Source organism: Solanum verrucosum, unplaced genomic scaffold, assembly GCF_900185275.1.
Source record: "Solanum verrucosum unplaced genomic scaffold, falcon-dt-bn FXZP01000060.1, whole genome shotgun sequence".
In the NCBI taxonomy this organism is placed as follows: domain Eukaryota; kingdom Viridiplantae; phylum Streptophyta; class Magnoliopsida; order Solanales; family Solanaceae; genus Solanum; species Solanum verrucosum.
The window spans coordinates 9,618,937-9,746,441 of NW_026020129.1; the positions used below are offsets into that span (position 1 = coordinate 9,618,937).

The 127,505-nt window shown below is 33.3% G+C and overlaps 16 protein-coding genes, 1 long non-coding RNA gene, 4 other non-coding genes and 2 pseudogenes across 25 annotated transcripts; 10 read left to right on the forward strand and 13 right to left on the reverse strand.

Moving 5' to 3' along the window:
- Positions 1-1,647: 1,647 nt before the first annotated feature.
- On the forward strand, positions 1,648-4,250 carry LOC125826741 (uncharacterized). The gene is made up of 8 exons (XM_049506082.1): positions 1,648-1,842; positions 2,340-2,432; positions 2,515-2,712; positions 2,856-2,885; positions 3,075-3,230; positions 3,477-3,530; positions 3,645-3,785; positions 3,867-4,250. The coding sequence occupies exons 1-8, from the start codon at positions 1,648-1,650 to the stop codon at positions 4,248-4,250; spliced, it is 1,251 nt and encodes a 416-aa protein (XP_049362039.1).
- Positions 4,251-8,787: 4,537 nt separating this feature from the next.
- Positions 8,788-11,324, forward strand: LOC125826742 (uncharacterized; annotated as a pseudogene).
- A 4,421-nt stretch (positions 11,325-15,745) lies between these two features.
- Positions 15,746-22,347, forward strand: LOC125826800 (uncharacterized). Its single transcript, XM_049506141.1, has 12 exons — positions 15,746-16,147; positions 16,940-17,068; positions 18,008-18,100; positions 18,185-18,264; positions 18,840-18,953; positions 19,924-19,997; positions 20,105-20,181; positions 20,686-20,769; positions 20,846-20,938; positions 21,046-21,153; positions 21,268-21,339; positions 21,683-22,347. Exons 1-12 carry the CDS (start codon positions 15,836-15,838, stop codon positions 22,133-22,135), a joined length of 1,689 nt encoding a protein of 562 aa, XP_049362098.1. The 5' UTR covers positions 15,746-15,835; the 3' UTR covers positions 22,136-22,347.
- A 338-nt stretch (positions 22,348-22,685) lies between these two features.
- On the reverse strand, positions 22,686-24,634 carry LOC125826806 (uncharacterized). The gene is made up of 2 exons (XM_049506147.1): positions 23,864-24,634; positions 22,686-23,139 (listed from the first exon to the last, which is right to left on the reverse strand). Exons 1-2 carry the CDS (start codon positions 24,613-24,615, stop codon positions 23,070-23,072), a joined length of 822 nt encoding a protein of 273 aa, XP_049362104.1. The 5' UTR covers positions 24,616-24,634; the 3' UTR covers positions 22,686-23,069.
- Positions 24,635-28,614: 3,980 nt separating this feature from the next.
- Positions 28,615-28,701, reverse strand: LOC125827237 (small nucleolar RNA snoR114). The gene has a single exon (XR_007442987.1). It is a non-coding gene; the product is annotated as a small nucleolar RNA snoR114 (small nucleolar RNA).
- A 5-nt stretch (positions 28,702-28,706) lies between these two features.
- Positions 28,707-28,777, reverse strand: TRNAG-GCC (transfer RNA glycine (anticodon GCC)). The gene has a single exon. It is a non-coding gene; the product is annotated as a tRNA-Gly (tRNA).
- A 2,097-nt stretch (positions 28,778-30,874) lies between these two features.
- LOC125826814 (probable copper-transporting ATPase HMA5) lies at positions 30,875-36,049 on the forward strand. Its single transcript, XM_049506156.1, has 6 exons — positions 30,875-31,158; positions 32,492-33,883; positions 33,960-34,214; positions 34,292-34,414; positions 34,844-35,323; positions 35,619-36,049. The coding sequence occupies exons 1-6, from the start codon at positions 30,961-30,963 to the stop codon at positions 36,036-36,038; spliced, it is 2,868 nt and encodes a 955-aa protein (XP_049362113.1). The 5' UTR covers positions 30,875-30,960; the 3' UTR covers positions 36,039-36,049.
- Positions 36,050-41,453: 5,404 nt separating this feature from the next.
- LOC125826797 (probable copper-transporting ATPase HMA5) lies at positions 41,454-45,105 on the forward strand. 3 transcript variants are annotated; one of them, XM_049506137.1, is made up of 6 exons: positions 41,454-41,642; positions 41,825-43,222; positions 43,328-43,582; positions 43,663-43,785; positions 43,915-44,400; positions 44,578-45,105. In XM_049506137.1, the coding sequence occupies exons 2-6, from the start codon at positions 41,831-41,833 to the stop codon at positions 44,992-44,994; spliced, it is 2,673 nt and encodes an 890-aa protein (XP_049362094.1). In that variant the 5' UTR covers positions 41,454-41,642; positions 41,825-41,830; the 3' UTR covers positions 44,995-45,105. The 3 variants fall into 3 exon arrangements, with proteins under 3 accessions (XP_049362094.1, XP_049362095.1, XP_049362096.1); XM_049506138.1 differs by lacking the exon at positions 41,454-41,642 and having other exon boundaries at positions 41,673-43,222; positions 44,571-44,820; XM_049506139.1 differs by lacking the exon at positions 41,454-41,642 and having other exon boundaries at positions 41,673-43,222; positions 44,651-44,755.
- An 80-nt stretch (positions 45,106-45,185) lies between these two features.
- Positions 45,186-48,028, reverse strand: LOC125826810 (glutathione S-transferase T1-like). The gene is made up of 7 exons (XM_049506153.1): positions 47,964-48,028; positions 47,567-47,640; positions 47,161-47,221; positions 46,834-46,887; positions 46,601-46,680; positions 45,930-46,135; positions 45,186-45,695 (listed from the first exon to the last, which is right to left on the reverse strand). The coding sequence occupies exons 1-7, from the start codon at positions 48,026-48,028 to the stop codon at positions 45,486-45,488; spliced, it is 750 nt and encodes a 249-aa protein (XP_049362110.1). The 3' UTR covers positions 45,186-45,485.
- Positions 48,029-48,424: 396 nt separating this feature from the next.
- On the reverse strand, positions 48,425-52,315 carry LOC125826807 (glutathione S-transferase T1-like). The gene is made up of 7 exons (XM_049506149.1): positions 52,083-52,315; positions 51,420-51,493; positions 51,250-51,310; positions 50,847-50,900; positions 49,822-49,901; positions 49,069-49,274; positions 48,425-48,943 (listed from the first exon to the last, which is right to left on the reverse strand). The coding sequence occupies exons 1-7, from the start codon at positions 52,145-52,147 to the stop codon at positions 48,731-48,733; spliced, it is 753 nt and encodes a 250-aa protein (XP_049362106.1). The 5' UTR covers positions 52,148-52,315; the 3' UTR covers positions 48,425-48,730.
- A 1,847-nt stretch (positions 52,316-54,162) lies between these two features.
- LOC125826816 (uncharacterized) lies at positions 54,163-63,261 on the forward strand. The gene is made up of 2 exons (XR_007442955.1): positions 54,163-54,377; positions 63,175-63,261. It is a non-coding gene; the product is annotated as an uncharacterized LOC125826816 (long non-coding RNA).
- LOC125826808 (glutathione S-transferase T1-like) lies at positions 54,234-73,022 on the reverse strand. Of its 2 annotated transcripts, none has more exons than XM_049506151.1 (7): positions 72,897-73,022; positions 71,250-71,323; positions 71,082-71,142; positions 70,612-70,665; positions 69,084-69,163; positions 68,426-68,631; positions 54,234-54,465 (listed from the first exon to the last, which is right to left on the reverse strand). In XM_049506151.1, exons 1-7 carry the CDS (start codon positions 72,959-72,961, stop codon positions 54,253-54,255), a joined length of 753 nt encoding a protein of 250 aa, XP_049362108.1. In that variant the 5' UTR covers positions 72,962-73,022; the 3' UTR covers positions 54,234-54,252. The 2 variants fall into 2 exon arrangements, with proteins under 2 accessions (XP_049362108.1, XP_049362107.1); XM_049506150.1 differs by lacking the exons at positions 54,234-54,465; positions 68,426-68,631; positions 69,084-69,163 and adding exons at positions 60,209-60,479; positions 60,605-60,810; positions 61,357-61,436 and having other exon boundaries at positions 72,897-72,976.
- On the reverse strand, positions 55,401-57,638 carry LOC125826812 (glutathione S-transferase T1-like). The gene is made up of 5 exons (XM_049506155.1): positions 57,502-57,638; positions 56,883-56,956; positions 56,705-56,765; positions 55,742-55,795; positions 55,401-55,566 (listed from the first exon to the last, which is right to left on the reverse strand). The coding sequence occupies exons 1-5, from the start codon at positions 57,564-57,566 to the stop codon at positions 55,416-55,418; spliced, it is 405 nt and encodes a 134-aa protein (XP_049362112.1). The 5' UTR covers positions 57,567-57,638; the 3' UTR covers positions 55,401-55,415.
- A 927-nt stretch (positions 73,023-73,949) lies between the features above and the next one.
- LOC125826811 (phosphopantothenoylcysteine decarboxylase-like) lies at positions 73,950-77,806 on the forward strand. The gene is made up of 3 exons (XM_049506154.1): positions 73,950-74,055; positions 76,768-77,103; positions 77,383-77,806. The coding sequence occupies exons 2-3, from the start codon at positions 76,777-76,779 to the stop codon at positions 77,674-77,676; spliced, it is 621 nt and encodes a 206-aa protein (XP_049362111.1). The 5' UTR covers positions 73,950-74,055; positions 76,768-76,776; the 3' UTR covers positions 77,677-77,806.
- Positions 77,807-78,389: 583 nt separating this feature from the next.
- LOC125827236 (small nucleolar RNA snoR114) lies at positions 78,390-78,476 on the reverse strand. The gene has a single exon (XR_007442986.1). It is a non-coding gene; the product is annotated as a small nucleolar RNA snoR114 (small nucleolar RNA).
- Positions 78,477-78,485: 9 nt separating this feature from the next.
- TRNAG-GCC (transfer RNA glycine (anticodon GCC)) lies at positions 78,486-78,556 on the reverse strand. The gene has a single exon. It is a non-coding gene; the product is annotated as a tRNA-Gly (tRNA).
- A 558-nt stretch (positions 78,557-79,114) lies between these two features.
- Positions 79,115-81,465, forward strand: LOC125826798 (xyloglucan-specific galacturonosyltransferase 1-like; annotated as a pseudogene).
- A 1,543-nt stretch (positions 81,466-83,008) lies between these two features.
- Positions 83,009-85,937, forward strand: LOC125826809 (probable phospholipid hydroperoxide glutathione peroxidase). The gene is made up of 6 exons (XM_049506152.1): positions 83,009-83,293; positions 84,381-84,457; positions 84,998-85,059; positions 85,212-85,330; positions 85,448-85,615; positions 85,719-85,937. Exons 1-6 carry the CDS (start codon positions 83,033-83,035, stop codon positions 85,749-85,751), a joined length of 720 nt encoding a protein of 239 aa, XP_049362109.1. The 5' UTR covers positions 83,009-83,032; the 3' UTR covers positions 85,752-85,937.
- A 280-nt stretch (positions 85,938-86,217) lies between these two features.
- LOC125826743 (putative ripening-related protein 2) lies at positions 86,218-86,586 on the reverse strand. The gene has a single exon (XM_049506083.1). It carries the CDS (start codon positions 86,584-86,586, stop codon positions 86,218-86,220), a length of 369 nt encoding a protein of 122 aa, XP_049362040.1.
- Positions 86,587-87,539: 953 nt separating this feature from the next.
- Positions 87,540-87,989, forward strand: LOC125826744 (putative ripening-related protein 2). The gene has a single exon (XM_049506084.1). It carries the CDS (start codon positions 87,540-87,542, stop codon positions 87,987-87,989), a length of 450 nt encoding a protein of 149 aa, XP_049362041.1.
- A 391-nt stretch (positions 87,990-88,380) lies between these two features.
- On the reverse strand, positions 88,381-93,659 carry LOC125826803 (AT-hook motif nuclear-localized protein 5). Of its 2 annotated transcripts, XM_049506145.1 has the most exons (6): positions 92,493-93,659; positions 91,739-91,806; positions 91,051-91,182; positions 88,986-89,147; positions 88,790-88,889; positions 88,381-88,756 (listed from the first exon to the last, which is right to left on the reverse strand). In XM_049506145.1, exons 1-6 carry the CDS (start codon positions 92,950-92,952, stop codon positions 88,674-88,676), a joined length of 1,005 nt encoding a protein of 334 aa, XP_049362102.1. In that variant the 5' UTR covers positions 92,953-93,659; the 3' UTR covers positions 88,381-88,673. The 2 variants fall into 2 exon arrangements, with proteins under 2 accessions (XP_049362102.1, XP_049362101.1); XM_049506144.1 differs by having other exon boundaries at positions 88,381-88,889.
- Positions 93,660-106,104: 12,445 nt separating this feature from the next.
- LOC125826805 (uncharacterized) lies at positions 106,105-107,748 on the reverse strand. The gene is made up of 2 exons (XM_049506146.1): positions 107,466-107,748; positions 106,105-106,868 (listed from the first exon to the last, which is right to left on the reverse strand). Exons 1-2 carry the CDS (start codon positions 107,632-107,634, stop codon positions 106,105-106,107), a joined length of 933 nt encoding a protein of 310 aa, XP_049362103.1. The 5' UTR covers positions 107,635-107,748.
- A 2,850-nt stretch (positions 107,749-110,598) lies between these two features.
- Positions 110,599-114,187, reverse strand: LOC125826815 (uncharacterized). Its single transcript, XM_049506157.1, has 4 exons — positions 113,925-114,187; positions 112,390-112,449; positions 111,938-112,000; positions 110,599-111,425 (listed from the first exon to the last, which is right to left on the reverse strand). Exons 1-4 carry the CDS (start codon positions 114,151-114,153, stop codon positions 110,599-110,601), a joined length of 1,179 nt encoding a protein of 392 aa, XP_049362114.1. The 5' UTR covers positions 114,154-114,187.
- Between the last annotated feature and the right edge of the window lie 13,318 nt (positions 114,188-127,505).

The following is a 127,505-nucleotide window of genomic DNA, read 5'->3' on the forward strand; positions in this document are numbered from 1 at the left end:
CCAACTAATATTATTACCCTTATTTGTATATACACTTTTCTCTCATTTTATACAAACACAAACGCATTTTATACATTTGTATACCGAAAATGACTAATTATATACCGAACCAGATGACAAAAAAAGGGGATGTTTGCTGCGAATTACAAATTCTTGTTTTCTCATGTAATGCAGTTTGTAAGTTGGTCTCCAATCCAACACAGAAGTAGTCCAATGGACTCATAGGATTTCACATGTATGCAAAAGAAAGAAGAAAAATTATTTAAGGCAAAATTACAATCTATCCCTTAAAAGTTTATAATTACAGAAATCCCTCAAACTGATACAATACTATAAGCGCTGATACATTAATCTAATGTGCGAGATACATTAATCGTTAAGTAAGATACATTACATTTTATACATGATACACTAATCTGATGCGCGAGATACAATAATATAAGCGCTGATACATTAATCTGATGCGCGAAAATGAGAGATACAATAATATAAGCGTTGATCCCCATGTAATTCACACTTTTCTTGTAGTGTAATAGCCATAGCAAACATAAAATTTGCTATGGAACGCAATTATACAAACTATAACTATAACATATGAATATGATTTTTATATTTGCTAAACCTAAAATTTATTTTTTTGAGAAAATTACATTTGACTGCTACATTTGATTGGGCTTTGTGAGATTTGTTTCATTTTCTTAAGGGTTTTGTTTTTGTATTTACTCAAAGAATTGATGGAATTATGTTTGGAAATATTTCATGATATAAACATAGTAAATAGTATACATTATTTTCTACATTTAATTAATAAATTGATGAAATTAGGTTCGAAATATTTCATGATATAAGTTGTATATCCACGGCGGAGCTACAGCTGTTCCAGGGACACGCCAAAAAATGACACTATAGTAATAAGTTAAATTTGACTTTATATTGATATATTTAACATTTTAGACACCTAAAAAAATATTGAAGAGTTGTAGCTCAGTGGATGGCCAACAAAAACTCTTTTGCCACTCAAATTCAATCCCCCATGGCAACATTTTTTTTTTGGCTTTAATTTGGACACTCTTTATAAATTTTCTAACTACGTCACTGAGTATATCGCTACAATTTTCAGAGAAGAGGCCATAGAGAACAAACTAAACATTTTCCTCATTTAATAATGTAATTATCTAGTCATATTCAGATTTTTAAGAATAAGTTAAATATGAAACTATAATAAAAAGGGAAAATATAAATACAACCCTCAGTATTATGTTGACTCTATTGATATTCTATGGTCAACTTATCCTTTTGGATTTTACTTGGAATGTGAAACTAACATTTATTAAAATAAAAATAATAACTCTTTTAGATTTTATTAGACAATGGTTCAAATATTACATTAATATCATGTACAAATAGTCAATTCAAAATTTTACTATATAACATCTTTCTCATACTAGGCAAATGAGATATATAGATGTTCAAAAAACATAATTAGCACTGATACAACAACTAAATCAAGTAAGTTAATTACCTAGTGCTTACATGTTACGTTAGCTAATTGAAATTATCAATATCTTTTTTTTTAAAAAAAAATTATGTTGTGTAAATTACTTTTGTTGCTCAAGTATTGTTGTATTTACATGTTTCCTAACATCCATGCCTATAAAAATAAACGAATATATTCAGGTAATGTTGATGCATCAAAGAATTATTCGACAAATTTTATTGATATTATATCTTCTTCTCAATTATGGCGGGGTTCAAGGAAAAACAACGTTATCTAAAATTGAGGAGTTAGAGTTGGAGGAACAACTTAAGCTTCTCAACAAGCCATCAATCAAAACAGTTAAGGTATATATTTCACGCTAAAGAAATCATTATATTTAAAAGTCTGGTGAGTAGTTATTGTATTCATGTGTTAATATTAATTGTAACAATAATTATCCTTCAATCCAATAGTTTTTGTCCATGAAGATTTTAAAAATTATCTAACTATCTTTTTTTTTTATTGGCTTTATTCAAATTTTAAAAACTGATGTGGTAATTAAAAGTTTTGAACCTTCTACAAATGTGTAATAAATGATATTTACTTTGATTAATTAAAAAAGGCATAACAATAAATTTGATAAAAGTCTATTATAACCTTTGAAACTATAATATCGGTAAATATTAAGTTATGATTCTCAAAGTAAATCCGAAGTTATGTACAATTGAAAATTTAAAATGGTGTTTGCAAATCTATATACTTTTTGTTTCTATTCTTTTTTGTAGACATTTTGTGCATAATAGAATTTGATCTTCTGTTATTAAAGGATGGTGTTTACAAATTATTTTATTTTGGTTTTCAGAGTAAGTCTGGAGATACATATAATTGTGTGGATTTCTACAAGCAACCGGCATTTGATCATCCTCTATTAAAGAATCACAATTTTCATCCGGAGGCATGTGTCTACTTCACTTTACTTTTCAACTTTATAATAATAACATTTTTTTAAATATACAATTTAAGTTTTGAATGGACAGATGAAACCTACTTTAGCTAGGTCAAAACAGAATTCAAGTACCTCTGCATCTAATTGGTCATCGAGGATATGGTCTGAAGATGGTGGTTGTCCCTTTGGAACGGTTCCCATTAAAAAAATTACTAAAGAAGATCTTATTAGACAAAGAAATATGCCACCACCAGAAGATCATGTAACATCTAATCCTAAATTCACTATGGTAAAAAATGTTACATTAATTCACAATATTGCCTTGAATAATATAATCATGATTTTTACTGTAATCTAATATGTTAAGCACCACTACATATAAATTAGTTCTTTATTGCAACAAGTCTTATATGTTTTATTGCTTATGCACAGATTGCCGATGTATCTTCACAAGTATACATGGTATGTATATTATTATTTTCTATTATTTGAATAGAACATGTTAAATTGATCATAATAAATGAATATATATTGAAGTTTGGAAGTTTCTTTTTTATTGTTTGGATCACACTTCTCTAATATTTATACTGATATCAAATATTTTAATATATCTGATCACAATTTAACAAATATTTTTAATTTCATATTTAGCTTGCAATAGTTCGAATTCCAAAAAATCCACATAACAAGTTTGGGGGAGCTGGAATGGCCAATAGTATATGGAATCCCCTTGTTGAAGGTCAACAACACAGTGCATGTCGATTGAAAGTTCAGAAAGGATCAGACATCTTACAAGTTGGTTGGAGAGTAAGTTCACTACTGAATTTATTGATAGTTAAATTTTTTTGCTTGTGATTGCTTTGTTTATTTGAAAAATAGTTTTTAAATTTTAAAAAGATCAACTGGAGAAAGAAAGGTGGAAGAGTTGAGTGTGTGGGGTTGGGTGGGGTGGGGTATCAGAAAATTGAATATTACACCTCTAAGAAGCAAGTTATACTCCAATCAATATTATTTATTTTGTTTATTAAGTCAAATACATATTTGTTGTTTCAGGTAGATCCAACATTATATGGCGATAATAACACTAGGCTTTTTGTGCATTTTCAGGTAAGGTGCCTTAGTTAATTTACTGATTTTAATTTTGCATTCATAAAATTAACATTTTCTCTCATTAGTTGTTTATTTCAAGTGAGAAGTTCATGTGTACTTTACATTTAATAGGCTGGTAATAAACATTGTTTCAATGTACTATGCTCGGGATTTGTATTAGTAAGCAGTGAGACACCTATTGATATGGTTTTTAAAGATGTTTCACACCATGGAGAAGGGGGTTCATGGGAAGCCACAATGTACATTGATCGGGTACATTTATTTCTTTATTAAAAAAATTTAAGTTTTGAATGCTACAAATACTAATGAAGATTTTTTGCTTCTCGATAAAAGGATCAAGCCAATGGCAACTGGTGGTTTTTATTTGAGAAAAGTTATAAAAGAATTGGTTTTTGGCCTCAACAAATCTTCACTGACTTGAGAGGTTTTGCTGATAACATTGAGTGGGGAGGCGTCGTGTATAGCCCACCGGGTGTGCCTAAACCTCCAATGGGCTCAAGTATTTTTCTTGTTGGAAACACTGCAGATGATGCTTATTGTAGGAGGCTTAGCGTTTTAAATGCTGAAGGTGCTACAGTAGACGTAGATGAAACGACAATATATGTTGATGATCCTCATCTGTATCAAGTTTCGGATATCCCACATTTCAGACCTGGAAAGTTCCAACACGTTGCATTTTATGGGGGGCCGGGAGAGAGTCAAAAACTCCAAATGTAATGATATTTACTTTCATATATAAAAAAAAATATGAAGTTCCTAAGAATATATCACTTGTTATATTTGTTACGATCCATTTTTAACTTGGTTAAAACATTTCATAACATAACTATTTATTTGAAAAAGAGAGTCATCATCTAATTTTTACTGGAACTATAAAATCATTTTGAAAAGGGAAAATGCATAAGTACCCCCTCAGCTTATGCTCAAAATCCTTGAGACACACCTAATCTTTACTAAGGTCGTATTATCCCCCTCCCCCCGAACTTATTTTATATATAATTTTCTACCCCTTTTCAGCCTATGTGGCACTATCTTGTGGGCCTAGCGCGTGTTGACAATTTTTTCAAAGATAGTGCCACGTAGGCCGAAAAGGGGTAGAAAATTAATTAAAAAATAAGTTCGAGGATAAATAGGACCTTAGTAAAGATTAAGCGTGTCTCAGGGATTTTGGGTATAGGCTAAGGGGGTACTTATGCATTTTTCCTTTTGAAAAGGATATTTAAAATCCTAATTTTGTAAATTAAAGAAAAAGGGTAAGGGTTCTGAACTTTTGATTATTCGGGTTCTGAACTTTTGATTATTCCTTGAGGAAGATGTTAAGCATCTCAAAAAATTCATAATTACAATTAATTAACAAATTTTAATATTTTGTAGTGAAAGAGTATATTTTTATTGAAAAGCGGGATCTGAAATAAAGTAGAGAGTCCATCATGTTTAAAATTTCTTGGAACAAGGTGAATTTAATTAACAATATTAGGCTCGAAACAGATTGAAACTTGGGATAACAATCCGAAAAAAAGAGATAGTTTTAGGGATGTTTAAGCCTTGGCTTTTAAAAAAAATAAATCTAGTAATTACCTAATTTGAGCCTAACACTGTTTGGGTCATTGTTATCCCTTGTTTCATAATGTATTTTATTGTCTTGTACTGTATTGTATGTAGATATAGTGTTTGGCTAGACTGTATTGTTTGTTGTTGTTTAATAACATTTTTATTGTTTGGTTTGACTGTATCGTATTGTATTATAATTTATAAATTTACTAAAATATCCTTAATTATTCTATAGTAGGAGGTTTGACTAGAATTAAATAATATAAGGTAAAGGGTAAAATAGTATTATGAAATATTATGTAAAGATATAATTGGAAAAAGAAATTAAGTAACAATGGAAACACACCAAATTGGTTGTTCCATAAAATGGGGGTTTTCATTGCTACGTAACAATGAAATTTAACAATACAATACAATACATTTTAAGTAACAATCAAAACAAATATTGTAGGTATAGTAACGATACAATACAATGGATAACAATGATCCAAACATAGGGTAAGAGCCAAGTCTATTTCAGCTTTAATAAATTATTCAATATGGAGTTTAAACTAAACGTTGTTTGACTTTGATAATCAACATTAAAAATGGGGAAAATACATTAAAGAGTTAGTAAACTTTAAAACAAATCCATGTGTTTAAAATTTAAAATAATGAAGAGAGATAGAGTTATAAAATGAAAAAATTATCTAATTACACAAAAACTTTTATCATATTTATTTGTTCTTCCAATAATTTAAAATAATTATATATTATCTTACTAATTAATAATTGAATAACATACTTAAGTCAGATACATCTAAATACATGTATATTTGATAAATCAGATACAATCTGAAATACAGTTAAATAGGAAGAAAAGGGCGAGAGGCAAGCGATAGAGTCTGTATATTCTATATACATGAGAGTCACACACTAGATACATGTATCTGAGATACCAGATATATTCTGAAGTATAGATACATAAGGAGAGAGGCGAGCAATATTGGAGAGAGAGTGAGCTAGTGTATCCTAGATACATGTGAATCCACTTGGATAAAATGTATTTATAACAAATTATACCTAATTTTGACCACATGTGTTCGAGATATGTGTATCTGGACGGGTCATATACATGCATCTGGTGAACAAAATATGATACGAATTGTGATTTCAAAAACTCATGGGAAGACACATAATTAGCCCCTAAAATAATAAGATTTATATTGTTTCCCAAAAAAATTAAAATTAAAATGAAGAGAGATAGAGGTATAAATTGGGCCACCAGCCCAAATTCTTGTTTTCTCATGTAATGGAGTTGGTATGTTGCGGTTTGAACTTGAGGCCCAAATCTTCCTTTGCTGGGCTTGACTATATTAGAATATTATGTTGGGCTCTGACCCAACACAGAAGTAGTCCATTGGACTCATAGGATTTCACATGTAATGCAAAACAAAGAAGAAGACAAATTATTTCGAGTCCACAAATACTTAAATGAAATAAATAATTTTTTTTTTTTTTTGAAAGTAATGATTTTTGGAATACTAAAACCAAACACAATGTTTATGATGCTTATTGTAGGAGGCCTACCATTCTAAATTAAGTGACAAAGTGTGATTATAGACATAGATAAAACGATAATATATGTTGACGATCCTCATTTGTTTTGAGTTTTGCACTATCCACATACAATACCGGAAAAGTTTGAACTTTTATATACTTTATAGGTATTGGAGAAAGTGTCATTGTTGACGTCAAAGTTACACTCTTTACGATATTGATTAATTGTTGGACTTCTTCAATTTCAAACAATTTGAAATAATTAGCTTTATATTTTTTAAAATATTTTAAAGTTGTTTTTAGACAGTTTTGTCATTTTTCTATTATATAAACAATGTATATATTTCTATATGTTCATAATATATAGATTTATATAATTATTACTATTTTTTACTATTTTAGAAAATCATTTTCAATAAATATTTATTTGTATTTGCTGTATGTATTGATGGGGTCTGTTGCTGGATCTTTCTCGTATGGGAATTGGGAATAAGAGTTGGGCTGAAATTGTGAAATTTATCTCAAAATTGGGTCTGGAAATGTGTATAAGCTTTGGAGTAAAATTGACTAGATTTGCAATTGAAGAAACGATCAATGGATTGCAAATTTTGTCAAGTGAATTAAGAATTTAGTTAAAATTAAATTTAATCAGCTAAAAGTTAAATAAGACGAATTAATTAACGAACTTCTTAATCCTAATAAAATAAAATAATTAACTTAATTATAAACTAATTAATTCGAAAGGATAATCTACTAGTTGAATTAAACTAATTAACAATAATATTTAATTTTAAAACAAAATATTTTGATTGTTTTTTAATATTTAAAAAGGATTATAAATAATGCCTTAGCAGCTAATTAGCTCCCCTAAATCAATTGGTCCATCAAGTCATTTGATTAGACGAGAATATTAGTGTTTACATTAAAATTTTGTGGGACTCTACAAGATGTGTTAGATTCGAATTGAGACTCTAGAATGTGTGTTCAGTTTCAATTAGAATTCTTGGAGGCTACTCAACCCTAAACCTTAGTTCATGTCAATATAAAGGGTACTAAATTCCCTTAAAAGACATATCGAATATCCCGCAAATTCATGGAGTATTCAAGTCAAATCTAAATCATCCTAGTTCAAGAAATACGCCACTAACGGCACTCGAATCATGAATAAATCTTATGAGAGGAGAATCAACAGAATTGTATCCGCAATCTTGATGAATAAAATTATATTTTTTCATATTTTTTTGTAATTGTAATTTATTTTCTGTCATTTTAAAATTTGTTGCAAACAATAAGTTTGGAAAATTATTTCATCATAATATGCAAAAATTTAATTGGATGAACAAAATGGAAGTGATATATTGTTGCAACCTTCTTCTTTCCAAGTTAAATAGTTGATTTTTTTTATTGCTCTACTGATTTTTTTTATTACATTTGATTGCTACATTTAATTGAATTTTGTGAGATTTCTTTCATTTTCTTAACGTTTTTGATTTTGTATTTACTCAAATAATTGATAATATTATGTTTGGAAATATTTCATGATATAAACATAGTAAATAGTATATTTCTACATTTAGTTAAGAAATTGATGAGATTAGATTTGAAATAATTTCATGATATAAACAGTATATCGTTACAATTTTAGGAGAAGATGTAATAAAGACCAAACAAAGCATATTCCTCATTTAATAATGTAATTATCTAGTACCATTCAGATTTTTAAGAAGTTAAACATGAAATTATAGAAAAAAATAAATGCAATCTTCAGTATTATGTTGACTCTATTGATATTCTATGGTCAAACTATCCTTTTGGATTTTACTTGGAATGATCAACTAACATTTATTAAAATAAAAATAATAACTTTTTTTAATTCTATTAGTCAATGTTTCAAAGATTACATTAATATCATGTGCAAATAGTCAATTCAAAGTTTTACTATATAACATCTTTCTCATACTAGGCAAATGAGATATATAGATGTTCAAAAAACATAATTAGCACTGATACAACAAGTAAATCAAGTAAGTTCATTACCTAGTACATACTTTCATGTTTTGTTAGCTAATTGAAATTTTAAGTTTTTTTTTTAAAAAAAAATTTATGTTGCGTAAATTACGTGTGTTGCTCAAGTATTGTTGTATTTACATGTTTCCTAACATCCATGCCTATAAAAATAAACGAATATATTCAGGTAATGTTGATGCATCAAGGAGTTACTCGACAAATTTTATTGATATTATATCTTCTTCTCAATTATGGCGGGATTCAAGGAAAAACAATGTTATCTAAAATTGAGGAATTAGAGTTGGAGGAACAACTTAAACTTCTCAACAAGCCATCAATCAAAACAGTTAAGGTATATATTTCACGCTAAAATAATCACTACATTTAAAAATCTGGTGAGTAATTATTGTATTCATGTGTTAATATTTATTGTAACAAAGATAAGTATCTTTCAATCCCATAGTTTTGGTCCATGAAGATTTTAAAAATTATCTATCTATATTTTGTTTATTGACTTTATTCAAATTTTTAAAATTGATGTGGTAATTAAAAGTTTTGAACTTTCTACGAATGTGTAATCAATGATTTTACTTTGAATAATTAAGAAAGGAATACACATAAGTTTGATAAAAGTCTATTACAACCTTTGAAACTAAAATATCAGTAAACATTAAGTTATGATTCTCAAAGTAAATATGGAGTTTTGTGCATAATAGAATTTAATCATCCGTTATTAAAGAATGGTGTTACAAATTATTTTATTTTGGTTCTCAGAGTAAGTCTGGAGATACATATAATTGTGTGGATTTCTACAAGCAACCAACATTTGATCATCCGTTATTAAAGAATCACAATTTTCATCCAGAGGCATGTGTCTACTCCACTTTACTTTTCAACTTTATAATAATATCATTATTTTTAATATACAATTTATGTTTTGAATGGATAGATGAAACCTACTCTCGTTAGGTCAAAACAGAATTCAAGTGCCTCTGCATCTAATTGGTCGTCGAGGATATGGTCCGAAGATGGTGGTTGTCCTTTTGGAACGGTTCCCATTAAAAAAATTACTAAAGAAGATCTTATTAGACAAAGAAATATGCCACCACCAGAAGATCATGTAACATCTGATCCTGAACTGACTACGGTAAAAAATGTTATATTAATTCACTATATTGCCTTAAATAGTATAATCATGCTTTCAATTGTAATCGAATATGTTAAGCACCGCTACATATATATTCGTCCTTCATAGCAACAAGTCTCATGTGTTTTATTATTTATACACAGATTAACGATGTATCTTCACAAGTATACAAGGTATGTATATTATTTTCTATTGTTTGAATAACACATGTTAAATTGATCATAATAATTTTTTTAGGTATTGCACATCAAAATGTGATTCTTTGACCTCAAGTACATTATATAAAAAAATTAAATGAATATATATATATATATATCAGATCAAATATTAATATATCTAGTCACAATTTAACAAATATTTTTATTTTCGTATTTAGCTTGCAATAGTTCGAATTCCAAAAAATCCACATAACAAATTTGGGGGAGCTGGAATGGCCAATAGTTTATGGAATCCCCTTGTTGAAGGTCAGCAACACAGTGCATGTCGATTGAAAATTCAGAAAGGATCAGACATCTTACAAGTTGGTTGGAGAGTAAGTTCAATACCTTTTATTGATAATTAAATTATTTTACTTGTCATTGTTTTATTTATTTGAAATTTAAGTTTTTTTTTTAATTTTAAAAAGATAGACAGGGGAAAGAAAGATGGAAGAGGTGTATGTGTACGAGAGGGGGAGATCAGAAAATTAAATATTACACCTCTAAGAAGCAAGTTATAATAAATATATATTGATGAAATCGTGACACACAAAGTAATGTTATTTATTTTGTTCATTAAGTCAAATACATATTTCTTGTTTCAGGTAGATCCAACTCTATACAGTGATAATAAGACTAGGCTTTTTGTGCATTTTCAGGTATGGTGCCTTATTTACTCTACTTATTTTTGTTTTGTGTTCATAAAATTAACATTTCCCCCCTTTAGCTATTTACTTTTACATTTAATAGGCTGGTAATAAACAATGTTTCAATGTACTATGCTCGGGATTTGTATTAGTAAGCCATGATACACCTATTGATATGGTTTTTGAAGATATTTCACAACCTGGACAAGGGGGTTCATGGGAAGCCACAATGTACATCGAACGGGTACCTTTTTTGTTATATATAATTTTCTTAAAAAGTTTTGAAAGCTATAAATACTAATGCATACGTTTTGCTTTTGGATCAAAGGATAATGTCAGTGGAAACTGGTGGTTTTTATTTGAGGAAAGTTATAAGCAAATTGGTTTTTGGCCTCAACAAATCTTCACTGAATTAAGAGGCTTTGCTGATAACATTGAGTGGGGAGGCGTTGCATATAGTCCACCAGGTGTCCCTAAACCTCCAATGGGCTCAGGTATATTTCCTGTTGGAAATACTGATGATGCTTATTGTAGGAGGCTTAGTGTTTTAAATGATGACGGTGCTACAATAGATGTAGATAGAACAACAATATATGTTGATGATCCTAATTTATATCGAGTTTTGGATTATCCACATTTCAAACCTGGAAAGTTCCAACATGTTGCATTGTATGGGGGGCCGGGAGAAAGTCATAAACTCTAAATGTATGATATTTACTCATAAATGTCAAAAAATATGAAGTTAGTTTCGACGCAAATATCACCTATTATGATTGCTACGATCCATTTTTAACTTGGTTAAATATTTCATAACTATTTATTTAAAAAAGAGAATCGTCATCTAATTTTAAATGAAATTGTGAAACCATTTTGAAAATGGGTATTTAAAATTTTAAATGAGTTATTCCATGTTTAATTATTGGTTATCGGTTTGTGGAGATGCTAAACCGTTATAGAATCATTAAAATATTGGCTTATCGGTTATTGGTTTATCGGTTTTTGATCGTTATCGGTTTAACTGTTAAGATTTAACACAAAAAAATATTGAAAATTACTTAGAAACAAGGTGATAAACCAAATGAACCATGCACATGAGTTCACATCTTTGCTCAAAAGCAAACACTTTTACATTGTAGAATAACCAAGTGTTTGAGACAACAAAAAATAAAAATAGGAAATCAAACTCTAAGTCAAGGACTTTATATACAACATGGTATAAATATAATTATTTAATTTACTATCGGGTTATTGGTTAACCTCAGAAAAAGCTTCAAACCGTTCAGAACCGATAACTCAATAACAAAAAAAATCAAAACCGTTGTCAAAACCGCTAAATCAATAACCCAATACTGATAAACCAATAACTTTTTTCGGTTCGAGTTATCAATTTTGGTTTGATTTTGAACAACCCTACTAACACTAATCTCTAAATTAGCACTTATATTATACCCAACCTAAATTGATAACATTCATCAAACCGACCGATTATTACACTCTGTTTGGATCATTGTTACTCATTGTATTGTATTGTATCGTTACTATACCTACAGTGTAAGTATTTCTCTTTTCCTTTTTCTTTTGCTCTTCAACTACGATTCTCACTTTTTGTTGGCCGACATAGCTTAGGCTAGTTAGTTTTTGCGCAACTATCTTGTCGTTTAAACCTTAGCTTGATGTAAATATTGTACTTTGTGTAAAACAATTAGTTCAATACTTGTTTAAGAGGATTCAGCCATTTATCTAATTTGGCAAAAATTGAATCAACGCAACAAATTACTATAAATATTTGTTTCAGCTAAAATATATAACGAATCAATACAACATTTTAAGATATATGCACGTGTATCTAGTGCACTTTACGTGCATCTTATGGGTTAGTAGCTACATATAATGTGAAATAGAAATAAACACATATGCTACTATTTCAAATTGTCAGATAACTGCATGTTGCGAACGTTTCAAGTGCGTAAAACCTTCTTGAAATGGACATAAGAACTTCGTACCCTTTCTTTGAAATTTCAAAAGATTTTTTCTGTTTTAAGTCTTTTGGAATTAAATTAAAGACTTAAGGGGGCCGCACGCCTAATCCTATCGCGTACCTCCCAGTATAAAATAAGTAAAAACACAGCTACTAAACTAATGATCCCCATAACAAGGTATACCATATTATTAGGCATAGTAGCCCTATGCTGGCCTTCACTCTGAGCAATAGCATAGCCACTGCAACACATAGCTATGAAAATCTGTTCATGAATTAATCAAAGCAATAAGACATTGAATCAATCATATATCTAAATTTAGTTTTCTTAAATACTAGTCTAAACACTAATTCCTCCAAATTAGATATATCCATGTTGTAAATCGTTGTTTTTCAGCAAGCTGGGATGGTTGAATCGTGTTGATGATCGTTAATATATTCATCATAATAGATATATAGGGGTGGCAAAATCAAACCCAACTCGTTTAAGTTTGGATGAGTTGTTTAAAAAACATACTCCTTCCTCAACGTTGAATCATAAACATTTTCTTCTTCATACATATTTACACAAATTAAGATAGAGAGTGATAACTTTATAAATGTATTTCAGTGTAGGTAACACGAAAATAATTAGTACTAAAATAGAAGTATGAAAATAAATTATCTAATAAAAAAATCAAGCTATTTACACAAATTAAGATTGAGAGTGATAACTAACTTTATAAATGTATTTTCAGTGTAGGTAACACGAAAATAATTAGTACTAAAATAGAAGTATGAAAATGAATTATCTAATAAAAAAATCAAGCTATCTTTTATTTATTACGTATAATATATCCTTCAACTAAAATTTGTTGATAATTCTATTTTGTACCTAAACAACAGAATTTGTTGATAATTCTATTTAGCGGTGAAGTAACAACATATTTCTATTAGTTATTAAGAGCAAATTAACAATGGAATAGCAACAAAGTTTCTAACTAATTTCAATTTAAAGTAAGGAGATTTTACGTACCATAAATATGCTCATGTTAATCCTAGTGGCCATTAATTATAATATATAGCTGCACCAACAAAAAGAGAGATTTAATTATATTTGATAGGAACTAAAATCATGCACATATATATGCATGGTTGCATGCAAAATATGGTAACTGATAGTTTGATAGTTAACCAACAAAAGCTAGTACGTTTTACAATATTATTGAAGTAAAAGACCTAAAATATCGTTAAACTATTGAAATTGATACAAAACTATTGAAGGTTAAAAGAAATGTTGATAAAAAATGATGGAGTTAATATCTTAAAAGGTTACTCAACTTTCACAATTTATCTAACAAAGTCATTGAACTTTATTTTATATCAATAAAATCACTCAACTTAAACATATAAATATCAATAAAATCACTTAACTAAATTTGTCATTAAAACAAATCTGGCCTAGCAAAATGACAACTTCTTGTTCTATTTCTTATTGATTCATCATCATATAGCATTTTCATTGGCTTATAACAAGAATGGTGTTAATGGTTTCAATACATAATGATTATAACATGATAATAAATTAGAACTCAATCAATGAGATTTATTATGATAAATCGATTCCTCCAAAATTAATCACGGGAGATTTAGTCAGCAAAGATTATCACAATTAACATATGAAAGCATAATCAATTTAGATGGTCATTTAAATAAAATAAAAACTTAATCACATTAAAAATAAGAGACCTTCAATGAACCATAAAATTAGAAAATGAGAAGATTAAGTTAATGATTGTACCTTAATGAGTGTTAAGAGAAACGTTTTAGTTCCAATCACTTGAAACAAGAGCAGAGCATTTTCATTGACGTCTTAATGAGTTTTCTTTAATTTTATTTATTTTTTGAGCTTCATATTACACGGCATAAATAAAAATTATTTTGTCTACTTCTTTCATGTCATTGCTGCATACTTCTCTTTAGAAATTTCTTGAAGAGACATATTTTTATTGATAAATTTAGTTGGATGATTTTATTGATGTAAAAGTCTAAATTGAGTGATTTTATTGATAAAAATAAAGTTTAATGACTTTATTAAATAAATTGTGAAAGTTTTGTGACCTTTTAAGAAATTAACTCGAAATAATGGAATTGAGGGGGAAAATGTAGAATGATATTAAGTAATAATAATAATAAAAAAGAGTATTAGTATTAGTTACAAGTAAGTAGGTTGTGATTACTAAAAAAATTGGTCTGTAAATATTATTCTGTTATGGAAGAATACAAATTCTTTTTTATTTTTGGGGGTTGGGGGTTGGGAAGGAAACGTAAAAGGGAACAATAGAACCAATATTTTAGATAAAATAAAATAAAATAATAGAACAGAGTGGTTAATCTTTTGGTTATAAATAGTAAAACAAAATAAAAATAATTAGGAACAAAAATTAAAGATCATCCTAATGCAATTTCAATAGAGATTTGAACCTTAAAACTCGTTTGGTTGGAAAATAAGTTATCCCATGATTAATTATTTCAAAAAAAATTATCTCGAAATTATTATCACAAACTCAACGTGGGATAAAAATTAACACCACAACCCAAAATAACTAATTCTAAAATAGTTAGTTATTTGGTAACTTTATCTTAATTAAACGTGAAATAAACTCGTCTTAACATTAATCTCAAAATTAGTTATTCGTCGGGGAAAATTACAGAAATCCCATACTTTTAAGGCAAAATTACAATCTATCCCTTAAAAGTTTATAATTACAGAAATCCCTCAAATGGATACAATAATATAAGCACTGATACATTAATCTGATGCGCGAAATACATTAATCGTTAAGTAATATACATATACATTTTATACATAATACACTAATCTGATGTACATTTTATACATGATACACTAATCTGATGCGCGAGATACATTAATCTGATACACGAGATATACTAATCTGATGCGCAAAAATGAGGGATTTTGGAGATTTATAAAACTTATAGGGGATAATAGTGATAAGTAAACTAAAATGTGAGATTTCTGTAATTTTTCCTATTCGTTATCGGTCGTGAAATCAAACCAGCCCTTATATCATACCCGGCCCAAATTGATTACATTCAACAAACCGACCCATTAAAAAAACCTTGAAGAAAACTCTACTGGTATTACCGGCGGCGGCTGTCAAAACTCTTCACTAAAACTTTACTTGTATTGCCGGCGGCGTGACATCCAGTCGAAAATCTTCAGGAAAACAAAAATGGCGGAACTTGCTGTCAAAATAGAGATACCCCAGAAAGCTGAAGATAAGAAAGATGAAGAATTGGAGGAATTGGAAGAGGAAGATGAAGAGGGAGAGTTATCATGGTCTTCCGACTCTGAAATTGGTGAAGCTTTGGATTATTTGGACACAAAAGATAATTCTGAATCGAATGTTGGTGCTTTTAGTCTCCAAACAAGGCGCCCAAATGCTCACGGAGGACTTCATACTAGACCCAATTCTTCTGCTTTACAACCCCTTTCTAATCGTACCCAGAAATTTGCTAATCATATCAGAGCTTCACCATTAGAGGTAATTTTTGAAAAGTTTGGATCTTTTTATTTTTTATTTTGCTGAATTTGATATAGTTAGGGATGAAAGGTAGTTTCGAATCTTAGTTAAACAAGGACAGAATGGAACTCTTTGTTTATTTTTTGAATTTGAATGTTACATGTTAGTAAGTTAAGCTTAATCATAGCTAAGTTTCACCTTTAGAGGTAATTTTGAAGCTTAGTTAAACAAGAAAGAGAAGTATGAAACTTTTTTTTTTCTGCTTTCTTTGGATTCAAGTGTAGTGCTATTGTTTAGTGAGTTAAGCTTAATCATATCAGAGCTTCATATATGTTTTTGTTTTCTTTACATCGTTAATGTTGTTCTAAGCTTAACTCCGCTCGTTTTTCCAATTGAGGCAAATTCTTGAACCCCTTTGCCCCATAAGTTTTAATGAATAGGGAGGTTTAAGATACAAAGAATACTTCAAACCCATAAGCAAAGCAAACATAATCTACCGAAATTGTGTTTTATAAACAAATATTCTCAAATCAAAAGCTAATGTCGATAGGAAATATGGAATTCTACTTTTCTACCTCTAAATTCATTTTTTTTACTACTGTTAGGATGTGTTAGTTGATGGGAAACGAATAAGATAGTTTATATGTAAAAGTGGAAGCTTAAATGAATAAGATCTCCTTAAGGAAAACATGTCTTGTAAAGTGAGACTGAGTTAGATTAGATCATATTAGATGTTTATTGCCTAGTTGGGGCAGTTGAGAAAGTAAAACCTTCCCATTTATGAGCAGTCTTGTGTAAATCAACATTTTGCAGGAATGGGAAGGAAGGATCAAAGTTGGCATGTCAAATTCTGTGACTACTGCAATTCGTGGAAGTGTCCGGGATATGGCTATTGGTAAAACTAAAACGACTGAGAAAGCAGACCGCGCCACTGTTGAACAGGTAAGACCGATGACTGACCACTCTTTGGCAATATGTGAATGTCAAAATTCATTTTTGTTGACTCCTATGAAAGAAAAATTGACTGGAATTAACTATTTTGCTGCTGATCGATGTAATTTTGAGAGTGCTGATTACAACTTATTATGAAGTGCACTAGTGGGCTATTTGTTGTTTTCTCAGCCTACTGAATGGAACTTATGTATGAGCTAGCATTCTTTGTTAGGGTTATCAATATTTGGTGAGCTTATAATTTTTACTTGTTAAGAGCGACCAAGCATTCTTGACTAGAGTACTTAATCTGTATTGATTTAGTATATTTTGCTTCCAGCATTGTTTATTCTTTGTAATCCAGCAAGTTTCCTGTCTAAATATTTTCATGCGACTGTAGAGTTGCTGAATGTAGCTTCTGAAAGATGTCTTTGAATTCAGTTAGTTCCTTCTGTATAACTTCCTTCTATGAACTACCTGAAATTTCTCATCCTCCGGGTAATACATTCTCTGTCTGTGGGAATTTGAATCAAAAACTAGATTTTTGCTTCACATAAGATTTCTAAAGAGGCTTCTGGTCCACCTATGTTCCCTTTTTAGTTCCTCTTAATTCTTGATAAAGGTTAGTCCATCTATTTCTTCATTCTTCATGTGATTCCTACTATTCCAGTTTATAAAATGCTTGACTGCAAAGTTAACTTGAAAATCTCTAGTTTCTGAGCCAGACTTACACCCACATGAAGTCTGAGGTCATTTTTCAAAAGCACAAATCAATTGAAGATTTATATCCAAAACCAATAACTTGAGCATGACTTGATTTTTGTGCACATGTTCTCTCAAGTACATAGTTTTTTCGTTGGCCATATGGCATATCGATGCAATCAGTTTTAAATGCTTATATATGGATTTCACAGTATTAATTCTTTGAAAGATCTATCTTTTTTCTTCCAGGCAATTGATCCAAGAACACGAATGGTTTTGTTTAAAATGCTCAATCGCGGTGTCTTTCATGATATTAATGGCTGTATTTCAACTGGGAAAGAGGTAAACTATAACTTTGCACCTGTTTGTTTTCTCTCTTTCACTAAAAATGTTGCAGTTAAAACCTCTATTCCTACTGTCTAACAGGCCAATGTTTATCATGCAACAAAAGCCGATGGTCAGGAACTGGCGATCAAAGTATACAAAACTTCAGTTCTTGTTTTCAAGTATGCCACGTGGCCCTTTTCTTTTCTATTTAATTTTTTAACATTCTAGTAACAGTATTATGTATGGTGCCTATGGCATCTTCTGTTAAAACATCTTTTTGTTTGTGTGCACACACACACCAGAACTTGCAATATGATGGAAAAGATTAAATTAAGAATTTGCCACTTTGTGTTAATCACAAGAATTTTTGAGGTGAAAATGTATGTAGAGTGAGAGATAAATATCTTAAACATTTTAAGATCCATATTGTACTAATACCTGAAAGGCTTAAATTTCGTCACTTAAGTTCAGCGCCTATTTCATTACCTCTGAGGTAGAGGCAAGGTCTGCGTTTAATCTACCCTCCCCGGACCCAGTTTGTGGAACCCAACCGGGTGTGTTGTTGTTGTTGTTTGCTGTAAGTTCAGGGTCAATTATATCACATATTATTAGTTACGTGTGCTACAATATTTCTGACTTCATGTTTTGCTTGCTTCCTTCTGTTGTAGTTTTGCATCTTGTGACAACTTAACTGAACTTCGTCATTTGTTTAATCCTCTTGGCTAACCACCACACTTGTGCTTTGCAACTTCAGGGATAGAGATCGCTACGTACAGGGTGACTATCGCTTCAGACATGGATACTGCAAGCACAATCCACGGAAAATGGTTAAAACATGGGCTGAGAAGGAAATGAGGAATCTAATGAGGTATGTGAAATCTCATTTTCATTTCTTGGATCTCGTTGCCTTTGGCCCTTACAGGCTTCTCTCTTCTCCTCCTGCCCTTTTATCTTCTCCTCCTCTGTCAATTATTGGCCTTTATTTTCTTGGCTTCTTGCCAATGAGATCTGTAACTTAATTATGGAAGCACATAAAGTAGAGGTTCTATAGTGCAATGTCTGCCACTTGGTCCCAGAAAATGTTCAACAGCTACATTGCCTGCTAAAGAAGTTTCATTACATAGTTTCTGAGTGCAATCCATACTTTTACCTAAAAATGAAAAGAGGAGTGCAATTTCTCCTTGAATTCTATTCTATGCTTGTCCTTGTTTCTGGACATGTGTTAACCTTTGAAGTTTCATGCTGGTGGAGATCTTTCTCATCCTTTAATGGTTTTTTAAGAAATAATGGCATATAACTAGACAATGCTGGGACTTGTTCCTAAACATCTGTTGAATAATGCCACTGAAGGTAAGAGATTTGATGGAATGCTGACAACATCAGAGAACTCCTAGAGCCTTAAAGCAGACCTGGAGAACCATCCTATATGTGTATTCTGGATCATTTGACTAGAGAGGAACATGACATGTTTTGAAAGTCAGAAGAATTATATATCTACAGAATCAAGGATAAATGCCTCCATATTTCTGGAGTAAATGTTATTTGGTGGATAGTCTTAGCTGATACATGGATTTCTAGATTTACTTAAAAGAAGGATGTAACTTACTGCATGTCCACCCCTTGCAGTTTTTTTGTATCCTTTTAGTGCCATCTTGGCACCTTAGTAAGGAACCTTACCTTACCAAAAAATAAATGACATGTAATAAACTTTCGTATCTAGCAATGATTACCTTCCAGTTAACTCATGTGTGTAAACTGGGTTGTGTATCAAATTTCATTTGAGATGAGCAACTTATGTCATTTTGTTACTCATATTCTTAAGTTTTCTGGAACTGCAGGCTAAGGGCAGCTGGAATCAGGTGCCCAGCTCCAATTCTCTTGAGGCTTCATGTTCTTGTTATGGAATTCATAGGTAATGAGCACGGGATGCGAACAACTTTTTTTGCTTGATGCGTGCTTCCGTGAATTTCCATTCATTACACTCTGGTTTAACAGGATGGTAAAACTTTTGTGTGATAGGGAAAGGAGGCTGGGCAGCACCTCGACTAAAGGATGCTGCTTTATCTAGTGACAAGTTACGTGAATGTTATGTGGAGGTTTGTTTCTATCTCTTGATGTTAAGATTATTGAACCAGGCATCTTGTAATCTTGCTAAGATTACTTTATCAGTATCATGAAAGTGATCTATCTTTGACGTATTATGTTGACCACTTTGTAGAGAACTCTTAGTGTCCTGAGTTATTAGTGGTTTGTGTAGACAATGGAGTTCCTTTCAATGTGGTGGCCCTTTTATATTAAATTTATGCTTTTATTTAATATTCTTGGTGGGAAAAGAAACGATAAGCTGAACCAAAAGTACTTGTATCACTTGGACTTCTTCCATCAGATATGAGGTTCATATTGGCATGATCAAACCAAGCTTTGAATTCTGAATTATACTGCACTAGAAATTCTGATTAAGGAACTTGCTGTCAATTGCAAATACAACTTCTTAATGATGTTAGATGCATATTTTAACACGCGACAATTTTTTCTAGAATGGGCATTGTGCGATGTGATTCTACCCTAATTTGATACATTAACTACTTTATATTTGCCAGATCATTATGGCAATGAGAACTCTATATCAGAAATGCAAGCTAGTGCATGGTGACTTGAGCGAGTATAACATCCTATATTTCGAGGTAGGCCTTTATCTCTATATTTATAGCTATACTAATAGTTGTAGGCACTAACTTGTAATTGTTTCACACTATACAGGGTCACCTGTATGTTATTGATGTTTCACAATCAGTTGATCTTGACCATCCTCATGCGCTTGATTTCCTCCGAGAGGATTGTGTACATGTTTCTGTGAGTTCTCATTGTAAAGCTTATATGACAATTTCGGATTAAAACTAACTTATAGCTAGGCACCAGCTATATGAGTATTGATTTGTGCTGGTGGTGGCGGCATGCAGGACTTCTTTAAAAAACATGGTGTGGCTGTTATGACAATCCGGGAGTTGTTTGATTTTATAGTTGATCCAACTATTGATGATGATTCAGTGGATAGCTATTTGGAGAAGGTATGGCTCATACATGTATTGGATGATTGAATGCGTGCTAAATGTTGATTCAAATTCTTTTATATTCAAACTACTTGGAATCTTTAAAATTGCTGTTTCCCCACAACATGCTAGGTTCAAGAGAGAATTTTGGCTAGAGGTGACATGACTGCAGAAGAAGAAATTGCCGACTCTGTATTTATTCAGGTATTATTTCTGCTAGCTATTTGAACTACTTTTTTGTTTCCATTATACATAAAAGGTTAAGGCAAACATTTGACTCGTGGTCAGATTGTACTTGCAATATTTATCGACGTCCCAAAAATAGGAAGGGATATATAGATTGGAATGTTGAAAAACGTAGTGTTGTGTTAATATGCGGAAACATTGGTCATATCTAGGGAACTGCTGTCATATTAGGGATGCAGTATCCTTTCATCTGTGGGTTCGGCTTGTTTTGATAAATTGTTTAAACACCTCAGTGGATTCCTAAGATCTTTTCGTCACTGAAGATTGCCATTTCTCATCACTGCTATATATTGCATTACAGTCATTTATTCCCAAGACACTTGATCATGTGAAAGACGCTGAAGCAGATGTTCAACGCATTATTAGTGGTGAGGACACAGGAGACATGTACTACAAAACTATTACAGGTCTGAAGCAGGCTCTCTCTGGGACAAACCCTTCAGCAGAAGATCAGCAGCACCAACAAATTGACGAACGGGGACAAGAGACCACTGCTGCAGCTGAAACCAACAAACCATATGATGGTGAATCAGAGACAGAGACCGAGTCAGATGATGATGATGACGATGAAAGTGATTGTAGTGAAGGCTCATTATCTGATGGTGAGAAACCAACAGCTGCTGATAAGAAAGCAGCTAGAAAAGAGAACAAGAAGAAAGTTAAAGAAGAGAAAAGAGAATCGCGGAAACATAAAATACCAAAAGCTGTGAAGAAGAAGAAGAAAAAGTTGGCCAAGGCCAAGAAGTACCGGTAATCGATTATCTGCAGTATAAAGGAAAGTTTTGTTTGAGGTTTAAATTGTGTAGAAAGGATGTTAAAGTTAATAGGTTTTTTAGTTAAAATTCTGCAAAACAGAGTGAAGGGTGCTGCAAAGACAAACAGTTTTCGCATAAATTACAACTTTCAACAATTTTGGTCAATCAGTGTAACTTGTTTTCCATGTATTTCTAACAAACAAGGCAGATAATGATTTTCCATGAAAATTACATCTTACGAGTAGTAATGGTCTTGTGGAGCTCGAATAAGCTCATTTGTGTAGAAATCTTTCTTGTTATGGTTAAACCATCTGATATTCATAGTCTATTGGTTCGACTTTGGGTTCGAGCCAACTAAGACTTCTGTTTAAAAGTGGAGGGATTCCAACGATCTCGTCATAATCATGAAAATTATGGTTATGTTACTCATGGTGAAACTTTTGTAGGTATCAAATCAGGACTTTGACAATTGTCTCATCAAGAAAAGTAGGACAAAAATAAAATTGATCTTGGACTAAACTTTTGTAGCGTTGACAATTTCAAATTTCAATATTCTTCTAACAAATATATATATCCAAACAAGCAAAAACAAAAACAACATGAGTTTGCTGATGAATTGCCGAGTAAATAGATCAGATCTAAATAGGACTGCTGTTCTTCGTGACAAACACGACCTGCTTCTACCAATTTCAGGGTACCATAACATGTCGGGAATAAGAGAAGACATATGGACGTAACCGCTCCCTTTTTCAAGGGAAACAACTCTAAGAAACTTAAAATGACTATTGCAGCAAAACTCAAGAATCACCTCTGATTGATCTTTTATTTATCAAAGATCTTTACAGGATATATTTTTTTTCATCTGTAAGTCTTGTAAGTATAAATGATTTACAGGATTCATAACCAAACAAGAGAGGCAATATTTGATTGTCTTCACTCTGCTAATTTGCTTTTACTAAAGCATGATCTTGACCAGAAATTGGTTAAAAATCCTTTCTTTTTCCTGCATTAAAAAAAACAAGAAAATGCAGTTTTTAGCTTGGGAAAAACAACAGAATATGCTTAACTTTAGGAATCTTTACACGAATAGCCAGACAGATTTACTGTTTACTTTTTATAGCTAGTATACATAGATCATACACATATTATACATAGATTATACACGATCATACACATAATCTATTCTTTGTTCTGTTCTGTTTGTCCTAATATTCAAACAGTTTTTGCCAAAATTAAACTAGTCAAAAGTCTTGTTCAATATTCTGCAAAATTGAATACACAAAGTATAAAGCAACCAAGAGAAGATAAAAAGGATTAATCTTTGCTTTGATCATTTCATAAAAAGATTCCAAAACCATTTTGTTAAAGAATTTCACCTTAATAATCAGCAAGTCAAAATATCAAGAACCCCCAATGTCTTAAAACTCATTTTCAAATTAACAACAAAAATAAAGCAAAAAAAAAAAAAAACCAGTCTGGTGCACGAAGCATCCCAATATAACATAGATAACCAAAGTGGTTGAGTGTACGGCTCGAACTCATAACCTATAGGTCATGCAAAAACAACTTTACCGTTATTTTCAAGGCCTCCTGAGAATTTTCAAAGCAACAACAAGAACAAATAAAAAAACAGTCTAGTCCACTTAGGTCACACAGAAACAACTTTACCGTTGTTTCGACACCTCCTTAGAAATTTCAAAATAACAAGATGAAGAATTAGAAGATACCTGTTAGTACTTGTTCTGCTATCATTACTGCCACTGCTTTCACTACTACTACTTCCTGTTTTGCTACTATCACTCTCACTTGAACAAGAAAATCTCTTCTTCCACCAATCTTTCTCCAAACTTTTTAAACCTTCAACTGGCTTAGGTGAAACTCTAGTACTACTTGTTTTTGGTGGAATTGGAAAAAACATCTTTAAGAAAAACCCCTTTTCTTCAAAACTTTCATTTCTAATCATTTTCCCCTTCTTGTTTTTACCACTTTCTTGTCTTTTTACACTTTTCACCCTTTGCACCACAACTTGTTCTTGACTAGTACTAAAATTTTCTTCTTCTTTATTGATCAAACATTCTTCTTGATTAGTTTCCAAGATTGAATTTTTTTCAACAAGATCCTTAAGTGACAACTCATAACTAGATTCAGGCATGTTCTTGATCATTTCCATTAGTTCCCATTGGCCTTTAGCTATAGCTAGAGCTCTAGAGCTAGGTGAAATTGATCGATGATTCGTCGAATTATGAAAGGGGTGATCAGGGCTTCTTGATGAACTATTTTTCCATAAGGGTGGTGAAGAAATACCAGAATCATCACTATAATCAACATGTTTTTGTGACATTTCTAGGCCTCCAACATCATTTTTTGGCCTATTTTTTTGGGTGGCATAATTGTTGTTATTATATGTGTAATCTGAGGTTGTAACTGGATCAAGAATGTGTATATGATCATTGGGTTTTTGGTTTCTTGGATCAAACATGTTTGGAAATTGAGAGGATTTTAGGATGGGGTGGGGGGTAAGAGAGGGAGAGAATGAGGGGAAAAAAATTGTGGTGTGATGTGTGTATGTAGAAGTCATAAATGTATATTAGTACTAACTTGCTTCTCAATTAAAAAAACAAGTAGTTTTTTTATTGGCCTTGCTTTTTGTATGTTAGGCACCTTAAACAAATGAACAAAAAGGATACCAACTAGAGTCGTGGTGGAGTGATAAGTATTTATGTATTCTTAATTAGATGTCTCAGTTTGAGTCTCTTTATGTATGAAGTCGCCTTTGTTAAGGAGCACTTTACTCCCTTGGAATTTTCCGACACGAAAATCGAGCTCCAATATAGATATCGGACATCGAATGAGAGAAAAAAAATAAGGAAAAGGACAAATGATAAAGTAGTATATAGAATCTTTATGGATCCAAGTATATATGTTAGGTACATTTTTTCTATTTTTTTAATGCGAAGAAATTTGATTTCGTAGTCTTTTATAAATTTAAGAAAAATTTATTTTTATATATAAGAGATTTTTATTTTTATACGTAAGAGATCTAAGAAAATTATTTTAAAAAAGTTTAATATGTGTGTGATCACTTCCACATCTATTAGGGTGTTAATTTGATAAGGAGGAAAGTATTTTATTTTTTTTTAAAATGATTATAAGAGATCATTTCCACACTATTCGAAGATATTTTTGCTTACCTCTTTAGAAAAATATTTAAAACCTTTAATTATAAGAATATTTGTGTTATTTAAAGTTTATCGTGTCTTTACATCTAACTTAATTAATACTTTGTTAATTTGAACGATAAGAATAGATTGCGATGATAGTAATAAATAATTTTTAAAAAATATCAATTGAAATAAATTTATTCAAAAGATTAATATTTGGGATCGAAAGCAGTGACACATTAATTTATGTACTATAAAAAATGGAAAAGAAATATGGAAAGAGTAAAAAAAGTCAAGAGTTCTAGATGGATGATCTTTATCTGGCTATCTTTTGTTTTTATTTTGTCATATTTTTCCATCGAGTCAAAAGACTCTATTTGTCCCTTTTCATACTCCAATTGATTATATATTAAGATATTTTAAAAATCTTTCTTTATTTTTTAATTTTCAGTCTTGTCAAATACTAAGCGATAAAATACAGTTTACTAAGTTATTTATATTTATTAAATGTTTCTTGAAATTGATCATTATTAAGATAAAGTAACTCTTTAATATAATAATTGAAAACAATTACTGTTATAGAGTCTGAAGTTTTTGAATTTGAGCATTGAGAATAGAGAAAATTTTAAGAGAAAATATTTTCTCTAAAATAGATTTTACACATACACAAATTTAAATTAATTAATTACTCAAAACAAATACCGAAAATCAAATTGAAAACTAAAAATATATATGATACTATTATTGGTGTATGAATTGATATCTCTCTTCCTTATGCTACCGACAACTTATATTGATATATGATGATGACAATTAAAGTATAAATAATTAGAAAAAATGATGACATATCAAACATTAATAATTAGTGAAATTATTTTAATTTTATTGCGCAGCAAAGACTTATAAAATAATTAATCAAATTATGACTTTTAGTTTAGTGGGAATCAAATCATCAAATTTGACAATGGCATCCTAAATAATTTTAAAAGGGAATTTATGTTTTTCATCATAAAATTTGATTTATTTCTCATATTTTGAAGATATTAGTAGCTAAATGTAACTATCAAAACCTTTACATTTACTTTAATTTTTCCATAAATAAAATAAAGTCTATATAATTTTAATGAGTTTGAATATCAATCTTTGGTTTTATTGGACTTTGACATATATATAACACAAGGAAAACGGATTTTAGTGTAAATGCATAATGTTTTTTAAAAAACATATATAGTCCTAAAAAAGAATTTTAAGGTCAATAACGTGGTTGATTTTTCATCTTTTTTTCTGGTCCATATTTATTCAATTTTTTCTTTTAGTAATAATTTCCCAAATGCACTATTATTAGTTTTATTTTAACACACCAACGTAGTGTACAAAGCAATTTTCTCTAGCAGGGTTCGGAAAGGGCTGCCCCAGATACGGAGTCAGGTAGGACCGAGGAGTTCATCTGAATTCATTTTGATGAAAAATTACATATATAATAAATATTAAACCGTCTTCAACTTTTTCATATTTTGAACCACTTTGATGAAAATCTTAGCTCTGCCACTGACCGTATCCATAGCCCAGGGGGGATTGTAGATCGCCTACCCTAATACAAGTTTTACTGTCTATTTCCTCATCTTGAACTCGAAACCTAACTACACGTTATACAAAAATAAATATATCGTTGCTCCAAGACTTCTATCGTAATTGTCTTGGTTTGTAAATGAAATTGCTTTGATGCCATAAATATTCGAATAGCGTTCATTCTTAGACTTAAAATAACTGCATTTCTAGAAACCTAAGTTTGGTAATTATTATGCCAAAATTAAGAAAAAGGTCAAAAAATAAACTATGTAGTAAAATAAAATTAAATGAAAACGATTTGAAAAAATTAAGTGCACGTGTTGGACCCCGTTATATGACTTTGAAAAAATTGTCTTTGGATTATGTCATCATGACTGAAATATTTAATTTATTTATTCCAACAAAAAATAAAATACAGCTGCAGATGTTAAGGATGGAAAGCATAAAATAATATAATGGCGAGCCGCCTAAAAAAATATTTTATTTTGGGGGAGTGGGTTGTATTTATAAATGGAAATACAAAAAAAAAATGAAGTTGTTTATCCAAACAAGTAGAAATTATTAAATAATCAAATAAAAAAACTAAGCAAGCTAGTGCAAATACTGAAAATAAAAACATCCTCGGTGTAATTTCATAACCGAGTCTGAAAAACCTGATGTGTATGCAAATCGTATCCATATTTTATGAGGGTAGAAAGATTGTTTTCGAAAGACCCTCCGCTTAAAAAAAACATAACAAATTGAATATGAAAAGGTAATATATAGTTATAAAGAAGTCACGTAGAAAATAATTGTGAAAAAAATCCATAATAAAAATAATAAATAATACGACAATCAATAAAATAGATATCAAATGCCAATAAAAAATTTTAGCTTGTAAAATGGATTTTAGCTTATATAATTTATTATTGTTGATTTAGGTATTCAAGCAACCCTAGCACCAATATATTTCTCTCTAGTGGGGACAATTTTTTTTAATTGAATATGTGGACGATGTCTCAATTTTTTTTTAAATTTTTTCATTTAAACATCTAAACTAAGAGTTATATCTATTAAATATCTAAATCCAAGTTAATGTATACATTGTAATACAAGATGTTAACATGGCATACAATGTGTTAACTGTTAACCACCTAAAATCAAGACTTAAACGTGTATAATATGAAAAACACACAGCAAAATATGAAAAGGTCAATACTTTTTACTTTTTAGAGTGGGGGGTACGTATAGCACTACTATAGATTTCAAGTGGCAAATCACCCTATCATAGTTAAAAGATATAGTTGAAAAAAATGTCATGCACTTTTTTCCTTTTTCTATGACAATGATTTTTACACGTACTATAATTACTTGCTAGATTATACTATAATCTCTACTTTTAAACATTACTATCATTGTGATCATAATTACTTATTACCTCAATACAACGTGATATTCAAATTGTTTACGTGCATTTTAATTATTCTATTTAGTAAAACTGACAAAATTAGTATAGTTAATGCTTAATAGCCATCCCTATAGTTAAGCTATATTAGATTACTTTGAAGGAAAGAAAAAAAATAAAAATGAACCACATAAAATTAGAACAAGTTTTTTTTTTTTTTACATACAATGAAACATAATTTACGACCACATAAGAGGAAGCAACGTAGACTGGGGTGGGATAAAAAAATGGAGCGATTCTAAATTTAATCGAACCCCAGTATAAATATTGGACTCGGGTGAAAAACGAAAACGGATAAAAGAAAGAGCTCAGATGCACATTGTTTCATCTTGAATCAGATGTGTGTGACGACCCAATCGTTCACTAATTGTGCAAGCTGACATCATCGCTCTCAAATGTACCAGCCGGGAATCGAACCCGGGTCTGTACCGTGGCAGGATACTATTCTACCACTAGACCACTGGTGCTACTTGTTTAACGAATCACTAATAGTTTCAATTACTACATAATTCCTCTTTTATTTGACTAAAAATAAGGTGAAACAAACTGTTTCTTTCTAAATATGGTTTTTTTAGATATATTAAGTAGATTTCATAATATAAAAATTATTTTTTTAGCCAAGTGTAGAATTATGTGAAACTCATAAATATTTACATAGTGCGTATAATATATAGTCGACGTGCGTATAAGCTATCGGATGACACTGTTAGAAGAAGCAAAAAAAATCTTCAAATCTGATTTTTCCTATTAATCCAACAGTTTTCGAAAAAAAAATCTCATCCCAAGTAAAATTATGTATATATTCATTTATATTACAGTTGTGGACTTATGGTGCTATAAAATTCTAAATTCATTTATATTTTTGCCTCATTTTCACATAACAACAACCACAATAGGTTGACTTTTTAAAGATGATTTCAATATACATTAACTTGGTGACGTGGTTGAATTAAATGAATGGGAGTTCAAAACGTTACTTCGTTTCAATTTGTTTGATTTACTTTTTTTTTAGTCAATTTTTAAAAAAAATGATCCTTTTCTTTTTTAGTAAATTTTTAATTTCAACTTTCCACGTGTCATGTTTAAAATCACAATATTAAAAAATCGATTCAAATTATTTTTTTTACGTTTTAAAATTTTGCACCAAGTCAAAATAGATCATTGAAATGAAGGGACTTACACACAACATGTATGTTTGAAACTTTGGAAGCTCATTCTTCAAATTCAAATTCCCCGCGAAAGCAACGGAAATGGGCCCACCATTCCTAGCCGCTTTAAGGCAAAGCTAAATTGAATTTGAAAAATAAAAATAAGAAAGTTTTAACTTTTAATTCAGAATTTAATTTGTCCTTAAACAAATATTAAAAAGAATGGGTATATAATTGCATCAGTGATCGAGTTGGCTGAGCAGTTATTATTAATCTTTCAAATGGAGGATCTTAATTTAATTTTGTTTATATAATTTCTTGATTGAACTCGTCGCATGAAGTTTGTGGAGACACTCAGTGTTATGTGCAAGTTATTACACTATAACAAATTTTATCATATACGCATCTGAAAAAATAACAATTTGCGAATTGATTAAATATTAGACATTAAATACGCATATTGATCACACAATAATCTTGTGATATCCACCAATCGATAGCCCTCAACTTTATTACACCAACTAAATATATTGAAGTTGCATCCTTTACAAGCAAAAGTATTAAAGGTGTGTTTGGTACAAAGTTTTCTATTTTTCAAAATTTTCTGATTGGTTAAATTTGTTAAAGGATAGCTTTTTTTAGAATAAATAAATTTCTTAAAAATGTGAGAAATAACTTTCTTAATAGGGAAATCAAGTTTCATAAATGAAATTTCATATTCACTATTCCTTTTCCATCCATCCGATCAGGGGTGGATCTAGCAGGGGGCGAGGGTGTTCATTTGACTCCCTCGGTAAAAAAATTACAATATATATATATATATATATATATTATTTTAGTGTATATATGTAGACTTTTCGAACTTCTTGAACATAAGACTAAAGATTGACTCAGTGATTTAAAGTTTTAAGAGCAAATCCCTAGCACTATTTTTATTTTTTGAACATCCTTTGTGAAAATCTCAAATTCACCACTACATCCAATGTCCCCCATCCCATCCCTCGACTATTCTACCCCAACTACCCCTAAATCCTCACGCATACATTTCATAGTGTTTTGCTGGATTACAACGCTCACATCCTATCCTTTGACTATTCTACCCCTGCTACCCCTAAATCCCCACGCACCTCATCCCATTGTGTTTTGCTAGATTAGAGTAATTTTTTTTGGGTAATTGTTTTATTTATTTATTTATGTGCCAAAATATGAAAACCACTTATTATCCAAAATTATATTTTCTTTTCCTACCAAACACACCCTTAAAATACCTTTATTTTATCATTCAAGTTTCATATTACATAATTTCATTTTCCTTGATGACACCAAACTCTTTTCTTTTTTCCTAAAAAAAGCAATTCAAGAATCGAAAACAGAGAGCCAAAAAAAGAAAAAAGAAAAAGCTTCGTCTTTTATCCATGGTGACTGTTAAGCTTCTTTCACTTTCATGTCTAAGAAATGAGAGCAGTTATGGAGGTTTTTCCTCAAAGGCACATTATCCATCAATGCCCAAATACCCAAAGGGTTTTTCTGTATCTTCTGGTGAAGAAAAAAAGGCAATTTTTTCAGTTAATGGTATGAGTTGTTCTGCATGTGCTGGTTCTGTAGAAAAGGCAATTAAAAGACTTTCTGGGATTAAAGAAGCTGTAGTTGATGTTTTGAATAACAAAGCTCAAGTTATTTTTTACCCCACTTTTGTCAATGTGAGTAATCTGATTCTTGATTTTGAGATTTTTAGTTGCTGAATGAACGTAAAAATTTGATCTTTATGGAAATTTTAGTGGATTCTGGTAATGATTTAGGCTCATTATGTAGAAATTCTACAAGGGGTTATCCAGGTTTAAGATTTTTGTTTGTTTTTGATAATTGTGGTGTTTGAGCTAGCTTGCATGGACCTCGACTAATTTTATGGGTACTTGCTACCTCTCGCGAGCATAGGTATCAGATAACTCTGTCCCCCCGAGGCTGTGAATCAAGGTTTAAGATTCTTGAATAACAGAGCTTGAGTTATCTTTTGCCTTAGCTATGTTAGTGAGTCCATTCTTTTGTGCTTATTTCAACAACAACATCAACATACCCAGTGTAATCCCATAAGTGGGGTTTGAGGAGGTAGAGTGTACGTAGACCCTTACCCCTACTGCGTGGAGGTAGAGAGACTGTTTCCAAAAGACAAACTTATTTCTGTAAGAGAGTACAAATTTGTTTCTTTTTTCAAGTTTTTTCTGTATTTTGCTGATCATATGAACTAATTAGGTAGAGTTTGAAGCTTCCCTTTATATTTTATTTATAATTTTTATAGAAGTAAGCCACATTGAATATATTATGTATGTTCTAAGCATCGTGGTTGTTTATATAGAAGTGAGTTACTCAATTGAATATGTTATGTATGTTCTAAGCAAACTTGTTAAAGTCAAGGTTTTCCCCTTTGCTCTTCCTTTAAGTTTTTACTTTTGGCTGAATGTTGGTTGTGTTGGATGACGTGAAATTCTGTTGTCTAGTCTTTTTCAACCTGAGTTTGTGCAAGAAAATATACATCGAATGACTCATCGAATTGTCAAGATTGTCGTTGTACATGGTTCTCCAACTCTTTGAACTCCAGAAACTTTACTTGTCCTTCTATCACTTGTGACTTTGTGCTTTATGGCTGTCTAATTTGAATTTAGCATGGTTGAATATGCTTTGAGCAATGAGCTTTATTTGGAATTAGATTCATCTGTTTCAATAAACATTCAAAATTAATGATGTTGGTCTAAAAAGATTATGATTAGTACTATGTTAAAGCTGCATTTACATATTAGTACCAAGTACCCTGCATTATGCAGCAGTAAATCTAGAAGTAGAAATCAATTTTGTTTTCCGGACTTCTGTAGCATTGCAGTTTGTTCATATCATCACGCGCCACATTAATACTGAGAAAGCCATGAACAATGTACTTCCACTTCACAAAGAAATACTATAGCTACGATTCTTTAAGTCGTTGGATCTTTAGAGGAGTGGTTTGTTGTAGTTTCTAAGTTTTCTTGCTCAAATGTGCAGGAGGAAATAATCCGTGAGACAATAGAAGATGTTGGGTTCCAGGCTACCTTGATTACCGAGGAGACAAATGAGAAAACTTCCCAAGTCTGCCGGATACGTATAAAAGGAATGACCTGCACTTCTTGCTCCGCAACTGTTGAATCTGCTTTGCAATTGATCCCCGGTATACAGAAAGCACAAGTTGCATTAGCAACCGAGGAGGCTGAAATCCAATATGATCCGCAGATATTAACTCACAATCAGCTTTTAGAAGCCATAGAAGATACTGGATTTGAAGCTATATTAATTAGCACAAGAGAAGATAGGAGCAAAATATTGCTGAAAGTTGATGGAGTACACACTGACAATTCCATGAGCATTATTGAAAGTTCTCTTAGAGCACTCCCAGGTGTTGAAGACGTTGATATTGATCCTGAGCTGAAGAAGTTGTCTGTTTCTTATAAATCAGATACAATAGGACCTAGAGATTTTATTCAAGTAATTGAGTCAACTGATTCTGGAAGGTTCAAGGCAACAATATTTCCTGAAGGAGGTGGGGAACAATCCCATAGACAGGAGGAAATCGAATACTGTCGTCGATCCTTTCTCTGGAGCTTGGTTTTTACAATTCCTGTTTTCTTGACTTCCATGATCTTCATGTATATTCCTGGTTTGAAGGATGGATTGGATATTAAAGTTGTGAACATGCTTAGCATTGGAGAGATTTTGCGGTGGGTGCTTTCTACTCCCGTGCAATTCATCATTGGACGACGTTTCTATTATGGTTCTTACAAAGCACTGTGTCATGGTTCTGCAAATATGGATGTTTTGATTGCTTTGGGAACAAATGCAGCCTACTTTTACTCGGTCTATTCGGTATTAAGAGCTGCTACTTCTCCAAGCTTCAAGTCTACTGATTTTTTCGAGACCAGCTCAATGCTCATTTCCTTCATTCTACTCGGGAAGTATCTTGAAGTTTTGGCCAAAGGAAAGACATCAGAGGCCATTGCTAAACTCATGAACTTGACTCCTGAGACAGCCTCATTATTACAGTTTGATGACGAAGGAAATGTGGTGAAAGAGGAAGAAATTGATAGCCGACTGATACAGAAGAACGATGTGATCAAAATCCTTCCCGGAGCAAAAGTAGCCTGTGATGGTTTTGTCATCTGGGGACAAAGCCACGTAAATGAGAGTATGATTACTGGAGAATCTCGGCCAGTGGCCAAAAGAAAAGGCGACATGGTGATTGGAGGGACTGTGAATGAGAATGGTGTTCTTCATATTAGAGCTACTAAGGTTGGATCAGAGAGTGCTCTTTCACAGATTGTTAGACTGGTTGAATCAGCACAAATGGCTAAAGCTCCCGTTCAAAAATTTGCTGATCGTATTTCTAAATATTTCGTGCCACTAGTGAGTATTAACCGGCTTCCTGTAAGATTATGTTATCATCTTATGACTCTCTGAGAGTTGGTGATCCCAATTTCAGGTTATTTTTCTCTCCTTATCTACTTGGCTGGCCTGGTTTTTAGCTGGGAAGTACGACGGCTATCCTAAATCCTGGATTCCATCTTCTATGGATAGCTTTCAGCTTGCCCTTCAATTTGGTATATCTGTTATGGTCATAGCTTGCCCATGTGCTCTTGGTCTTGCTACTCCAACTGCTGTCATGGTTGGCACAGGAGTTGGTGCTTCTCGAGGCGTCTTGATTAAAGGCGGGCAAGCTTTGGAAGGCGCACAAAAGGTAGCACTGAAACCTCTCAACTGTGCTTCCTGCAATGCCATATCATAAGAATTAAAATCATCATATGTTTTCTGTAGGTGGACTGCATTGTGTTTGATAAGACGGGGACCCTTACAATGGGAAAACCAGTTGTTGTAAATACAAAGCTTTTCAAATCTATGGTACTTAGAGAATTTTACGAATTGGTTGCGGCAGCTGAGGTACATTACCAGCCCCCATTGTGTTGTGTTTTCTTTGCTGATGTTTGCCCTACTAGTTCTATCACCCTTGTTAACTTAGTCATATTTCCGTTGCCCTGATAAAACAACATATAAAGCTGTTCATTGAGCCTTCCATTTGTCATTTAAGCTAAATTTATCATGATAATTCTCTGATATGTATCCCCTACTGACTCTTCTTAGGCTAGATCATACGAGGTGCTCACTCTGCTTCAATTTGTTTGTCTTACTTTCCTTTTTAGCCCATTTAAAAAAGAATGGCTTTTCCTTTTTTGGCAACTCTTCAATTCTAACTCCACGTGAGATGTTTTAGACCACAAGATTGAATGACATTTTGTTTTTTCTAATATAGTGAATGCTGGTGTTTATTCATGCCAATACGTGAAACTGATAACTTAGTCTTGAATTCAGCTAAATAGTGAGCACCCCTTGGCCAAGGCAATTGTTGAATACGCAAAAAAGTTCAGAGAGGACGAGGAGAACCCTCGGTGGCCTGAAGTCCAGGACTTTGAGTCTATAACTGGACATGGTGTGAAGGCTGTTGTCCACAACAAGAAGTTAATAGTTGGAAACAAGAGCTTGATGTTAGATCAAGGCGTTTCCGTTCCAGTTGATGCCAATGAAATACTAGCAGAAGCAGAAGAATTGGCTCAAACTGGAATTCTTGTATCAATTGATGGTGTACTGAGTGGAGTTGTTTCTATATCAGATCCAGTGAAGCCTGGAGCTCGTGAAGTCATTTCTCTTCTTAAGTCTATGAAAGTCGAGAGTAAGCTAGTAACAGGTGACAATTGGGGAACAGCTAATGCCATTGCTATGGAAGTTGGTATTAGTGATGTTATTGCAGAAGCAAAACCTGAAGACAAAGCCGAAAAAGTGAAGGAACTGCAGGTAAAATTTCGATGCCATGAATCTGCTGAAAGATAAACACATTTTGCTTTTAAAGAATTAGCCTAAGTTTGCCTGAGTTAACAAATGACATAATACATCAAAACTCGGCCTCAGTTGATAGGTAAGCACTTCAACTTTGAAAGTGCACATCTAGACACCTCAACTCGTCTCCACTGTGTTAGTTGAGAACTCCAACTAACAAAATGATCATCTAGACACATCACTGTGGGGACGAGTTGGAGCGTATTATTAATTTTTTCATGCTGGTGCTTAAGTCATCTTAATTGATCAACAGAGTTTGGGAAAAGTTGTTGCAATGGTGGGAGATGGAATTAACGACTCGCCAGCACTTGTAGCAGCAGACGTTGGAATGGCGATAGGAGCAGGGACAGACATAGCTATTGAGGCAGCTGATATTGTCCTAATGAAGAGCAATCTTGAAGATGTCATAACTGCTATTGATCTTTCCAGGAAAACTTTTAGTCGAATTCGCCTGAACTACTTTTGGGCATTTGGTTATAACCTTCTTGGCATTCCAATTGCTGCTGGAGCTCTTTTCCCCTTTACCGGATTCCGGTTGCCACCATGGGTAGCAGGGGCAGCAATGGCTGCTTCTTCAGTAAGTGTTGTATGCAGCTCTCTTTTGCTTAAGAATTACAAGAGGCCTAAAAAACTTGATAATCTTGAGATTGGAGGAATAACTGTTGAGTCATAATTTATGTAAATATGTTGAAAGGGTAGCTAGGTACAACACTAAAAGTTGTCGCGAGACGACCTTTGGCCAGGTTACGGATTCAAGCTGTGAAAACAACTTCCAGTCAAGATAAGATGCATATATTAGACGCTCGACGCATAGTGGGAACTTAATGTATATCGCAAGTTAATAAAAGTAAAAATGGTGTGTATGCCAATATGTGGTTGCTTTTGAATCAAAAGTGTTAATTTGTTGCTGTATGATTTCATAACTTTATTTTACATGATATATACTTCTGAAAAAAAGCAGTTGTCATAAAGTTATTTGACAAGTAAATGGAACATTTACAAGTCAAATTGCTTTTGTATACCTTTTGTTGATTAGTTTAAAATCATCATTGCATTACATAGATAAATATATATTATAATCAGTGACACAGAGTCAAGATTTTTATTAAGGAATTCAAAATATGAAGAAGTATATTTATGAACTAGCCGAACAGGGTTCAACGTCTATTATATATAATATAGTTTTTTATCGAAGGGGATAAGGTTCAGATTGAATCCCCTAACCCAAGCTGGTTCCGCCCTTGATTATAACAAATAGAATTATGTGTTCATCTATAACAAGAATAATAGATACAAATATTCTTAATCAATCATATTGGTGTTTGACAAATTTCAAAAAAGTGGCTTTATGTATTTTTTTTCTATGACCTATTAAAGAAGATGAACTTACGTGTTGACCTGTTTCACATATAAATTAAGTGAAATAACAGAAAAATAGTAATTAGAAATTACTAAATTAGTAATTCAATTTAAAGCATTTGAATTTTTGTTTAATTAAATCATAATGCCTTTGTTGTTGTAATACCAACATAAATAAATACTTATAAAATGAGATGGAGGAATTGTGATAGTACAGTACTATTTTTCTTTTTGCAAATAATATAGTACTACTGAGTACTGATTATAAATTTAAATTTTATGTATTAAAAAGTAACTTCATTATGCAGAAGTGTACCACTTTGTTAGCTTTGTTTTAAGTATTAATTATTGGAACAAATAGGCGCTTGAACAAATTAAAACTTTAGGCGGAATATATCTCGGACATAAATTTGTTAGTAAATTTCATTTAGATATTTGGGCTATGACACATTTCAATCGAATACGTGTTTCTATATTAGACACTTTTAGTTCAATTTTTTTGTGTGTATTCTCAAACTCCTATTATGTAAATAAGTTATTCACATAAAATATATTGAACTGAAATTCACATATCTATTTTAATACTCTAGTTATTAACTTAAAAATGAAAAAATGAAATCCAAATTGATTGAAAAAAGAATCGCGTTAATTGAAATCCACACCTAATAGTTTGAGGAGTTGATTAGATTCGAGTTGAAGCCCTGCTTTGAAAAAGTGGACTTGTCAATAGAAAATCTATTAAGTAAATATTTATAAATATTTAAATATAAATTCAATTATAATATTATTGAATTTTAACTTGTTATTATTATAAAATATATAAATTATAAATTATGAATCAAACTCTATATTGATGTGTGATTCAATTCTTCAATTCACCATGTGAAAGATAGTGACAGTTTGAGGATCGAGGAGAGGTACCTATAGATCTTATAATTAATGATAAAAAATTAGGATAAACTACCTTATTAGACATACATCACTACTATATATACTAATATTATCTTTACTTTCAAACAATTACATATATTACCACTTTTAATATTTTATACCATATATTAATATATTATTTGAAATACAATTAGATTATTAGATACCCACATACCTTAAAACTAGGATTGATTAATTATCTGCTTAATTAACTCTTTCACTCCAAATCAACCACTATCTCTTAATTCTCCCCTCCCATATTTATCACTCAATTACGTCTCCTCCTTTATGATTCAGGAATTTCATAGTACAATTTCATTCCAACAATAGCTAATCTACTCTCTTCTTCTCAAGATATCATCACTATGGCCGACAAATTATCATGAACCCAAATATTATTCTGTATTGTTCATTTATAACTAGATCAAATCAAAGTAACTGCTACAGAGAAAACTTTAATTTAGAGTGGGTCTTGATTGTTTGTCTCCGGAAGAAATGGATCTTAGTTTTGATTATGTTATGCCACAATGCAAAAGGATCAAAGGGAGTATTGTAGAGAGTTTTGTTTGCTGGTGTTCTTCTAAGGCTTTCTTTGGTTACCGTGACATGGATTTGGTAGTACCAATATTACTTTGATATAGCCCTTGAAACATGTGTATCCAATAAGTAGTAATCTTAATTAAGATCTGAGTTGTATTTTTAATAATGTGGAGTCTGACCATGTATATGTATCCACCATTAAATTTCGGATACATGATTTTTAACAACACGATGATATTAATGATACGACAGATACTCTACAGTCGTGATTTGTTCATAAATTTGTGTGATTCAACTACATTTCATATTTAGATACACATAATTAAATGTATATGCTTATTATGTATTCGAGATACATGTTTTTGGATGTAACGTATGAAATTTAAATACACATAATTAGATGTATATGCTTACTATATATTCGAGATACATGTTTTTGGATATAACATATGCAATTGATACTTGATACATCAAATTAGTACTAGATACATATAAAAGATACATGAAATTAATATTATATATATATATATATATATATATATATATATATATATATATATATATATATATATATATATAGATACATAAAATTAATACTAGATATCTATAACAAATACATGAAATTAATGCTAGATACTTCTATGATACATATGAATGTACTTGCAGGACACTCATGTATCTAAGTGTTTAGTTTGTTGGATACATCATATATTGATATAGATACATCAAATTAATAAATTTATTATTTTAAGAGTAATAATTTGAATTTAATCAAATTGCATTACCAAGATATACATGTTTTTATCTTATATTAACAATATTAATGAATTTACTATTTCAAAGAATAATAAAATGAAATTAATTATCTATGTATTTTGAAAATCCTCAATTACTCCTCTAATTAAGGAAATCAGTTCCAACCAATTAATTTAAATAAATAAATTTTGTATCTCAATTTTAAAATTCGATAGATACTGCATGTATCTCATGGATTCAGACTCATGTATGGTGCGGGGAGGAGGGGGGGGTCTATATCTGATCAATCAATAGATGCATGATAAATATATAAAGAGGTAGAGATAGAGTGTAGGAAGCGGGCTCGATAGAGCTCATCAATAGACTATAATTGCTAAAAACACACAAGTAATTTATAAAAATCAATAAAGAAACCCCATTTCACAACTCAACAGGCGTGTGATCGACTTTAATTCCCACAATAACCAAGTCAAGTTATAAGGTTTCGTTTTTGAGTTGAGAATTCGAATTTAACCAAATTCCAATGTGAATATCGGATGAAAAATACATAAAAATTCAAGTCTTTGAGCCTATTTAGATAGGCTTATGAATTATAAGTCAAGAAGTCATAATAAAAATATCTAACTAATGACTTTCAACTTATTTTTGCTATTTTGGCTTACAAAGAAAGTGATTAATAGTACTTTATTTCATTTTAGCCAAAAGCTACAAAATTGTTTGAAAAGCTACCCCTATTTTAACTTTAAAACACTTAAAATAAGCGATCTAAACATGCTCAAACCTCTTTTATGATTGGCTTATCACCTATATTAATTATATAAAGGGAAAAAACTCAAATATGCCATTGAACTTTGAAAAAAGGCTTATTTATGTCATCCATTAAAAGTTTTGACTCATTTATGACATTTTCGTTTGAGAAAATGCTCATTCATACCACTACTTAGCTAACTGAACACAATTTCAGTTTCACAAAATCATTTTTTACACGTGGTTAATTATGATTCGACCACGTCATTAACTAAATCATTTTTTAAAGGGAAAAACTCAAATACGTCATCAAACTTTGAGAAAAAGCTCCTCTACGCCCTCCGTTGAAAATTTAGCTCATCTTTGCCATTTCAGTAAATATATATTGGCATGAATGAGGTTTTTTATTTCGAACGATAACAACAGATAAGTCAACTTTTAACGAATGACATAAATATTTTTTTTAAAAAGTTCGACGACATATTTGAATCTTTTCCCCGATTTTTTAAATACACAAGTGCTAACTCAATTGCTTAGTGGCTATGCTGTGAAGCACCTGAATTAAAAAAAGTACATATAATCCAAAACTTTACAACAAGAAAACACCTCCAAATGACCAAAAAGAAAACTTGTGTACTTTTTTCAACCGAAAGAACATAGTAGAGAGTTATAAAAAAAAAAATGTAGCAAGAATTCTACATATAAGCTATAAAGAAAAAAAAAGGCAAACTTTCAAGAAAATGAAACAAAGGATTTGTTTTCAATCATTGGAATTAAATTGGCTGTCTCATTAATGTAAGTTCATTGCAACATTTCTCTTTTAGTTTTCTTTTATTTTGGGTGATTTTATTGGAATTTTACTCTAGTGTGTTTGTTTCATGTTTTTGAACTTATAAAAGTTCGATCCTTTAATATTTTTTCATGGAGTTTGAAATAGATATGCAACGAGAGAAATAATGTTAAAGGAGTAATTCAATGATGGTACCTCGTGATAAAAGCGAGATACCATCATTGTTCTTTCACTTATTGTACCTCTTTAAACTCGGTATGGAAGTTTTGAATTTATACATTTAAAACTTCATGATTGCGTCCATGAGTTCAAACAATCCAAAATTTTCGTTTCATTTTGTTTGATCTACCTTTCTTTTTAGTCTGTTTTTAAAAAAAAACGATTCTTATCTTTTTTAGTGATTCTTTAATTTCAAATTTCATATGATATGTTTAAAACTACAATATTAATGAACATTTTGATATATTTGACATATTTTTAATTTAAGACTATAAAATTCAAAAGTCTTCTTTATTTTTTTAAACATCGTGTTAAGTCAAAATAGGTCAAACAAATTGAAACGGAACCGTGGAAATAACTTCCAACTTGAACTACCATTCAGAATGTAAATTTGAGATACACATGGAAGTTGTTCAACTGTAAAGCACTAATCAAATCTATGCTTTCTAGTGGGAAAATATTCTCCAATCTTCTTTTTTCTGAAGAAGCTTTTTGTAACTTTTTGCTTTTTAGTGTTGTGTGCTGTCTTTTGGATTCCTCATACACAGTTAATATAAACTTTGAAGTGCATATAGGAAAAAAGAACACTTTTTTTTTTCATAAGTGGATGTGTATTTTTATCATTATCAAAGATTATCCTAATATGCCACTTTAATTAGACAAATACTAATGGACCTGCCTGCTAAGTATATTAAATGCGTACTACTTATTCTAAATACCCCTTTAGCAATGGTAATGGTAAAGTTGTTTTTGTATTACCTATAGATTCAAGCTTCAAGTCGTGTTCTTTAGTCATTCATGTTTGTGTCAGGATAAGTTGTCTATATCACACCTTCTAAGGATCTGGTCCTTTCCGAACCTATGTGAACGTGGGATAATTTCTGCACTGAGCTGCCAAACTATAGTACAGTATATCACATATATAACACTAACACAGTAAGTTTCTTGATACATAAACTAGTTCAATCTTCTCTGTTTTGTTAGTATGTGGTTTCTCAAAAGTGGTCTCTTCTACTAAGTACTCTTCCTTTACAGCTATATAATTTTGTGAGGATGAAAAATTCTTCAAGAATCATTCTCACATAGTTGAAATGCTTTTTTTATGTTAATATGACTAGGATGAGATGATCCGCGAGACTATAGAAGACGTTGGATTTCAGGCTAATAAGTTGAGTGAAGAAGAGATGCATCATGAGAAGTCCTCTCAAGTATGCAGGATTCAAGTGAATGGAATGACTTGTACTTCATGCTCCACAACTCTTGAATCAGCATTGCAGGTAATCCCTGGTGTACAAAAAGCACGAGTCGCGTTAGCAACTCAAGAAGCTGAAATCTGTTATGATCCCAAAATAGTTGAGTGTAATCAGTTGTTGGAAGCTATTGGAAATACAGGATTTGAAGGCATATTGATTAGTACAGGAGGAGATAGTAGTCAAATACTGCTTAAAGTTGATGGAGTTGACACTGAGAATTGTGTTAAACTGATACAGAATTCCCTTCTTGCAATACAAGGAGTTCAAGAAATAGACTTTGACCTGCAGCTCAAGAAGTTATCGGTCTCTTATACAGCAGATGTAACAGGACCTAGAGACTTTATTCGCGCTATTGAATCAACTGAATCAGGATGTTTCAAGGCATGTATATTTCCTCAGGGAAGAGAAAGAGAAGAACATAGACAACACGAAATCAGGCAATATCATAAAGCGTTTATTTGGAGTTTAGTATTTACAATTCCTGTGGTTTTTACTTCCATGGTGTTTATGTACATTCCTGGACTGAAAGATGTTTTGGAAACTAAGGTTGCCAACATGCTAACCGTTGGACAGGTTCTGAGATGGGCATTGTCTACACCGGTACAGTTCATCATTGGTCAAAAATTCTATGTTGGTGCTTATGTTGCCTTAAGCCATGGTTATGCTAACATGGATGTTCTTATTGCATTAGGAACAAATGCAGCATATTTTTATTCAGTCTATTCTGTACTAAGAGCTGCTACTTCTCCAACTTTCAAAGCCAGTGACTTTTTCGAGACTAGCTCGATGCTTATCTCGTTCATTCTACTAGGAAAATATTTGGAAGTTTTGGCTAGAGGAAAGACATCTGAGGCCATTGCCAAGCTTATGGATTTAGCCCCAAAGACTGCAACACTGCTAACTCTAGATGACAAAGGCAATGTGGTGAATGAGGAAGAAGTTGATAGCCGATTGATACAAAAGAACGATGTGATTAAAACCATTCCAGGCTCGAAAGTAGCCTGTGATGGTCTTGTCATCCGGGGACAAAGCCATATAAATGAAAGCATGATAACAGGAGAATCTCGTCCGGTCACTAGAAAGACAGGTGACATGGTGATTGGCGGGACTTTGAATGAGAATGGGGTGTTACACATCAAGGCAACAAGGGTTGGGTCAGAAACTGCTCTATCGCAGATTGTTCGGTTGGTTGAATCAGCACAAATGGCTAAAGCTCCTGTGCAAAGATTTGCTGATCACATTTCCAAATACTTTGTGCCTATTGTGAGATTAAGCACCCCTTACATGTTCATTGTTGTCAATATGTGTGTGTATATATATAACTAACCAACTTTAGCTGAAAATTAGTGATTAATTCTGATTTCTCAGGTCATTGCTCTCTCATTTTGTACTTGGGTTTCTTGGTTTTTAGCTGGAACTTTTAATGCTTATCCAAGAACTTGGATTCCTTCTTCCATGGATAGCTTTGAGCTTGCCCTGCAGTTTGGCATTTCTGTCATGGTGGTAGCTTGCCCCTGTGCACTCGGCTTAGCTACTCCCACAGCCATTATGGTTGGTACTGGTGTGGGCGCTTCCCTCGGTGTCCTTATTAAAGGTGGTCAGGCATTGGAAAGTGCACAAGAGGTCTGACTTCAAACTCACTCTTCTTTTTAACAAATCCAAATTTTGTTAATGAACTTGTGGTGAACTGTTTCATTCTACAGGTAAACTGTATAGTTTTTGACAAGACTGGCACTCTTACTATTGGCAAGCCTATGGTTGTTAATACTAGGATTTTCAAAACTATGGTACCTCAAGAATTCTATGAACTTATTGCTGCTGCTGAGGTAGGATATTATCTTGTTTATGATTCTTCATCAGAAAGATCAATTTATACCCTTAACAAAACGAGTTAATTTCTCAGACGATCACTCAAAACGAGTTTAAGTGTCTTGTACTGCATTTTAAATTGACAGGGAAATAGTGATCACCCCTTAGCCAAAGCAATTGTTGAGTACGCGAAAAAATTAAGAGGAAGTGAGGAGAACCTTGCCTGGCCTGAAGCCTCGGACTTCGAGTCGATAACTGGCCATGGTGTGAAAGCTATCATCTGTAACAAAGAAGTGATTTTGGGGAATAAAAGCTTGATGGTGGAGCAAGGCATTGCCATTCCAGTTGAAGCTGAAGAAGCATTAGCAGAAACAGAAGGACAGGCTCAAACCGGCATACTTGTATCTATCGATAAAGAGCTGATTGGTGTTCTTTCCGTTTCTGACCTGTTGAAGCCAGAGGCTCCAGAAGTCATCTCCATTCTCAAATCAATGAACGTTGAGAGCATGATAGTAACAGGTGACAACTGGGGAACAGCAAATGCCATAGCCAAGCAAGTTGGAATTGAGAGGAAAAATGTTGTTGCAGAAGCCAAACCTGAACAGAAAGCTGAAAAAGTGAAGGAACTACAGGTAGGAACTTGTTCCATTCTGTTAGAATTTAATGAATTTGCGCGGGCGCGACACACAGACACAGACACATACAGTTTAAAGTTAAAATGAGCGTAAGACGCGTCATAAACTATAGGCTTTGATGTGTAATAATTTCATTTTCTTCACATGATTCATCTGTTCCATTTTAGTACACAGGATTTAGGAAAAGTTGTGGCAATGGTAGGAGATGGAGTTAATGACTCACCAGCACTTGTGGCTGCTGATGTAGGAATAGCAATTGGTGCAGGCACAGATATAGCAATTGAGGCAGCTGACATTGTTCTTATGAAAAGCAGCTTGAAAGATGTAATAACAGCAATCGATCTTTCTAAGAAAACTTTCCAGAGAATCCATCTCAACTACTTCTGGGCTTTGGGATATAATCTCCTCGGCATCCCAATTGCTGCTGGCGTCCTGTTCCCATCTACTCATTTTCGTTTACCACCATGGATTGCTGGGGCTGCAATGGCTGCCTCTTCAGTCAGTGTAGTTTGCAGCTCTCTTCTGCTGAAAAACTACAAGAAACCTAAGAAACTGAATACTCTTGACTTACAAGGAATCACAGTTGAGTAAGTCTTGGCTGCTAACTTAGTAGCTAACAAAACTGTCTAAATTTTTGTCCACTGGGAGAAAAGATACAGTCAATGGATTATTTACTGTTAAAACATGCTCTTCATGTACTTTGAGTATCTTCAACTAATACATTATAAAGTACCTGAAGTTATAGGAAATAAGGAAATGCACCGGACAGACGCTAGAAATAGTTCACCTTGCAAGTGAAATTCATAGATAATATTCAAAACTTATATATTCGATACAGTGTAGAAATAACAGATGTATAAGGGACTCTCGACTAGTCTTGTTACATATTTTGTGGACTAGGATTATCAATTGAACACTTATTTTATAAGTACATATACGTAAAGAAAATGAATAAGGAAAGCTTGGATCAGAATTCTCCTTCCTGTATCAGCTTTCACATGCCCACTGTTTATCCCGTGATCTGCCATGGTGCATGGTGATACTGAGAGCACGATGTATCCACCTGACTCCTAATTGCTGTCTCACATCTTCGAATGAAATTCAGGTTTTATGCTCGATTGAGGAATGCTACTTCCTATATATCTTTGCTTATGGAACTTCTGTTTAGCTTTGAAGAGGATCACATGTACCTCTTGCAAATGAGGTTCCATGGCATTCTTTGCGTCATCAATCCACTTCAAAACTCTCTTGTATGGGCCTATTATCCGCTCACGATCCTTCTCATCCAAAATCTGAATTCATCACATCCAAAACCTAAATTCATCAGAAAAGAAGTTTCTAGAAGACCTCAGAAACAAGTATATTTCTCCAAGTCAACTCAAGTGGAAGTCGAAAATCATCACTTTATTATCAGCTATACTAGTAAAGACAATACATGTCAAAGCAAAAAGACTCATCTTGATAATTTATGTTCTGGATCAAAAGATGTAAAGCAACAGCAGCAGGAAAAAGGAAAATCTCTTTACCTCAAGTTGCATAATCTCGCACACTAAGCTAAGATCTGCAATTGAAGGTTGGCCACTCCCAAGCAAAAATTGTCCTTCTCTCTGGAGACAAACAGACTCAATTTTTGCAAGAGATGCCAAAAGGACTTTCTCATATTTTGCTGCTGCTTTTGGATTCAATGCCAACCCAAAAGCAGGAGCGAGAACAGTACTAAAGGTATATCCTGCTGAAAACATAAAAACTGCTTCAGTAAACTGTTGGAAACAGCTAAAACAGTGGCACATCAAGTTATCCACAAGTAGTAATTAGAGAACATTGGTGAAAAGACTACATATCATAGTGTTTTTAGTCACTGTCATGGTTATATATAAAAAAAAAGCCACCATCATGAAGTAGCTAGACTCACAATTAGAGGTTTGAGAAAGGTCAGTGTTTCAATTATAGGAATCAACTACTAAAGATAGTCTAAGAAACTTGTAGGCTTGCAGCAACTAATCATACAAACATTTTTTTCTCGATTAATTTCATTTTGGGATAGAATTTGAATTCAGACATTGCCTTAACCGTCGGCATTTTTTTGCACAAGTTCTCGCAAATCCCAGCATTCACCACTAAATTAACCTAAGGTCAAGGAAAAATAACCATAATTCAACTGGAAACTGAAATAATCTCAAATATCTGATATAAGCACCTGCACCACGATGCAAGTTAGAGTGATGCCAATCCAACACAGATTCTACCTTTGCTCTTTTGTATAAGTCAGCAGGGTACCTTCAATAGGACAGTGTAAGAAATAAGTTTGAAAAGCAGATGATGTTTCTTAGCAAAACCAGATCTGTCCGGGGTTGTATTCCATGTCAAGAACAAGAGCTGAAAAAGCATTTGACTGAGGTATATATACTGAAAATAAGTTGATGCACTTACCAATGGTCTGCAATTCCTGGAAATGCACAAGCCAGATATCTAAGAATTGCATGACTGCAAGCACATATAAATGAACATTATCCAAGTTATGAAATACTTTACGTGAAACTCAGGAAAAGATAAATTGTCCTGTCTCCACAGTAGTTACTTGTGCCCGCATGGTGCACGCTACATACAAATCTTTACAAAAAGTTTTGCTTCTTGTAGTATATATGCAAAGGTGATCAGGTGAACTCTTCAAACATGAAAGCTATACATCAAACAACTGGCATTGACAAAGTTGTCATACTGGAAAATGCTAAATTTTCAGTTCAAGCTGAACATTACCTTTCGAAAAGCTTAAATCTTCCATCCATTATAGCTGGTACTTGCTTCATGGGATTAACTTCTGAAGATGAAGTCAGAGAAAACTGTTGAAATTATCTTGAAACTAAGAAAGAAAAATACATCAAAACCATTTTTCTAGGAGTTAATGATCAAAAACATACTGAAGTAGCACATTTTTGCGAGTTTCCAACTACCTGAACTATCAAGTGTTCACTTTTTCCTATCTAAAATATCATCATTGTTCATGTAATTAACAATGAGAGCAACTGCTAGTTGAGATGTTTTTAATAAATAGTTGGTGATAGTTCAGATAGAAACCTCGCAAGATCGTGATACTTCATGTGTGTGTTTTTCCATTTATCTCTTTTTTTCTATCAAAAAGTAGAGTTTATATAAAAAGACAAACCTTCAAATTCAGGAGACAATTGCTGACGCTTGAAGAGCTCTGTACTTACCTCCTCAAATTCTATTCCATTTAACCTATTGGAAAATTAATCATTAAAAACTCCATTTTGAGCTTCAAAACTAGAAACAGAATATCCAGAAAAACAACAAATTTCCTTCCATTAACATTCTTCATAAGATTAATCATTAACATCGAGAGAATAATCTCCCTATAACCAAGACTCTTTAATGACTACATTGTAGACGTTAATGTGTTCATAAGCTCTGAAGTTACAGACACAATTATGGGAATTCAAAGAAACCAAAAAAATTAAAACTTCCTTTCCAATCTAACCTTATGGTAGAAAAAAAGAAAATGCTAGTACTAATTAGACAATTCCATTATGAAAAATGCTTACTTGCAGAAGATTATAACTGCACGAGAAGGTTGGGACATACGATCTACGTATAATTTCAGCTTCATTTTTTTTCTTCACCTGAAATTAACTCCGACAAACTCACCACCAGCGACGCGAGCTGAATTTCAGGAACTTCAAATTTCCAGCGCTAAATTTGCTGCCATGCTTCATAGGCATTGGTTCAGCTAAAGAGGTGTCCGCCTGGACAGATAAAGTTGTCATCACAGCCTTACAATTTATAGGATTTCATCAACACATACTCAAAAATAGATAAAAGTGGAAAAAAATAGCCACTTAATTTTTAACGGGGTTCTATCCCTCTATATTATTTTCTTTACATGTGCTGATGTGGAGTCGCAATTCAATTTAACTAGTTGCGGTGATATATATATTGGTGTTCCTCAACCAATTAGAAAGTACCTGAAGTTAAAGGAAATGCACCGGAGAGGCGCTAGAAATAGTTCACCTTGCAAGTGACATTCATAGATAATATTCAAAACTCATATATTTGATACAGTGAAGAAATAACAGATGTATACCCAAGAGTAAGGGATTCTCAGTTTGTTTGATTACATATGTTGTGGACTAGATTAACAATTGAAAGACACTTATAATTACATATACATAAAGAAAATGAGTAAGGAAAGCTTGGATCAGAATTCTCCTTCCTGTATCAGCTTTCACATACACACTGTTCATCCCGTTATCTGCCATGGTGCACGGTGATACTACGAGCACAATGCAGCACCTGGATCCTTGTTGCTTTCTCACATCTTCGAGTGCAAGTCAGGTTTTCTACTCGATTGAGGAATGCTACTCCCTACAGCATGTCTTTGCTTGTGGAATTTCTCTTTAGCTTTGTAGAGGATCACATGTACCTCTTGCAAATGAGGTTCCATGGCATTCTTTGTGTCATCAATCCACTTCAAAACTCTCTTGTATGGGCCTATTATCCGCTCACGATCCTTCTCATCCAAAATCTAAATTCATCACATCCAAAACCCAAATTCATTATAAAAGAAATTTCCACAAAACTCCTCTTGATAACTTATGTTCTGGATCAAAAGATGTAAAGAAACAGCAGGAAAAGGGAAAATCTCTTTACCTCAAGTTCAATAAGCTCACACACTAAGCTAAGATCTGCAATTGAAGGTTGGCCACTCCCAAGCAAAAATCGCCCTTTTCTCTGGAGCCAAACAGACTCAATATTTGCAAGAGATGCCAAAAGGACTTTCTTAGCTTCTGCTGCTGCTTGTGGATTCAAAGGCAACCCAAAAGCAGGAGCGAGAACAGTATTAAAGATATATCCAGCTGAAAACATAAGCACTGCTTCAGAAAACTGTTGGAAACAGCTAAAGAGTGGCATATCAAGTTATCAACAAGAAGTAGGAGTTATAGAATATTGGTGAAAAGACTACCTATCCTAGTGGTTTTAGTCACTGTCATTGTTGAAGAAAAAAAGTCACCATCATGCAGTAGCTAGACTCACAATTAGAGGTTTGAAAAAGGTTAGGTGTTTCAATTAGAGGAATCAATCCCTAAAGATAGACTAAGAAACTTGTTGGCTTGCAGCAACTGTCTTGCATTAGGTTAGTAGCGAGAATCTTAGTAAAGGGCATCATGACAAGCAGATGCTCTTTTTTTTTTAAAACAGATCATACAAATAAAATTTCCTTGATTAATCTCATTTGGGATAATTTTAATTCAGTCATTGCCTTAACTGTAGCCTGTAGGCATCCGTTTGCCCAAGTTCTTGCAAATCCCAGCATTCACCACTAAATTAACTCAAGTAAGGTCAAGGTAAAGTAATCATAATTCAACTGGAAACTGAAATAATCTCAACATCTGATATAAGCACCTGTACCACGACGCAAGTTCGAGTGATGCCAATCCAACACAGAGTCTACCTTTGCTCTTTTGTATAAGTCAGCAGGGTACCTTCAATAGGACAGTGTAAGAAAGAAGAGTTAAAGCAAACACTAACCAGGATAAGAATTTATACAACCTACAAGTGTGTACATTAGTCTATCACTAAGAATGAAGAGCAACACTGTTCATAGGCACCATAGATGTACTTTTTTTTCTTTTTCGGATAAGTTGGTACAGTACATAGATTTGAATTGACGACTTCCGTGTGTTCACAGTCATCTCTTCTCAAATTTTGATAGGGCTTGTTTATTATTCAGTGCTGTTGTTGAGCAGGTATTTTCCAATCTGCTAATATGTTACTTGTTCTTCTTTTCTGTTGGAGTGCTTCTTTGGTTCGTTCGGGTAAAAACTTGCCCGCATCCGGTGTTTGCATCAAACAATGTACTTTACCATGGTTAAGTAATAAATGAGAGGAATATGCACATTATATAACCATAGTTAGGTGATAAAAGAGTATGCAGAAGACATGTGTCATGTTATTATTGGTTTGGTACAAATGACAGGTTTCATAGCAAAACCAGATGCGTTTCTTAGCAAAACTCTACTACTTTACTCCCAGTTAGAAACACAACAAGCAATTAGCAATCAAATAACACATACATGTGCGATTAACATCACACAGATGCCAACTGCAGAATAGTTCCATTCGTAATGCCAATTTCCATGTTCAGAGGCAGATGCAATATGGGTTCTGCTTAACCCAACATTTTGACATGAAACTTAGACATATACGTGATCACTAATTTTTTAGTAACTATTAAATTCTTAACAATACTTTCAGAAGTGCAATGGGTCCAGCAGTGAGAATATATAAGTTGAACCCATCAAGTTTAAATCCCGAATCTGCCCTGGGCTGTATTCCATGTCAAGAACAAGAGCTTCAAAGAGTATTCATTTCCATGATAAAAAAGCATTTGACTAAGGTATATACTGAAAATAAGTCGATGCACTTACCAATGATCTGCAATTCCTGGAAATGCACAAGCCAGATATCTAAGAATTGCATGACTGCAAGCACATATAATCAGTTAGCTAACTTTTAAACATTATCCAAGTTATAAAATACTTCACGTGAAACTCAGGAAAAGATAAAATTGTCCCATTTCCACAGGCACTTTCCACTGTAGTTACTTGTGCCCACATGGTGCACACAACATAGAAATCTTTACAATTTTTTTTGCTTCTTGCAGTATATATGCACAGGTGTTTAGGTGAACTCTTCAAACATGAACTTCTACGAGAATGAAAGACTAAATCATAAGTTTTACCATGTATGCAACATATACAGCGAATAATAGACATTAACAAAGTTGTGATACTGGAAAATGCTAAATTTTCAGTTCAAGATGAACATTACCTTTCGAAAAGCTTAAATCTTCCATCCATTATAGCTGGTACTTGCTTCATGGGGTTAATTTCTGAAGATGAAGTCAGAAAACTTTTGAAATTATCTTGAAACTAAGAAATAAATAATATATCAAAACCATTTTTTCTAGCGAAAAGTGGAGTTAATAAAAAAAGACAAACCTTTAAATTCAGGAGATAACTGCTGGCGCTTGGAGAGATTTATGTGTATCTCCTCAAAGTCTATTCCATTTAACCTTTTGGAAAATTAATCATTAAAAACTCCATTTTGAGCTTCAAAACTAGAAACAGAATTATCCAGAAAAAACAACAGAACTTCTTCATTAACTTCTTAATAAAATTAATCATTAACAAATCCCTTATAAGCTCTAAAGATTCTTATAAATTTGATTTGGTCAATTTACCTATATATGAAAAGCTATTATATAAAACTATCCAGCGAATAAACTTCCCCTAACCAAGACTATTTTAACAACTACATTATGGATGCTATTGTATTCGTAACTTGTAAAGCTACAAACACAATTATGAGAATTCAAAGAAAACAAAAAAAAGCTCGTCACCTGTTAATTTTTTGAAAGATCAGTCACTAAAAATCCATTTTGAGATTCAAAGCTACAAATAGAATTAACATAGCACTTCGAATTGTTGATTAATCGTACCAATAGTTCATTATCTAATAGATCTTTCCGTTCTAATACTCAGTATTTATCATCTGTTCCTATCTAACGGAACTAATCAACTTTCTAGAAAATAATTCATTAAAACTTCCATTATGAGCTTTAAACATCTACAGAAAAGAAAAATGAAAAAAAAAATCCTTACTTGCAGAAGATGATAACTGCACGAGAAGGTTGGGACATACGATCTACGTATAATTTCAACGTCATCTCTTTCAATCAATTTTATGCTCACCGGAAATTAACTCCGACGAACTCACCGCCGGCGACGCGAGCTGAATATGGGATTTCAGATGTGAGAATGGAATTACCGCCACTGCTAAATTTGGTTAGCTGAGGTAGGATCCACGTAGACGGGTCAGATAAGGTTGGCGCCTAATATTGACTCTATTATTATTATTATTATTATTATTATGTGTAATCTCACGAGAGCTAATTATATTATTTTTTCACTATTTTTTAAATTACAAGTGTCCCTTAAAATTTATGGATTCCGGATACATCATTGGACCTCTAGATATATCATTGGACTTCTGAATCCATCATCTCAAATTCAGATACATAGAGGAAGGATGTATTCGAAAGGTGAGAAATGTATCAGAGAGGGGATAGGACATTCGGATACATAGGGGACTAGATATGTATCAGAGACAGGAGGGATGTATCTGAGAGGAAAGGGATATATCCGAGAGGGAAGAGATGTATCAAAGAGGGGAGGGAGATAGGATGTATCAGAGAGGGAGATAGAATGTATAGCGAGAGGGGAGTGATGTATCCAGAGGGAATTTTGAAAAAAAATTAAATGGTAGGAAATTTTAGAGATTATGATAAAATAAGATGTGTATTTAGATAATTTAACCTAATATTATTTGTGGCTCTCGTATTTTAAAGAGTAAATTTTAGATTTAGCAAACATAAAAATATTTGTATAAATTGTTGGCAGCCTCTCATTTGTATAAATTGTTGGCAACCTCTCATTTGTATAAATCACTGGCAGCCTCTCAATTCAATTTTATATATGTAACTATTATGTATATGTATCAATGATTGTGTTTGTATATCTACATACAATTTGAATTTGTATACAATTGAATCGAAATAAAATATTTGTATATCAAATCTCTCTCTCTCGCTTTATACAACACAAATACATTGTAATTTGTAGAATTTGTGTTTGCATAAAGCGAGAAAGAGATAAGGGAAAAAGAGAACTGGTAGGGGAAGATTTGTATTTGTATAATTATAAGTGTATAGGACGAAAATATATGTATTTGTATTTATATATACAGTTTTTTTTGGCTTTATACAAACACAAACACAATTTATACATTTGTGTTTGTATAAAGTGAGAAAGGCGAGGGAGAGTGACGAGCGAGATCTGGGAGAGTGGTGAGCGAAATTCGCTAGGGAGAGAGGCGATTGATAACTGTTTGCTACATGTTATAGTTAAATGAAACTGTGGTTATAACATTTAATTTAAATTAATAATTTGTTATTTTATACGATTTTCCCTATTTTAAAATCAAACACTTAGCCCATAATTTGAAACTAAGTTGAAATTTTATTTGAATGTATAATTTGAAAATTTTAAGTTGTATTTTTTTTCTTACAAGTATAAAAACTTCACAAGCTAATGATTTTTTTATTTTAATAATTATGATGATCAAGTTAACTTGTGTGCACCTTATTAAATTTCATGAAATATTTATTACCTTCCACCAACACACATATCGAGTAAACTTGTCCATCAAAACTTGAACAGATAGGACTTAAGACCTCAAATTTTAATTTTATTGACCATTAAATTGCACCCTTAAATATGCTCGTGGATAATGATATAACACTAGCAAAGTACCTTAACCAAATTGTCATCACAAGAATCAGAAGAGGAAACAGTATATAGTAATACCATAGGAAATAACAGATCTGTTGCCAAGATTAAGGAACACTCTGCTTGTCTTATTACATATTGTGTGCACTTATTTTATGAATACAAATACAACAACATACCCAGTGTGATGTCTGGGGAGGGTACTAGAATGAATGCGGATTTTACCCCCATCTTGTTTGAGGTAGAGAGGTTGTTTCTGATAAACTCTCGTATCAAGAAAAGCGTTTTTAGAATTGAAAAATACAAGAGTGATGCTATGATGAAAATACTAAGGAAAAGGGAAGTATCTAAAGCAAAATAATAAGTAGTAGGAACGCTCAGACCAGAAATCTCTTCCTGATCAGCTTCAAATAGACAGTGTAGAAGAAACAATCATCCGCGATGCTGCAAGCATAATGCAGCGTCTGGTTTCCTAACTCCTTTGTCACATCTTCGACTGCAGGACAGGTTTTCCGCCTGATTGAGTAATTTTACTTCCTACAGTATTTCTTTGCTTTTGCACCTTCTCTTTATAATTAGAGAGGGTTGATTGTGCTTCTTCGAAATGAGGTGCCATGGCATTCTTCGTATCATCAAGCCACTTCAGAACTCTCTTGAATGGGCCTAATATCCGCTCATGATCCTTATCATCCAGAACCTAAATTCAGCAGAAAACGGTTTTCTATAAGACCTAAGAATCAACTGCATTCAGTTGATGGATTTTTCAAGATAGAACCACAACCCAGAGAAAATTATCATTCCTTCATCAGCTATACTAGTAATGACTATACAGAAGCAAATGTCCGGCTGACTGATATGATCACCTCTTTGTGTTTTGTAATAGGCGATTTTAAGGGCATTCATCAGTTTACCATGTGTGTTACTATTCAACTTCAACGGAAGCTCATACACGCTGATGGAGGGAAAAGCAACATATAACTCAGTTCTGAATTGGGCAATGTTGGAAGCAACAGACAATTATACTTTGAATCAAAAGATTGTAAAGCAACAGCAGAAAAAAAGAAAAGAAAGGGAAAGTCTTTTTTACCTCAAGTGCCATAATCTCGCACGCTAAGCTAAGATCTGCAATTGAAGGTTGGTCACTCCCAAGCAAAAACCGACTTTTTTTCTGGAGCCAAACAGACTCGATCAACGCAAGAGATGCTATAAGGTTCTTCTCAGTTCTTGCTGCTGCTTTTGTATTCAAAGGTATCCCAACAGCAGGACCAAGAACAGAATGAAAGACATATGAACCTGAAAACAGAAGCGGGTTCTTGAGTTAACTGTTGGAAACAGCTAAATGGAGAGGTGTATCAACCAGTAGTAATCACAGAATGCTGTGGAAAAGAACACTTTTATCATAGTGTTGTTAGTCACCATCATTGTTGGAAAAAGCGTCACCATCATAATCGACTAGACTTACAACTAGAGTTTTGACAAAGGTCAATTGTTTAAATTACAAGAAACAGCTACTAAAGAGTAAAGACAGTAAGAAACTCGCAGACTTGCAGCAAGGAGTCCGTTTAATCTCATTTTAGGATAAAAATTAACTCAGATGCTGACTTAACCTTAACAATTTTGTTGTCCAAGTTCTCCCAAGATTCACCATTAAATTAACTCAAGCAAGATATCACACTCCAACTGGAAACGAAAATAATCACAATCTCTGATATAAGCACCTGAACCACTAGGGAAGGTAGTACGTTGCCAGTCCAACACAGATTCGACCTTTGCTCTTTTGTATAAGTCAGTTGGATACCTTCAATAGGACGGTGTAAGTAACAAGAGATGTTAAGTGCGGAAAAGATGATTCATAATGTCTATTGTCGTGTACTCATTGTCAAGCACAAGAGATTTAAAGAGTACTCATCGTCATTTCCATGATTGAAAAGAACATTCAATTATAATGAAAAACCCAAACTTGCTGAACTTACCAATGATCTGCAATTCGTGGAAATGCACAAGCCAGGTATCTAAGAATTGCATGACTGCAAACACATAAAGTTGGTTAACTAACATTTACATGTTATCCAAAAAATTACACTATCTGAAACTCCACAAAAATCAAAAGAAAAAAGTCCAACCTTATATCACCACAAAAAAATTGAAGGGAAGGGGTCAAATTTGACTATGAAATAGAACATATTTGCTCCCCCCCCCCCCCCCTCTAGTTAGGGTCAAATAGGCCCTCACCATTACATGGCATCACCAGGTGCTAAGCTTCTGGCATTTGAAAATAAGGGCACTTTTAGCAACGGCAAGAGTATATTCAACCCCAACTATTAACGGAGGGAAAATCTGTTCCATTACGCATAGTTTAGGGCAAATTTAACCCTTTGCCCAAAAGTTATTAACCGTACTTGTCTCCACAGGCATTGTCTATGGTAGTTTCTTGTACCCCCATGGGGCTAGCACACTACATATAAGCTTTATTACTATTTTTTATTTTTATTTTTTTTATGACAAGGGAAACCCGTAGCCGCTACCCTTTGGGTGCGCACAGGGTAAAACTCCCACTCCTATGCAATAGCTCGCAAACCACATAGGAGAGGTAACCCACACTAGGCAAGCCCGGTGTGACAAGCTCGACCCAGAAGGCAAACCACTTGCTTTCGCTGGCAAGGAGTTTTGAACTTGAGACCTCCAACATGAAAGTCCCAAGCCCGAACCACTGGACCTCCAACATGAAAGTCCCCCATGGGGCTAGCACACTACATATAAGCTTTATTACTATTCTCAACTTAACACTGAGTAATTTGCCTTTTGAAATACATATACACAAGTGATCACATAAAATGATAAAGACATTGACAACGTTTTCAAGATATAACAGTATGAGTATTTTCGAATTAAGCTTAACGAGAAAATGCTAACTTTTCAGTTGAAGCTCAACTTACCTTTCGGAAAGCTTAAATCTTCCATCCATTATAGCTGGTATTTTCCGGATGGGATTAATTTCTGAAGACGAACACAAAGGAAACTATTGACATTATGTCGAAAATTAAGAAACAAATAGCAAATCAACCCCTTTCTTAGTGGGAAAAGTATAGTTTATTTATTAACAAAAACACAAACCTCGATATTCAGGAGACCTTTGCTGGCGTTTGGAGAGATCTATATGAACTTCCTCAAAGTCTATCCCATTTAACCTATCAGGAAAATAATCATTATAACTCCATTTTTGAGCTTCAAAACTACAAACAATATCAAGAAAAACTTCCTCACCACTTAACTATATAGTGTTTGGTGTGGAGAAAAATATTTTTCAATTTTCTTCCGTTTAGTTGGTCAAAATATTTTCTTATGACCCCTCGACTAAAATTAGGAAAAACAAGTTTCAGAAGTGACATTCCACGTTCATTATTTCCCCCACCCGCCCAACATCCCCAATCCCGTCCTCGAACTCCCACTCCCTAGTCCCTACCCCATCCTGCTCACATAGTATTTTTCTCGATTACATATAAATGTTTTTAGGATAATACTTTTTTTGCTTACTTACCAAACACAAATACAAGTAAATTAGTAAGAAACCGACTTATTTTCCAACAAAACATATTCATTGAAAGGAGTGAGTAAGTATAAAACTCCAATTTGAGCTTGAAAACAAATTCTAACAAAATACAAGTTAAATCATTAAGAATAGAGAAAAACGAAAAGTAATTCAAAGGAACAAATTGAAGAAAAAATTGCTTACTTGCAGAAGATTATAACTTCACGACAAGGGTGGGACATACGATCTACGTATAATTTGAGCGTCATCTCTATAATCTCCCACTGCTTCACCTTTCGATTTTCTTATTTTGAGGATGGGTTTAGACACAGTCAACTCAACTGGGAAGGTATAATTATTATTTTGGGACAAGGGTCTGAAAAATACCCTATTTTTGGTTGGATTTGTTGTTGCGATATTAACATTTCATAAGGACATGTTTCCTAGACTATTTAAGTACCGTATTTTTTATCCTTGAACTATTAATAGTGTATTTTAAAGGTATATACGTGCCCACATGAACACATTACTATTTATAATTTTACATTATTTTTTATATCCACGTGGGCAAATATATATGTTTAAAATACGGTATTAAATAGTCTAGGAAGGTAATAGGTCTTCGTGAAAGTTTAGTATCGCAATAGCAAATCCGACCAAAGTTAAGTATTTTTCAGACCCTTATTCCTTTATTAATATATGAATTTTTTGCACACATTGCCCCTCAAATGGACTGAATTATTTATACATGTGTTCTGAAAACTTGTCGCTCGTGCTCCAAATCAATTAATATTATATAAATTAGATTCAATAAGCAAATTATTTATCCAAATTAGATTCAATTTAATATGTTTATTTTGATTGGATCCACATCCAAACTTTTCTTTCTGAGGGCAAACTGTCTTTTCATTAAAACACTGTTTGTTCCTCCTTGATGTTTAAGGAGTAATTGAGTAGTTTTCTACTGAATATACATATCAAATAGTAAATGCGTATTAGTAATTAAAAATAGAGATATGAAAGTAAGGGATAACAACTTAGAAATAGTTTCCCTTTTATGGTACAAATGTTATTTTCCCTTAAATTTATTTGATTAGTTTAAAGAATATAAGCCACCAACTTAATATAATTCAAACCTGACCCATCTTACTAAATTAACCCAAAGAAATAAGAGGTGCATCGGGTTTGGTTATATTAAGATGGCGGTTTTTTCTTTTTTGAAAATTGGATAATTTCAATTGCTTTGGGGATTTCCATCTAAATAAGAGTACGGATGATAAATTTATACATTATGTCTAAAATATGCTTAATTTGTGAAATATTATGATACGAACCTTGTGCAATCCCAATAATTATTTGTTATTTCGATGTCAACGACATAAATTTCATTCCAAAAATAGAGTCCAAAGGTTGGTTGTTGGGTTAAGCCCAAGTTGTTTTTGGGCCATAAAGCCTTTTAAAGGAAAAGAAATTAAAGTACTTTTTTTTTTCACTTTGTTTATCCCGCCCTTTGAAAGACTACAATTGATCGGCGCCGGACGTCGATCACCGTCGGCGTTTCTAAGCCGGAGAAAGTGAGTTTCAAAAGACTTAAGCTGAATTCATCGAAAACCTTTCGTTTTCCTCTTAGTAATTCTACTTATTTACTTTCTCCATAGACTGTTTTTCACTTCTTCTTTTTTGCAATTCATGGGTCTTGATACTGTTTATCACTGTTACAGATCTCAATCAAGTGAGCTAAGCACTCGGTGTTTCAACTTGTAGTTATAAATTTATTAAAGCCTTTGCTCCATCAGGTAAATTTTCTGCTCAGTGTCTTACTCTTTACTTTTTTAGCTTTTCAATTTTGCATTTTTTTTAATCTCGTTTAATTGCTTAGTTTGATTATGCAATAGTGATAACTAGTCTTCTAAGATTAGGCAAAAATTCATGCTTTAGTGAAATGCTATCTGTTTCGAAATTGTATTGTTAACCAATACCAGTTTGGGGGCTAATCAGAATTACCCCATATATGTATCTCTATTAGATCTGATTGAACAGTGCTAAGTGTCAATTTGGTTCCATATATGTGTTGGTGGTAGGTAGGTACCCATAGAATTAGTCGAGGTGGGGACAGCACAGTTGTCCCGAAAAAAAGTGATGCGATTTGGTTTCAAACTTGTATTGTCCAGGTGTATGTATGAGATCTAGAGAACAACTAGTTTCTGTTATATGACAAATTGTTTGTGTCAAAATGAAACTGGTTCAAACAGACGATGATGGATATAGAGGATTCGTAGAGCCTATCACACCAGTTTGGTATTGAGATCCAGCTGATCATTGATTGGTTGATCCTCTTTTGTCTTTTTCTGTTTTGGGGGAAGGGAGTTATGAGCTATCTCTTCTCGCCACCTCCTTTCTAAATTTAAGAAAAAGGAGTAAAAGATTCTGGCAATATGGACTTGGGAGTGAATTCTAATGTATTTTTTGAAACTAAAGAAATGAGCGAGTGTGTGGCTGTGTTATGTGTGTGTGAGAGAGAGAGAGACTGATGAAATTACTGAACTGTTTTGAAACAACTTATAGATGAAAAAGAAGCAACAATACCACATGCTATTTGGTGAACAATTTGGATAGAAAGGAATAGCAGAATTCTTGAATGCAACAAGAGAAGCATACTTAGTCTTAATGGTGCAACCTGATCTTTGTACTTGATGTAGATGCCATGTTAGATATGATCGCTTCGATTTGCAGAACTTGTAACTATGTTTTTTATGTACTAGCTTAGTATTGATCTGTCTTATAAACTTCCTTATCTTGATAAATGAAAAAATAAAAGAAGCAACAAAGAAGTGTATGAGTAAGGAAAGCTTGGATCAGAATTCTCCTTCCTGTATCAGCTTTCACATACACACTGTTCATCCCGTTATCTGCCATGGTGCACGGTGATACTACGAGCACAATGCAGCACCTGGATCCTTGTTGCTTTCTCACATCTTCGAGTGCAAGTCAGGTTTTCTACTTGATTGAGGAATGCTACTCCCTACAGCATGTCTTTGCTTGTGGAATTTCTCTTTAGCTTTGTAGAGGATCACATGTACCTCTTGGAAATGAGGTTCCATGGCATTCTTTGTGTCATCAATCCACTTCAAAACTCTCTTGTATGGGCCTATTATCCGCTCACGATCCTTCTCATCCAAAATCTAAATTCATCACATCCAAAACCCAAATTCATTATAAAAGAAATTTCAACAAGACTCCTCTTGATAATTTATGGTCTGGATAAAAAGATGTAAAGAAACAGCAGGAAAAAGGAAAATCTCTTTACCTCAAGTTCCATAAGCTCACACACTAAGCTAAGATCTGCAATTGAAGGTTGGCCACTCCCAAGCAAAAATCGCCCTTTTCTCTGGAGCCAAACAGACTCGATATTTGCAAGAGATGCCAAAAGGACTTTCTTAGCTTCTGCTGCTGCTTGTGGATTCAAAGGCAACCCAAAAGCAGGAGCGAGAACAGTATTAAAGATATATCCAGCTGAAAACATAAGCACTGCTTCAGAAAACTGTTGGAAACAGCTAAAGAGTGGCATATCAAGTTATCAACAAGAAGTAGGAATTATAGAATATTGGTGAAAAGACTACCTATCCTAGTGGTTTTAGTCACTGTCATTATTGAAGAAAAAAAGTCACCATCATGCAGTAGCTAGACTCACAATTAGAGGTTTGAAAAAGGTTAGGTGTTTCAGTTAGAGGAATCAATTCCTAAAGATAGACTAATAAACTTGTAGGCTTGCAGCAACTGTCTTGCATTAGGTTAGTAGCGAGAATCTTAGCAAAGAGCATCATGACAAGCAGATGCTCTTTTTTTTAAAACAGATCATACAAACGAATTTCCTTGATTAATCTCATTTGGGATAAAATTTTAATTCAGCCATTGCCTTAACTGTAGCCTGTAGGCATCTTTTTGCCCAAGTTCTTGCAAATCCCAGCATTCACCACTAAATTAACTCAAGTAAGGTCAAGGTAAAGTAATCATAATTCAACCGGAAACTGAAATAATATCAATATCTGATATAAGCACCTGTACCGCGACGCAAGTTTGAGTGATGCCAATCCAACACAGAGTCTACCTTTGCTCTTTTGTATAAGTCAGCAGGGTACCTTCAATAGGACAGTGTATGAAAGAAGAGTTAAAGCAAACACTAACCAGGATAGGAATTTATACAACCTAAGAGTGTGTACATTAGTCTATCACTAAGAATGAAGAGCAACACTGTTCATAGGCACCATAGATGTACTTTTTTTTCTTTTCCGGATAAGTTGGTATAATACAGAGATTCCAATTAATGACTTGTGTGTTCACAATCATCTCTTCTCAAATTTTGATAGGGCTTGTTTGTTATTCGGTGCTGATACTTCATTTGTTGAGCTGGTATTTTCCAATCTGCTAATATGTTACTTGTTCTTCTTTTCTGTTGGAAGTGTTTCTTTGGTTCGTTCGGGCTAGTGTTTACACCAAACCAATGTATTTTACTATGCTTAAGTAATAAATGAGATGAAAATGCACATTAATTAACCATAGTTAGGTGACAAAAGAGTATGCAGAAGACACATGTCATGTTATTATCGGTTTGGTGCAAATGACGGGTTTCTTAGCAAAACCAGATGGTGTTTCTTATCAAAACTCTACTACTTGAACTCTAAGTTAGAAACACAACAAGCAATTAGCAATCAAATAACAGGTACATGTGGCATTAAATTCACACAGATGCCAACTGCAGAATAGTTCCATTCGTAATGCCGACTGCCATGTTTAGCGGCAGATGCAATATGGGTTCTGCTTAATGAATTAGCTTGGGTTAAAAAATTGCATGCGTTGATAATATGATCCTTTATATAGTGCCTCAAATAATACTATAACATTTATAAAAAAAAAATTAATAAAACTATTTGACTTAATTATTCTTTATATTATTGGGGCCCACTTTTTTTATCTGCTATTTTTGGCTAAACAAGTAAAAGTAGACCTATAATGCTATCAAGTGCAACAATATTGTTAAAATAGATAAATAAATGGATTGATGTTGACGGGCTGGTGTTTGCTTAGGCCGCCTATTTCCTCTTATTACCAAGTAAAATCTTATTTTTAAAGAATTTGAAATCAAAATTAGAATTTTGTTCAACAAACTTATCGAGATTTGTCCACCAAGACTTGAACCCTCATGATTCCTCTTTATTGATTACTAGTTAAACATTCGTGGATAATGATATAGCATATTTTATACCGTGAAGAAACAACAGATTTGTCACTACCAACGGATGTAGTGCAATAGTCTGGCTCTAATGCTGATACTAGACACCGAGTGGGGAGAAAAAAAAACAGATTTTCCAAGATTAAGGAACACTCAGCTTGTCTGATTACATATTGTGTGCACTAGGATCAGCATACTGTGCACTTATTTTATGAATACAAATACAACAACATACCCAGTGTGATGTATGGAAGGATAGAATGTACGCAGATCTTACACACACCTTTTGTGGGGTGGAGAGGTTGTTTCCGATAGACCCTTGACTCAAGGAAAGCATTTTCAGAAACAAGTTTGAAAAATACAAGAGTCAAGATGCAATGATGAAAATACTGAGGAAAGGGAAGTATCTAAAGCAAAATAATAGTAGGATAGCTAGGACCAGAATTCTCTTCCTGATCAGCTTCAAATCGACAGTATACAAGAAGCAATCATCCGCAATGCTGCAAGCATAATGCAGCGTCTGGTTTCCCAACTGCTTTGTCACATCTTCGAGTGCAGGACAGGTTTTCTGCCCGGTTGAGTAATTCTTTGCTTTTGCAACTTCTCTTTAAATTTATAGAGAATTGAGTGTACTTCTTCGAAATGAGGTGCCATGACATTCTTCGTATCATCAAGCCACTTCAGAACTCTCTTGAATGGGCCTAATATCCGCTCACGATCCTTTTCATCCAGAACCTAAATTCAGCAGGAAAAAGGGTTTTTCTATAGGACCTCAGAATCAAGTGCATTCAGTTGATAGACTATCATCCTCAGCTATACTAGTAATGACTATACACAGAAGCAATGACCGGCTAACTGAAATGATTACCTCTTTGTGTTTTGTAATAGGGGATTTTAAGGGCGTTCGTCATATTACCATGTGTATTACTATTCAACTTCAACGGAAGTTCATACAAGCTGATGGAGGGAAAAGAAACATTTAACACAGTTCTGAATTTTACCATATAATGTCCGAAGCAACAGACAATTATGCTTTGAATCAAAAGATTGTAAAGTAGCAGCAGAAACAAAGGGAGATCTCTTTACCTCAAGTTGCATAATCTCGCACGCTAAGCTAAGATCAGCAATTGAAGGTTGCTCACTCCCAAGCAAAAACCGTCCTTTTTTCTGTAGCCAAACAGACTCGATCATTGCAAGAGATGCTATAAAATTCTTCTCAGTTCTTGCTGCTGCTTTTGTATTCAAAGGCAACCCGGCAGTAGGAGCAAGAACAGATTAAAAGACGAATGAAACTGAAAAAAGAAGCGGTTCTTGAGAGAAGTGTTGGACATAGCTAAAAGGAGAGGCATATCAACAAGTAGTAATCACAGAATGCTGCATATAAAATCACTTTTATCATAGTGTTATTAGTCACCATCACAAATAGTCACAATCTCTTATATAAACGCTTGAGCATGCAACATATAATACTTATTTAATGCAGGTGTATAGCTACATAGAGGTCAAAAGAGGAAGAAATGATTATTGACAATAGAAGCAAAGGCAGGGAGAGAGAAAGGAGAACTCGAAAAAAAACTCAAAATTAGGGAGAAGGGTCAAATTTGCCTCTGAACTATGCAAAAGGTTCAAATTCACCCTCCGTTTAAAAAAGTTAATCCTTTTTCTTATAAGTTAGTCCTTGAATGAAGGACACAAGGCATCATCACCATTCGAAAATAAGGGCACATTTAGCCCATTTTAGTAACGACGAGAATATATTTGACCCCAACTATTGACAAAGGGAAATTTTGTCTATGGTAGTTTCTTGTGCCCCATGGGGCTAGCACACTACATATAAGCTATAAGAATAATACATATGCACAAGTGATCACATAAAACTATAAACATTTGTGCGATACATACAGCGAAAAAACACAACAATGTTTTCAATATATAACTATACAAGTAAAAAGACGACATTGATAAAGTAGATACCTTTCGGAAAGCTTAAATTTTCCATCCATTATAGCTGGTATTTGCTGGATGGGATTAATTTCTGAAGATGAATACAGATAAAACTATTGAAAATAAAAGAAACAAATAACAAATCAACCCCTTTTTTTTTCATGGAAAAACTATAGTTTATTAAATAAAACACAAACCTCTAAATTCAGGAGATAATTGATGGCGTTTGGAGAGCTCAATGTAAACCTCCTCAAAGTCTATCCCATTTAACCTTTTGGGGAAAAAATCATTAAAACTTCATTTGAAAAATTAAATCATTATATTTGAAGAAAAAATTGCTTACTTGCAGAAGATGATAACTTCACGACAAGATTGGGACAATCGATCTACGTATAATTTCAGTGTCATCTCTTTAGCTTTCTGATTTTTCTTTTTCGAAATTGCTTTCTAATTTTCAGATTGTAATACTGTTGCAGTCAACTGGGTGGGGGTGAGGGGTCATTTTTTTTTTTATCACTTTTAAACTTATGAATTTTTCATCATAGAGTATAAATTGTGACAATTTAATTTTATTATCTTTTATGATGTTTGAATTCTAATGATAAAGGTTCAAATTTTAGAAATTTATTAAATTTTTTATAATCCAAGTTAATTTTCACGCATCTCAGATCTATTACCTTCAAATAACAACTGGTATCAGACAAGAAAATCAGAAGTAGAGATGGCAAACTCATATAAACCCGCAAACACTCCAACCTGCCCCATACAGACTTTTTTTTTAAAAAAAAGTTTCAAAAGTTCAGCCCGGCATAGCCCTAAACCGCCTCGTCTCACCCTATTGCTATCCCTAATCAGAAGAGGGCAACAATATTAGTTAAGACTTTGAGAGTAATTCATTAGAAAATACAAAACCTGAAGTAGGCAGTAAGGAATGTGTAAATCGGTGTTTAGGTTTTATAACTATGAAATATGTACTAATGCTTGTAGACTTCTCTTATGACAGATTTCTAATTTCTCGTCGAAGAAATGCTTCATTCTATTTATTAGACACTCCTTTCAGCAAGGATGTGATATACCAGTACTTTCTTATTTTATTCCTATTGTTTGCAGGGGCATGAGCAATAACAGTCAGATGTTCCAGCATGGTTTACAAAGCTCCCTTTATTGAAAACAATGTACTTCTCTCTCATGTGCACACACACAAAATTAGTTGTATCAAGTATAAGACCCTGAGGTGGAATAACATACAAATTCTCCAATGCGCCTTCCAAAGAACCTACTCCTGTTTTCTTGACTACCACAAACATGCTTGACTTCCATTAGTTTGGCATAGAGTACTTAGGAAATCAATGGAATATTCTGTTCAGGTCTTACTCTGCTGTGCTTCAGTTGACTTGCTGCTAAATTGTAGGAAGATTTCCTGCTCTGAAGTCAAGTCTTAGTGGAAGGGCCAGTATAGAAGTTGAAGTGATAGCCTATATAGTTGGCCTAACCAATGCCTCAAGACAACATAAATTTAGCCTGATGAATTGAATCTTAAGTAGGGGTCTTAGCACTACAGCCTACCAGTCAAAGAGGTTAGAGAAAGCGTAAGCTTTTCATTCTCTTCACAGGAGCCACACAACACACAGCTGGAAGTCAGAGGGTCCATGTAACCCATCTCTTTGTTCCTTATCTTTGTTGGTGAATGGAAACAACAATTAAGCACTGAGATATGCTATTCCAGATACTACTTTTCCTCTACAAGCATTTATTGGACTTGGGGAATAAAATCTTCAACTCATATATTCGATACAGACGAAATAGCAGATCCATTGCCAAGATTAAGGGACTTCTAGATTTGTATGAGTACAAATACATGAAGAAAAAGGAAAAATGAAAACTCGGAATGCTGCGAGCATAATGCAGTGTCAAGCTTCCTGATTGCTTCGTCACATTTTCGAATGCAGGTCATGTTTTTTGCTTGATTGAGTAATGCTACTTCCTCCCTGATCTCTTTGCTTTTGCAGATTCTCTTTAATCTTGTAGAGGATTGAATTTACTTCTTCGAAATGAGGTGCCATGACATTCTTCGTATCATCAAGCCACCTCTGAACTCTCTTGAATGGGCCTAATATCCGCTCACGATCCTTCTCATCCAGAGCCTAAATTCAGCAGGCAAAACGGTTTTTCTATGAGACCTCAAAAATCATGTGCATTCAGTTGTTAAGACTTTTCAAGATAGAAACACACCCGACAGAAAATTATAAATTCCTTCATCAGTTATACCTGTAAATGTAATTACTCTACGGAAGCATCTATAAGGCTCTTCATAGTATAAAAAGATTTAGCCATTTCCAATAATGACGACTGGCTGACTGAAACTACTCACAGAGGAAGTGGAGAGGACAAGTAGAGAACCACCCAAGGATGAGGGGAGGGAACAACTGGTGGTCTGACACGCTGCCAATATGGCTAACCCTTTAAACCAATTTAGAGAAGAGAACAGAATTACTATTGAGATCATTACGGCCCTAAACGCTTTTCGTCCAACTAGTTTAAAATGTATAGGTTGTGTATATTTATACTAAATATGCATACCTACACATAATATACATAATCAATGTATAGGTTGTGTATGTTTCGGTCATATTGGTAAATAGGTTTGACCGAACTGTACATATTGGTAAATTTCCCATTACTATTACCTCTCAGTATTTTGGAATAGGGACTTTTAAGGGCATCCGTCATCCTACAATGTGTATTACTATTCAACTTTAGTGGAAGCTTGGACAGATACCCACAACTTTTTGAGATCCTGGGTACATTTCTAGACCCATTCGAGGACGACATTATTTTTTTGTTAAGGAGAATGTACCAACCTGAAACCCCATTTTGAGCATTTGTACTCTATTTGTTAATTTTACCTGAGATGAAATGGTTCTCTTCCCTTTTCTACAATGTTTATGAGTTTATGCATTGATAACCTGTGCAAGGCAAGAATCCGATTATCAATGCTCTGCTAATAGACCCCCTCCTTGGAGCATAGATCCGAACTCCCACTACGAATGGTTACTAGACAAGGATTGGTTGCCTTTTGAACATCGGATCTCGACTACAAGCTAAGGAAAAAGACTGCCATCTCAGGCATACCATCAACAGAGTAAGGAAAGGACAGGCAGAAAGAGCGCTAATCAAATCCGATCCCCCTTCTAATTAGTCCCATCTAACTAAGTTCATTCGAGCTCCCTATGAGCTCATAGTCGCTAGAAGGAAGAAAAGTTTATTCCATCATTTCCAGGGGAAACCGAACTCAAGTGAAGTTAACAGATAGCTCTGTATCATGTTTTTGTCGTTAGTGGGATAGTCCAGGTTGAAACCCGAAGGGATCGGAAGGTTCTTTAACACAATCTTGTTTTGAGAGGCTAAAAAGCCAAATTTAGGAACCCAACCCCTTTGTTTGAGTAATAGCGTGATGTTGAGTGATTTGAGACTTCACATAAGTATGTAATGTGAGCTTAGACTTGTTGGCATGCTTGGATCTGAAACTGAGGGCTCGGGGGTGATTTGGTGTCATTGAGACCCAAAACGCATTGAAGATTTGTCTGGTTCCTCAACATGATCGTGTGGGCACCAGTCGCGATCACGATGCACTAGTGGGGTGTGCTTCACGACTGCGAAGGTTTGGCCAGGTCAGACCCCGTCAACTCTCCAGCCCGATCACAAGGAGAGTGACTGCAGATGGAGGGGAAACTGGGAAAAAGAACATTCGACACAGTTTTGAATGTCAATGACTACATTCTGAGCAAAAACAATTAGGTCCTGGTTTTGCATGTACGCATCGTCCAGGGAAACGCGACATGCACCGAGAACAAGCTTGTTCCAAATAATGTCCTAAGCAACAGACTCCTCTTGATAGTTTGTGTATCACAAGATTGTGAAGCAACAGAGAAAAAAAAGGGAAAATCTCATTACCTCAAGTGACATAATCTCACACGCTAAGCTAAGATCTGCAATTGAAGGTTGGCCACTCCCAAGTAAAAATCGTCCTTTTTTCTGGAGCCAAACAGACTCGATCTTTGCAAGAGATGCTATAAGGATCTTTTCAGATCTTGCTGCTGCTTGTGGATTCAAACGCAACCCAAATACAGGAGCAAGAACAGATGTAGAGACATATGAACCTGAAAACAGAAGCGGTGCTTTAGAAAACTGTTGGAAAGTAGTAATCACAGAATACTGCGGAAAACCACTTTTATCATAGTGTTGTTAGTCACTGTCATTATTGGGAAAAAAAGTCACCATCATAATCGACTTGACTTACAAATAGAGTTTTGACAAAGGTCAATTGTTTCAGTTACAAGAAAGAGCTACTAAAGCCAGTAAGAAACTCACAGACTTGCAAAGAGCATTATAGCATTGCTCTTGCTCTTCTTTCAAAGTGATCATACAGCAAATTTCCCTGCTTAATCTCATTTTCAAATAATATCTAATTCAGATGCTGAATGATCACTTTGAATTTTGTTGTCCAAGTTCTCCCAAAATCCAAAACTCACCACTAAATTAACCCATTAAGGTCAAGACAGTAATCATATTCAAACTGGACACCAAAATAATCAGTCTCTGATATAAGCACCTGGACCACGAGGGAAGTTAGTGCGATGCCAGTCCAGCACAGATTCAACCTTTGCTCTTTTGTATAAGTCAGCTGGATACCTTCAATCGAACAGTACAAGAAAAATGAGTTAACAGCAGAAAGCAACATCCTGAACCAGAATAAGTATACAACCTAAGAGAGTCTGCTACATTACGGTTCAAGAGCTACACTGTTTGTAGGAACCACAGATACTTCTTTTTCTTTTTTGGATAATTAGGTGCAGTATATAGACTTCAAGGACTGACTTCTATCCATTCACTGTCATTTCTTCTCAAACATCAATAGGGCTTATTTGTTATTTATTGCTGATACTTCATTTGTTGAGCTGGTATCTTCCAATTCGCCAATCTGTTCCTTGTTCCTATTCTACCCGACTTAATCATCTTTCTTTTTTTTCGTTTTGGTTGGTTGATGGAGTGCTTCCTTCTCGGGTTGTTATATTCCCAGTTTGGTTGTACATACTATTCTCTGAGATCTTAACCCATATTAAGTATATTAATATACAGTTGTTTAAGATTTCGTAATAGGTTTCTTCCATATTAGTTTACATGATCTCCACAGACAAAAATGAGGGAAAAGGTACGAATGAGAGAAGGACAGTTAAACAAGTTAAAGAGGGAAAATGGAAAAGAAATACAGGAAAGGCAAAAGGTGCAAAACGAAGGTGCTGTTTAATGTACTTCTTTATCCCGATTAACCAACTGTTTTGGTTGTTGGTTTGATTAGGGACTGAAAGCGGAAATAAAGTAGCAAAGAAAAGAGAGATGGAGCAAGACACAGAACAAATCACATGAGAGAGATCATTTAAACTAAATGGCAAGTTAGCATCCATTTGACAGGCGGTGTTCTTTAGCAAAATTCTTTCTACTTTAACTCGCTGTAAGAAAACAAGAAATTGAGCAATCAAATAACAAGTACATATGGGTAGCGGCAGATCAGGAATTCTAACAAGGGGATTCAGAAAAAAGTAAAAGAGTCGCACTTGAAATTTGAAAATACTATTCTCAACACACTTTTACAACCACACATACACTTCTGTTATATCAAGGGGATTCGGCAATCTTTTAACATACACAAATATTTGTTCTTACCCAATTTGCAGTGTAACTTACCAACAAAAATAATTCAATTGAATCCCCTTCAATACCTAACAACGCTACTGCATTTTGGTTAACTCCACAGAGATGTCAACAGCATAGGTGGAGTTAGAATTTGAACTTAATGGATTCTAGGATAACGATATCAGGTGTTATTAACTAGGCTCTAAACTTAATTTTTGTAGTGAATTTCTTAATAAAAAATATAGCATTTGAACTAAAGCTATTGAGTTTGGCCGAACCTGTATATCGGCTTCTAGCTCCCCCCCTAGTCAACTGCAAAATAGTTCCATTCATAATGCCTATTGCGATGTTCATGTAAGCACAGAAGTTTTAAAGACTACTCATTTCCATCATACAAAAACATTCAATTCAGGTATATCTGAAAAACCTGAAATTGCTGCACTTACCAATGATCTGCAATTCCTGGAAATGCACAAGCCAGATACTTAACAATTGCATGACTGCAACCAAATAAAATTGGTTAGATAGCTTTTAAACGTTATCCAAGTAATAAATTACTTTATCTTAAACTCAGTAAAAGGTCAAAAGTAAGAAGTCCAATCTTACATCACCAGGAAAAAAATATTTAACATAGTCTTGTCTCCACCGGCATATCCACACCACAGTAGTCACTTGTGCCCGCGTGGGGCTAGCACACACCACATATAAACTTTATCAACATTCTAAACTTAATTGTATGAGAATTTTCTAATTTTGCTTCTTGTAGTACATATGCACAGGCGAACACATCAAACTACGAACTTCTACATGACTAGATATGAAGATTAGGATGAATGCAGCATATACAGCTAAAAAAAGGCATTGACAAAGTTGCAATAAGGAAAATACAAATTTTTCGGTGCAAGCTGAAATTTACCTTTCAGAAAGCTTGAATTTTCCATCCATTATAGCTGGTATTTGCTTCATTGGATTGACCTCTGAAGATGAATTCACATGAAACTCATGAAATAATCTTGAAATTAAGAAACAAATAATAAATCAACCCCTTTTTCCCGGGAAATATAGAGTTTATGAAGGGACAAACCTTTGAATTCAGGAGTCAAGTGCTGCCTTTTGGAGAGATCTATGTGGACCTCCTCAAAGTCTATTCCATTTAACCTGTTGGAAAATTATCATTAAAAGCTCCATTTTGAGATTCAAAACTCGAAACAAAATCACGGATATTGAGAAGAACAAGAAAACTTCCTTCCCATTTAACTTTCTGATAATGTTAAGCATTAGCAACCCTGTTATAAGTTTGGAATTCAAATAAAACAAGGAAACTTTCTCACCACTTAACTATTTGGAAAAGGGAGAGAGCTACAATTGCCCATGAATTATTGAAAATAAAACAGAAACGCATGCCGTTTGGTTTTTGGTCCAAAAATATCCTTGCTGTTAGCATTCTGTGCAATTATGTTCTATCACGTTAACAGACTTCCAGGTCCAATCTATCCCTTCTTAAAACTGGAAATGCATTAACAGAATAGGGGCATAACTAAATCAGTTTGCTGACAACGAGGGCATATTTGTTCAATTTCTAATAGTTCAAATGCATTTTTGGACCAAAAACCAAGTGAATTACATTTTTGTTCTATTTCCAATAGTTTTGGGGAATTTTTGGCCCTTCTCCATTTGGAGAATTAAAAACTCCGTTTTAGCTGTGATTAGAAAAAATTTAAGAGCATAAAAAAAAGGGCAGACAAGTACACAAAGCATCCCGTGTTCACGCAAGGTACGGGAGTGTCATGTAGTGAGCCTACTCTAATGCAAGCATTAATGCCTACTTCCACGACTCGAACACATGACTTAGGTCTCGTTTGGTAAGAGAGATAAGGGATGACTAATCCTGGGATTAGTTGGTTGGGATAAAATCGTGTGATAACTTATCCCAGAATTACAGTGTGATTTTTATTCCACATAGAGGGTGGATAACTTGTTCCCCAACCAAACATGCCCATAGTTACCATTTAGAAACAAAAAAAAAACTTCCTATCCCATTAAACTTCTGGAAAAATGCCCAAAATACTAAGAGCACATTTGGGTGGTGGCTTATAAGTCATAACTCTAAGTTAGAAATCCTAGTTTATGTCTTTTGGCTTATTTTTGTTATTTTAACTTAAAAACAAGTGTTTATCTTACGTAAATACTACTCCCTCCGTCCCTTTTTAGTTGTCCACTTTAGAAATGACACACAGATTAAGACAATAATGATTAGCACAGTGAACTTACAATTTTACCCTTATGACAACTTTTCACTTCAAAATTACAACCACTTATTTGAATTAAAGTGAAATAAATTGGAGGGAAACAACATACACTTTTACAATTTTCAAGAAGTGTAAATAAGGGTATAATAGGAAAAAAATTGTTGTCCTTTCTTGATTTGTCAAAATGGACAACTAAATAGGGACAACTAAAAAAGGAAATATGGACAAGTAAATAGGGACGGAGGGAGTACAAAAGTGCTTTAAAACTATTTTGGTTCTGAAATAAGCCAATCCAAACTGGCTTTAAAATACGCCAATAAAACACAAATTTAGAGCTTACAAAAAAGAAATTTATATTCATTCAAGCATGGAATCCAAGATTTAGTTTTTTAGTACTGCATTTAATGATTAAAACCTCCATGATGAGCTTTCAAACTAGAAAAAAGATTGAAGTTTTAACTTGATGAAGAAGAAATGCTTACTTGCAGAAGATGATAACTTCACGACAAGGATGGGAACGACGATCTACGTATAATTTGAGCGTCATCTCTATGATCTGCCACTGCTACTGCTTCATCTTTCTAATTTTCAGAATGAATTTAGCGCCACAGTCAAGTCAACTGGGGAAGGTGTAATGCGGGTCAAATTAGGCTGCGGCCCAATATAAAGATTAATAGGAAAATAATACTCGTATGGTATCAAAAAGAAACTATTCCTATTTTTACTTTCATATCCTCATTTTTTATTTTTTATTTTAGTTTTTCATTCAGTATTTGGAGTCCAACTAAATTTGAATCACGCTCTGCAGGGCTCATTTGAGATTGACGCTCCCAACAGAATTTTCTCTCGAACCCAAGACCTCTGGCTAATTACTAATGCATATTTATTGTTTCATATCATATGTTCTAACAATTGTATTAAAGAGAAAGAGGCAGTAATACCATTAGAAACAAACCGTGTTCCAATAAAAAGTCAGTTCAATTACTGTATCAATAATGGAGAAGCAATGATTGAATAAATAAAAGAGGAGGGTATTTGGATTCGGTCTAATTTTGATAAATATTTTACCTAATGGGTCTAATTTAGGTAGTTTTTCCAAAATTTAATTAGTATGACAAGTTGTTATACACCTTTCAAGTTTCATAATGTGTGAATGACCCTTTCAATTTCCTTTGAAAAGTCTTTACATAATTTTCTATTTTCGTAATGTGTGAATGATCCTTTCAATTTCACCCAAAAATAGTCTAATAAAGGTTGGTTGTTGGGTTGAGCCCAAATTGGTTTTGGGCCAGAAAGCCTTTTTAAGGAAAAGATATTAAAGCACTTTTTTTTCACTTTGTTTATCCCGCCCTTTGAAAGACTACAATTGATCGGCGCCAAATTCCGATCACCCTCACCGGACTAAGCCGGAGCAAGTGAGTTTCGAAAGACGTAAGCTGAATTCATCGAAAAGCTTTAGTTTTCCCCTTAGCAATTCAACTTTTTTGACTTTCTCCACATACTGTTCTTCATTTTTATTTTTATTTTACAATTCATGGGTTCTGCTATTGTTTATCTCTGTTACAGATCTCAATCAAGTGAGCTAAGCACTCGGTGTTTAAACTTCTGGTTATAAATTTATTAAAGCCTTTGCTCAATTAGGTAAATTTTCTGCCCAGCGTCTCACTCTTACTTTTTTAGCTTTTCAATTTTGGATTTTTTTTGTTTAAATTCGTATTTTGCTATGTTAAATGCTTCAATAGTGATTAAGATTAGGCAACAATTCATTCTTTTGTGAAATGTTATCTGTTTGGAAATTGTTATGGTTAATCAATACCTGTTTGGGGTAATCAGAATTAAGATATAATTTAGTATACCTCATATATGTATCTCTATTGGATCTCATTGAACTAAGCTTAGTGTCGATTTGGTTCCATATATGTGTTGGTGTGGGTGCGATTTGGTTTCAAACTTGTATGGTGTAGGGAAAAAAAGGTGATGGTGATCAGGAGAACAACTTGTTTATGTTGAATGGCAAATTGTTTTTAGTGTCAAAATGAACTGGTTCAACTAGAGCACACCTGTAAAAGCATGTCCTCATCTCTAAATACAGAACACACATATTGTTTTGATATTATAAGCATCTTCCAAAAAAAATCTGCTATAAATGCTTTGTTCAGCAGCTCGTGTTCTTCTCATCCCAAAAATCTCAGTTTTCAAGGCGATTTTCATCTATTCTTAGCCAAACACATTTCAATTCTGTCTCTAATCTTCCTATTTCTCCTTTCTCAAAGCCGATCCAAACAGCTTTTCCCAATTCTTTATCTCCTTCTTTTGTTACCTCCAAGGGTTTTGAGTTGTGGCCTGTGGGGTTTAAGATCAAATCATACCATGGCTAGTCAATCCAGCAACCCTCAATCTGTTTATGATTTCACTATGAAGGTCAGTAATTTGCTTATTTCGATTTGGGGTTTTTCTTTTCTTTTCTAAATTATTTAATTTTGCTTATGTCGACTAATTGGTTTGGTAAGAATGTTTTTTTGTTAGTCTTTGGATTAGTAAATTGAGTCACGTGGCATGATTTTTATCAGTTTTTGGGTTAGTGAGTGATTGAAGTTTGTTTTTGTATCGAATACGAATCACCAACATAACCAAAGAATGTGAAAGATAACTCATTTCTGTTTTCTTTTGTGTAAAGGTCGCTCATTTTTTGTTTTCATTTATGCTTTTGCTTATTTCTATGGTCATGGATTCTAGCTGTAAAAACAGCCTCTTGCATAGTAAGGCTGCCCACAATAGACCCTTGTGGCCCGCTCTTCCAAAGCTGACACACACATAGTCCGAGCTTTGGATTGGCTTATTTTAGTGGTTTTTGACTTTTAAGCACTTTTTTAGTTTAGAAGCAAAAAAAGCCAAAAGCCAAAAGTTGGGTGTTCCCAACTTATGGCTTTTAGCTTTTAACTTGTAAGTCACTGAAAAAAAGCCAATTCAAACACCCCCCTTAGTCTTAAATTTAGAGCTCTTACTGAGCTAATTTTTCTTGTGCAACCTGATCTATGTACTTGATGTAGATGCCATGTTAGAAATGATTGCTTCGATTTGCAGAAGTTGTAACTACTTTTTTGATGCACTAGCTTAGCATTGATCCATCTTATAAACTACCTTATCTGGATAAATGAAAAATAAAAGAAGCAACAAAGAAGTATATGGATGATAAATATGGCCTGACCAAAATAAGTCGAATTTGAGGTATTGTTGATTGAACTAAGCAGATCCCTTGAAAATTCAAATTCTTGAGTACATATGCAGGGAGGTTTTCTCATGTGCCTTCTCAATTTCCCTAATATGCATAGTTGGAAGTGTATCAGTTTATATTGATTTTCTCTTTCTCAATGACTATTTTATTAGACTCTCTACATATTATGGATGGGTCCTGTCCTTTTTTTCCCCAGTCGGTGCTGTCCTTTCGCCTGCTCATATCCTAATGTGTTGGGGTGGGTGTTTTTGAAAACTTGTTCTTTTCTTAAAAAAAGAAAAGGTAATAAAAGGAAACACATTGATTTGATAAACAATGGTCCATGCCGAAATTTTATCATGGACTTGGACTAGAAGAAATTGGTCCCTGAAATTCAAGTACGGTTTCCAGAATTAGCCTTTTGAGCTATAGTTCATCACAAAGTATTTGCCAAGCCCATAACACTTGCGAAAGAAACTGATGGTGATACTTGGATCCAATCCATGAAGCCTCAAGAAAAGTTTGAATCACCTTCTAAGATGAGAAATCTAGTTATCGTGATGGAAGGAAAGTTACAGCGTTTGATCAAGTCTATAGAAGGTTGTTACGGTCAATGACTTGGTCCACAACTAGTTATCTACAAAAATGGGAACTGATGCACATCAGTTCGAACTTACAGAAGAAAATTAGCCGATCTGACCTAGGCAAAAAAAATAAAAAAAATAGCTGAGCTTAGGTTAGTTTACTCAAGCTGAGGGTTATTTCAGCAGAATGAAAGACCAGCAAACCAATTTAGCGAATTAAGGACCAATTAACCAGTTCGGTGGAGCTACATGGCCAGTGAGCAAGTCAAAGTTCAAATTCTTGAATCTACATCAGCTGATCAGCTGGTGGCCAACTGTTTTTGATACTTTTTTGTGAAGATTAAAGGCTAACATGGGTTCGAGAAATTAAGTTAAGCATGGATTTGACCACACCTAGGGTGAGCTAAGTCCAAAGGGTTATGATTGTGAAGCAAGTTGCCAGGGGGGAATCTCTTTCTTATCTACTGCTGACATTCCCCTTAATTGCATGCATGTACAGTTACTTGTATCTTTCCATTGGTGCAGTAAAGAATCCTTATTTTTTATGTTTCACAAGTTAGGTAGATGACTTCAGATATGGAACCGGGTCAGATTAATGGCGCACCTAGGAGACCTCGTATTCTGCTGGCAGCAAGTGGAAGTGTGGCTGCAATTAAGTTTGCAAATCTATGTCGTTGTTTTTCTGAATGGGCAGAAGTTAAAGCAGTTGCAACAAAACCTTCTCTTCATTTCATAGACAAAGCTTCACTTCCGGAAGATGTCATTCTATATACTGATGAGGAGGAATGGTCCACTTGGAAGAAAATTGGTGATAGTGTGCTACACATTGAGCTCCGCAGGTGGGCTGATATTATGGTTATTGCCCCTTTGTCAGCAAACACACTTGGGAAGGTGATGTATCATTCCATGTTTTATTCCTGAAATTTTGTTTTATGATAACACTCATTCTGCCTCAAAAACACAATTTATTCCCTTATCCTAGTACTAATTGATCTTTATAAAATGGACTATCTACAATGTTAAACATACTAATTGAACATGTCCATGCTAGAAGGTTAACGTCAAGAAAGACACCAATTCAATTCCCTACATCATAAAAAAGAATTTGTAGTGTTACTTATATTGCGATCTACTTTGCAATTAAGCTGATATATGTCTTATGTACTGTAGATTGCAGGTGGACTATGTGATAACTTGTTAACCTGCATCGTACGAGCATGGGACTACAATAAACCCCTTTTTGTGGCACCAGCCATGAATACATTGATGTGGAATAATCCATTCACAGAACGACACCTTATGGTAATTGATGAGCTTGGAATCTCTCTCATACCACCAGTTTCTAAAAGACTAGCTTGTGGAGATTATGGAAACGGCGCTATGGCTGAACCTTCTCTCATCTACTCAACTGTAAGACTCTTCTATGAGTCACGGTCACAATCAGGTGGCATCAACTTGGCTTGATCCACGGATCATTAAATTTATTCGTCGGTTTGTACAAGTGGTAGAAATTGTTGAAATTCAGGACCTGGAACAGTGTTACTTAGCTCGCACTAGTTGTGTTTATTTTTCTCCTAAATTCTTCACCTCTTTAGTGTCATGTTTGTATCCAAGAGCTAACTTTAAATCAAGTTTCATATTCATTGTAGTCGATTGACTCTGAATATTATGCAACTCTATATAGTAACTGCTACTAATTATGTATATGATCATGATTATGAACAAACAAATGTGTGATGGGAGAATTGATGTAGCTGTTTTTGGGTCACTATATGAATGTACTTTTGTGTTTGTGTTTCACACTGTCAACAGAAAATAGGGGAAATCATGGTGGGAACTCCCATTGTGGCACTAGAGAAGTTGGTTACAAGACAGATCAAGGATTTAAAGGACTAAGTTAGAGTTTGCAAATTTATACCAAACAAGTTGAAGTCGGTTGTATGAATCCTCAATGATCATGTTTTACAATCTAAGCTCAATTTATTCCATCATCGACCCATCACGTAGAGGGCAAAAGAAAAAAGAGCTCAAATGCACGACATTTCATCCTGAATCAGATGTGTGTGACGACCCAATCGTTCACATCGGTTGTATGAATCCTCAATGATCATGTTTTACAATCTAAGCTCAATTTATTCCATCATCGACCCATCACGTAGAGGGCAAAAGAAAAAAGAGAGCTCAGATGCACGACATTTCATCCTGAATCAGATGTGTGTGACGACCCAATCGTTCACATATTGTGCAAGTTAATATCATTGCTCTCAAATGCATGCACCAGCCGGGAATCGAACCCGGGTCTGTACCGTGGCAGGGTACTATTCTACCACTAGACCACTGGTGCAACTTGTTGGAATATTTATATAATTGTTATTTGTAATCAATGCACATGCCTAATCAATATCCCATATTGGGGGAAATGTTGTATTTGTCTTGCTTATTGCTAACAACTTGTGTGGGAATATTTGGAAGAATCGTAAAACTAGTCAATTCATGAACAATCATCACTTTACACAATATACTATAATTTACCCATTAGAACATGCTCACCTAGACACACAATTTAAGTCTAGAATCCTCTAGGTGAACTCAAAGTTATCATAGGCCGAGTCAGTGCACCCTTTGTCTGAACAATCACACTAACAACTCTTCAAATCCTATTCAATCTGGTTAGATATGTCACTGAAAAAAAGTGATTTTGACCTATCTCTCTTTTTTTTTCCAAGGACAATTAATAAATCGCCATGCCATGTCTACGTCTTTATGTATAACAAACTCTATTCTTATCACTTATTTTTTAATGAATCAGCACGTCAAGAACATATTTCATGGATATTATGTTCAGAGTTTGGTAAACAAAATTCTCTAACCACTAGTTAAATAATATGAACAATATATAAAAATGGATACATTGACTTTTTATTTGTTAATTCCTTCTAATACATGCAAGTACAATGTAACATATAAACGTGCCTGCAAATATTGTGACATTTTTTGCTTCATCTTAGTACGTGCTACCATGTTATGGCACAACAAAAAATATCCACCATAGTAGAAAAGAAGATGAAGATCAAGAGAATTTTATTGTTAGCCATCAAAATGGCAATTTCTGTTTCAAAGAAAAAAGCTAAGATTAACAAAAAAGTTGAACATAAAGAAGAAAGTTTCTTTTTTTCTTCATTTTTAGCTAAATTTTTGTTTAGAATTCCATCTATAGTCCTTGTCTTGATTCTTATCTTCATATGGTCTTCTTCTACTACTATTATTTCTGGTAAAGTAGTACATGTTTGCATCTCATCGCGTAAACTCAATGATCTTTATTGCATTTCTGCTGGCACTGAACCACATCTTGATACCGCGATTTCTTCTCTCAATGGTACTTCTCCTTCTGTTTTTGTTGATCAGAAGGATATCGCGTCAAGAGAATATACTCTTCAAGACACTGGAACAGCAATAGTCGATGAAAGTTTCACATCAAATGATACCATGTCAAATGTTGTTGATGTTTCAGTACAAAAATCTAGTCCTCTTGAAATCCCAATTTTGCGTTTCAATGATAGTTCCACATCAATTGATACTATGTCAAATGTGGTTGATGGTTCAGTACAAAATTATAGTCCTCTTGACATCCCAACTCCGCGTGTCAATGATAGTTCCACCTCAACTGTTGTTGATGTTTCTAGTCCTCTTGACATCCCAAGTCCGCGTGTCAATGATAGTTTCACATCAATTGATACTGTGTCAAATGTTGTTGATGTTTCTAGTCCTCTTGACATCTCAATTCCGCGTGTCAATGATAGTTTCACATCAATTGATACTATGTCAAATGTTGTTGATGTTTCACTACAAGAATCTAGTCCTCTTGACATAGCTATTCCGCGTGTGAATGATAGTTCCACACCCATTCCTACTGCAAAACAAGAAAGTACAACATCTGTTGATTCATTTGCAGGAAACAAAAATGTTTCTTTCAGAAACAACATGGTTAAAAGTGGTGATGAGGAACTAGTGATCGCTTATAATTACGTGGAGGATCAATTGCAGGTTCATCGTTCATGGGCAGCAACGAGCAATAATAATGCAACGTGTGATGGCAGGGGAATCTATGTGTATGATTTACCAACAAAGTTCAACAAAGACTTGGTAGCTCAATGTGCAGATATATATCCTTGGGTCAACCTCTGCAAGTACTTCAGCAACGATGCAATGGGCGAACCAATACAGAATCTTGGCAAAGGATGGTACCAGACACATCAGTATTCACTAGAGCTGATATTTCATTCGCGCGTTCTGAATCATCCTTGCAGAGTTCACAATGCAGATGAAGCAAAACTGTTTTATGTGCCATTTTATGGTGGACTTGATGTCTTGAGATGGCATTTCAAGAATGTATCCAACGATATCAAGGACTCGTTGGGAGTAGAACTTGTAAGATGGTTAGAGTCACAGAAGCATTGGTTTCAAAAATCAGGTAATGATCATGTCTTTGTTTTAGGTAAAATTTCATGGGACTTCAGAAGATCTGGTGACACCATATGGGGGAGTAGGTTCTTGGAGCTAGACGAAATGCAGAATCCGGTTAAACTCTTGATTGAACGACAACCATGGCACGTTAACGACATAGGAATACCACATCCTACTTATTTCCATCCACAATCAGACAATGACATAATCGCGTGGCAGGACAGAATCATCAAGTCAAATCGAAAAAGCATAGTGTCCTTTGCTGGTGCAGCAAGGCCTGATGCACCAGAAAACATAAGGTCAATCTTGATCAACCAATGCACATCAACCAAAGATCAAGAATGTAGATTCTTGGACTGCAATTCAGGTGGCTGCAATCAGCCTGAGTCAATAATAGAACTCTTCATGGAATCTGAATTCTGTTTGCAGCCTCCAGGGGACAGTCCAACAAGAAAATCAGTTTTCGATTCGTTGATATCAGGTTGTATACCTGTAATCTTTGATCCCTTTACAGCATACTATCAATATTCATGGCATTTACCACAAGATCATAACAAGTACTCAGTTTTCATAGATCAAGAAGATGTGAGGAAAATGAAAGTCAATGTTGTGGAGAGGCTTATGCAAATTCCAACAAAAGAAAAAGAGAACATGAGAAGTTACATAGTATATGAGTTGTTACCTGGATTAGTATATGGAGATCCAAAATCTAAGCTAGACAAATTTCAAGATGCATTTTCAATAACTATAAACAATTTGTTTCAAAGATTGAACAAATTGGAATTATGACTTGTTATATGTATCATACTTTTTGTATTAGGAAAAAAAAGTGGAATTGTAATATAGTTCACTTTACATGGTCACCACTTTCTACATTTCTTGACATCATATTGAAACGGCTCCTAATCCAATCCCTTCTTTTGTAGAGTTTGTGTATTGTAAGTGATCTGAACTTGCTCAGAGCGAGCCTTTCAAAGAGGCAAGTTAAGTTGGTGAGTTGTATGACGAACGACTACAACTATCTTATGTTGTTCAAAGAGGACTCATCTGTTAGTTAATTCCGTCCATCCTTAAATCTCTTTATAAAGAGACTCTTACTATGTAATTTTTGTAAATACTCCCTCCGTTTCAAAAAGATTGGTCTGGTTTGACTTGGCACGAAGTTTAAGAAATTAAAGAAGACTTTTGAATCTTGTGGTCCTAAATTAAAGTTATGTTAAATGTACAAAATTGTCCTTAATCTTGTGGTCTTAAACATGCCACGTGGAAAACAAAAAGTAAAATGTTACCAAAAAAGGAAAGAGGTCATTTTTTTTAAACTGACTAAAAAGGAAAGGAGGTCATTCTTTGTGAAACGGAGGGAGTATTTTTTATGGACAACTTAGTCATGTTAACTATTAGAATATTTTATTATCAAACACATCAACTATTTATTATCCCTAAACACATAGTTATTATTTATAAGATCAATTCTAATTTTCTAATAATCTATTTCTCAATTGTTGAAATGAAATGAATTTTTGGACAATATAAATATATAACTCTATCCATATAGTCTGAACAAGTGGAAAAAGAAGACTCAACTTATTTTTTATATTTGTCAATCACTTCTAAAAATCAAAAACTAATTTAAAAATAGATTTTACCAACTTTTAAGTCAATCCAAACGAGCTTATCTTTAGTGTCTTAAATGTTCTTTTGTTGGAATCTTCTATAATTTTCCAGAAGATTTATCTATTAAGTTACAAACAAAAAGCACAACTTTGACTAAAAAAAATGAAAACAATTGGACAAGTAGACCCTACATGCACAACTTTTATAATATGGTTTCATATACATTTGTTCATTAGCATATACCTTCACATCATTGCTTACGTGAGTAAATATAAATAAATTCAAATCATCTAGTCTAAACAAATAGAATAAAAGATTTTGTTGTATCAAATAAATTTTTTTGTTAAGAATATTTAAATTTAATTTATAAAAGCATAAGAGGCAATATTTGCTTTTAATTGTCTGAAAAAGTAACATCGGACACATCTAAGGCTTCATCGTCCAACTCCTTATAAATGATGTTAGAATTAGCAACTCACCCTCAAAATCCAAAGAAAAAAGAAAAATAGAACTGAATAAAAAACACATATAATTATAACAAAAATTCATATTGATCTAGATATATAAAAATAATAATAATATTATTTTTTTTTAAATTATCATATGAAAGTTCACAACGTGTTAGCCTTATATTATGCCACGTGTCTCTTTATTTTCCTGCCACGTGTAAAAGCGTGTCCTCCATATCTAAATACAGAACACACGATGTTATTATTGGCCTTCCAAAATAATTTAGCTATAAATGCTTTGTTCTACAGCTCGTGTTCTTCTCATCCCAAAGCAAAATCTCAGTTTTCTAAGGCGATTTTCTTCGATTCTAAGACAAACCCAGTTCAATTCTGTGTTTAATCTTCCTGTTTCGTCTTTCTCAAGGCCGATCCGAACAGTTTTTCCCAATTCTTCTGTTACCTCTAAGGGTTTTGAGTTGTGGGGTTTAAGATCAGATCATACCATGGCTAGTCAATCCAGCAATCCTCAATCTGTTTATGATTTCACTGTCAAGGTTAGAACTTTTGCTTATTTTGATTTGGGTTTTTTCTAAATTGTTCAATTTTGCTTATTTTGACTGATTGGTTTAGAAAGAATGTTGTTTTTGTTTGTTTTGTTAGTGTTTGGATTAGGAAATTGAGTTGTGTGGGGTGATTTTTTTTAATCAATTTTTGGGTTGGTGGGTGATTGAAATTTGGTTTTATATTGGTTATGAATCACTAACATAAGCAAAGAATGTGAAAGATCAGTGGTTTTTATCAATTTTTGGGTTAGTGGGTGAATGAAATTTGGTTTTATTTTGGTTATGAATCAGTAACATAAGCTAAGAATGTGAAAGATTATTCATTTTTGTTTTCTTTTGTGTTAAAGGTGGCTCATTTATTTATGCTTTTGTTTAGTTTCTTGGTTATTGTCATGACTCATGGGTTTGAGCCTTAGAAACAGCCTTTTGTGAAAATGCACGTTAAGGCTGTGTACAATAGACCCTTGTGGTCCGGCCCTTCTCCGAGCTGGAGCTTAGTGCATTGGCTTGCCTTTTGTTTTTTGCAATTAGAGATTTGGGGCTTTAAGTTCTGAGGAGTTGTTTTCAACTTATTAGCCTTTGCTTTATTGGTTTGTATAAATTTGAATTGACAAGATAAGCAAACAGTGTAAAATATCAGTCTTTTTTATTCACTTTATCTTTAGGGTGTAAAGAGAGATGCCTATGCTGTGTAGGTAGCTGGGTTTAACTTGTTAAATGAATGTGGTTGATGTACACAAGCATATTGTATTGAATACACTTTCCAACCATCTAAGTGCTATTAGTGCAAATGATTTTGACTAATCAGAAAGGGAAAAAAAAAGATAAGCAGAGGGTGTGACTTGTGATATATGGTATCAACTTGGTGCTAGCAGCAAACTAAGGCTTGTTGCTGCATTTGTTATCTAAACTTGGGGCTTGTTTCCATTTCTTTATTGTCAAAAAGTTTTGGTATTGGTCTGTTTTGATATTGATAAATACAGTATTGATTGAGAGTAACTCTTTTTTGGGATTATACTGTTTGAGCTATAACCTGAATAAAATCTTGGATAATTGAAGTTCTTTTTGTTCTTTACAGGATGCTAAGGGCAAGGACGTTGATCTCAGTATTTACAAGGGAAAAGTCCTTATCATTGTCAATGTTGCATCACAGTGGTATGTATTAGTTTCATAGTTATTTTATTCATTATATGTTCGAAGCCTCTATCGCAATTTTCCGGATTTCAGTGGGAACTTTTGACGAGAGAAATGATCATCGGTTTTTGCTCCTTGTAATTAGTGAAGTTTTCATGTGTTGCTCTCCATAGAATTGACTGAAAGTAAAGAAGTGTTAAACTTGAACCTTATCTTACATTGGCTAGGGCGTTCCTCCCCGTGATGAAAATACTATGCATTTTATAAAAAAAACTGAATCTACGAGAAATTGAGTATTGACATTATTCTACTCGTGCCTGAGTAAACATTCTTGCTATGCTTGGTCCAAGGACACTGACTCAACCAACGTGTTCTTAGTACCACTAATGACAAGTGATTGTGCATATCCGGATAGAATGTCTTGTTCATTTCTTTGTAATTTGATCTCATTGCATTTACTCTGAAAGATTCGAACAGTTATTTGTTGTATTTATGATATCATTCTGTGATCTTGTTTAACATTTGCTTATGAGTGTAAACTGATTCCATTTTCTGATGCAGTGGCCTGACTAATTCGAACTACACTGACATGACGGAGTTGTACAATAAATACAAGGATCAAGGTTTGTTCAATTCTCCTAAACTCAAATCTGTGCTATCAATTCCTCAGCAATGGAGGCGCTTATCCTGACATAATTCTGCAAAGAGAACTTAAATACAATGGATGTTTATACCTAATTTAGTTTGTTAATAATATGTTCTTCCTGTTACACAGGTTTGGAGATTCTGGCCTTCCCTTGCAACCAGTTTGGTGGACAGGAGCCTGGAAGCATTGAAGATATCCAGCAAATGGTCTGCACTCGCTTCAAGGCCGAGTACCCCATATTTGATAAGGTAGCAATAGCACAAACATTCTTCTCTTCTAGTCATCTACATTAGAGCTGAAACTGAAAATAGATGAAGCAATCAGTATGTGTACCAACATCTTCGTGTTTTTTATGTCTGGTCTAGGTTGACGTGAATGGCGATAATGCTGCTCCATTGTATAAGTTTCTGAAATCAAGCAAAGGTGGGTTCTTTGGAGATGGTATCAAGTGGAACTTCTCCAAATTCCTCATTGACAAAGAAGGACACGTCGTTGATCGCTACTCTCCAACAACTACTCCAGCTAGCATGGAGGTAAGAATCCGGTGTCCTGGCCTATGATAATCTTCCTTACTCTATCACTGTTCAACTGACAATATAGCTAACAAGACCAAACACTCTCTTTGTATTTCTGCAGAAGGATATCAAGAAACTCTTGGGGGTTGCTTAAGCTCCGGAGTCTGGACTCCTCGCTGTTTCTGCATTTTGTGCTAGAAATAATGGAACATATCATAGCAAATAAGTTCTATGTTTGATGTAATTTTCTTCTTGTTTTACCTAGTACTATGTTTGCTACTTGTACAATTTCAATATACTGAATATTTCTATTTACAAGTATTAAACTTTAAGTTTTTTTTTTCCCCAACATTTGGTAAAAAGATTGCTAGTAAAGACAAACACTTTCATCATTTTAAACAGCTGTGCATATACACAAATCTCTGAGAAGCAAGAAAAGTAGCCAGTACTATTATTGTATTTATACCTTACACTATCATGTTATTTAAAAGATAACGATAGGTAATCGTTCTTATTATTATGATAGCTGACTCAGACAATGATACTTATTGTTGTATCGAAATGAAAGCCAAGGATGAAGACTGTATGTATAAATCCTTGTAATGTACCACGAAACTGAATTAGTCAGACCACTGAACTTCGAGCCAACCCCAATCCTTTTTTGGAACACCTAGTTTTTTCCACACAGCTTCAGAAGCATCAACAATATTATTTTTACAGCCTCTACTTGTGTCACATTCATCAACAACCATAGCTTTTGTACTCTTTCCATTTGCATAAATTGTAATTTTGTCAAAACATCTTTTCCCTTTATTGTACCATCTAGTTGATAAAGCCACTATTGGAATTGAATTATGGTAATATTTACCACTACATTCTGATGGTCCACCTCCACCACCACCTTTTGAAAAATCATTAATTGTTAAAATTGCCTTCATATGACCATTGTGCTTTTGAGCTTCAACAATTAATATGTTACTAGAAGCCATGAAAATAAAAATCAAGAAAGTAACAACATGACCTAGAATTGCTTTTTTCATATTTTTTCAACTTGATGTTATTTTTTTGTTGATTTTTTTGGTGAAGAGTTGATAGAATTGCTTTGATATTTATAGAAGAATTTGCCACCTAACAATACTTGGAATGTAAGTAGAGTTGGTAATGTATATCCAAACCATTGAACATAACGGGGTAAAAGTAATAAAGTAACATCACAAGAAAAATAACAATGCGGAGAGGAATTTTAAGAAAGTTTTGGTTTTATTAGATAAAACTAATTAGTATTCTATGAGTAAAATAAGTTGCAACTCTGTTGTTTGTGTTGAGGATGTGACATTTTGAATATTTTACTGGTTTTAATACGTTGTATTTGAGACGATGGTCTTTTGAAAATAATCTCTTTATCGAGTTAGGAGTTAGGGCTAAAGTCTGCATACGATCTATTTTTTTTAAACTTTACTTGTGGGATTACATTGCGTATGTTGTTATTGTAACTTGTTCTAATATATGCCGTATTTATTATTATTTTTTTAAAGGGTGTGTTCGGTAGAAAATGTTTTCCAATTTTTTCATGTTCAGTTAGTCAAAAAATTTTGAAAACATTTTTCTAGGAAAACAAGTTTCTTAAAAAGGGAAATGACTTTCTAGTGAGACTACAAGCTCCACAAGTGCATTCTACATTGATTGTGTCATCTCCACCTTTCAACACACCTCGTCTTAATTCCACCTCGATAGGCCCCCACACCCCCACCTCTCGTAGCATTTGTCTAAATTATATACTATAGTTTTAGGATAATTTGTTTTTACTTACATACCAAAGATTTTCACTCTTTATGTCTTGGACAATTTTCCAAGGAGAGTTCTGTAGTCATTGTTATTGTTCTTTGTCCCTTTGTTTTCTTAATAATTTGTTTCTCAATTGTGTTCCATTATTTGCATTTACATGACCACCACTATTTACATTTTGTTCTGTAGCCCTAGTGATGAATGTTGTAAAGAAGGAAAATTTTACACTACTTACAAATGTTCACCTCCAGTTTCCGGTCACACGAAGGCAATTCTAACCATCAACAACTTTGACAAAGGGGGTGATGGTGGTTGTCCATCAGAATGTAGTGGTAAGTACTACCACAACTCTGTCCCCGTGGTGGCTCTGTCCACGGGGTGGTACAGTAAAGGGAGACGTTTTGAGAACATTACCATCCACACGAATGGGAGGAGTGTGAAAGCTATGGTTGTTGATGAATGTGACTCAGGTAGAGGGTGTGATTCTCCACATGCATACCTTCCACCTTGCCAGAATAACATTGTTGATGCTTCTGAAGCAGTGTGGAAAGCTTTACATGTTCCTAAAAAAGACTGGGATTGGCCTGAAATCTTCTGGTCTGAATAATGAATCTTGATATCATCGGTGTTATAAGTGACAGAGTGGCATCACTATCAGTCTGACACGATCCACTGAGATTCAGTCCTTTGTCACTCTACTTTGTAAAAGAAAAAACGATCTTAAATCATCACTAGTTCCCTTGGTACAATAACTACCCTGCATATCCCAATGGAACAGATGTTCTTTTCTACTTCATTATGTAATCACAACAACAAATATAGATCCCTTTCAGTGTCAATTGTATACGGAAATCTGATCTCTAGAAGCAAAACGACCATAACATCATCCCCTACCCCCCTCCCCCCCAATTTACGATAGGGGAGAGAAGACATCAACATATTGCTAGCCAAAATGGAATGAAAATAACTTACCTTCAGAACATGGAGGCAAAAGGGGAACTTATGTTTGGCCTGTTGATTTGTCCGAAAAATCAAAAATATTCTAAGTTACAACAGAAAAGAGACCAAAAGCACTTCTAAAGAAGCAATAATTTTACTTGTAACAACCATATCATCCTCTACCTTACCACTAAACAGTACCTAAAAAGGAGAATTTTGTTACCCAAGTTAGCATAATCCATCATCTACTAATGGGCAGAGAGTTAAATCGTGGAGCTTGATCCCCTGGCGCGTTTCATTTACAATAGCACATATATACAAACTCCTCATGTATGCATTGCAGCGAATTGTGTCATCCACGCGTCAGGTCAATCTCGGTCTGGGAATTTCTCACATCTGTTCGGGAAGTTGGAGGCCAAACACCCCGACCAGACCCTGAAGTAGGACCTTGATTCAGAGTGGCACTGACTGGTGTAGATGACTTTTCAGCAGACTCCTGCTCGTCTCTAGTGCTACTTTCTGGTTTGCTCTTTCCCTTTGGATCATAGACAAAGCTGCATACGACTACCTGCAGCAAATATTATTCATTTGCTTGTTACACCAGAAAACAGATGACAAATATCTGATCTACAAGCTAGAGATAAAACAAGCATAAAACAAGTACCTGAACAGGGCTGGCTGCTATAAGTCTACCCCCTACAGCACCTCCAATTACATGGCCATCAGGACTACAAACTGAGATACTTATACCACCAGTGCGAGTGCGTGGGCCACCAGTTTCAGCAACCAAGTAAGAACCAGACAGACATAGTATCTCGAAACGGCCCTGCATAGAATAGGAAACATGTAGTTCTCATGATACATGTGGAAACTTTTTTACTATAATGAAAAGAGGACTGGAGAGGTAAGTTACCCTAAATTGGGGAATGCTATAACATATAGCATGCTAATTAGTAAAACCAAACAATTTCTTGGAGGTTAAGGTTCTCGAGTCATGGGTACTCCATTTTTTATTTTTTCAGAAGGTAACAAATTTAGTATGCAAGTACTCCATTAAGTTATCAGTCCTTGGTATATGATTATTATATTGACTAATATGTCGAAGAAGTTGCTAAAATTGTTAGATTTGCAGCATCAAATGTTTAAATCTTCTATTCATATCCATGTTTTTTTAGTTCTCCATTAAAAAATAACAATGTTTCTCTCCAATCTAAAAATCACAGTTCTTGTTTCTGTAAGTAGAATTTTAACCATTGTAACGAAGAGAAATAAACAATCTTGAAAGGACGATATGGATAATGGATCTTATACTATCATTTTAAGTGGAATTGATGCAGCACAGATTCTAATTGTGTTCTAGGGCATACCAACGGATCATTATGCATAGATCATTGAAAACATAGCAAGTTCTTTTTTTGGTTTCCGAGAGATAAGTCTGATACACACAAGACAACAAGAATACCTAGTGTGGTCCCACAAGTGGGATCTAGGGAGGGTAGGATGTACATAGACCTTACTCCTACCTTTGATAAACACAAGTCATTGCAAAATAATCATAAGCATCACCTGAATTTATTCTATTGAATTAATACACAATCTATATCGTTCTTAAAATAGTTGAAAGGTCCTGGACCCCAATTACAACAATTTAGTGCTTTGTTTTAGACAAGCTTATGAAAATTTCTCAACCATGAAAGTGTGTTGACAACCATCAGGTCAGATTCAAATCCCAATGGAGACAAAAACACAAGGTGATTTCTTCCCAACTATCCTAACCTCTGTGGACAAAGGAGTAACCTGCTGCTGGTGGGAGGTGGCAGGTATCCTGTGGAATTAGTTGAGGTGCACACAAGTTGGCCAAAACCACGGTTATAAAAAAAATGTCTCTACCAATTGCAAATTGTCGGTCACAAATCACAACCAGACATCATTAGTGTGATACTCCGAGAGAACCACCGGCTAGTGACTATTAAAATTGCAGGGTATCTGTGATCTCTCCTAATCGCATATCAACAGTCAGGAATTTTCAGAAGAAGCTTAAAGCTCCTAAGTAACACCTACAAAGCAAAGAGCCCCATCCACCTCCTTTTTTCTCTTTATTACCCCTAAAATAAAACCCAGTGGGCAATTAAGGGTGGGGAAGATGCAATGATCCAAGTAAAGTTAACTTCCAAAAAGGCCCCCAAGGCATAGCTCGAGTGGCAAAAGGCGGAGGATTTGTGGCTTACGTCGCAGGTTCAATCCCCACACCATGCAAAGCGAAGCCCGGTATTTAAGTGGAGAAGGGTAGAGGGGCGGGCCCATCATCCACCGAGTTTAGAAGGCTGTGATTGGTCCAAAGGACGGGTCACAAACGGATTTCTCAGTTATCAAAAAAAAAAAACTTCCAAAAAGGGAGAATAAGGAGGCAATAATATAAAAGCTAGTCAACAGAGAAACTATGTTTCAATATCGCAGCATTTAAGAAGTAAATATGCAGAGCATCTTCCACGGTTTCAACAAGTTTTGATCAAGCACATGCAACATTTTATTTACTACTATTTTTTAAATTTCAAATATCTCACCTACTGATATTTATCAGCTCTTCACTTTCCCATGATCTTGATAAGGATCTCTAAGGGTGAATACTTTATATAAAATCCCAGTCTAAGATCTCCCCATTACTTTCTTACTGGAATTATCAGCTCTTCAAGTCTAAGTAAATCACAAAATATCAAATGAAGTCTAACCTCATAAGTAACAGTGGCACCAGAATTGGCAGGGGGGCGTAATGTTATAGCTGAAACTGCACCATTAGCTGATAAGATACATAAAGCCCTAGGCCTCTGCTGTGCAAATGCCAACAATTTTTCTGCAACATCCTGCAAAGTTTAAGGAGAGTGTTTGAATTTCGCATCAAGCAAAACAAAATACAGGTTACAAAACTCGATGACATAGAATGTTTAAGCATATGGTTTAAGATGGAACATCAGTCAAATCATATTTTTTCACATTTAAAAAAGCTCTTCCCTCTGAAGTAACATTGTGGGAGAACCTTCCCAACAATGTTCCGTCTCAGTTACCAAAAGTACTTCTTTGCTTGTTCGCATCACCTCGACTAAGTTCCCACCAATGGAATGAGTCGTAAAGAAAAACACACAGCATTTACTTCAATTGTGTTTGTCACATAACAAAAATCACATATCAACATTACAGTTTGATTCCCTTTCATCCATGTGACAGATTTATTGTGAGAAAGATTTAGTACAGTCAGGTCAAAAAAGGGAATGTGATAAAAAAAAATACTTCGGTCATACGCTAAAGACAATCGTTTTAGTACTTCATCAAAAAAGAAAAAAAAAATCATACATACAAAGTTACCCGTAATTATCAATGAAAGGAAAAGATTATACATACAAAATGTGTTGAATGCAATACCTCTCCTACACCAATGTGTATAATATGAGGAGTGAAAGCCAGTCCAGCCGAACTACTCATCCATTCACCTACAGCAAGCAATTCAATCTTCAGAAACTACAACCAAATAATAGGATATATTGTGAGTTACAAACTCCAATTGAGAGATAAATTAACCAACATGATTGGAAATATTAGAGAGAACATCCCCACCAACCCCAACACCTCCATCCTCCCTACCGAGAGTTGATGGGGCCTAGATGGGGCCTAACCTCAAGAAGGGGAAGTTCAATATCATTATTATGTGATATGAAGCCATCAACATGATGGCAAGTTTAACAGATCCAAGCAATTCAAGCAAATCAATTTATGCCACATTAGAACAAGTTTTTCTAACTAAATAGAAGTGAATCTGCATAAAATATCTTCTCTCTTCTAAATGTTAACAAGATTCAGACTATTAGCTCTGATTCTGGATGACAGGCAACACCACTAAGCATACTTAGACAGAACCAAGAACTCAAAACTAGTGAAGCACATTAATAAGAACGCCGGTCACCTGATAAAAATGTAACATGAATGCCATATACCGCCTCATAAATGCAGCATCAACATAATAGTGAGTATAACAAAGAGATAGAAAAACACTAAGTTTTAGTTAGCCAACAACTTAAAAACACTATCAAGCAAGATAGTAGGAGACAACAAACAGCATTCAAGTTACACATTGATGAAATTCAATAAACCCACTCATGTTCAAATCGTCATAACTCACCAACAGAAGATAATTGTTGCTTCCACCCACTTCCGGGAGGCCGGCCCCTGATACGCTTTGGCCCGGGGGTAATGGACCCACTTGGAAGGTTACTAGACAAAGGGGACAATGCTAAAGACATGTTGGTCCCATCAGGACCATATTTCCTAGGCCTACCTCTCTTCTTTTTCACTGGATCACTACCAGGTGAAACACTAGAAGCCATACTAATGTTAACCCCATGACCAAAATTGGATGATGAGTTCTCAACTTGGTATCCTGAGTTCACATTACCACTACTACTCCCCATATTGGATTGAACTGCAATGTTAGCATTTGTAAGAGACTTGTAACCAGATGGGGTAGGTACCCCTGTAGGTGTCCCAGACCCACTACCTACAGTAGAACCAGAACCACTAATCCCTCTGTTAAGATAGTAAGCTGCAGAACCAGATAGTGCCATCCCTTCCCTTATGTCCATGCATTTACTCACTAAAATTTAAACTCCAGAAGAGAAAAAAACTGAGTCTTGATCCTTCTATTTACTAAAAAGGTGGTAAACTTTTTGTAGTTCAATCGACCAATTCAAAATGGAACATAAAGTACCATCAAAGACATAAAACCCAACAACAGAAGTAGAAGAAAAACTGAGTCTTGATCCTTCTATTGTACTAAAAAGGTGGTGAATTTTTTGAAGTTCAATCAACCAATTCAAAATGGAACAGGAAGTACAAACAAAAACACAAAACCCAACAACAGAAATCTAATCGAACCATGAAAAAGATTATTGTTTTCTTAAAATCCTCAGAAGGGTTTAAGATGGGTTTTTCAGGAAGTTCATTAAAAAGCTAAAAACTAGAAAAAAAAATGAAATCTTGAATTACATAAAGATTGAATTTTGAACCAACAGAACTTCTAAAGATCACACATTTAAGCTTTACTTTGAAAAATGCCTAGGATTTATAGTACAAAAACACCACCAAGATAGTAATTTTAAATGAAAAAGTAAGAAAAAACTGTATCAAACAGGAAAAGTGAAAAGAAAAAAAATGAAAACCCTAGATTTGATAAGAGAGAAGAGGTGATAAAGTGAGTTTTTGGGAAAAAGAGGAAGAGAGGAGAATGGTAAAAGACAAAAGCAAGGATGAAATAGTAGTAGAAAATTTTCAGCTTTTGAATTAAAGTAAGGAGAAGACAACTTTCTTTCACAGAAGTAGAATAAATATTTATTTTAGTTTTTAGGGGCTTGGCAAAAGCTAAAAGGGTTTAAGAAGTCATGTTTGGTGGAAAGGAGCTTCTTATATTTTTCACATTATGAAAAAAAAAATTTGAAATTTTTGAAATTAAAATTTTTTTCATCAAATATTTAAAAATTTATGATCAAACGCTACATTTTACTTGTAGATTCATCGACATCAAGGAATACAATATTTCCTACTACATAGTTTTTTCATTCTCACCTCTTTTATCAAAAAACATAATAGTACTACTATTTTCGTCTATCTTTACTTGTTTATGTTTGACTTGTCATATTTCTTAAGAAATAATAATTAGAGAGGTAATTTTACTCTACCGTACATATTAATTATAAGTCGTTTAAATATTGAAAATAAAAAAACATTTAATAGTAAAGGTAAAAAAGAGGCACAAAATGATAAATTATCTCTTGGTTTACAAACTAAACAAGTATTGTTGGACATCCCAAAATAGTATAGTGGACAGGTAAAGATGTAGGGAGAGTATTATTTATCGACATATATTATGATGAGATAATTGAGATTCCACCACTCTTAATTCGAAGTCTTTGAATTTGACTCTCTGAGAGTGGAAAAAATCATGTTTGGATTGTGTCAAAGCTTCCAACCGAGGTCGTCTCGACAAAAGTGGATACCACGCTCAACCTCTGTTTCAAGTCAAATTCCATAAGAGGGCTCAAGATATGCATGAAAGGTCCTTCTAGATCAAACTCAACGTTCCAAAGCTAACGAAACCGTCAGAATTGCATCTTGAGGCCATCTTCCAGGAGCTCTGATAGAAATCGGCCATGAAGCACCAAAACACGAAAACTTGCACAAAACTCAAACGAAAAACTAGAAGATTGAACTGTCAGCCTCAACAAGTCAAAAAATAATTTAGAATCGCTACACAGAAACACTAAACGTTGAAAAAATTTGTAATGACCCTCCAAATCATTTCCGAACGTTACCATTAAAAATGGGCTTGTAATGTGCAAATCTTAATCTAATTTAATCTCAATACAAAAATATTATCAAACAAAATCATTTTCATTTATATCCTAATACTTTTTAAATGGTTTTCACTATTTGCCTTTCAAATTAGTGATTTTCCTTAATAATTTTTATTTTTGAGTTTCTTTGAGGGGTGATTGGAGGACAGTTGGTGCACCTAAAAGTACCAAAAAAATGTCTTTGATAGAAAAACAGTGATGAGAGAGAAAGAGAAAATATTTTTGCCATTTTCTTTCAATTTCTCTCTCTTAATTAAATTCAAGGCCTGTTATGTACTCTCTGATGAATTTATTGAGACACCTTTGCTTTTTGGATATTAAAGAAAGAGACAACATAGTGATTTAAAGTAGAATAGGAGAGAGAAAGACAAAGAGTCAAACTTCTTTGAATAAAAGGACAAACATATAGTCAAATAAAGGAGGGAAATTAAATTTTAGTGAAAGGAATATGTAAGAATTCAATATTATACATTATGCCCCTCATATTTCAACCAAATGATATATATATATATATATATATAAACTATATTTCCTATTGTACATGGTATATTTTATCCTTATTTTAGATAAATCCTCAATAAAAAATAAGATATTCAAATTAAAATTACAAAAAAAAAGGTGACAACAGAATATCAAAATATAAACCAAATAAAACACTAAATTTGTAAAATACCTATTAAAAAAAACTACGCTAAATGTTAAACAATTCAATTTTTTTATTAATAAAGTTTTCTTCTCTTTTTTTTTTGTGGTAAAAATAAAAGAACAGAATTTCACTATTGGAAGTTTTCTTTGAAAAAAATTTGAAGGAAAAAGTTTTCTTCCATTCTACTTTTTGTAATAACCAAATAAGGAAAGATTATAACTTTGAATTATGAAATTATTTGAAAACTTGCATTCTTTTCGAGCATACAATTAAAGTACCTCCTTTTATTTTAGCAGAGCTGGATATAAAAATTGTTAAATATATATATAAAAAAAATTACATTTGAAAATTAAATTTGTATTTTGACATAAATATAATGTCAATATACTACAACATTTTTAAGGGAAATGTTTATGTGAAGATGAAATAGATTAGCTATGACACATGATTTTAAATTAGGAATACATAAGTTAATTGTACAAAAAAGTCAATTTCACGCGTGATTTAATATTTTTTAGAATAAGACAAGGTTTTTCCCTATTTTTGTATCATAGCATTTTCAGTAGAAAAATGAATTCATCATTTAACATAAAATTAATGCCTTCTTGAATTGAAAAATCATTTTTTTCTTACTTGTTAGGTCTTCCTTCTACTGAATGTAGATTTGTCTGATGAAACGTATCAACACATGAAAGTTGGTGCACATAATGCACATTTGTAAATGACAAATTATATGCAAAAGTCGTAAGAAATTATCTTCAAGATTATCAATTTCAATTATATTAAGTTAATTTAGTTTAGTAATTGCTGACAAATCAGATAGTAGATGTAAATCGCACGAGATAAGTCCAATTCGATGAGCTCGATTGAAAAGACGTTGATGGGAAAAATCAATCTTTAACTTTCCTTGTGAGATACCACTTGCTCCACTAACTCAACCACCCTGATGGATTACTAAATTTTCTTAGAGATCGTTATATCACATTCGAATCGTTGTGACGGCCACCTACACCAACCTCTTTCTAGGAGAATCAACATTTAACATAAAATTAATGCCTTCTTGAATTGAAAAATATTTTTGTCTTACTTGTCGATCTTCCTTCTACTAAATGTAGATTTGTCTAATGAAACATATCAACACATGAAAGTTGGAGCACATTTGCACATTTTTAAATGACAAATTATATACAAAAGTTAAAAGAAATTATCTTCAAGATTATCAATTTCAATTATATTAAGTTAATTTAGTTTAGTAATTGCTGACAAATCAAATAGTAGATGTAAATTGCATGAGATAAGTCCAATTCGATGAGCTCGATTGAAAAGACGTTGGTGGGAAAAATCAATCTTTAACTTTCCTTATGAGATACCACTTGCTCGATACCACTTGTTCCACTAACTCAACCACCCTGATGGATTACTAAATTTTCTTAGAGAACACTTATCAAAAAGTCGTTAAATCACATTCAAATCGTTGTGACGGCCACCTACACCAACCTCTTTCTAGGAGAATCAACATTTAACATTCTAACTCATGCAATATCTAATAAGTCTAGACATAAATTATAAAACCACAACAAAATAACTCTAAGTCTTTAAATTAAATAAAACAGTAACAAAAGTCTATAAAAAAATCCCAAAAAATCCCAAAGTTATCATACTAAAACATTTAACCAAGACTATCAAAACAACAAACAATAGGTAGTTTCAATGTCTAAAAGAAAGACACCAAAATGAAAAAGATCTGCGGCAGCATGGATGGAAGTAACTCATCCTCTCACATCTGATAGTAACTCAGCTAAACGCGGGGTTTAGTAGACACCTCTGGATCACAATCTGCACTCAAAAAAATGTTGGAGTAGCATTAATACAAACACAATATTGTATTAATAGACTGTTGGGTTTAGCAAGGTGTGAATGGGAAATAAAAAGAGAAAATGGAAAGTGGAAGAATCAATGAAAATGGGGGAACCAATTTTGGAGGGAAAATGAAAAGTCATCATTGCAAAAGTGCAAATGAAAGGTCATTTTTACCATATCGGTAGAAGAAAGGAAATTGTTATCCTTATATTAGAAAACACTTCCTTTAGTTCTTAAAGGGTTAAGAAGAAGGTGCCCCCTCGCGCTGTCGTCGTCGCTCGCTTGGCTTTGGATTGATTGATAATATTTTTGGCTCTTATCAATTAATTCAGAATGTTAATTAAATAACAGAATTAATTTGGCGCAAATGTTCTGGAAAAAACGGGTCTGAACAGACGCGTTCCTTGCTGCAAATGGCTATAAATAAGAGGTCTTTTTCGTTTTTTCAAACACTGAAATTTTTCCTCTCTGCATACATTTTCTTACATAAATAAAATCGTCGATCGACTGAGTCTGTGTGTGCTCTTGTTGCTGTTCTTGCGTTCGCTGAAGTTATTGAAGTTTGAGGTACCGCTACTTCTTTAACAGGTTAATCTGTTTTATCTTGGGAGGAATTAATCTGCAACCTCGGGTACAGTGAGGGGATTAAATTTCTTAAGGAAACACAGTGATTTCTGTGGACTCGGATTAAAAAATCATTCTGTCAATTTCATCTTTTTTCTGTTTCTGTATTTTTGACTAACCTAAATACAGGAGATAACATAGACATCATATGTCGACTAAGATTAGTAGCAAATTCAGTCCACATAGTCAAACAAAATAAGTCACAAATCATGACTCACTAAACAACAAGTACACAATGATCAAATCAACACCTTATAAATATATATATGTAAACATTTATATCTCATAAGTTTTTAACCTTTTGGAACTAACAATTGCCTCTTCATAAGCATCAATATCAGGACGACGACTACGACGAAGACGAATTGATAGCGCCACGTCATCTTGAACATCAACTGTAGATGTGTAAATTACCAAATTATTATTAAAAAAAAATAGAGTTATCAATTTTTCATTAGTAAATAAACAAAATGAATGAACTTCAACAAAATATCCTTAACATTCTATTCTTCATTTCAAGCACATATTAGATTGACTATATTCTAGAATAACACTACCAAATTAATTACTTTTGTAAAGAAAATTAGAAGGAACTATATATGTATTGTCCAATAATTTAACCATTTTAAAGAAATTAGAAAGGCTAAATTTTCCAAAATAATTGTTTTAAAATAATAATAATGATAAACAAGTTGAAATAATTGACACAGGGAAGTAAAAAAAGCTAGTTTTATGAAATCAAATCTATAGGAATGTCTCTAAAATTATCTCAAAAACTTATTATAATTTATTTTTGTGTGTAAAAAAATTTAAAGAGTTGTAATTTAGCATGATGTCTTACTAATAATTGAATTAAATAATGATATTTAATTAAATGACTCAAAGACAAGTTATTTTGAATATAAATAGATTTTTGGATGATCAAATAAAAAACTAGCAATCAAACTAGAAAGTAAAGATGAATAATTAAATTTCTATAAAGACAAACACATCTAGATAACGAAATCAAAATCTAAAAGATTAATATATATATATATATATATATATATATATATATATATATATATAATGAAATGAAACTAATTGTCATTTTTTCCCATCAATTTGATTCGACTTGGTTCAATTTTTCAATTTTCAGTGAGCATCCCTAAACACAAGTATCAGGTATCTTTGTCATCCAATGATTCGACATGTAAGAGATTTGGATCTAAAACCTTATGATTCCTAATTCATTTCATTGATGACTGGCTATTTCGAGTTCGATTGTTTTAGTGAACATCTGCTACCTCTCATCAAGTATCATGTAACTCTATTTGATAAATCAAATTAGTTAAATCTTTAAATTGAAAATAAATAAATTGGAACAGGCGGTTGCTTACCACATGGTTCTTGATTCTGTGAAGAGGCTCGATGTTGTATATTGGATGGGTAAAATGGCCCTGGCGTAGGTTTTTTTTTTATCCACATCCCGAAAGCTCAGTAGAGGTAGAAGACATCGTCTCTACAACTTGATGTTTTTCATGCGGCATTGATGTCTTCTTTGCCTTAGAAATCGTCGGATGTGGTGCGTTGGGGGCACGAAGAGCAAGGACAATTATGGTTTTCTCAGTTTTTGAAGGTATGGCCATAGTAGATCGAAAGCTTCAATTTTCAAACTTTATTTCAACTAGGCGTCTGTTTTCACAAAGAAGTTGATGTTCAAGGTATTCAGTAAATATATATACTTTCGCCGTTTCAATTTGTTTGACCTAATTTTTATTTTCTCGTCCATTTAAAAAAGAATAACCTTTTTTCCGATTTAGCAATCTCTTCATTTCAACTTTTCATGTGACACGTTTAAGACCACAAGATTAAATAATATTTTGATATATTTGACATATCTTTAATTTAAGATCCCAAGATTCAAAAGTCTTCTTTATTTATTTAAATTCCGTACCAAGTCAAACTAGACCAAACAAATTGAAACAAATGGATTATATCTTAACTTAAGATGATCAATTTTTTTTCCAAGTCTCCATCAAATCGTATCAAAACAACTATTTAGTTTCACTAGTGAACATAAAAGAATTTTATGTATATGATGATCTTAAATTATATAGATTTTAATAATTGCCTTCGAATCACGTAATCTTAATCATATCATTTATATGGTAAATACATACAATGGAAAAATATATTGTAATGAAAAAATTATTAAATATCGAACCTGGTACTTTTTTTAAATAAAATAAAATAAAAAATAAGACACATAAATTAAATGGAATTAACCATAACGACAAGCAAGTTAAATATGTAGCTTCTTTGAGAAAATCATATGCATTGTCCAAGAATTTAGTTATTTCCAAGAAACTTAATAAAAGAAAATTATGATGAAATCTTTTGTGCAAAAAAATAATAAAAGTTGTGATTTATCAAGATATCTTTATAAAAGTTGAATCAAACAATTATGATGATTAATTTAAAAAACTCAGCGATTAATATTCTCAATATAAAGTAGATCCCTTTTTCCTTGTTGAAATTATCAAAATAAAGACTACAAATCAAACTAGAAAATTGGTATTTTAGCTTCCTCCTATTGCATTGAAGAACCTAACCTCCCAAAAAAAAGTAAATTGTAAAATGTGAATAATTATTTTTTCAACTTAACGTCAAATTATATTTTCTATCAAATTTCAATCAAATCATGCCCAGACAACTACTTAGTTTGACAGAGAGATGTAAAGTACTTTAAAGTATTATAATCTTAAATTAGAAATTTAATAACGTAATAAAATTATGTCTAGAATCTTATAATATTGATCATGTCATTTACTTCTAACAACATATTAGATTGATTATATATTCCATCCTCGCACCACCAAATTTATTATCCCTCCGATTCATTTTACTTGTCATGTTTGTTATTTTTCACATCCCTTAGGAAAATATTAACCAAAGTAGTAAATCGACTATATTATCCTTATTTATTTTTTTATCTCAATTTAATCGTTTTTTTCCCACCATATTAATCTCTCTCTACACCATACTAGCTCTTGTGCATCACAAGTATGCATTCCGTGCCTCAAATCTCGTAATCGATCTTATCCATGTCATTTATAAGGTAACAGAGGGAAGATGGAAGATACTAGCTTCCATTACTTCCACTACTCCTTCCCTCCCAACTGTATCTCCACCCTTATAGTGTTTATCTGAATTACGTGGAAAATACTCTTGACATTAAAACAAAGTTAGTCTAACTTATTTGAATCCACACATGTCAGGGCAATTGAAACTTTAATATATGTCCAACAAGTTTCATGGATATAAGTTAGTGATCATAAACACAAATTTCATCTTTTCTAACGTTTCCAAATATGGCATTTTTTCAACTAAATTAAAAAGAAAAATAAGACACAAAAAACTAAAATAAATGAACCACAACGACAATAATAGCAAAAATTACTCAGTCTCAATTTGAAACAAGTCAAAGTTGACTATATAAATCCTCACTATTCATACAAAATAATTTGACAACTTGCATTCTTCTCAGTATCATATACAAGAAAAGTAAAGGCCAAAAATATTAAAATAATGTCCAAACATATCCACAAGGCAAGTATTATTTTATTACTATATAAGAAGAGTGAATAAATTCACTCCTCTTTCGACACGTGGCACCAAAAAAAAAGAGAGGGTTGAACATAAGTGTGAATGTGAGGGTATTTTGGGTATTTAAAAATACCCTCACATTCACACTTATCTACTAAAAAAAAATTACTATATAATATATATTATCCTGAAGGGGACAAGTCAAGAGTGTTACTGTTGAATCAGTGTAGATTAAGCACTCTCACAATTCTCTTCTTCTTTAGTTACATTGTAACTATCTTGTTAGCTTTCAACCAAAAGGAGTACTTCTTTTAAATAATAAATATGTCATTGTATGAGCTATTTATTACTCATTCCTTTTGAATTTGTTAATTTGATTTTGATTTGACACATAGTTTACGAAAGTAAATTAGATTTTGAGAAAAAACATTAAGTGATACTTGAAGTTGTCCCAGATTTTCAAAAAGACACCTTAACTTTATGCGCGTCCTATTACCCCACAAAACATTTAAAATCACAATAAATACACATCTTTTACACAATATTTCCACTTTGGACAAAAATATCCTTCGAATGTGCAATTTCTTAAAAATAAAAAGTCGGACCCACTATTGATGTATTGAAGGATGCTTTGGTAATTTCCTATGATGAATTCGTTTTGTTTGTTTCTTTTAAATTTATTTTACTATACTAAATAATTGTATAAAATATTATGAATCACGATAATTAATTACTTAAATATTTAAAAGATATAAAAATATATAAAAAATCTGATTGACTCTTCAAATTTTACCGATGACACATAAATTGAGACAAATGAAATAATATATATTATTTGAAAATTTCTTAGAAAGTACTATAAATTACAGTAATTAACAGCTAGAAATATTTCAAAGACAAAAAAAATTGATTGAATCTCAAAAAAAATTTAGTACTACATAAATTGAGAAAGAAGAAATGACCTCTATTATTTGAAAATGGCGTAAACATATTACAAATCATACAATAAGAATTAAAAATTTAAAATTTTAAAAGAATTTAATGCTTTAATTTCCACTTTGGACAAAAATATCTTCCCAATATGCAATTTTTTTTAAACAAAAAGTAGGACCCATTATTGATGTATTGAAGGATGCTTTGGTAATTTTCCTATGATGAATTTGTTTTGTTTGTTGTTTAATTTTTTTTAAATAATTGTATAAAATATTATAAATCACAATAATTATTTACTTAAATATTCAAAAGATATAAAAATATGTAAAAGATCTGATTAACTCTTCAAATTTTATCGGTGACACATAAATTGGACAAATGAAATAATATATATTATTTGAAAATTACTTAGAAAGTACAATAATTTACAGTAATTAACAATATAATATTTTAAAGACAAAAAAAATTGATTGAATCTCGAAATTTTATTAGTACCACATAAATTGAGAAAGAAGAAATAACCTTTATTATTTGAAAATTGCGTAAAAGATATTACAAATCAGATAATGATAAGGGGTAAACTATCCATTGATTTCATAAAGTGCACAAGTATTGTAGGACATTCCAAAATAGTATAATAGACAATAATTATTGGACGGATAGAGTAGGATTAAGTCTTTCTTTCAGTACTTTTCTCACATTAATTAATTTCTCTCAGCATTCAATTAGTGAATCTTTAGTAGAATTAATTAGAATACTTTTTACTTAATACAATAAAAGTTCAAATAAGATTAACAAAAATAAAAATAAAAAAAATCCTAAAAATCTATCAATATATTAAACAACATACAACATATATAACAAAAGTTCTAATAAGATTAACAAAAAGGAAAAAAAAAAATTCTTAAAAATCATCAACAAACTACATACAAAATAAAAAGAAAGCTATTCCAACAAAAGAATACATAAAGTTAAAATGAACTTTAAGAATTCTAGCATCTTAAGCATATTGAGGCAAACATTTTAATTTAATGTCATTTCTCTCCAAAGAAAGGCATTGAATATTTTAATTTAATGTAAAATTGAATTTTTTGGGTTTATGAATATAAAAGGTTTGAAAATTATGAATATTATTAATACTAATTAAAGGTATAATTTATGAAGATGAAGAAGTGTGAGTTATGAAAATAACTTTTAAAAATAATATCATTGAGAAAAATTCAAAAAAGGAGAAAAAAGAAAAATGACAATGAAGGTCATAGAGAGCGCCACATCACTGTTTAAGGTAGCTCTACTGATAATTGTGAAGAAAACATATTAATGGATTAAAAATCAAAAAGAGGTAATTAAACCCTAAAATATTATAAAGACATTTATAAAATTTGGTTGAAGCTCAAAATCTATTAGTACCATATAAATTAGGATAGAGGAAATAACATATATTATTTGAAATAACATGAAACTAACTACAAATCACACAATAATTAGCAACTTCAAAATTTAAAGGACATACAAAAAATTTGATCAACTCTCAAAATTCTACTAATGTCACATAGTTTGGGATAGAAAAAGTATCATATACGTAAAATGTACTATAACTCATAATAATTAAATAACTTCAAAATCTAAAAGACATATACAAATTTTGCTTGACTTTCGAAATTCTATCAATGATACATAAATTGGGACAAAGAGAATATTGAAAATTACATATAAAGTATTATTAACCACAATAATCAACAACTTAAAATTTAAAGAACATACAAAAAAATTGTTTGACCGTTAAAATTTTATTAATGTCACATAAATTAAAATAAAAAATAAAAATATATGGTGGGCCCGTGCTTGCACGGGCTACTATAACTAGTCATATGATAAATGTGAATGCCAAATGAGGTGTTGCTTCATACAACAACAAATAAATTAGTAATAATCATATAAAAAATAAGGTATACAACACATAGGATAAAATAAGAGAAGGTAACATAAGATTGTTGGCTTGTAGGAACACAATAAGTACATGTGGTTGACACCCAATGACATTCTTTTTTTAAAATTTATTTTTTCGAGCTTCTAAATTTATAACGTGTCAAATTATCTTTTTGCACTACTATTTTTGCTACTATATTATTATTGTTATTATCCTTGTTGTCATATTTCTATAACAACTCATAAAATTACATGTTTTATTATTGAAATTACTATAATCTTTTTACGCCTCTTTTACTTAAACAATGAATTATCATTACCTTATTTCAAGTTGATTTATTAAATTAATTATTAGTCGATATTTTGTATCTATATTTTATAGAGCAACTTTCATATATAGCAAACACAAAATTCATATTTGTATGCTATAACAAAGTTTGCATAATTGCGCTCCATAGTAAACATAAATATGTATATTTCGCTATACATATACATATACATATACATATACAAAAGAAAGCAATTGTATAATCTGTTTTGGTATACATATACGAAAAAAATCAATTGTATAAAGTGAGAGAGGTGAGTGAGCGAGCGAGATCTGGGAGAGTGGCGAGAGAGATCTGGGAGAGGGGAACGAAAATATATGTATATATACAATTTTCACGCATTTTATACATTTGCGTTTTTGTATAAAGTGAGAGAGGTGAGTGAGAGAGCGAGATCTGGGAGAGTGGCGAACGAGATCTAGGAGAGGGGAACGAAAATATATGTATATATACAATTTTCTCTCGCTTTATACAAACACAAACACATTTTATACAATTTGCGTTTTCTATATAAAGTGAGAGAGGCGAGTGAGAGAGCGAGATCTGGGAGAGGGGAGAGAGGGGAGAGAGGGGAACGAAAATATATGTATATATACAATTTTCTCTCGCTTTGTACAAACACAAACGCACTTTATACACTTGTGTTTGTATAAAAAATGAGAGAGGCGAGGGAGAGAACGAGAGTGGCGAGCGAGATTCACAAGGAGAGAGGTGAAATAGCAATAGTTTGCTATGAGGTACAATTAAATCAAACTATATTTATAGCATTTAATTTGAATTAATAGTTTGCTATTATATACAATTTTCCCTATTTTATATTAGCGGAAAATTATAATGTTAGTATTTTATTTTGGTATAACATATCAATTTTCATAGCATTATGTATATTGTATTAGTTATTAAGTTAGAAACCCAAAATAATTTAAAGGAGAAATGGAAAAAGCCCAAGAAAAATCAGCCTAACCCTATCAGGTGAGCCCACAAAAATAAATTTTCAAGTACCCCTAAATCTATTTTCTTTTATATAGTCCGGCATCAAAAAGGGACACTTTTTGGACGCTACAGACCAAAACGGACCCTCCCTGACATTACTTGTTTCTAATTTATTCAATATAGTTTAAAGTCGATAGTTTCTTTTATATTGTAACTGGTAATCTGATGAAGGTTTCCACTTCTTCAACAACAATTGGTACCACTTAATGCACCAAACTTCAAAAGAAACTATCTGAAATCCCCTATCGTTTGCTACTTCCAAACCTGGTTATCATGAATTAGAGTGAAATCAGTTCTATTTTCAGACAATCCCAGCAATACGTAAGGGATAAAACACATACGAATGAGTGAAGCTAGAATCATATTCACAAGAATTCGCGTACTTAGTTAACTTTACTTCGAAAAAGCTCAATAAAAACACCCTTGAAATATGCTAAAAACAGGTAAATGAGTTTACATTGTATCTGAAACTAATAGTTAAGATTATATGGATTTTAGACGATGCAAGGCTGACTCAATGCCATTGAGAGCTGCATTTTCGCGCTGATCAATTTCCCTCAGTACATTCTTAGCTGCCTCGGCTTGATTACAAATTGTTTGCACCTCATGATTTGCAATCTCATACGCTACAACACATTTTTGTTCCTCGTATTTCAAAGCCCCTTCTTCCTGTTTTAGAACAGCCACGCATTCTTTCAGCTTACCAATCAGTTCCATCGCGTCTACTATCTGTCTTTCTAAACTTTCCTTCTTTTTCATAACCATCGCGATATGTCTTTGTGTTTGAAAGATCTCATCTTTAAGATCATTTGCACAAGTTATCGCGTTTTCATATCTAGTCTTCAGCTCTATAGGAAATGACTGCATTTCTCTCTGACTCTTAGCTGTGAGCAAATCATAATGATACGCGATGAAATCCCTAACATTGTTGTAGAAAGATGAATAATCTGCTTCAAGAAAATCCAAGTTGAAGAAGGCATTGTTCGCACACTTAATCATTGCTTCAATGTTTTTTGTGCTTCCAGAGGTGAGTTGGAACACCAAAACTGACTTGACATGAGAGATCATGGTCTTTGATTCTTCGTTGATGTGAGAAGATGAAAAATGACGTGGATTTGGTGGTGGACTCAGTAATGACAACGGATTCAGATTTATCTTTTCATCTTTCTGTTCTTCTTCATCTATGATTAGTAGAGGCGTATTTATGTTCGATACCAATGGAATTGTTGGCATTGCCATCGATGACGCTTCAAAATCAACAATATCATAAGATATAGTACTTTTTGAAACTTCACTTCAAAATCTAAAATATCAAAACTTTACTTTATGAGTTCAATTGAACCCGTACCAACATTGATACATCCGCCCCTTAGTATCAACCTTGAAATTGAAGGCTAGTTCACTTGGTGAACTCGTTATTTTCCCTTTTCCCTCCCTTCTCCTAATGATGAGGCAAAAGTGGGTAGTGGGGACGGGGTGGAGCTATAAGGTTGGGCAAAACTCTATAGTTTTTTGTGTTAAAATCTACTAAATATTTGATAAATAATTTAGGGATAAGATATAAGTATTCTCTAGATTATGATCGAAATTTCAGAGACACATCTTAACTAAATTAAGGTCCTATTAGCTTTTGATTCATTCTTTTTGTAATTTTATATATCTTTTTGACTTATATGTCATCCAAATATCTCTCACGCATCTCATCTGAGTTCAGGGATAATAAAACCTAACTATCCTAATTTAGGGATCCCAATAATTTATTTAGAATTCAGCAAACTGCTCTTTTTTTTTTCTTTCTAAAATCTAAAACTCATAAACGCGAAAAAAGCACAATTGAAGTTTACCTTCTGCTGGAACTGCTATCTGTTTCTGAGGGAGACCTTGTCCACCTCTTTCGAAATCATCCATGAATTTCTCACTCTGATGAGGATAAATTGTTGGAGTTTCAATGTTTCTAGGCACAAACTTGGTAGATCCAGGTGGTATTTCTGAAATATAATTTTTCTCTGTCATTGTTGGGATTGTTTTTCAACGAAAGATTTGTTGATTCGAGACACCAAATTAAGATAGGGATAATGATTTTTGGACTTCAAAGATGGAAAGAGCTAGCTGAAGAAAAAAATGCAGAGGAAATAGGGAAGGAAATCAATTAACTGTGGCCCACAGGGCGGCTCTGCCTTATAAAAGTTAAGGCATGTGTCTTAGGCCCCCAATTTTGGAAGGCCTCAAATTTTTACCAAGAACAAATTATGTGTTATTTTTTTATTAAAAAAATTAATTATTTATAATAAAAAGTATATATATATTTTTTATTATATTTCTTTTCTAACATTCACATTATTTATTTTTTTAAACTCATTTTTGCTTAAAGTTTGTCAACTTATTGCTTATAGAATTGTGCTAATAATTCATATAATGATTGCTTTGATAAAATAATATTTTTCAATGTTAATTGATAAAATTTTATCTAAAACTAATCATTTTAAATAAAAAGAAGTGCTCGAAAAAATCATTTATAAAAAAAATTAAGTAATAATCTGCATCTAAATAGTTATAAAAATAATTTTTAAAATAAATATATATGAAATTTGTTAGGCCTCAATTGAAATTTTGTTTTAGGCCCCCAATTACGTTGAGCCACCCTGACTGTGGGAGAAGGGAAAAACGAGGAGACAAAACCATGAAAAACTGCATATAATAAATTACTTCTCTCTGTCCATTTTTACTGGTTCGGTAGTAAAAAAGTAGTTTTTTTCAATAAAATTGATTTGATTTAGAAAATTGAGAGATAATTTATTTTTTTATTTTATTCTATTTCTGTTAAATACTATTCTATATCTAATACATTTCTCAAAATATTAAATTTAACATATTCAAAGAATAATGGAGTGATATTTAGATGAAGTAATAGCCTATTGGCCAAACTATCAAAATTTGCCAATTTTGATTTTTTCTTTTTTGAAAGAGTAGTAATTGATTTAAAATGCATTTATGATGACAACAGAGGAACAATTTGTGTTTGGTCAAAATTTCAAAAGTACTTCTCAAAAAAAGTTTACTCTCCTCGTGGTAATTTATGTAGAATTTTTAAGCTAATTGATTAATTTATGTAATATGTAAAAAAAAGTCTAATTAATTAATTTTTAAAGCTAAAATGAATTAGAGCAACTCAATATTTTAAAATAAAATTTTGATACTAAAAAATGATATATCCAGGGCCAATTTCTGGTTCTTCTTCTATCAAAATAAATCGAACTCGGAATATAAAAATTACTACTACAAATTACAAGGTCTTCTAATGTTAAAATAATAAAAGATATATTTTAAAATATTGGTCAAAATTTACACAGTTTGAATCTTGAAAGCTAAATATGTCAAATTAATTAAGACTGATGGACCACTTAATAATAATCTGAAAACAAAACAACTTTTTTTCTTCAAATGATACAAATGGAAAGTTCAGAATTTTCTTCTCTATTTATCTTTTTAGCCTTGTCAGGAATATATTCAATGCCTATGATAATAACAAGGGCTCAATTTTTCATATTTCCTCAAATGAATTTTTTTGTTGCAGAAATTAGTTGTAAAGTTCATTTGAACTGAAACTGGAAATAGTAACTAATCAATTTGCAAGTAGAAGAAAATATCTATCAAAAGATTTTCCAACAAAGAATCCTAAGCTGTGATCCATACTTTTTTGAGAAAAAAGAAAAAATATATCTTCGAACTATCGTAAATGGTATTCAGATACCCTCCGTCATACTTTTGGGATATTGGTGCCCCTGTCGTCCCAAAACTAGAGCATGTATGCCCTTTACTCTAACGGAAGACTAAATAAGGCGCAATCTTATCCGTCGATTCGATATTTAATAAATGTCGAATCTGTGGATAAGATTATGACGCGTATATATCCTTAGTATAAAGGGTATATATGTTCTAGTTTTTGGACGACATGGACACCAATGTCTCAAAAGTATAACAGAAAGTTTTTATATACCATTTACGATAGTTCGAGGGTATATTTGTCCTTTTTCCCTACTTTTTTTTGCCCACTTAACACACTAATTTCACGGGATACTTGTTGCCTCTCATCAACATAAGTAACACAAATTTCACGGGATACTTGTTTCCTCGCATCAGCATACTCATGAGCAATATATTTTCAACAATTATAATTTATCAACTCGAATAAATTTAAATTTAATTTTCACTGTTGAGCTAAGTTTCCATTCATTACTTTAATATAGTACTATGTTAGATTACTACTCCCTCCGTCTCATTTTATATGATGTACTTTGATTTGGCACAAACTTTAAGAAAAATGGAAAGACTCTACAATGTTCCAAAAATACCCTTATTAATAAGTCTAATTTGTTAAATAAAAAAAAATACTATATCTGACTTTGAATTGAAAAGTTTATGACTTTTCTCTCTCTCATAAGTGAATGTCACATCAGTCATTAATATAAATCCAAAATAGTCCAATTCAAGAAGGGTAAAATAGAGATAATGTCATTAAATATTTACCAAATAAGGAAATGTGTCATTCTTTTTGGGACTGACCAAAAAGGAAAGTGAGTCATATAAAATGGGACAGAGGGAGTAACTAACTATTTACTATATAATTTTCCAACCTCCTTACCCTTCAAACCTTGAGCACACGCACAAAATAAGCGTGTTATTAACCTGTTCAAACTTAAATGAGTTGGGCGGATCATGATTTTATGGGCTGATTTTGCCACCCTTGGGTGGAATCAATGCCATCCATGAAACTGTAGATAAAAAAGCACTCTGAAACCACAAGTTCTAAGGCTGAAAGCATGACAAGAAGCTTTAAGGAGAATCTACTGCATACCGATAACTAAACGAAGAAACAACCTGTCCCAAAACATGTCAAAATAGTCATGAGGACTTTCAGTTTATCTAGTAGGTGAGCTAGTTCAATAAGAGGATATAAAATCCAACTAACCGAGATCATCAACGATATGTAGACTCTAGGCGTTGAGTGGTGGATTCAATCCCTGCGAGAGCTGCATTCTTGCGTTGCTTAATCTCCCTTAGCTTTGCTTGAGCTACCTCCAACAGTGTGCCAAGTTCTTGTCTCTTGGCTTCTGCAACTTCTTGTGCTACTTTATATTTTATCATATCACGTTTCAGACGTTCATCTTCGTGTTCCATACGTTCTAGCTCTTGCTTCAGAACTTCAATGTGCCTCTTCAAAGATCCAATTTTCTCTTTGACCTTCTCATGTTCTCCATGAGTACGAACGATAACCTCATCAACATCATTTGCAGTACGCATAGCATTTAAATAATTTCCTCCCCACACCGAGAAGGACAACGAGGTTTCTTCTCTCTCTGCATCACGTAAATTGTAGCGATGTTCGATGTACTCTGTGACGTCTTTGTAAAAGGAGCCATAATCAACACCAAATCCTTTCAAATATGTAAAGGTAGTATTGGCCTGATGAACCATACAGTCAATGTCATCGTTCCCAGAAATAAGCAGCTTCTGCACCAATATATACTGAACTTTAAGAATTACTTTCTTCAATTCTTCATCAAGCATCTCGGGCGTACGATTTGTCCTTGGGGGTTTCTTCAGTCTTAATAAAGGATTTATCTTTAACTTTGTTTCTATTTGCTCATCCTCACTATTAAAGGGAACTTCCAAAGGACTATGACTGGTTGATCCCAATGGTAGCCCGGGAGGTGGGGTGACTGGCTCCGGAGCATTTGCAGTTGCAGAAACTTGTACTGGAACTTCTCTGGACGACCCCGATAGTGGTGTAGGAGGTGAAACTGCTGTAACAAATTGTGGCAGTCACATTAACAACATCAACAATTTAAAGTTAAAACTTACTGAGAAGTTTCATCATTATTACATAATTCTAATTCATGTTGGCAAAACGTAAAGACGCGGCCTTTTAACAGGAATATTCCTGAAAATGATTTTGGACTGAGAAGATGTTGAAAAAAGTTGATGGAAGACAAATGATAACAGAGGTGATCGGTTCTCCTTTCCGTGATTTCGATTGTGCAGAAACAAAAGAAATATTTAATAGCACCAATACGAACAAGTTCAGGTCCGCTATATGAACCCTCCTCGTTGATCATGTTTCTCCCTTTAAAAATTCATCAAATGCACTTTTATCATTTACGTTGGAATTTTAAACAATATGTGAACTACTTTAATAGTAACCTCTACATAGAAAAAAGGAAATGGAACCTTGAACCAAAACAGAATGTTACTTCACTAGATTAAAAATCATTAATCATGAAGCAAAAATAAGGAGTGGGGAAAGGAGGAGGCTTACCATCTGATATCTTTCTCCGAGGGCGACCTGAGCGACGCCGTGAAGGTTGTGAGGCTGGCATTTCTGTTGTTGCCATGGATGGAATCCAACATAACAACATGGAAATACATAGTTTGAGAAATTAGATTAAGTAAAGGAAAACGATATATGCTTAACGGTTGAAACTTAGCTAAAAGTAAATAGAGCTAACAGTGGAACATATTTTTGTGGTCTCAACTATATCATACTCTCTTATTTCCCTCTTTTCCTTTTTCACATCAAAGCTTTACAAATGGCAAACCGGAACGAAAATTCATTTACAACAACTACCCTCATTCCTAAACAACTTGGGGACGGCTAGTCGGCTATATGAACTTTCAATGATCATGAACCAAAACAGGATGTTAGTTTTCTAGATTTAAAATCATTAATCATGAAGCAAAAGTACGGAGCGGGAAAAGGAAGAGGCTCACCATCTGAATTCTGTTTCGGAGGGCGACCAGGTCTGCGTCGTGAAGGTTGTGAAGCTGTCACTTCAATATCAACATGGAAAGATTTAGTTTAAGAAATTGGAAGAAGTAAAGGAAAACGATACATGCTTAACTGTTAGAACTTACTGAAGCTTTAGCTTAAGAAGATGCAGGACGTTTTAAAAGTTAAAACTTCTTGAAAATTACTAAACCTTTAGTCAAAAACAGATGTAAGCTTTATGTTGCAACTTACTGAAAACTTACTAAATCTTACTGAAAACCAGCTCGATGCCTCGTTCCTTAAACAAGTTGGACACGACGATATGATCTCTCACGTATAACATTTCTCTTCGTTCTTCAAATTCTACCTAGTGTCTTAATCTCCTAAAATTCCCCCATTCATATAGGGTAGAAGGGTAGCAGGTAGTTTCCCGAGGGAGAGACAGGGAGCTAGCCTCCTTTTCTCATCTTCTTATTTAGTAGTCTTACCTAGTATTTGCATAGTATTCTTTTTATTCAATCGCACTACTACATGTTACTTCGATTGTTTTGTTGATCTTGCTATTGTATTGTTATTGTCTTTTCTATCTACTATCATGTTATGACTACACTTCTTTTGAGCAGATTGTCGAGGATCTATCGGAAATAACCTCACTATCCCACAAAGGAAGGGGTAAGATTTGTATACATTCTGCCCTCCTTTCTATCCCAATTTATGTGGTATCCTTCTGTTAGTCCCAAAAAGAATCACATTTTCTTATTTGACAACTATTTAGCAACACCATTTCCATTTGTCTCGCTTAACATTTTATTGTCAAGAAAAGTCGACTAAAATTTACTACTCCCTTTATCCCAATTTATGTGGCACTTTTCATTTTTAAGAGTCAAAAAGTTCCAATTTGACCAAGAATTTGCGGAATCTTCAAATCTTTTGAAATGAAATTTATATATTAGTAAATCAAGTAAAAAGTACTATTATTCACAATAAGTGACAATTCAAAATATTAAAAGATGCTCCCTTTGTCCATAATTAATTGTCTACTCTTGAATTGACACACCTATTAAGGATTAACATAATAAATTTACCATTTTACCCCTACCAATTATGAAGTAATGAATTAAAAAATTAAGATTTTCAATAAGTTTACCTTTTTCAAAATTAATTAATTTAGGGTATAATAAGTTCAAAAAAAATTGTCTTCTTGATTTGTCAAAATGAATAAGTTAAACATAGACTTGTTTGAATTTCAAAATCCAAAAATTGTCACAGAGCGAATACTAAAATAACTTTGATAAGGGCAATTTGGTAAATATAACAAAGTTTTTCTATTACTATTTCTTAAATTCCGTATCCAATCAAACAATGTCACGTAAATTGGGACGACGAAGAAACCTTAGAATCAAAATAGAATGCTTCTCATGTCCAACAAAATGCAACTACAGATAATTTAGTCAGACCCTAATATGGATACCAAACGCTAGACGGAAACCCAAATGTTGATAGAAAATCATAAAGCAAGAGTAGGTAGCTAGCTCACCATCAGATCTCTGTTTCCGAGGGCGACCCGGTGTACGTGGACGGGGCTGGAACTGGACAGGAATATAGAGATTTGGGGCAACTCTTTCTCTTAAACTGCACCTTTTACCAGAAAGTTCATTAACAGACCCAACTTTCCTCTTATCATCTTGCATGTAACTATCATCAATACTCATTCTTTTGCACAAAGTTTTTGTAAACCCAGGTGGAATTTCTATTGTTTTTGACATTGATTAGCTTCCTTCTGCTGCTTAAAAGGGGATCTTTAAATACATGAAAAATTAGCTCAATTTTTGAAGGGGAAGAGGTTCAAGAGAGATTAAAAATGGTGAGAAAATGGAGCTAATGATAAAAAAAAAGTTAAATGGTTTGGTTTGCAGAAACACAAAAAAAGAACAACAGTTGCAGTGGAGGAGTGTGGGAAAAAGAGCAGAAATATTAGTGCAACTTTCGAGATTTTTAAATCATATTTGATTGTTTATTTTTATTTGTTCACCGTATTAAAAATAAATGTTTATTTAAAAAAAAAAGAAGAGGTAATTTAATTTATTATTAATTATAGCTATTTTTAAAAATATTAATTTTATTATATTCAAAATGACATAGTAAAATTATCATGAATATGTCAAATCAAAATTTGACAAGTAAAAATGGCTTACTTCATATGATAAAAATTTGTAACATATTGGTGTGTTGATATTGTTCACTTCGAGCCTAGGTTCATAGGCTTTAAAATCATCGCTATGGTGTAAGTCGTGCATAGTTATATATCTAACATCTTTTGTGCTTTGTTGATTTGAGACTCTTATCGTAAACTAGAGTGTCACATACACTCCATTTTTATGGACTGAACGTCCTTGTTGATGTTTGTCTCATCATACAGAATTTGTCTAAACTCAACATTGTGATTTGCTCTATTTTTTCAAAATTTACTTAAGCTCAATTAAACTTTGATCCGCTATCAACAGAGCTGACACAAAACTAATTACTCAGGAAAAATGATAACTTTGAAGTACTACATCCAAAACTTGATAATTTCTTTTAGTACTCTCTAACAAGGGTTGCATTCAAGTTTATAACGAGTACATAAGAGAAATACATTGGACACCCTATCTTAAATAAGAGTTTGTATCAATAAAATATAGAAATTAAAAGGTTATGTTGACAATGAAAATTAATTAATTGGGAAAAAAAATAAAGGGAATAAAATTATTATTAGATAATTTAAACAAAAGGTTATTGATTTTTCAAATTCATAGATTTTTCATTTCTATCCACAAAAATCCATTGGAAAAAACAAACCTAGAAGTTTTTTTATTTATTTATTTGATTGCATGAAATTCAAGAATTCTAGGGAGTTCTTTATTCACTACCATCAAGTTTCTTTTTTTATGGGGAAGGAAGAAGAAAAATAGAAAGAAAATTTCAAAGAAATAGATAAAAGGGGAAAGAAGAAAAAATTTAAATAAAATTGATGAAAATAACAATAATATTGTGACTATAAAAGATTTTGAAATTTTGTGATCTTAACCGAGAGATATGAATGATATAATCAAATCACACCTCGAATCTCACGATTTTGATGGTGTCATTTATAAGGTAAGTATATAAAATGAAAAATACTATAATGAAAATTTTACTAACTATGAACACGACATTCTTTACCAACAACTTAAAAAAGAAAAAAAAGACACATAAATTAAACAAATGAATCATGATATTGATGATAACAATAACTATGCTTCAGTCCCAAACAAATTAAAATCGATTACATGTATTCCTACTATTCATATGTCTTCATAAACTCAAGAAACCACAGTTAACTTGCAGGTAGATGAAAATGTCACCAATACATCAGAAAATTGTCCAACAAAGACCCCCCAAGCTGTGGTCCATTCTTTTTTTAATATCGGGGCGAGCTTGCACATAGCTCGACTAATTCCACGAACTACCTGATACATTTCACCAGCATAGGTACTGGGTAACTCTGTCTACTAAGCACCACACAAACAAAACTGAAAGGCAAAATATAAAAGAGAGGTTCAAATTATTGAAAATTGGTACTACTTTGCTAGATCCCAAAACAAAAAACATGTTCAACTAGAGACTTACACACTAGTGTGCATTACCATCATTTCATGTTTCTCTTCTATCTTTCTTCTACATAAGACTGTAGCCGTCGCGTAGTTGATTCAATCCCTTGGAGAGCTTCATTCCTGCGCCGCTCAGCATCCATCTGCACTGCTCTAGCTTCATTGATTTGGGTACTGACTTTTTCAACCTCATCTTGTGCAATCCTATGGGCTGCTTTATGCTTTTGCTCGTCATCTTTCATGCACTTCTCATCTTGTTCAACAGCAGCAACCTGTTGTTCCAAGCTGGGAATCACTTGTTTCAATTGCTGAATCATTTCTCTTGCATCTTCTATTAGCTTCTTCGATTTTTCCTTCTTCTCCTTATCCTTCTCCTGTTTTGCTTGAGTATGTTCGATTTTCTTTTCAATATTATACGCACGAAGAACAGCATCTAAATGTTGTTTCTCCAATTCGGAAACAGAACACACATCTCCATCTCTCTCTGCAATGAACAAATCATATTTGTAAGAAATCATGTTCTTGACATCTTGGTAGAATGACCCATAATCATCACCGATCCAATTCAATGTGGAGAAAGCACCATTTGCAAAGTTAACCATGTCATCCACACTGGTGGTCGTACCAGAAGAGATACGAGACACCAATACAGACTGGACTTCATCAGTCAACACTCTTTTTGACTTTTCAGGCATTTGGTTTTGGGAAGAAGGTGTTTGTTTAGGTGTCTCCAGTCTTGATAAAGGATTCACCTTCAAATTTGTCTCTCTCTGATCATCCTCTTCATCACAAGGAATCAGCGAAGGCGTATTATTAATTGATCCCAATGGTTGCGCAGGAGGTGGGGGAACTAAATCTGAATTTGTGCTTATCGAAACTTGCTCAGGAATAATTTCGTTTGATCCTGTTGGTGGCACAGGAGGTGAGGGAACTAGCTCTGACTTTGTGCTCATCGAAACTTGCTCAGGAATATTTTTGTTTGATCCTGTTGGTGGCACATGAGGTGGGGGAACTAGCTCTGAATTTGTGCTCATCGAAACTTGCTCAGGAATGTTTTTGTTTGATCCTGTTGGAGGCACAAGAGGTGGGGGAACTAGCTCTGAATTTGTGCTCATTGAAACTTTCTCAGGAATAATTTGGTTTGATCCTACTGGCGGCACAGGAGGTGGGAGAACTACCTCTGGAGCATTTGTCGTCGCTGTCACATTAACAATGTCAACAGTTCAGTCTATTAAAAAAAACAACGAAACATAGCTGTTAACAGAACCTATTCAAGAATTTACTAAGAAAATGTAGTTTATATAGTACTTTTGAATGAAGAAACACATGATAGTATTGTAGAAGAACATAAAAAAATTGAGAATGCAGAAACTCAAATGCAGAAACACTGATTGTTGAAGATGAGTTGAGCTCAAAAAAATAAATAAGAGCTAAGAGTAAGTAAATGTTCTCTGTTTCCTCCGAGACGTTCTACAGGTTGAGGAATGGCATCACACAAAATGCGGCAGATATCGGGAAGCTCTATATCTTAAACTACATGGCCTTTTAACAGGAAATTCTAGATTGGAGTTTCTCTGCCATTATCAAAAGGGTGGGAAATGAAAATAGAGGTGGCTGGTTATCCTTTCAGCGGTTTTGGTTGTACAAAATAAATAATAAAAAATAGTGTTATAGCACCAGTACAATGAAACATATTGGAATTTTGTCATTTTATACATCAATAATAACAACGCTAATTCCTAAACAAGTTCGGATCGTCTATATGAGCCCTCATTGATCATATTTTATGTTTTAAAAATTTGTTCACCTTTATCATTTATATAGGAACTTAATAAATTAGTGAACTACTTTAATATGCCCCCAACAGAGAAAAAAATAGAATGTTCACGAGGCATAAGTACAGAGTGAGGAAAGGTGGAGGCTCACCATCTGATCTCTTTCTCTGGGGACGACCAGGACCACGCTGCAAAGGTTGTGAGGCTGAACTTTCTGTTGTTTTCATGGATGGCATTTCAACATCAAAGACATGGAAAGATTAGTTTAAGATATTGGAAGTAAGTAAAGGATAAAAATATAAGCTTAACAATTTAAACTTACTGAAGCTTTAGCTTAAGAATATTTATGTTTTAACTTTTTTTTAATAAGGTAAAGGTTTATTGACTAAGTACCAAGAAGGTACCAAAACCAAAAGTTACAAAAGACTGCTGGGAATATCCATACAGTCAATTACAACATTTCCCTAGTAGCTACAAAAACTCCATTTATTGATCTATATTATCAAGGAAACTACTTTTACACCACCAAAGCAAATTATGTAAACACTTGTTTTTAACTCTAGAAATATGGTCTTTTTGCCCATCAAAACAAGCTTTATTTCTTTCTAGCCAGATAGTCCAGAATATGCACAAAGGTATAGTTCTCCAGATTTGCTTCAAAGTTTTGTGTGTTCTCTGATGCTGCCAACTCTCCAATAATTCCTTCACACGCTGAGGCATGATCCAAGAGATCCCGCAAATACTGAAGAAAAATTCCCAACATTGTCTAGCTATTCTGCAATGCAAAAGAAGGTGATTCACAGTCTCCGAATCTTCTTCACATAAGTAACATCTATTACTTAGTGCAAAACCCTTTTTCTGAAGATTATCCTGTGCAAGGCAAGCTCCCCATGCTGTAATCCAACCAAAACAAGCTACCTTTATAGGTGCCTTAGTTCTCCAAATCCCTTTCCATGGCCAACTAGTATCCCAAAATCTCGTTTGCTTCATTAGAAGGCTATAACACTTTTTAATTGAGAAGGTTCCATCATTACTAGCTATCCATACTAGTGAATCCCCCTTGCTCTGATCAATGTGGGTATAATCCAGTTGAAGGAGCAATTGACAGAAGTCGTCAATTTCCCAATCATTCAAATTCCTTCTAAAATTCATCTGTCATCCCGTGTTGGAATAAAAATCAGCCACAACTCCATCTTTGTTATTGCAACAACTGAAAAAAAATAGGAAATATTTGTTTCAAGCACACATCACCCGTCCAAAATCTTATTTTTGCTTCATTCCCCACCTCCAATTTGGTGAATTGTTGAAACTCGACCCATAATTTACAAATCCCTTTCCATACTCCCCCTTTAGAGTATGAAATATTTGAAGGGGGATTCCAGCCTTGTCTGCTACCATAGATTGCTTTAACTATTTTGATCCAGACCACCACTTCGTTCCTGCTAAATCTCCAAAGCCACTTAAACAACATGTTTTTGTTGTGCAATCTCAAGTTTCTAATTCCCAATCCACCCCCTTCCTTTGCCCTAGTGACCACTTGCCATCTAACTAAGTGAAACTTTTTATTGCTACTATTTTCTTCCCATAAGAACTTATTCCTCATAGAGTTCGTCTTTCTTTCAATTGCATCAGGCATAGCAAATAATGACATTAGATAGGAAGGCATACTATCTAAAATGCTGTTAATCAATGTGAGTCTTCCCCAAAGTGACAAATATTGTTTCTTCCAGGGAGTTAATTTGTTGGCACATCTATCCAAAACTCCTTGCCAAATATTCTGGTCATTCCTTCTCACTCCCAATGGAAATCCAAGGTAAACTATAGGGAATTTTTCCACCTGACAGCCCAAAATATTTGCCAAGTCTCCTATACAGTCATCCGCATTTATACTAAATATACAACTCTTTCCCAGATTTACTTTCAATCCAGACAGTGCTTCAAAAATCAGTAGAATTCCTCTAATAATAAATGAGTGTCGTCTTCATACAAAATATGAGACAACACTACATTGTTACAATTATTTCTCCCAATACACAACCCCTTGATCCAACCCAATTGTTCAGCCCTTTTTAACAAGTTGCTCAACAATTTCATTATTAAAACAAATAGCTAAGGAGATAGGGGGTCTCTTTGTCTCAACCCTCTTTGAGACTTGAAATAGCCATGAGGACCTCCGTTTATTAAGATGGAAACTCTAACCGTAGAAATACAGAATCTAATCCAGTCAAGCCATTTGTTCCCAAAATTCATCAACTTCATGACATTGATCAAGCAAGCCCAATTAACATGATCATAAGCCTTTTCAAGATCAAGCTTGCAGGCTACACCTCTCTTCTTCATTTTCAACAAATGTTCCACACTTTCGTTAGCCACCAAAGTTGCATCTATTATTTGTCTACCTTTAATGAAGGCATTCTAATGATGAGAGATCAAATTGTCAACGACCAGTTTCAATCTTTCAGCCAACAACTTAGCCAATATCTTATATACACTTCCTAAAAGACTAATAGGTCTGAAGTCTTTTATCTCCACTGTTCCCTTCTTTTTTGGTATCAAAGCTATGAAGGTAGAATTTATGCTTCTATCAAAGGTGCCTTTCCGTTGAAAAGCATCCACAACATTCCATACGTCATCTTTGACAGTATTCCAACACTTCTGGAAGAAATGAAGATTAAAACCATCCGGACCTGGTGTTTTGTCACCATCAAAAGAGTTGATTACTCTTTCCACTTCTTCAAAAGTGAAAGGCCTCTCCAACCACTCTTTATCTTCGTCTGATAATTTTCTCAGATTGTCATCTTCCCAGTTTGGTCTCCAAACTTCAGTTTCAGTAAAAAGATCTAGATAAAATCCCTGAATATGGTCCTTAATCAACTCATCATCCTCAACAGTTCGAACATGATGATAGATATAAGACACATCAATTAAAACGAATGAATCATGACGACGTTAATGATAACAATAATTATGCCTTAATACCAAACAAATTGAAATCGATTACATGATGATATATTTAGCCCCTGGGCTTAACTCAACCTCATAGGGTAGCTTATAAGGGGAGGAGAGAATTGCCCAAGTCCATATAAGGAGACCAAACCAACCATCCCCCACTGATGTGGAAGACTTAACACATGAATCCCCACTAATCATATTTCTTCATAAACACAAGAAATAACGTGAGCAATACATATTTGATAATTGCAATTTTGTAACTATAAACATGTCATGACTCAATCTAGGAACATGACATATACTTTGCTTATAAACCTTCTATATGGGATAGATAGTCCCACTATTTTAGTACAAAATGGTTTCCAGGACTAACTAATACTCAAAAGCAAACGCATAATAGAATAATTCCGCATTTTATACCAGGACTGTAATCCCTTATTCCATCAACCAAACAACCCTTGAATATGTATAAAAGTTTAATTAAAAAAATCAAACTAATAAAACTTGAGGTATTTGCCATAGAATCCTATGAGTCTGCCTCTGGAACTACTTTAATACTAAGTCCTGCAAACAAGCCCTGAACTAAAACATCATGTAGCAGATATAAAATCATTAAGATAAAGTAAGAGGTTAGGTAGCTCACCATCTAATCTTTGTTTTGGAGGGCGACCTGGACCACGTCGTAAACCCTGGCCGTGTAATCGTAGAGAAGGGCCGAAAGGGGTGGGAACAAAGAAATCTGGGGAATTCCTTTTTCTTGCATTGTGCCTCCTACCAGGAGAAGTCTGATCACCAACTCTGCGTTGATGATCGTCCATGATGGTAGGATCACAAATACTGTTTGTAGGTGAAATCGGGGCCAAAGGGCTTGGAATCACAGGTGGGGGTGGTATGTCATTTTTCTCCACCGACATTATTACTTCTGCTTGAAAAGGGACTTTTCTGAATGGAAAATTGAGGTGATAGCTCTAAAATCTAAGCGAAGAAGGAAAGATCTTTAAGAGAGAAATGATGGCCGAAATAGACAATTTTTTGATAGGAATAAAAATGGATTTTGGTTGATGAAGTAGTTCAGTGTGGGAAAAAGAACTCTAGAATGTTCTTACATTAAATTTTAGATTCAATAATATAATCCGATTGCGCCTCAAATCTGGTAATCTTGGTTATGTCATACAAGGCAAGTATATAAAATGAAGAAGAAAAAAAAAGTCATGAAAATTTTACTAAATATCGAACATGACATTCCTTTCAAACAAATTAAAAAGAAAAATAAGACTCATAAATTAAAACGAATGAATCACAATGACACTGATGATAACAATAACCAATTCAAAACAAATTCATCTATTACATGAATCCCCCACTAATCACATTTCTTCATAAACACAAAACGACATGAGCAATATATTTTCAATCACTATGATATATTAGTTAGCATATAACTTAAATTATACGAACTTCAGGCGATAAGTGGCAGATTCTAAGTAATAAGTTCAAAATGATATTAAGGAAAACTTACTAAAGCTTTAGTGATAGATACATGCTTTAAACTTAAAAGCGTACTGAGAAATGAAAATAATCTGTATGTTTGGAAGTCAGAACATAATGAAAACAAACTAAATCTTTTTACTTCTGATGATGTATGCTTCAAATTTAGAACTTGATAGATGCTTTAGAGTTGCTTAAAAAATAGAGCTAACAGTGGAACTCACTCTATTGTTATATCAAGAGGACTAGTTCATTTGGTGAGTTCTTTGCAGTTGAGCCAACTGTGGAAATCACTCTACAGTTAGTCGTTCGTCCTTCTTCTTGTATCAACTGACTAACATTCTTCTATTAAGGGACTGACATTGGTCTCTTGAACGACAGTAGTACGAGGACCTTCATCAGTATCTCCTTGAATAATATCAGGTGCAACATCTTCAATTTCTGTCTTCACTTCTTTTATTAATCCTGACTGTGACTGCATAGCTGGAGAGTATTGGTTTGGCCTATCTGACTTTTCACCACAACACTTATCCGACATCCTTTAGCTTTGGTTGCTGCTTCGGACTGATAAATTGATGCCACACGATCTTGAAGACTAACTGCAGGGGTGTTACACATGTAAATGAGCAAATTAATAGTAATCTGATCACCAAACCAACAAGTTAAAACAATGGAGCTGTCTATTTTCCATTAGTGAATAAACAAAGTGAACTCCGACAAATAATTCTTAAATTTCTATCATCAGAGTGAGCGATTAAGTAGGCGTTTTGACATAGTATTGGTTGAAACTTGAAACCAAAATAGGAGATTTTTGCTACATATCCACTTTTTGAAGACATTAACATAATCAAATGCAAATGTGCATATATAGTCAAATTACAGGATCAGAAGAACACAGTAGTTTTAAGGATTTCCTTAAAGCAAAAGACAGTAGTTAAGTCATTCTCGTACTAGAACATAGGAAGTTGACATAAAACAGAAGTAAAAAAGCAGTCTGATGCTGCAAGATTGTACATGCTAAAAGACAGAAAGCATGACAAGAAATTTAAGGAGAATCTACTACATGACGATAACCAAATGAAGAAATAATTCTTGTCTGCTGCTGCAAATATGAACTCCCAAAACAGTTCAAGATGGTCAAGAGGACTTCCAGTTCATTTAGTAGGGAGTTTGTTCAATGAGTATCAAAAATCCAACTAATCGAGATTATCAAGAAATGTGGATTGTAGGTGTCGAGTGGTGGATTCAATTCCCTGGAGAGCTGCATTCTTGCGCTGCTCAATTTCCCTTTGCTTTGCTTGAGCTGCCTCCAACTGGGTGCCAAGTTCTTCCATCTTGGCTTTTGCAACTTCATGGGCTTCTTTGTATTTTATTTCGTTATGTTTCAGACACTCTTCTTCATGTTCGATACGTGCTACCTCTGTCTTCAGATCCTTGATTTGCCTCTTCAAAGTTTTCTTTTTATTCTTGGCCATCTCCAGTTCTCCTCGAGTACGCCCCAAATCTTCCTCAACATCATTTACACTAAGTATATCATTTTCATATTTTTTCTGCAATGCTGACAAAGATAACATAGTTTCTTCTTTCTCCATGTCTTGCAAATCACAGCAATATTTAATGTGTTCTGCGACATCTCTATAAGAAGAGCCATAATCTGCACCAAGCCCTTTCAAATATTTAAAGGTAGAATTGGCCTGATGGACCATGTAGTCAACGTCATTCCCAGAAGTAAGCAGATTCTGCACCAATAAAGACTCGACTTTAACAATTACTTTCTTCGAGTTTTCATCAAGAATGTGCTGGAGTGTATAATTTGTCTTTGGAGGATGCTTCAGTATTCTTGATTGATTTACATTTGACTTTGTCTCCTCTTCACCAGAGGGAACTTCCAAAGGCCTATATCTGGTTGACTCCAATGGAGATGGGGCAACTGCCTCTGGAGTACACCAATCACTGGTTGACCCCAATGGAATTGGGGCAACTGCCTCTGGAGTACTTGTTGTAACTGAAATTTGCAATGGACTATCTCTGGTCGACCCCGATGGTGATGCTGGAGGTGGTGAAACTGCTGGAGCTAACAGCATTAACAATTTAAAGTTAAAACTAAGGCTAGTTTATAAGATATATGCTTTATATTTACGACTTATTGAAAACATGCTAAATCTTTAGTTTAAAAAGATGTATACTTTGAAGTTAGAACTTGCTAAAAAATGTGAACTTTTTGTGTTATCTTTTTGTTAGCATACCTATTACTCACCAAAAAGCTTCATCTTTGTGACACAATTCCAATTCATATTGTCAAACTTTAAAGTTTTATACATGACTCAAGCTTAAAATCATTAATAAGAGGCAAAAGTATGGCGAAATGAGGAGGCTCGCCTTCTGATCGCTGTTTTCTGGGGTGACCTGGTCGACGTCGCAAAGGTTGGGAGGCTGGACTTTTTGTTGCCACCATGGATGGCATTTCAACATCAACATGGAAAAATTTAGCTAAAGAAATTGGAAGAAGTAAAGGAAAAAGATTTATACTAAACAGTTATAGAACTTACTGAAGCAGGATGTTTTCAAGTTAGAATTTCTTGAAAACTAACTGAACCTTTAGTCAAAAAAAGATGTAAGCATTTAGTTTGTGAGGCCGAGTCCAAAGTTAGAACTTCACATATGCTTTTTTGTGGTTTCAACTTTTTATATCAACTATACCTCAGTCCTAATCAAATTGGGAGAGTACCATATGAACTCTCACCAATCAGTTTAAAGTCACTCATTCACTAGTATCATTTATATAGGAATGAAAAATATAGCGAATCAGGGGCGGATGTAGGCTTTAACAAATGGCTTCCAAAAACCGAGTAGCTTTGGCCCAAATCCCATATATGTGATAAGATATCAAGTTTTCACACGGATTGACCCTATTTTGGGGTGGTCTTTAGTTTTTGCTCCTGCTACTCATTTAATGAAAATTTGTGAGTCAAAATACCGTTATCTATAACCTAATTTAAAGTTATCCAGCTAAAGGGCTAAAATTAAAGATCACAAATTTCAGGAGCAAAAATTCAAGACTACATACTAGCAAAAACTAAACACCATCTCAAAATAAAGGCATTCATGCAAATGACACACAAGAAATCAATATATATACAAAAAAAGAAAAACAGCCCGATGCACTATAGCTCCAGCTATGAGCAGGGTTTGGGGAAGGGCCCGAGAACAAGGACCTATTGTATGCAGCTTAGGTGGTTGACCTAGAATTCGTAGAACTACTTTAATACTAAACCCCACAAAGAAACAACAATAATAACAGCATACCTACTAACAGCAGAATATACACAAATCTTGCCAGTACCTCATAGTACACTGAAAAACCCTTGACTCAAGTGAAACAAATCAAAGTAGTAATAAAAGGAAAAATGACCTAGAAAAACACACAGTAACATCAACAAAATAGCGCGATCACCTAAACATAATAAACAACATATAAAAGCCCACAAATAAAAACAATGTTACTCATATAGTACTAGATATATAAAATCATATCTCTATCTCACCATCTGCCCTCTGTTTCGGAGGGCGACCTCGACCCCGTCGTAAACCTTGGTTGTGTAGTCGTGGAGAAGGGCGAAAATGGGTAGGAACTTAGATATTTGGGGGAGCCCTTTTTCTTGAACTGCACCTTATAGGTACAATCTTAGCCAAAGGTATTGTAAACCCAGGTTTTATATCAGAATCAGAGTTTCCCTCTAACATTCTTAGTGATTTTTGCACTGCAAATAAAAAATAATAGCTCTAAAGCAAAGCAAAGAGCTTTAAGAGAAAAAATGGATGAAAAAGATTGTATCTTTGAGAGAAATAAAGGTGAAGATGGTGACAAAAATGGTGATGTTTTGTTGCAGAGAAGTAAATACAAGTGTGGGAAAAAAAAGGACATGCAAATATTGGAAAAAAGGACTTGTATTAGTTGTGTGAGTGGTATTTTTTATTGCAATTATATTTTGATTTGTCAGATTCATTTTTTATTTTTATTTCTTTGCCTTTTATTTCTCTTTCATGGTCTTCTCTTCTTCTTTTTTTTTACTAGTTTTTTTCTTAAAAAAAAATAAAATTATTTGAAAACCATTCAATTACTCCTTCAATTTTATAATATAAATAAAAATGTTTTTTATGGTTAAAATAATTACCTAAGATATTAATAGTCAAATTTAAATACAAATATTATTCGTATTCGTATCATAGGATTAAACCATTTTTCATTTATCGTATTTCAAAATTTTCATCTTCCTAATTCATTTCTTTTTAACTTCTACTTTTAGGATCAATTTAAACATAAAAATTATTTAATTTTTTAAAATAATCTATTTTTAACTCAATTTTCACTTTTAATATTGTATTAAAGTACATTCAAACATGAACATCATTTTGAATATTTTTTACAAAAATCATTTTGAATATATATAAATTTAATTATATTTGTACTTAGCGATACAAATTTTCTGACAAAAATATTTCAGTAATTTTATTTTTTTTGCCAATTCCTAAGAGATATAATTTTGATAAAATTTTCAATTTAGAAGAAAAATGTTCAAAGTTGAAGTAGAATAGTGTCCGGATTTTTATTTTTATTTTTATTTTGGGATATGATGAGCTGAAAGAATAGTGGACCCCATAATTCACTTTATTTATATTATTTAGTATAATTTTATTGGGTCATGTTAATTTTAAATCATATTTTCTCTTTCTTCCTAATGTTTGGAGATTTAAAGTCAAAGAATAAGCACACTATATCCAAGTGTCAAGGAATTAATGGAGCCTCACACAACTTTTGTTTGTTCTACCTCTACCATATTAAATTTTTTCCAAATATTGTGAAGGAAAAGAGAAGAAGTAATCATTTGCTACTTTTGTGATTGAGTGAAGGAAGAGATAAAACCATTTTTTCTACTAACAGATACTTATGGAATTTTTTCCATTTTTCGAAATTCAAACTATTATAAAGTTTGATTAATATTTTAAGAAATATATTTTTAATGGTATTAATATGATTAAATGGAAAAATAAGGCTCATAAATAAAATGAATGAATCACGACGATGTTAGCAATATATTTTCATTAACTATGATTTATTAGTTGTCAACATCAAAAGGTATGTAAGCCTCATTAATCTTTATGTTTTAATAGTTTATAAATTAATAAAATAATTAATAAAAAAACAATGATAAAATTACATAGAAATATCAAGAAAATAAATAATAAGTATGATTGTACATAGAATGTTTCATC

Bases quoted from the DNA above. Each gene is read 5' to 3' on its own strand.
- LOC125826741 (XM_049506082.1), top strand. From the start codon at position 1,648: ATGCCTATAAAAATAAACGAATATATTCAGGTAATGTTGATGCATCAA. The intron at 2,433-2,514 runs GCATGTGTCTAC...TTGAATGGACAG, and splicing joins ATCACAATTTTCATCCGGAG to ATGAAACCTACTTTAGCTAG. The intron at 2,713-2,855 runs GTAAAAAATGTT...GCTTATGCACAG, and splicing joins CTAATCCTAAATTCACTATG to ATTGCCGATGTATCTTCACA.
- LOC125826800 (XM_049506141.1), top strand. From the start codon at position 15,836: ATGGCGGAACTTGCTGTCAAAATAGAGATACCCCAGAAAGCTGAAGAT. The intron at 18,265-18,839 runs GTATGCCACGTG...TTGCAACTTCAG, and splicing joins ACTTCAGTTCTTGTTTTCAA to GGATAGAGATCGCTACGTAC. The intron at 21,154-21,267 runs GTATGGCTCATA...ACAACATGCTAG, and splicing joins TGGATAGCTATTTGGAGAAG to GTTCAAGAGAGAATTTTGGC.
- LOC125826806 (XM_049506147.1), bottom strand. From the start codon at position 24,615: ATGTTTGATCCAAGAAACCAAAAACCCAATGATCATATACACATTCTT. The intron at 23,140-23,863 runs GTATCTTCTAAT...TTTTTAATGCAG, and splicing joins AGCAGAACAAGTACTAACAG to GAAAAAGAAAGGATTTTTAA.
- LOC125826814 (XM_049506156.1), top strand. From the start codon at position 30,961: ATGCCCAAATACCCAAAGGGTTTTTCTGTATCTTCTGGTGAAGAAAAA. The intron at 34,415-34,843 runs GTACATTACCAG...TCTTGAATTCAG, and splicing joins AATTGGTTGCGGCAGCTGAG to CTAAATAGTGAGCACCCCTT. The intron at 35,324-35,618 runs GTAAAATTTCGA...ATTGATCAACAG, and splicing joins AAAAAGTGAAGGAACTGCAG to AGTTTGGGAAAAGTTGTTGC.
- LOC125826797 (XM_049506137.1), top strand. From the start codon at position 41,831: ATGATCCGCGAGACTATAGAAGACGTTGGATTTCAGGCTAATAAGTTG. The intron at 43,223-43,327 runs GTGAGATTAAGC...CTGATTTCTCAG, and splicing joins CCAAATACTTTGTGCCTATT to GTCATTGCTCTCTCATTTTG. The intron at 44,401-44,577 runs GTAGGAACTTGT...TTTAGTACACAG, and splicing joins AAAAAGTGAAGGAACTACAG to GATTTAGGAAAAGTTGTGGC.
- LOC125826810 (XM_049506153.1), bottom strand. From the start codon at position 48,028: ATGAAGCTGAAATTATACGTAGATCGTATGTCCCAACCTTCTCGTGCA. The intron at 47,641-47,963 runs GTAAGCATTTTT...ATTTTCCAATAG, and splicing joins GCAGTTATAATCTTCTGCAA to GTTAAATGGAATAGAATTTG. The intron at 47,222-47,566 runs GTTTGTCTTTTT...CTTCATCTTCAG, and splicing joins ATTGTCTCCTGAATTTGAAG to AAGTTAATCCCATGAAGCAA.
- LOC125826807 (XM_049506149.1), bottom strand. From the start codon at position 52,147: ATGACGTTGAAATTATACGTAGATCGTATGTCCCAACCTTCTCGTGCA. The intron at 49,902-50,846 runs GTAAGTGCATCG...GTCCTATTGAAG, and splicing joins CCAGGAATTGCAGATCATTG to GTACCCTGCTGACTTATACA. The intron at 48,944-49,068 runs GTAAAGAGATTT...TGATGAATTTAG, and splicing joins GTGAGCTTATTGAACTTGAG to ATTTTGGATGAGAAGGATCG.
- LOC125826812 (XM_049506155.1), bottom strand. From the start codon at position 57,566: ATGACGCTCAAATTATACGTAGATCGTATGTCCCACCCTTGTCGTGAA. The intron at 56,766-56,882 runs GTTTGTGTTTTT...GTTCGTCTTCAG, and splicing joins AAGGTCTCCTGAATATCGAG to AAATTAATCCCATCCGGAAA. The intron at 55,567-55,741 runs GTAAGTTCAGCA...GTCCTATTGAAG, and splicing joins CCACGAATTGCAGATCATTG to GTATCCAACTGACTTATACA.
- LOC125826808 (XM_049506151.1), bottom strand. From the start codon at position 72,961: ATGACGCTCAAATTATACGTAGATCGTCGTTCCCATCCTTGTCGTGAA. The intron at 71,324-72,896 runs GTAAGCATTTCT...ATTTTCCAACAG, and splicing joins GAAGTTATCATCTTCTGCAA to GTTAAATGGAATAGACTTTG. The intron at 71,143-71,249 runs GTTTGTCCCTTC...ATTCATCTTCAG, and splicing joins CTTGACTCCTGAATTCAAAG to AGGTCAATCCAATGAAGCAA.
- LOC125826811 (XM_049506154.1), top strand. From the start codon at position 76,777: ATGACTTCAGATATGGAACCGGGTCAGATTAATGGCGCACCTAGGAGA. The intron at 77,104-77,382 runs GTGATGTATCAT...TATGTACTGTAG, and splicing joins CAGCAAACACACTTGGGAAG to ATTGCAGGTGGACTATGTGA.
- LOC125826809 (XM_049506152.1), top strand. From the start codon at position 83,033: ATGCTTTGTTCTACAGCTCGTGTTCTTCTCATCCCAAAGCAAAATCTC. The intron at 84,458-84,997 runs GTATGTATTAGT...TTTCTGATGCAG, and splicing joins GTCAATGTTGCATCACAGTG to TGGCCTGACTAATTCGAACT. The intron at 85,616-85,718 runs GTAAGAATCCGG...GTATTTCTGCAG, and splicing joins CTACTCCAGCTAGCATGGAG to AAGGATATCAAGAAACTCTT.
- LOC125826743 (XM_049506083.1), bottom strand. From the start codon at position 86,586: ATGGCTTCTAGTAACATATTAATTGTTGAAGCTCAAAAGCACAATGGT.
- LOC125826744 (XM_049506084.1), top strand. From the start codon at position 87,540: ATGACCACCACTATTTACATTTTGTTCTGTAGCCCTAGTGATGAATGT.
- LOC125826803 (XM_049506144.1), bottom strand. From the start codon at position 92,952: ATGGACATAAGGGAAGGGATGGCACTATCTGGTTCTGCAGCTTACTAT. The intron at 91,183-91,738 runs GTATTGCATTCA...TAAACTTTGCAG, and splicing joins TACACATTGGTGTAGGAGAG to GATGTTGCAGAAAAATTGTT. The intron at 88,890-88,985 runs GTACTTGTTTTA...TATTTGCTGCAG, and splicing joins TAGCAGCCAGCCCTGTTCAG to GTAGTCGTATGCAGCTTTGT.
- LOC125826805 (XM_049506146.1), bottom strand. From the start codon at position 107,634: ATGACAGAGAAAAATTATATTTCAGAAATACCACCTGGATCTACCAAG. The intron at 106,869-107,465 runs GTAAACTTCAAT...TTGATTTTGAAG, and splicing joins GATAGCAGTTCCAGCAGAAG to CGTCATCGATGGCAATGCCA.
- LOC125826815 (XM_049506157.1), bottom strand. From the start codon at position 114,153: ATGTCAAAAACAATAGAAATTCCACCTGGGTTTACAAAAACTTTGTGC. The intron at 112,450-113,924 runs GTGAGCTAGCTA...TTGATATTGAAG, and splicing joins TCGGAAACAGAGATCTGATG to TGACAGCTTCACAACCTTCA. The intron at 112,001-112,389 runs GTGAGCCTCTTC...TGGCAACAACAG, and splicing joins TCCGAAACAGAATTCAGATG to AAATGCCAGCCTCACAACCT.